The sequence below is a fragment of the Squalius cephalus genome (assembly GCF_949319135.1).
Source record: "Squalius cephalus genome assembly, chromosome: 12".
Lineage (NCBI taxonomy): Eukaryota > Metazoa > Chordata > Actinopteri > Cypriniformes > Leuciscidae > Squalius > Squalius cephalus.
Window position 1 is genome coordinate 26364890 of NC_137133.1, and position 144179 is coordinate 26509068.

Below are 144179 nucleotides of genomic sequence, written 5' to 3' on the forward strand. Positions count from 1 at the left end.
GTGATTTGTTTGAGCAATGGCCTTCTCAATTTTGAAATCATTTTAGTACAGTGTCAGTGCCTGTGCTTTAGTAATTAATTTTAATTCAAGGTAAGTATTGTTTTGTATTTGTAAAAAAAAAATGTAGTAAGGCTGAACATGGAAAAGTGCTGTAATTTATTGCGTTTTATTTTCCTTGGGAAATTTCCGTCTTCCTGTGACATGTTTGGAGTCTGGATTGAACATAATGGTGCTGTATTTGGAAGTTCCTGTAGATGTAATCTTCATCATAGCCTTCTCTTAATAGGTTTTTGTTTCCCTTAGCATGTGGCTGGCGCATGTGTTCGCACTTACCGTCAAGGATGTTAAATGAAAAACTGAAAGTGTCACTTTGAAGTTGAGAGGTGTGGCAAAGTTGAACACAATATTGGCAGCCTACATACATTCTCCAGACAGTAACAGTGTTTTCTGGTAATTTGTAGTCAGCTCACTGTTCCTGCCTTCACTTACAGGAACCACTGGAGAATTTAAATCCATCTGAATGTGTATTGTAGTAAATCAGTCTTAAATCTGTCTTAATTACAAATAATAAAGATATAATTATGAAAAAGTTGAAGATTAACTTGTGGTAGAGATAAGAGCTCAGAAATTAATGGTATAAGAAATATTAATAATATCACCAAAAAAACTCAATAACTTCAAGGTCAAATACTGTAAATTTCAAAATAGTTACAATCAAGAGTGGTTTCTCATTGTTTCTTCTCATTTTATTAAAGACCCCTTGTGGTAAAGTTAGTAATGTCTATTTTATATGCTTTAAGACAAACCATGTGCAAATTCAAAAGTCAACACCATTTGTGTAGTATTTTCTATAAAACCGCAGTGAACCAAAGACAGTCTCAAAAATGAGGTTTGAAATTGCCAGTGTCTCTTACGTCACAAAGTACCTTGTAACCAATCCCATTAACGTGCGTGCGGGCTTTAGCATATTAACTATGCTGCGAAGCAGGGGATTATCAAGAGAAGCCAGGTTATCCCAGTATATTTTTCTGTTGATATGAAAATTCGTGTACATTTAACAATATTGCAGGTGAATTATGTATATATTACGATGTTATGATGAACTATATGCTTTTCTCCACTGACGTTCTAAGTTGTTCAAAGCGTTTGTAAGGATGCTAATTTTTAGAAAGCAGCTGTCTGAGATGGCGAACGGGAACATGATGTTAGCAACACATTATTAGCTGTTTGATAATGTAGTCAAGCAAAATGCTAATCATATTAATTACCGCTATGTGTCTGACGTAAAGAGCGATACCATTGTGCAGCATTTACTACAGTAACTTGAGTAAAGTTGATCGAGTGGATCTCTGAGCTGGTGTGATCGGAGGCCGCGTTAATTTGCATATTCATAGATCACCGTATACAAAATGAAGCAAGGGAGTAGAGTTACATTCAAGATATCTTAAGGCATGAAGAATTTTTTTTTCACAGGAAAAAACATTTAAATATGTAATTTTGGTGATTAAGATAAGTTTAAAGGGATCAAATGATTGACTACAGGGGGACTTTAATTGAGCTTTGCTTGTGTTGTGAGTGTTTGCTTGATGAGTGAACTTTAATGCAAGTGAGACATTGATTCTCTGATTAGGATAGTCCACTGAACAATTAATCTTGTTTGGGGCTGGGAGGGGACAGTATTCATGGCACTATAAACAAGGGCTAAAATGTGCTACTGCAATGTGGCTGTTTGGTGGTTACAATAATGGGACTAAGACAATGTATACTTGGGCTTTTAGTGGTGGTTGCATTTGATCATGTGCACAGTACCAGCCTAAAGGCTAGGGTGCTTTGGCCCCGGGTGCTGATGCAAAAGCCTCAAAAAGATGATTCTCATCTTAGGGAGCAGCGGAAACCAATCCAAGCCCCTTATGGTGTTCAATCTCAGAGACCCCAGCTGGCCCCGCCTAACGCCTTCAAGTATTCAGTCTAAACAAGAGTTGCAGAGCCCAGTCAAGGAGCTGACCTGGAAGTTCCCACTGGCCCCAGAACAGCCAGTACAGACATATTTTAATTTAGAGTTTCAGCAGCCTAAACCTTCTAAGAGCTTAGCAGTCCAGTGTTGGGAAGATGGGGTACACGTGGAAGTGAAGCTGGACTTCTTTGGTACTGGTCAACTCCTTGAGCCCTCTCTTATGTCTCTAGGGGGCTGTGGTGTTGTGGACAGATGCAGCTGCCAGAGTCCTCATCTTTCATTCGGCGCTTCAGGAGTGTGGTGGCGAGATAGTTGTATGTCTAGTGGCTTCTTAACTGAATTGCTTATATGCCTGTGAGGCCAAAGCCCTGCTGTATTTGTCTGATTCTAAACTCCCTTTCACACTCCCAACAGCACTACAGAGCACTCCAATTGTGGTGTTACAATTGGCATTGAATGCTACTACCCCAGGTCAAGTTTTTCTTCTTGCACTACTAATGTCATTTTGCCTTTCAAGTCTTTTGGACATGAATAAATAAGTATTTCACTACAGGAGACAGAATGCGAGCAGTAATGACCTGGAGCCAACGTGGATCCCATTTATATCCACCAAGGTTGCAGAGGACATTCTGGTTTTCTCTCTGAATCTCATGACTGGTTTGCATTGCCTTCCTCTATATTTTCATTATTAGTTTCTTTACAATGATTGTGTCTTTCTTTTAAGATGACTGGATGTTTTTTTTTTTTTTTTTTTTTTAATACTTTATTTTAAAGGATTTTTCAAGTAAAAACACAGAACAAACAACACTGGCTCGGACTACACACACACACACACACACACACACAAAAAAAAAAGGTACATAAAGGTATATTAATAAAGAGCTGCACAGCAGACTAGGTGCCCAGAAGGGATATGCAGCCTAGACCTTAGAGAAGTCTTTGGGGGCCGACTGAGCTGTTAACTTGTCCAAATACCCAAGAAATGGACCCCAAACAGCAGAAGTTTTCAATAGAATCAATCCTCAAAAGTCGAAGTCTTTCCATCTGTATGACAGAGATCATATCCATAATCCACATCTGGAAGGAAGGGGGTGAGGGTGACTTCCAGTTCTTAAGCACAGGTCTCTTAGCCACGACCATACCCAGCATTAAGGACTGTTTCAATGCACCTGAAAGGCAAGAGGTGCGCTGTGAGAGGCCGAAGATGGCAAGTTCAGCATCCGGTGGAAGAGGCTTATTGTGAGCCTTGGAGTACCAGTCAAAAATGCTTGACCAAAATCCAGACAATAAAGGGCAAAACCAAAAAGCATGAGAAGCTGTATCCTCTGCCACCTTACACCTGTCACATATTGGTGAAACGGAGGGGAAAATTTTATGCAATTTAGCTTTGGTGTAATGTAAGCGGTGAATAACTTTGAACTGGATCAGTTGGTGTCTGCTATTGACTGAACAAGCATGTATCGTAGTCAAGCACCTGTCCCACGTATCATCGGAGAGCTCAACTCCTAGATCTTCCTCCCAGGCCTCCTTAAATCTTACAGTAGGGGCTGAGAGACAACTTCCAAATAGAACAAACAAACAAATTTAGAAATAAGACGTACAGAGCCAGGAGGATTGAAAAAAACATCGAAAAAGACATGCTTCTCTGGGAGGAGTTCAAAATTACAAATTTTGGACTTCACGTAATGTCTGATTTGTAAATAATGAAAAAAATGTGCATGAGGCAAATCAAATTTCTCTCTTAACTGATTAAAAAATGCAAACCGTCCCTCAATATAAAGATCTTTAATGGAACCCAAACCTTTTTCCCTCCAGACATGATAAGTTTTATCAGACCATAGGGGTAAAAAGGACTGATTGTAACAAATTGGCGTATGAACAGAGGTCTCCGGCAGGGCCAGAACTTTTCTCACTTGATTTAAAATTTTGACAGAATTTTTCAAAACAAAGCTTAATTTATTCAGCTCTTTGGGCTTATCCAATTTGGAGAACAGCAGTGCCGTTAAGGAGGTGCCAACAGCCAGGTTGGTCTCCATTTGTACCCACAAGGGGGACTCAGGGGTCTGATTACCCGGTACCTCCTTCAGCCAGAACATTAAAGCCCTAATATTGGCAGCCCAATAATAATTTTTAAATACTGGCATACCCAGACCACCCAAAGACTTGGATTTTTGTAGATGACTCTTAGAAATCCGGTGGGTCTTATAATTCCAAAAATAAGACAGGATTATAGAATCCAGTTCCTTAAAGAAAGCAGAGTTAAGAAAAATAGGGAGATTTTGACAGAGATATAGGAATCTAGGAAGAGAAACCATTTTAATTGAATTTATACGGCCAATCATAGACAAAGGTAAAATTTTCCAATTCCCTATGTTACTTTTGAGCTTAGAAAGAAACTCCACAAAATTTAACTTAAATATTAATTTGGGATCTTTGGGGATTGTCAGACCAAGATACGTGAAATGATCCCTAACTATCTTAAATGGCATATTCTCCAAAAAACCAGGGCCCGTATCCCTAAAGAATTTTTGTGCAAAAAGTGGCTCCTAGCGGCCAAATTCTAAGAAAATTCTCAGAGTCATGACGTTTTCTTAGAATTTCCCCTAAAAGTGACACGAAAATCCCAGTTAAAGGTAGGGTAGGTAATCCTGTTCAGAAACATTTTTTTTTATACTGAGTGAAATGGTCCTTCCATTCTGATAGTAGTCAATACATTATGTGTTCAGAAAAAGGAATGGAAAAAATCTGACCTCTGTAGCAGCTGTAGGACAGTAAAAACTCTGACCAATCACTGCCATTCGGTGCGAATGTAAAGAACCAATCAGATGCCTTCATGTCTCGTGCCCGAGCACCACTGCGTGCACAGCCCTGCGTGCACTCATTATCACATGTCACCGTTCCCGGAAATATTCAGCTCACTACACCGAGTAAGCAGGAGTTTGCGGCACAATGGCTGAGAAAATGCAGCAAAAAGTACCAATGCCAGCTTTGCTACTTTGCTAAACTACTTCCTCGGACCCGGCCCGCACTCTTGAACGACCTCCTCTGCTTCGTCCCCGACCCCGGAGTGGACCTGTCCTCGAACCGACGATGCGGTACTTGTCACCGGAGTGTAACGTTAGTCCTCATCAGAGTCAACAATGTTTTCATCATGGAAACTCTTACATGCAAAACACTGTATATGTTATGACTCTTACACGAAATTCACCTTCATCACAGTTTAACTGATGGTAATGGAAAAACGTGTATCAATGCAACCTAGCTTTGCCTTATAAATATAGCTCGTTACCTATAGCCTAAATATAGCTCGTTACCGAATCAAACAAAATATATTTTAAACTTTACCAGTATCGATATGCTAGCTTGATAGTGAGTACTAAAAGCCATCATATTTGTTTATATTCATAGTGATAAAGTTAGGTATTTTATTACATGTGATTCTGAGTCTGACATGATGTCACTGCATGCACTGCGCTCCTTCCTCTCCGCTCATCTCAGGTAAATAATAAATGCGTCTTCAGCTGAGCCTGAGCGTTTGGCGTCAGCGCGTTCATGTGTTTTGGGGGCGTGGCTTTGGAAGGAGCCCAGAAGGGAGGGGGTGGAGTGAATGGAAATAATGACCTGTGTTTACAACAGTCGTGAGAGGTCTACAGACACTCGATTTTTATACTTTCTTTTTCAGAGTACTTACATTTTAATTATGTATTGGTATATAAAGACAGTTTAAACAAATTTGGAATGTTTTTTTTTCTGAACAGGATTACCTACCCTAGCTTTAATATAAAAGCTATTCCTCAAGATTCCTAGCACTTAAAAGGGCTCCTAAGGCGAGATCTGCTAAGAGCAGGGAAGAGGACTTTTAGTGGCTTAGGAGTTCCCCTAAGCAGCTGCACAAAATGGCCAACAGAGGATTTTTCTCCATTTTCTGTGTTTGTAGGATATTTGTTAACAAGCCTTCATAAATAGACCAGCCAGCAATCACAGACATTGATAAAAGCTGAGCCGTGTTACCCTCGTTAAGACCACACTGAGTTGTAACGTTGCAATTTCTACTTCATTAAGGACAGCCCCTTGAGATAGGCCATCTTGTTTTCAATGGGGTCCATATGGGAGTGAAAGTACAAAATATGCCAGCTAGGATATTAATATGAGCAAATAAGACACAAATCATTATTTGAACAGGGTGTAATGAGCTTAAGTTTTCACATATTTTAGATTCTAATGTTAGGCAATAACCCCTACAGCTTACTATTCATTTTCCAGATATTTTCTTGAATGTGAAATATTATTTACAATTACAGTCTGCATAAGATTAGAGTGTATAATTATGTTTATTGATTTGAGGGTACATCCTTTGCTCATTATCACCAAAAGTTAATTTTCATCAAACTTGTAGGATCAACCAATCACGGCTTTTGAAATGATGACTCATACCTAGCAACGGGGTCAACCACACCTCCTCACTAAGATAGGATTTTCCATCCATTCCTTGCTCAGAGTTCACTGAAAATGTTCTGGAATCACTTCTAAGCTAAAACTCCTGGCAAGGAATTTTTAGGTTAAGTTAGGAGCTCTCTGAGAGGATTCTCAGAATCTTTAGGGATACGGGCCCAGGGCTGTAAGTGTCAGAGAGAGGCATAAAGTTACTCTTTGACCAATTAATGGTATATCCCGATAGTCTCCCAAAAGAAGTAATTAAATCTAAGAGAATGGGAACTGATCTCTCAGAGTTCCGCAAATATAATATTATATCGTCAGCATACAGGCTAATAAGAGCTTCCCTGCCCCCCACTTCAAGACCTGTAATATCTGTATGACGCCTTATACTTAGGGCGAGAGGCTCTATCGCAATGGCAAAAAGTGCAGGTGAGAGGGGACAACCCTGTTGCACTGAACGCTGCAAGGGAAATCTAGGCGACCTGTCTGTGTTAGTTAAAACTGAACACATTGGCCTGGCGTATATTAATCTGACCCAAGATATAAATGCCTCGCCAAACCCAAAACGCTGTAATGACGCAAACATATAAGGCCATTCGACCTGATCAAAAGCTTTCTGCGCATCCAAGGACAGGATAGCTGCCCCATTTACTTTTGTATGATTGGCATATATTGTGTTGAGAAGGCGACGTACATTCGAGAAAGAGAATCTGCCAGGGATAAATCCAGTCTGGTCAGGGTGAATGATAGAGGGTAGATGTTTGTTAAGCCGAATAGCTAACGCTTTAGTAATTACTTTTCTATCAAAATTCTGAAGTGCAATTGGCCTATAGCTGGCTGGGTCAGTTTCATCCTTATTTTTCTTTAGAATAAGAGAGATATTGGCTTCGTACAATGAACTAGGCAATTTTTTTTCTTTTTTAGAACAGATTATCATTCTTAGGAGGAGCGGGGCAAGGATATCACAAAATCGTTTTAAAAATTCAGCACAGAATCCATCTGGCCCAGCCGCCTTCCCATTTGGAAATGACTTCACAGCATTGATTATCTCCTCCAAAGTAAAGTCAGAATCCAAGTCGGCCCTAGCATCGTCGTCAAGCTTAGGAATTTCAAGAGAGTCGAAAAAATCCGTTAGATCAGAATTAGTGGCTATATTATCAGAAGTATAAAGTTGATTGTAAAAATCCTTAAAGCGAGCATTAATGTCCTTGGGGTTAGTTAACAGGATTCCCTCTTTAGACTTAGGCTAATGCTATAAATCGACCTGGAAGCCTGAATCCCTTTGAGCTGTCGCGCCAAGAGCCTATCAGGCTTATCCCCTGTTTCAAAGTGTCTCTGCCTCATTTTCAAGAAAAGGTTATTTATTTGACCACCAAGAATGCCGCTGTACTCATACTTAAGCTTCATTATTTTGTTATAATCGTCAGATGATTTTGACTTCTGATATGCCAATTCAAGCATAGGAAGAATAGTTTGTATCTCTAAAAGCCGCCTATCTTTTTCCTTTTTGGAAGCAGATTCATAAGAAATGATATGCCCACGTATAACCACTTTTAAAGTCTCCCAAAGAGTAGAATCTGACACCTCCCCATTATCATTAAACTCTTTAAAATCTTTCAGCTTGACATTAATATATTCTACAAATTTACCATCAGTAAGCAGAGATGGATTAAAACGCCAGGAATAAGACCGCTTAGGAAGAGAGAAGTCAACAGACATGGTCAGGGGACTGTGATCAGATATCAATATACTGTGGTATTTGGTATCAATAACCTGCAAAATTAACTGGGAATCAACCAAAAAATAATCTATTCTACTATATGATTTGTGGACATGAGAGTAGTAAGAATAGTCCCTATCAGCAGGGTGCTGAACTCTCCAAATGTCCACCAAATTCCTGCATTTAAGCAGGTTGTTTAAAACCTGTACGGACGCAATTCCGGGGGGAGGGCGAGTGGATAGTCTATCCAAGTAAGGGTCTAAATAACAATTCAGATCTCCCCCGATTATTATATTGGAATTACTCCCATCAGGGATTAAGTCAAAAACCTTCTTGAAAAAATTAGGGTCGTCAGTGTTTGGACCATAGATGTTTAAAAAAGTCAGCGGGAACGAGTTTATGGTTCCAGATACAATAATATATCTGCCGTAAGGATCAGTGACCATAGAGGAAAGTTTAAATGGAATGCTTTTCCTAAAAAGAATGGCCACCCCACGAGCATGGGAAGTGAACGGTGATTGATAGACCTGTGATATCCAACTGCACCTTAATCTACGCTGCTCTGTCGTTTTAATATGGGTCTCTTGCAGAAAAATCACATCCGCTGATAATGATTTAAGGTGTCTAAATACTTTTTCTCTTTTTATAGTATGTCCAAGCCCCTTAACGTTCCAAGAGACCAATGTCACGTTTTTACCCCCAATAAATGCCTTATCAAAGTGCCTAGGCATACTCAAAGAAAACAAAATTAAATCTTAGAATGGGCATCCACCTTTGAAAACATAACATGACTAGCAGCATCTGAAGAATACATTGTAAAAGACTAACCAAAAATAAACAAGTCCGAGCCAGAAAGAACAACAACCCCCAACTTACCCCACCCGCCTTCGTGTCTACCCGAACCAGACACAAAATTCCCAGTTCCATCCAGAAAGGAGCTGCCGGGCAGTTATCAAAAAACAACACCTCCGGGGAAAAAAGAACACCTCCCCAAGGCCTCAATTATGTGATCACAGACAGAATATTGCCGCAAAAAAAATAAAAAATAATAATAATATATATATATATATATAAAAAAATAATAATAATAATAATTATGAAAAATAAATAAATAAAAAAGAGAAAATTAAAATAAACAAATGGGTAAATATCAATACATAAAATGAATTAATTAAATAAAAAAATAATAATAAAAAATTAGAAAGGAGGTACAGAATTATTTATTTATTTTTCATCTAAAAAAAAAAAAGGGCAGAAAGTAGTACTAAGTTACCCCCAAAACTGAAAACCGATAAGAGAACAAACCATATAACAGATTGGGCACGCAGCACAATCGTAATTGTTTAGTCATGAGTTTAGTGCATTGTGCGCTCACAGCGACTCATCCGCTGTGGGAGCGACTCTACTAACGTTAGCTGTCAGTCACAAGTACGCAACAGCACAAGGAAATTGCAATCGATCATACTCGAGTCTACTCTCCGGAATTCTCACCACATTTTTCCACAAATCGCGCTGCCTTCTCCGGATCATCAAAGACTGTTGGCGGCCTCTCTCCATGCTGGTGAATCTGCAGCCTAGCCGGGTACCGCAATGTAAACGTAATTCCTTTTTTGCGCATTACGTCCCGAAAGGCGTTCCGTTGCGACATCACCTCGGCGGTATAATCGGGAAAGATCAGCACCCTTTTACCCTTGTATTCTAATGGTTGCATTCTCCCGCGACGCAGAATCAGCTCCTTCACTTGGAAATGATGGATGCGCGCCAAGATAGTACGCGGCTTCTCACCAGCTGCAGGCTTAGGCTGGAGAGAACGATGTGCTCGATCCACTTTAACCGGGTGAGGGAAATGCTCTTCCCCGAGCAGTTGAGGAATCAGCCTGGAGACAAATTCGGTGGGTTTACCATCCTCTTCGTCCTCTTGTATCCCCACAATCTTAATGTTGTGCCTTCGAGACCGAGCCTCAAGGTCTAGAACTTTAGCGCGGAGCTGATTGTTTTGCTGAGACAGCTCTGAATAACGTTAGCTGCTACTTGGTTTCCAACACGGTTATTCGCGCCTCAAAGTCAGTAATAGCCAACTCTTGGTTAGCCACCCGGGCCTGCAGCTCAGACTGCGATGTCACAAGTTTCTGAAAATTGAGCTCAAAAGCATCAAAACGGGCGTTTACTCCCCGCAATATGGACTCGGACATCTCTTTGCAGATCTCCTTACACATAGCGTAAGCAGTGTCCGGTAATTTCTCAGCTTTGTCGGGTGAGCTGTTAGCTTTAGCAGTAGCTGCGGTGACTTGTCAGTCATCAGCGTTCTTAACTTTAGAGGTACTCGGCTTCGGCATTATCGAGTCACAACACGAGTTTACTTGAGAGAAATATGTAAACACACTATAATAGCTCAAAACAAAATAAAACACAGCAAAATAATAACTTTATAGAGGCCTCAGAGAGGAGCCCTGAACAAACACGTCTATACCTCAAACATGCCCCCCCAGATGACTGGATGTTTGAAAGGCCTTTGAATGTTTTCTTCCTGGGTGACAACTTGAATATTCAGACATCTGTGAAGCCGTACAACCATGTTCCCCTTCGTATATTTGTGGACAAGTGTGTGGCCACTGCAGGCCCTGATGTGAACTCCGCTCCTACGTATTCTTTTATTGAAAATCATGGGTAAGAAGATATGCTGAACTTTCAAATAAGTGGGAAAATTGATATCCTCATGAAACCTCATGTCTTAGATGGGTCTCTTCTGATGGAAGTGATCGGGTGTGTGGCTGCTGTGGATTGAGGACGGATAGTGTTATCCAAAGTTTTAGGTATATCTTGCATGTGACCTAGCCCAAAAGGACACTGCAGATTTCATATTCTGATTTATGGTGACTGGTTTCCTGTGTTTGTCACTGCAGGTTTCCAGTGGGAGGGAAAAGCCCAAGTTGGTCCCCTTCAAGTCTGGGAGAGCCAAAGTCAAGAAAAAATGTGGTTGAATATTTTTTTTATTTTATTTTTTTAAATATTTAAGTAGGCTACCATTCAGTCTCTTTACTGTTTGGTTCAGAATCCATGGACTCCTTTTTGGGACTTAAGATCTGCGATCTATAAGTAATAACCTTTATTTCATATAGTGCCTCTAAAGCAGCTTCTCAAGGCACTTTACACAATAAAAATACACCGATAGAAATACAAAGCGTACAAAAAAAAACCCACAATGGAATACAAAATAATTAAAACCATCAAGAAAAAGCTAATTTAAATAGGATTTAAAAATGCATAGATTTTGTGCACCTTTAATATGAGAAAAGTGTGTTAGCGTTGCTGGAAGTGGGATCTACTGTGTCGTTAAGTGTGTCCCCAGCTTAATAAAATCCATAGATCTGAACTGACACCTCTAAATGTGAGCTTAACTCATAGACAGTAAAAGGCTTAACTGGAAGCATGCATGGACGATACACTGGGGGGGAAATACCGGTACGTTTGTCTGAGCCACGCAAAATGTTCTTCCAGCAATTTGAGGTAAAGGCACTTTCACGGACAAATCTCCTATAAAATTGTGTATTCACCGTTGTTGCGCTGTGTCACCGCCTCGTACATCGATGAAATAACATTACGTTTGTGATTGGGCCATAAGTGGAGTATACCATATTCTGACCAATCACCGTAGAGTGCGGGGTAAATGAGGTGAATTAAAACCACTTAAAACGGCGCGAAGTTTGGAGCTGTACCATTATCAAGTTTATAGGGGAATTCGTAAGCACCGTACTATTAATAAAGTACATTAGGCAAGGCACCAAACTTAATGGTCCAATTTGATTTGTTTATCGATATATATGGCACACATAGCTTTGAACAGTCTCCAAACAGGTTTCGTTTTGATAAGGAAACCCCATCCAGTGCTGGCAAATGTAATCACCCAGCACTGCGGCAGAAGGAAACGAGGAGAATTCAAAACAGAAGCCCTAAGTAGTATGTGTTCAGGATCTCATCATTGTTCATTATTATCACATGCATTTGTTATTAAGCGCTATTGTATCCATCTGAGTGAGTTGGTAAGTTCTAAGTAGCTATTAGTTTGAAAACGGCGTATGAAGCTCGTTGTAGTTTTTAGTGTAGTAAGTTAGTCTAACCTGCAAATTGAACGAACAAAATAACGGTTACCTTTTACCACCTAATCATGTTTGGCCATCGATACATTTGTTATGTAAATATAAAAAATTCGATTCAAATCGGAACTTTGTTTTCAACACAGGTGTGTTTTGAAAAAAGTTACCACAATGTCTCAAGTGACTCTTTTGGATGAGGTCTCTCAGTGGAACCAGGAGACCTGTCAACAAGAACTCAAAACTGTCCTACCTAAACTAGTTATATCCTTTCCTGAGTACCTCTTCAAATTCATTTCTTGAGTAGTTTAAGGCAATGTATGAACGTAGGCAGGAGTTACAAACATGTATTTGATTGTTTAGGACTGCCTTATTTGTTATTAAAATGATTAAGACTTGGCCTTGACACATGCACGCCATGCATCATGACACTGACAGCTGGGAAGAGCACACAAGTAAGTCTAAACTGTTCAGTATCTCACTTTCTGAACTGGCACATCACAGGTGCCTCCAAACATGCGTTTTATTTTACTTGATATATGTAAACCTTTATTTATGTTAGATTTTGAGATATTTAATTGGCTGATCTTTATCAATTTCTGGTGAATTGTATTCTACTTTGTTTGATTTTTATTTTATTTTTTTCTTCACAGATATTCTGCAAATAATCACAAGCAAGTTCCTCCCTCATCTTTCTTTATCTGAATTAGAGACAGGATGTTTCTCCACTGTCTTACCCAAGGTTTGATCTTTAAATTCCCACAAAATGTCTATAAAAATAAATCCTTTCAAGTATTTGATAGCTCATTAAAAAAAACATTTGAGTACTTGTGGTATCATGGCGATAATGAAACGATTTTAATTAAACCAGACTGTCAATGAAAACAGTACGAGAAAAATAATAGGCCTACTACTAATGGTACTATACGGTTATCCGGAGTGGACCACACGTGACCACACATAAATGTACTATACGGTTAACCTAACCCTAACCCTAACCCTACCCTAATAGGTGTGGTCCGGATTACCGTATAGTTCCCTACTAATTATTATTAATAATTTATCAATGTTTTTTATGCAATGAAATAAATAAGTTTTTTTTATTAAAAACAATCGAAGTCAAAAATGTTGTGACGTCGTTTCAGCTGCTGAAAACACTGGTAAACTGGAGCACTTTGGTAGCAGATGAATGAACTATATGTTTCCAAACTCCAAATGCATCCTATATGAGATTAATCGCAGTGATTCACTGTTCACTTTCCATAGTCATAGTCTCACTTTAGTTATCTGGTATGGATGGCATGCTGTCTTTATGCTAACCTATTAGACCTCAAGGTATTGCCCAAAATGGTGCCAAACCAAAAAAAACAATGTTTTTTTTAATGATCAGTTATCGCTGTCACATTCAATTACTGGAGTACTTGTGCCCATTCCTTTTCTATAGCTTGAAATATTCAACACGAGGCACGTTTTTATAAGTTGTCATGATCAATCCACAGGTGGAAAAAGTGTTTGCAGGTCTTTTGGAAGAAATCAGCAAGCAAATTGGAGGCCTTTCTAGTCAGAACACAGAGCTGCATGTATTTTTGAGAAATATACTGAAGGTTTGAATATGCCTTATTTGATAATATTTCAAGCTTATGTACAGCGGTACAGATTTCTTCATAGAATTTTCTGCTGATGTGTTTTTGGCTAGATGATGGTCCAGACCCTGGAGTCACTCTCTGGCTGTGTGCGTCATGTCAGTTCCTTTGAAGAGTCTGTCTCCTTTGACAACATTCGCTCTCTGCCCTCTTGCATCCTCAGAGTCCTAAAAGACACCTTCCAGCACTGCAAGGTATGTTATTTTTAAATTGTACACTGGACATATTTTGGCACCATCAGGCATGACCTGTAAATTCACCAAACAGGCTGTTGGCATTTTTAGTGTGTTTGTGCTATAGTGGTGTAGTATTCTTACGTTTTGCTATGAACCAGAGACAATGTATTCTATAGCACTTGTTGGTACAGTTTATGCAAATTAGCCCTTGAAGGTTTGGTTGTGTACTTGCTGCTGATGATACATACTCATGTTGCGTATCTTAAAAAGCATTTAATAAATCCTCATGTTATAGTAAACTCTGTGCGCCCAGAGCCTCCTTGTAGACCTCATCATCTTAACGCAAACATAAAAGTGTGGAGAATTGTATTTGCTGTTAATTTCAGTATGATGTTGATGTGTTTATAGGACAGTGAGGTCATGTACAGTGGAAGGCTGTCATTGGTGGGCGATTTACTTCAGGGCCTTTTTAAAGAGGCCTATTCTTTGCAGAAGGGTCTGATGGAACTATTGGACAAAATTAACTTGGAGGACACTGCATCTGAGGAGCTAGTATCGGATATTGTCACAGGTTTGTGTTTTTTCTATGTGAGGGAAAGGTTCAGTTTGTTTCATGCATGTTTCATCTCTAGTGAAGAGATGGATGTGATTTGCAATAGTTATTTAGAATTTTTTGTTTGGCTTGCCTTGCAGTGATTCACAGTCTGCTGGACATATGCTCGATCATATCCAGATTGGACATTGCGCTACATGCCAACACATGGAAATTTATCATTAAGTGAGTATAATGTGCATCATGAATAGAGGTGCACTGGATAGATAGAGGCTTTATTCATTTATTGTCATATACATACAGCGCTTCACAGCTGTTACATAACACATACCCAGCAATTGATTGGTTGTTTATATATATATCAGTAAAACGCTCCCACTCGGATCTGTTTTTCCTTTCATTGCTGCTTAAACAAGTGGACCCCGCAACTGCGTAGTTTAAAGGGACAGTTCACCCAAAAATTCTGTCATCATTTACTCACCCTCAAGTTGTTCCAAACTTGTATGAGCTTCTTTCTTCTCTTGAACTCAAAAGAAGATATTTTGAAGAATGTTTGTAATTAAACATTTGACGGTAGCCACTGACTTCCATAGTAGGAAAAAAATACTATATTATTAAATATAACAACGCTTTATAAATTAAAAATTTGTATGAAGAAATAAATGATACAAATTTTTTATACTAACAGTTTGTATTTGGTTTCAGACAGAGCGTGAAGTACCAGTCTCTTGTAGAAGATCAGCTTCATCACACTGACATAGCCTTCTCATTGTGTGAAGACCTGTGTACGTCTGTCCAGAACTGTTTTGAGCTGGCTCAACAGATCCAACAGGCAGACCTACAGGTGAAGTAGACTCCTCAGTTCAAATACATTTCAAATAACTAAGAACTTTTAATTCTAAAGAATAATTAGATGCTTGAATTGAATGATACAAATAAATAAAACTTGAATAAATTATATAAAAATCTTTGTAAACAGAAGTGCAAAGTAACAAGTAGAAAAAACAAACTAACATGTTTGACATTGTCATTTTTGAGTTTTAAAGTGTCTCATTCAGATGTCCATATGAACATAGTCACAGATGACTCATCAGACCTACTGCAAAATGATTTTTTCTTGAAACGCATTTTAACTTTTAACAGGTTTATAACACCGTGTCATGCTTGAGACGCTGCAAAAGACGCAAGCACAACGGTCAAACACATCTGTCATATCCGTATCCGTTACAGGAAAACAATCAGTGATATGAATGCTATCGGTGAGCGTGCTCCATTTCACGCTGTCACATTTATATTTGCAGCTGAAACGGTAGATTGCGGCTTTAAAACTAAAAGTGTCCATTTGGACTTTCTGTAGTTGTCATGAAAAAACTATAATGCCATGAGTAATGTCTTTTCTTCACCTGTTGGTGTCCGATCTGTGTGTGTGGAGGAGCTGCCTGAGCCCGGCTTTCGCCTCTTACACAAAAAGCAGATGAGATGACAGAAGCCGCGTGATCAGCTAAAATGTTGATGACAATCATTTTATATAAACATAATGGGCAATAAATTGTGTCAGCAAAAATTTTTGAGGTCATGTCCATATATCGTGCAATAAGACGATATAGTAATTATTGCGACAGGCCTAATTCCCAGTGTGCAGACTGCACACAAACTTGCCAGATTACTGTGCCCTGTTCATTAGAGTGTTTACTTATTTTTTTCTATTATTTAATTTAATTTAAATTAGTTTTTTAAACAATTTCTTTATTTGTTGAAAATACTTCAATTTAATTACAAAACCAAGAAGATTCCATCTAAAGTATGAGACGCATACAGATTTATTTTTTTCTAATTTAGTAAATATTAAGTAAAAGAAATAAATTTAGTTTAAGCAATTGTTATGCATGTGTTTTTGCTATTTCTAAATTAGTGAGAGATTATTTACACATTTTTATATACATATATATATACAGTGAGGAAAATAAGTATTTGAACACCCTGCTATTTTGCAAGTTCTCCCACTTAGAAATCATGGAGGGGTCTGAAATTGTCATCGTAGGTGCATGTCCACTGTGAGAGACATAATCTAAAAAAAAAATCCAGAAATCACAATGTATGATTTTTTAACTATTTATTTGTATGATACAGCTGCAAATAAGTATTTGAACACCTGAGAAAATCAATGTTAATATTTGGTACAGTAGCCTTTGTTTGCAATTACAGAGGTCAAACGTTTCCTGTAGTTTTTCACCAGGTTTGCACACACTGCAGGAGGGATTTTGGCCCACTCCTCCACACAGATCTTCTCTAGATCAGTTAGGTTTCTGGGCTGTCGCTGAGAAACACGGAGTTTGAGCTCCCTCCAAAGATTCTCTATTGGGTTTAGGTCTGGAGACTGCTTCTTACAGAGCCACTCCTTGGTTATCCTGGCTGTGTGCTTCGGGTCATTGTCATGTTGGAAGACCCAGCCTCGACTCATCTTCAATGCTCTAACTGAGGGAAGGAGGTTGTTCCCCAAAATCTCGCAATACATGGCCCCCGGTCATCCTCTCCTTAATACAGTGCAGTCGCCCTGTCCCATGTGCAGAAAAACACCCCCAAAGCATGATGCTACCACCCCCATGCTTCACAGTAGGGATGGTGTTCTTGGGATGGTACTCATCATTCTTCTTCCTCCAAACACGTTTAGTGGAATTATGACCAAAAAGTTCTATTTTGGTCTCATCTGACCACATGACTTTCTCCCATGACTCCTCTGGATCATCCAAATGGTCATTGGCAAACTTAAGACGGGCCTTGACATGTGCTGGTTTAAGCAGGGGAACCTTCCGTGCCATGCATGATTTCAAACCATGACGTCTTAGTGTATTACCAACAGTAACCTTGAAAACGGTGGTCCCAGCTCTTTTCAGGTCATTGACCAGCTCCTCCCGTGCAGTTCTGGGCTGATTTCTCACCTTTCTTAGGATCATTGAGACCCCACGAGGTGAGATCTTGCATGGAGCCCCAGTCCGAGGGAGATTGACAGTCATGTTTAGCTTCTTCCATTTTCTAATGATTGCTCCAACAGTGGACCTTTTTTCACCAAGCTGCTTGGCAATTTCCCCGTAGCCCTTTCCAGCCTTGTGGAGGTGTACAATTTTGTCTCTAGTGTCTTTGGACAGCTCTTTGGTCTTGGCCATGTTAGTAGTTGGATTCTTACTGATTGTATGGGGTGAACAGGTGTCTTTATGCAGCTAATGACCTCAAACAGGTGCATCTAATTTAGGATAATAAATGGAGTGGAGGTGGACATTTTAAAGGCAGACTAACAGGTCTTTGAGGGTCAGAATTCTAGCTGATAGACAGGTGTTCAAATACTTATTTGCAGCTGTATCATACAAATAAATAGTTAAAAAATCATATATTGTGATTTCTGGATTTTTTTTTTTAGATTATGTCTCTCACAGTGGACATGCACCTACGATGACAATTTCAGACCCCTCCATGATTTCCAAGTGGGAGAACTTGCAAAATAGCAGGGTGTTCAAATACTTATTTTCCTCACTGTATATATATATATATATATATATATATATATATATATATATATATATATATATAATAAATAAATAAATTTCGGCTTTATATCAGCCATCGACCAGACGACCACCCTGCTCTTAAATATCAATGAAAAAATCGATATTGGTTGACCACTAGTTAAAATTCAACAGAACAGTGTCCATGTCATATATATATATATATATATATATATAATATATATTTATATATTTCTATATTTATTTATATATTTATTTGTATGTTGTATTCGCTATAACAACCGCCTCGCTCTACATTATCCCGCTTATTACATGGCTACCTACCAAATAAATCTAGAATTTGACACAAAATATTGATTTAAAAAGGAGTTTATTGATTTAAAAACGATTGTATTGCTTCCGCTAAAGAAAATAGTCTGTTCCGTCTCTACGGTTAGAATCCTGTGTCCATAGCAACGCTCTGTTTTTCATGGCAACGGTGTGTTATACTTAGCAGCGGTCTGTTATCAAGAAATAACAGACCGCATTCTACATTAGAATTCAACCAAGCCATGTAATAAATGGTTATAATGGTGACCTAGAAATGTGCATCAGGGACTTTTTTGTTGGATAGTAATAATAAGCAAGTGTTTTTATAGAAAATGTCAACTCATATCTGCCTTCCTCCTTTTGTTCCTTATAGGAAGTTGTGCACTGTCCAGAATACAAGCTTTTCCAAAAAGCAACAAAGATGTGTAGGTTTTTTGCCAACACATTAGTCCACTATACAAAGGTAACTAAGGGAAAAACGTACTTGGTTACTTGCGTAACCTCGGTTCCCTTAGAGATAAGGGAACGAGTACTGCGTTGCAAATGCTGTGGGAAAACTCCTTTTCTTGAGAATATTGAAGCCTTTATTTTAAAACGCATTGCAGCTGCACAGCAAGAGCATCATAACCCGCGAAGCGAGGTGATTGGCTGTGCTGCGGCAACTGCACAAACATATGGCGAGTGAGCAGGAGCGCGCGATCCAATAGGAGCGCTTGACGCCCTGCCAGACTCAAGCGCGCCAATTTGGACGCGTCAGGAGAGTATAAATTCAGAGAAAACTCGCCATATGACAGGTCTATATCGACTGAAGCGAAACACCTGAAATGAGCGAAATAGCACGGCAAGGCAACGCAGTACTCGTTCCCTTATCTCTAAGGGAACCGAGGTTACGTAAGTAACCAAGTACGTTCCCTTACGAGAACGTTCTCTCGTACTGCGTTGCAAACACTGTGGGAACCCAATTTAAAACGCCGTGCTATTCGCCTGTGACTACTCTGAGAATCCAGGTAGCCCCGGGACTATGACAGAGTAGTCTGAATATCACAGACCGGAGCGTCGGGTCTAAAATGATATACAAGAATAAAGTGAAGCACAAAGCCACTCAAAAATATGTATAGGACTGTGTCGAAAGAGCCAGGAACCTAGAATATTATTCCCACATGTAAATGAAGTCACAACAGTGTGTCTGAGTTCCACACCGGCCTGGGTCCAAAGAGCCAGGGCCTAGATGGAAAGAACTCGTGCCTGCAGAGCAGGGACCTCTAGGTTATAAAACCTTGCAAATGTGGACGGGGTGGACCAGCCGGCCGCCACACAGATGTCTTCGATAGGGACTCCACTGGACCATGCCCAAGAGGAAGCCATGCCTCTTGTGGAGTGAGCTCTTACACCTAAGGGACACGGAATGCCCAGTGAGGTATATGCCAGAGCAATAGCATCCACTATCCATCTAGATAACGTGAGTTTCGTGACCGGCAGCCCTTTGGTGCGGCCCCCGAAACAGACAAAGAGCTGTTCAGACTGCCTGAAAGAGGCCGAACGCTCCAAATATATTCTCAGAGCTCTGACAGGGCAGAGCGTGTGAGCATCACTGTCTTCTCCCGAAACTGGGAGGGCAGATAGTGAAATAACCTGGGCTCTGAACGGTGTTGAGAGCACCTTTGGCACATATCCGTGTCTTGGTTTAAGGAAGACTTTAGAGTCATTAGGCCCAAACTCAAGACAGGAGGCGCTCCTGGAGAGCGCTTGTAAGTCCCCCACTCTCTTTACTGACGCCAGTGCCAACAGCAGGGCGGTTTTAAGAGAGAGGGGTCTTAGATCAGCCGACTGAAGTGTCTAAAAGGGGGGCCCCTTAAAGCCTGGAACACACCAAGCCGACGCCGACGAACTAGCGCTGATGAAAGCCGACTGTGTTGCCGCCTCGCGTCGGGGTTAAAAGCGGCACCTGAACACACCGAGAGAACTACTGCCGACTGTCAGCTAGAATGCGCGTTCTGCGCCTGCGTGTAAATGAGACAACTGTCTATTTCTGCAGATATATTCGTCTATATTCGTCATTCAAAAAGGGAAACCGACGCTGCCGGCTGCAGATACACACACCGTAAACAAAGCAGTGCGTGCTTACCGTTTTGAATAACAATCCTGCTAAACACTTTCTTTATTCCACTCCTCTCGTGTTAATATTAAAATATGCGCCAAGGTCGCTATTTCCTAAGGAAGAGACTGCCACCAGCACGTGTAAGGCTGCGATAGCCGCCACGTAAATCTTGAGCGTGGAGGGGGAACGTCCCGCGTCCAGTAGCTCTTGAAGAAAGGAAAGTACCATTGGTACTTCGCAAGTATGTGGGTCGAGGTTCCGAGCCAAACACCAGCTGGAGAACGCTGACCATTTCAGGTGGTAGAGGCGCCTAGTAGACGGAGCTCTAGCCTCCATAATGGTATTCAGGACACCTTCTGGGAGGTCCCTGGGTACCCGTTGAGTGGCCATGCATGGAGGGCCCACAAGTCGGGACGGGGGTGCCAGATAGTCCTGTTTGCCTGCGTAAGGAGGTCTTTCCTCAGCGGGATTGGCCACGGAGCTGTCACAGACAGTTGCATTAGCTCTGGGAACCAAATCTGGGTTCGCCAGAGGGGCGCTACAAGTAGGACTGCGCAATTGGTGTTCCTGATCCGTTCGATGACCTGGGGGAGCATCGAGACCGGAGGAAACGCATAAAGGGGGAGGCTAGGCCACTTGTGGGCCACGCGTCCCTGCTCTTTGAGAAAAAGATTGGGCAGTGACAGTTGTCTTCTGAGGCGAAGAGGTCGACCTCTGCCTTCCCGAAGACCTCCCATAACAGGAGAACCGTCTGGGGGTGGAGTGACCATTCTTCCGGGGGAACATTGCCCCGAGACAGCATGTCTGCTCCTGTGTTCATCGTGCCCGGCACGTGAGCAGCCCTGAGTGAGCGCAGGTTGGTTTGAGCCCATAGCAGTAGCTGTGTGGCTATGGCGAACAGGTTGCGGGACCTGAGGCCGCCCTGGCGATTTATGTAGGAGACCACTGCCATGTTGTCTGTGCGGACCAAGACGCGGTGTCCTGCCAGATATGGGAGGAAGGTCTTTAGGGCTAGAAAAGCCGCTCTCATCTCGAGGCAGTTGATGTGTAGGCGTTTCTCCAAACTTGACCAGAGGCCAGAGGCAGGCCTGCCCTCGTACAGGGCTCCCCAACCGAGGTTGGAAGCGTCTGTCGAAATGACCCTCCTCTCTGAGACCAAACCCATGCTCACACCCAGCTGGTACCAGCTGGTGTCTTTCCAGGGGTCCAGAGCTCTGATACAGCACTGGTCTACCCTGATATTCAAGAGGCCCGAGCGCCATGCATGGGGTGATACTTGAGGTGCTAGCCACAGCTGAAGAGGACGCATACGCAGTAGGCCTAGTTGGAGTACTGATGATGCTGAAGCCATAAGGCCCAAAATCCTCTGAAACGTTCGGAGGGGTACATAGGAGCCCTCCTTGAACGACGCGGCGAGCCGCTGAATTGACAGAGCCCGGTCCCTGGTGGGCCATGCTCTCAAAAGTCCGGAGTCAAGGACTGTACCCAGGAACGTGATACGTTGGCTGGGAAACAGTATACTCTTGGAAAAGTTTACCCTGAGCCCGAGACATTCTAGATGGCTGAGGAGCCAGGTTTTGTGAGTATGGGACTGTATGAAGGTCAGTATGAGCCAGTCGTCGAGGTAGTTCAGAATGCGCATTCCCCGCTGTCTCAGGGGGGAGAGAGCTGCATCCATGCACTTCGTGAATGTACGAGGCGCCAGTGCCAGTCCAAATGGTAGGACTGTGTACTGATATGTCTGCCCCTCGAAGGCGAATCTCAAGAATGGCCTGTGGTGGAGGTTCACTTGGATGTGAAAGTAAGCGTCTTTTAGATCCACTGAAAAGAACTAGTCTCCCGGGCGAATCTGCGCTAGGATGTGTCTGGTTGTAAGCATTCTGAACGGCCGTGACATGAGGGCCTTGTTCAGATGTCTGAGATCTAAAATGAGTCTCAGGCCGCCGTCTTTCTTCGGAACGAGAAAATAACAGTAGAGGAAGAGGAGCGCAAATGCACTGAAAAGGGCGCGCGCCAGCTTTTAGTGAGCTCTTCGTGGAGCTCAGGGAGAAACGGTGCTGCACAATGGAGAGGGGCCGATTGGCGCCCTGGCAGGTACCACTCGTCGAGGCGGCTTCTGGCAGGTTCAGCTGGTGAAAGCCAGTCGACAGCGCGAGACATGACACGGAAGAGTTCGGCGTCAATGCTAGCTCTGGTGTCGAGACGATCGCTCTGAGAGGGAGGGGCGGGGTCCGCGGAGCCCGACCAATCCTCACTCTCAGATGCCGCCACTGAAAGTGCGTCATCCAGTTCCTCAGCAGATCCGCCAAAGGAAACGAGTCCCGCCGCTGCAACAGAGGGTCGTTGGTCGCTTCTGACGAACCAAACTGGAGAGGGAGGTGTAGGCAATGCTCGCGGGGAAGGACCCGGCGTGCACGCGCTGAAATCACCGCGTTCAGGGATCCTCTGATCGCGCCGCTTCTTCCTACGGGGCTCGCGGGCCGCCGAAGACGGAAGGTGGGCGGGCTCACTCTCTGAAGTAGCGAGAGCGAGTCTGGATCGGAGGACAGACACAGGCATACTGTCACAGAGATGACAGCCGCCTTTAGTGAGCGCTGCATCGGCGTGCTCAGGGCCGAGACAGTGCACTGGGTGTGTCGGTCTGACACGTGCAGGGGAACCCCACAGGAATCGCAGATGGGAAGCGTCATTTGAAAACAACGCGCTTTGCGCTGTAAAAACAGCGATTTGCTCTTTTAGAAGTTGCTTTGTAAAAAGGATATTCACCGGATGCCACAGGGAAACGCTTGCTGGCGAAGTCTACCGACGGCGCGAAGCTGTTCCGCTGAGAGGCTGTTCTACGGCGAGGCGGCTTCTAATCCGGAGAAATCAGCGAAGAGGTGAGTATCAAAGCTGAAGGAGATAGATCTGTCATATGGCGAGTTTTCTCTGAATTTATACTCTCCTGACGTGTCCAAATTGGCGCACTCGAGTCTGGCAGGGCGCCAAGCGCTCCTATTGGATCGCGTGCTCCTGCTCACTCACCATAGGTTTGTGCAGTTGCCGCAGCACAGCCAATCACCTCGCTTTGCGGGTTATGATGCTCTTGCTGTGCAGCTGCAATGCGTTTTAAAATAAAGGCTTCAATATTCTCGAGAAAAGGAGTTTTCCCACAGCGTTTGCAACGCAGTACGAGAGAACGTTCTCGTAAGGGAACTAAATTTATTCATCATATCCATGATTATTAAGTTATAACGTTTTTTTTTAAACATTTGATAGGAATTTAAAGCATTCCTTGCCAAGTCATGCTGTCGATTTCACCAGTTGTATCTCCAAATCCACAGGTAATCAAATATATATTGCATAAGGTCAACACTCAACATGGGGATTTTCATTTTAATATAACGTCAAAGTTCATATTTTCCCCTTCCTTGTTTTGTCCATTTTGTCTAATTGAACTTGTGGTTTTGCCCTCCTTAGCAAGTTCCCCCCATCTGTATGTGCCCCATCTGTGCCTCCTGCCCTCAGTGAGGAGCTGAGAGTGGCTGTCCTGGTTCCCTTAGATGTCATGCTGACACAGCTGATGTCCTTCCAACCCTTTGCTCAGTCTGTCCTGGACCCAGACCACCGTGAGCTTCTTATTGCAAACTTCCATAACTTCCAGTGTCCCCTTGAACCCTGGAACATTCTTTTAACATTTCCTCCAAAATGTTGTCCAATGCAAGATCATATATCACTCAGCCTGGTCATTAAGGTTGTTGTGCTGTCTAGAGTGATTGGTCACTTTCTGCATAGTCTCTGGAGGGTGAAAAGATTAAGTGATGAATTTATTTCATGTCAAGGACATGGTTATATAAGAAATGCAGAGAGACCGACTGTCCATGACACATTGCTGAGTGTACATCCTGTGCCTTCCAGGTCATTTAAATTGAACAATCGCTTTTGGCCTTTTATTATTATAGGGCAATGCATCCTTCACTGCAACATGTGGAGTTGCACTTTATGTCTGTGATGTTAGTTATTAGGAAAATTCAGTTTATTTGTACAGGCTCATAGGTAAGCGAAAAACATTCCGTACTTCCGAAACTTAATTCATTCCCTTGATTTAGTTCAATCTTGGCCAATATTTAACTATATTACAATGAGGGAACAAATTATTTGCAGGGCTTGATACATAGTACACATTTCCGAATGTTTTCGTAAACATTTAAAAACGTAAAAATTGCGCTAGACCTGTTTTTTGTTGTTTGTGTATTATAGAGAGCAGTACAGAGCTTTGTCTGCCACAGTGTCTGCTACTGGTGAATATACTGGGTAAACTCTCCTCCCAGCCAGAAGAGGCGCTGCGGCTCTGGAGTGATGGCAGCCAATTTTCGGAGGAAACTCCCAGGTACTTTACAATTGTTTAATTTAGCAAGATAAATTTGTCAATTAAACTAGTTAATATTGCTGCAGTTGAGTTTATTGCATTAATAACTGTACAGCCTTTCCAGAATTGGCTTGGCGAACATTTTCAGTTTATTTATTATAATTGAGTATAATTTATTATAAATGTAAAATTTATTGTAATTAAATCATTAGTCTTAAGTTTGAAATGTATAAAATATATATTTGTGTGAGAAATGTGATATGATAATTTGTGACTTTAAATTGTTTAGTAGTGTTCAAGTCTTAAAGGGTTAGTTCACCCAAAAATGAAAATTCTGTCATCAATTAATCACCCTTGTGTTGTTCCAAACCCATAAGACTTTCATTCATCTTCGGAACACAAAGTTCGCGAGTGCTTTGTTTGCGAAAAAATTAAATAAAATAATGTACTACTTATTTACCACTTACTTTTGGGTGAACTAAGTAACAGTCACTTTTCATCATCAATAAAACAAATGCTTGCTGAATAAAAAAAAAAAAATCTTACTGACTCCAAACTTTAAAATGTTAATGTACTTCTATATATATTTGTAGTTTATCCAGGTATTGTAAAAATGGTCCATACTTAATTAACATTTGTTTTCTAGTGTTTTTGGCCAAAGTACATAATACCAGCAAAAACTCTCTCTTTCCTCAGATGGTCTGTGTTTGAGGCCGTGTTGCAGAGTTTCAGACATTGTATGTTGGAGCGTGCAGTTCCAGTTAGGTTACCGGGGGTGATGCTGAGAGGGCAGGCTCAGGGTAGAGTCAGTCTGCACCAGCATGTGTGTGTGCATATGTGTGCTTGTGTGGCTGTGCTGCCCGCGCAACACTTCCCTCCACTGGTCAGTGATCTCTTTTGAACATTTATTGAATTCTGTGTACTAACAAAGCTTGACGTTTCTCTCTGGATGACGTGACATGTATACAATTTGCTTCAGACCTTTTGTCTTGAAAAGACACAGTCGACATAATTATTTTCTCATGCTATTTTTATTATCACTTTATGGTAACACGGTTCTCTCAGAGAAAACAAAGAAAGAAAAGATGACTCATTACTTTTAATATTAGCTTTTAAATTCTCCCATTTATGCCCAAAGTAGTATTAGATTGAATGCTGAAATCGTTTTCTATTGGCCAAGTGACAAATAGCTGGTACTATTAATACATTTCATCAGTAAAAGGAAACATCTCATAATCTTGCAGTCCTCTCTGTTTCCTACTTCAAGGAGCGGTCACTATTAGCTGCCGTATTACAGGCAGACACACAGACGGCTGTCTTGGCCACAGATGTCTGGTGTTTCCTGGCACGGTAAGTACAGATACACACACCCAGGAGCATAGACCATCGGACTTCTATGACTACCACTTTCCAGAGCTGTCACAGTAACGTTGAGCATGAACAATCAGGGGACATTCCTGTGCTTAATATATTAGAAAATTCCAAAGTTTTGTCATTGTGGTTAAGTCATTTAGAACTTTCTATTTACCCCCGCAGTGATATTGATAACCAGGGGTGGACTGGCCATCTGGAGCACCGGGACTTTTCCCGGTGGGCCGCTGGCCAATGTGGGTCGGCCCACCCGGTACACAAATATATATATATATATATATATATATATATATATATATATATATATATATATATATATATATATATATATATATTAGAGGTGGGCATAGATTAATTTTTTTAATCTAGATTAATCTAGATTAATTTTGAAATTAATCTAGATTAAAATGGCTCATTTGAATTCTGCCGAAGGCATTCAGAATATGTGTGCTACCCAAATAATGACTATAAAAGTAAGTCTTTGAGAACGGGTTTCTCAAGCCAGGTGGCGCATTAGACCAGGGGCTCATCTCCTGTTTCCAAAATGCATCACAAACTGCTTGAGAAAGCTGTTCTACTCATAGACTGTAAAAGGTTACTACTGTACTGTTACCGTCCGTAGGCAACATTAGGTAGGCCTATGTTATTATCAACTACTAGCCTATAGGCTATCAATTAGGGATGGGCGATATGGCCTAAAATCCATATTGTGATATACATTGCAGCCTTTTGCGATAATGATATATATTATAATAAAACCATTTCAGAACAGGTTACACAGACCCTGCTAAACAACTGCTAAATGTTTTTTTTTTTTTTAAAGGGTGTATGTAGTTTTGAGAACATATATTGTGCAAAACTGTAAGTATACAACATAATTTTGCAGATAAATAAAATTTAAGTACACTAGCTGCAGAGACTTAAGTAGGTCTAATGTTTATTATGGCTTGGAGCTTATGAAACCCCAAATTTAAAATTAGAATATTGTCTAACTGATGTCTTTTCAGTTAAAAAGAAACACAACAACAATTCTTAAAATCGGGCGCAGACAGAGATTATGTGCTACACCACTAAGATATATTGGGAATAATACGCGCGCGCTGGTATTCAGTGATATCATGTTTCGTTTTGAATTTGAGGTGGTAGAACGGATTAGTCGTGTGTTAACTTACCGAACTGTGACCCCACACACTCTGTTTATATAGTTTGCTGCTGCTCGTCGGACGGCTTAAATCCGAACCAAGTCCAAATAATGGATGTTGCACGGATCTTTTTCACCAGCTTTCACTTTCAGCAGTTCACTTAAGATGACGACGAATATGATGCGTTGCAGCCGGGTGTTCCTCGCGGCCGCGGGTAGATTGCGTCATCATAGCTTGTGTAGTACAGAGCAGCTCCCAACCCAACTTTGAGAATAGATTAACGGCGATATTTTTTTTGTCGCGCGATAAGAGTCTCGCGTTAACGCAGCACGTTAACGCCGATAACGGCCCACCACTAATATATATATATATATATATATATATATATATATATATATATATATATATATAAATGACGGAAATCATTACATTTTTCTACGCAAATGGATGAGTGAGTCGATTGCGCGGGCGCGGCTGACAAGTGTTTTGTGAGTGTATTGCCCTCCCTCCCTGTTAATTAGTTTGGTCTACTACATTGCGTATCTTGAAACACGCCCCCTTTCACGTCTTGTAACACACCAAGCCGACGCCGATGAACTAGCGCTGATGAAAGCCGACTGTGTTGTCTCCTCGCGTCGCCTGTGTCGTGGGAAAAAAGCTATATTCATCTATATTCATGATTCAAAAAGAGAAACCGACTCTGCAGGCTGCAGATACATAAACCATAAACAAAACAGTGCGTGCTTACCGTTTTGAATATCAATCCTGCTAAACACTTTCTTTATTTCACTCCGCTCATGTTAATATTGAAATATTTGCCAAGGAACACTCAGATGACGTGACATTAAGACAGCCTTCTATCTGTGTCGTTTTGACTTCTTTGCTTGCTGTTTTGCTATTATTATCGTGCACTGACTCGTTCACTAAGCTGAACAGCCAATCAGAGTTACCTCTTTCACCGAAGGCGCAACATGTTGAATTGGCCGAAAAAAAGCAGACGAGGACCAATTTCAGCCGACGGTGCGGAACACACTGAGAAAACTTAGTCGGCCGACGCACAAAAACTGCCAGACAGCCGACCGTCGGCTTGGTGTGTTCCAGGCTTAAACTGAGAGAGAGAGTTTGATCCGTTACTTACATCGAATTTCTCTGAGCAGATAATTATTTTTAGAGCTGAAACAACTAATCGATTTAATCGATTAAAATCGATTATTAAAATAGTTGTCAACTAATTTAGTCATCGATTAGTTGCTAAATAACTTTTATTTGCCGTAAGCGGCTCATTTCGTGCATTTTTTAAATCTGCGGTGACCAAAGTGTGGCAGTAATGAGCCACCGGAGGTTTTACTCAGCCAGTACAGCAGGAGAAGTAGCGAATAGCCAATAGCTGGCCTCGTTTTATGTCACGTGCTTCCCGCACAGCGTCTCTGCAGCATTCAGCGAGATGGCGGAGGCAAGCGGCAGTGGAGTAACTGTACGTTCACACCGCCGCCGACTTGAGCTTCCAAAGTTATCGGAAGTCATTCATTTTCAATGGAAGCTGGCTTCTCTCAGAAAAAATAATTAATTGCACAGTCTAACCATCATAGAGTGAAAGTGTATCATTTGCATGTGCTTTTAAGTCCTGTCAGTTTAACAGGGCACGCTTGACAGGGCATATGAACGAGCAGAGAGAGAGAGCCCCGGCCGCGCGCGCGCACTCACCCGAGCGCTGTCTTGCGCTCTCTCTCTCCGTCGCGCATATTAATCAAAATCAATTGATACGCAGATTCTGCAGTACAATGTTGTTTGCAAATGTTTAGTCGTAAAAGCTGATAACATTGCTGTTTAAAGATTTACAAACATGTTCTGTGATCAGTTTGTCGTTTACCAGTTCATAATTCAGTCTTGCAGCCTAATTATGACTGAATGAGAGAGGGTAAATGTATTTGAAATGCACTTTTTTTTTTTTTTAAAGAATACTCAAAAAGTATTCACTGCTCTTTTTCACACAGCAGGTTTTTTGTGTGTGTCCAATTTTTTTTCTGGACAACCTTCTGATGGATTTTACTTTAAATTTTACTTTAAAATGTGAGTTCCATTCAGGTTTCATGCCATTGGCACTTTATTCGAAGGATTGTTTACAATTTCACAGCATAAGCTATAAAGCTGTTTCCCAGGTATAAGCTGTGTGTTTACAGGAAAAAAATTATAAAATGCAATTTATTGCAATTTTATTCTGTTTTATTCTTATTCTTCGTGAAAATATGTTCTGAAAGATTCCTTAATAAGCTTTGTTCGGGATGTTAAACTACTTTAGTAGCCCTAAGGACAGCCATGGTGAAAACATTATTTGAAATCTCCTTGTGAAATTTGCTAGAGTACGTATGGGTCAGTGTTTTGATTGCAGAAGAGTTCGACAAAGGATTACTAACACATAATAAAACACAACTCCAGGTATGTTTTTGATGAGGATATGACAATGCAAAATGGTTCAAATCTCTAAAAAGTCTATGTTGAATGATAAAGACCCTTTGTTAATAATTTACTTGGGGAAAAAATGGGCAAAACTAAAATATAAGTACATAAACCGATTAATCGATTAATCGTAAAACTAATCGACCGATTAATCGATTATCAAAATAATCGTTAGTTGCAGCCCTAATTATTTTATAATAATTTATATAATTATTATAATTGTCCATGGATGAAAAGGGGAAGAAAAGAAAAGGTGGAACTGAAAAGTTACATGTTAAAAAAAGCATTAGAGGTAGATGCTGTGAAATGCTTCATTTAACATATTATATTACATATTTGGCGCGACGAGTAGCAGTTCAGCAGGCTCTGACGGCTCTAGCTCCCCCTGCTAGCTGATATTCTGTCTTGATAGTTTTATATTAATAATGTTGTGTGTCTTAACGTCCTTCTGTTTGTTTCCCTTTGTTTTACAAATATGACCTAATATATGTTGTTACTTAAAATAAATGTTTAAGTAGCATTTATTTTTGTATTGTGTTATATGCTTTAAGTGGTGTTAAAAATTATTCTGCACATTAATGTGCCAATGTGTTATGATGTGGAATGTGGTGGGCTGCTGTGGGCCAGAAAGTCCAGGGCCACTTTTTGGTCCCAGTCCGCCCCTGTTGATAACCATCCTTTTACTAAGACTTGTGTCAATGTTAGGCAAGGAGGAAAGAAAACATCTACTGCACTGCACTAAAGAATACAAGAAGTACACATTTATGTACAATATCAGAGTTGTGTTCTCTCTTTCTCTCTTCAGGTATGGCATGGCCGAGTTGTGTTTTCACCATGTTCTCCTTATTGCTCACCTGGTGAGTGGAGTCTGTTGGGAATGTGACCTTTTCTGTGCTCTTGTGGGTTTCTGGAAACCTGTCTGGGATGAGGGACCACAGGGGACCCTTTTTCTCTCTTACACTCAGACTGAGCTGACAATTAGTGTCAAAAGAACATGGGGAAGAACACACCTGTCCATCACAACACTCTTGTGGCATTTGTCTTGTGTGCTTGGTATTATTGTAAATGTCGTTAATTAAGTGTTGGATGAACAACTTATATTCTATGGTTTACACACACACACACACACACACACACACACACACACACACACACACACACACACACACACTCAAAAGTCTGAGGCCAGTGACATTTTTAAAGTCTCTTATGCTCACCAAGGCAACATTTATTTGATTGCAATAATATTTCACAATATTACTTTATTTTCAATCAAATAGCAGTCTTCTGTTTTAATATATTTAAAAATTGTATTTATTCATTTGGCAAAGCTGAATTTTCAGCCTCGTTTAGTCCAGTCTTCAGGATCACATGGTTCTGCAGAAATCATTTGAAGATGCTAAACCGTGCTCAAGAAACATTTATTATTAATATCAATATTGTAAACAGTTGTGCTACTTAATATTTATGTGGCAACTGATACATTTTTTTCATGATTCTTTGATTAATAGAAAGTTAAAGAACAGCATTTGTTTGAAATGGAAATATTTTGTGTAACATAAATGCCTTTACTGTGTTATTTCAAAACTGTACACTTCTATCTTCCTATCTTCTTCTTAATCCTTGGTATTTTATAATCTGATTCTATTGCATCTTTCTATTTCTAAATCTATTGACATTTTTGAAGGTGACAATACTCTTTGGACCCATTTTTCTTAGAGTTCTTTCAGTTTGAATATTTTTCTGAACATATTTCCATAAAATATAAGGTCTTTAGTAGAGAACTTGCTTCTGTGACCTGTATTGTTGTTGTACTGTCTAGATAAGGTCATGTCCTGGTGAGGGTTATCAGCTGTTTCACTTGGCCCTGCTGCTTAGACGCCTGCTCTTTCTCATGACTCCAAAACACCAGGTTAGTTTCTATTTCTCTTGTCCAGATATGGCATATGAACACGACTCTGCAGAACACTTCCTCAGAACATTGATGAGTTTGTTAGTTTTTTTGGCTTGCTAATATAGTTTATTTATGTTCCCACAGTTCTGTCTTTGTTTTGAAGGTAGCAAAATGGTGCATTTCTAAGTATTATGAAGTGTTTTTGTGACAGGTGGAGTTTGTGGAGCGCTTCCCTCCCTCTCAGGAGGAGAACGTGTGTGTGTGGGGTCACACTCTGCTGAGGTGTCTGTGTGTGGATGCACGCATGCAGGTGGAGGAAGAGGTGCTCGCCAGGGCTTCTGTTGTGCTGCAGGAATGGCAGAATAGTGGCCACAGGCTGGGAGATATACCGAGACTGGTGAGGGAACTGAGGTGACAGTGCTGCCACCAACCACATAAACTTTTAATACTTAACAGGATGTTTGCCATCATTTTGAATCACATAAGGCCTTGATTTTACAACCATCAAAAATGCTGCCATATAAACTCTACCTAACCACTGACAGTTCATTACTCAAGACACCCTAAAAATTGGATGACTCTTAATTTCCTACTTCTAAATTCTGAAAAAACAGAGATTCTAATTATTGGACAAAAAACTTCCTCACGTAATAACCTAGAATACTGTCTAACACTTGATGGCTGCTCTGTTAAGTCTTCGTCGTCGGTTAGGAACCTGGGTGTGCTCTTTGATACCAATCTTTCATTTGAAAGTCACGTGTCTAGTATCTGTAAAACCGCATTTTTCCATCTTAAAAATATATCTAAATTACGTCATATGCTCTCATTGACAAATGCGGAACAATTAGTTCATGCTTTCATGACATCAAGGCTAGATTATTGTAATGCTCTACTGGGTGGTTGCCCTGCACGCTTAATAAACAAACTACAGCTAGTTCAAAACGCAGCAGCTCGAGTTCTTACCAGAACCAGGAAGTATGACCATATTAGCCCAGTTCTGTCAAAACTGCACTGGCTCCCTATTAAACATCGCATCAATTTTAAAATATTGCTGATGACTTACAAAGCACTAAATGGTTTAGCTCCGCAGTACTTGAGCGAGCTCTTAACGCATTATAGTCCTTCACGTCTATTGCGATCTCAAAATTCCGGCCAGTTGATAATACCTAGAATATCAAAATCGACTGCTGGCGGTAGATCCTTTTCCTATTTAGCACCAAAACTTTGGAACAATCTTCCTAACATTGTCCGGGAAGCAGACACACTCTGTCAGTTCAAAGCTAGATTAAAGACACATCTCTTTGACATAGCATTCACATAATACATTATAGACTTCTATAATTCAGTGTTAGGCTGCATAGATTAGGTCAGCTGGAACCGGGAACACTTCCCATAAATCCTGATGTACTTGTTACATCATGAGAAGAATGGCATCTACGGTAATTTTAGTGTCTTTGTTTATCCCGAGGTCTTCCCGCAGCCTGCCGGATCCAGGCCGTATCCAGATCTGACGAAGGCCCTTCGCCTGGACCCGATGACAACGCAGTGCTGAAGTGCCAACTAGTCTCTGCCTATGGAGGATCCCTTTCCCACTCTACAGATAAAGCGTCGTCGGGAAAACTCAATTTGCGTATCTACCCCGAATTGATAAAATAAAATAAAATTCTGAATCAAAACTATAAGGAAACACCAGTAATTTGTTTAGGCTTGGTTTGTAGGGAATAACAAACCTGCACACATATATTCAAACGCACATAACTATAGAACCAATTCATAATGCGCATGTGAACGCCATCAGCGTTTCTCACAGGATCGCGTTTAAAGTTTGTGTAGAGAGAATGGTGTCTTCTTGGCGGCCCCTAATTTAATAACAAATGATCGTTGCGACGGAAGCGAATCAATCAAAACTAACTTTAGCTGTAAAATAACTTTATTAAAGAACCGCTATAAAGCCAAAACATTCTCTGTTACCTTAAATTATACGTTTATCTCTGTAAAACTGCTTTGAAACAATCTACATTGTTAAAAGCGCTATATAAATGAAGATGACTTGACTTGACCCTTATTTATCCATCTGTGCTAATCTGATGGCAGAGGAAGTGGAGAGGCTTGGATCCAGATTTAAGTTCCAAAGCTGTGAATGTGTTTTACCCTGAAAAATTTCTGATAAGGGCTGTTGTAGATTAAAGTTTTGGACACAAAACAAAAGCCTGCACTTATAAACTTTAGCCATGGAAAACTCAGGGACTTTTATTTTTATTTCAATGCTTAAGGTTTTTAATCAGTGCATTTAGCACTGTCGTGTTGTAGATTAACACATCCACAGTGTCTCAATTATATCTCACACCCTGCTCTTAAAAACCACTCGCCTTAGAGATAAATATGCCCTTTACCCACTTTTAACTCTTGTTTCTCTTTGTGATCCAGAACCGAATACTGGGCTGTATGCTGCTGTTGATGGGAGGTAGCAGCCTGCAGGCTGAATGTGTGCTGTCTTCTGTAAAGATCATCTCTCAGCTGTGGAGTCGCATGAGTTGCAACCAGGTGACCAGATTTCATATATACACAACTGTTTAAAAGTTTGGGGTCAGTAAGAGTTTTTTATTCCCCAATAGAAATTTACACTTTTATTCAGCAAGGATGCATTAAATGGATCAAAAGTGACAGTTAAGATTTTTTTTTATTTAAAATGATGTTCTTATTAACTTTCTAGTCATCAAAGTTTCCTGAACAAATGTATCCCAGTTAGGGGTGTGCAGTAGGGCTGTCACTTTTGAGAAAAATCAAATTCGAACGGGTATCAAATATCAAGCAATGTATTAGAATATATTCGAATATCTACAAGCCCCTAAGATTGGATGTCGAGGATGCGTAAGTAAACCGTTTTTATTGTGTGCAAATTCGGCAAACTACCTTATCTTTAACGGTTACCTTATTTTCCGGACTACAAGTCGCTCCGGAGTATAAGTCGCATCAGTCAAAAAATGCATCATGAAGAGGAAAAAAACATATATAAGTCGCACTGGACTATAAGTCGCATTTATTTAGAAATTTATTTCACACACAAAAAAAACAATGTTACAGACGGGACAGTTCTCCGTTACGGATGTGAGCGCTCTGAAAGCGGCACTAAAAGACTGCTTTACAACTTTCACAGAGACCTCAAACAAAAAGCACAAAGCCTGTCTTTAAATTTAATTTAGTTTTGTATTAATTGTATCTTAATTTTAATCAATGTTTCATCAACCAATTGCCTGGATTTAATAAATAAGAAGAATAAATATAGTAGAAAATAGATAATCACGACACGGCGCCGGCGTGTGAACCTTGAGCTCGTCTCATTAATGAACTGAAACTCAGCGTATAAGGTAGCCTACTTGCCTCACAGACCTGAGACATATATAGAAAGCTTGACATGTCTACTTTTAAACAGAACAATTCAAAACGAAAGAAAACAGACTGTTCTCTGCTTATGTAGCCTAATCCGTATGAAATGTGCATTTCTCTCTGGCACGTTCACTACTGCAAAGATCTACCGCGAGTCAGCATCGTCAACTTCATCTCTGCAGCCGACACTGACACAGAAAATACTTGTTTATTAGTAAAAAAATTAAATGTCTCCTTGCTATATTTGACATATTCATAGTCATTACTTTTGCCGGTTCTTTGTGACAGCTTTTAGGTGCTTTATTGGCAGCGCCACCCTCACATGTTAATGAACGCGTCAGCACCGAAAACATGGAGATTTTTTTTTCTTTTTGGGGGCATTTTGTTTGTGTTCATTTGTCTTTAGGTTAATGTTTCAATTAACAGTTTTTCAGTTGTTTTCAGTTAATTTTTTCAGGGGTAGGCTACAGGAGTAGCATGTACTCTCGCAGCTGTATACGGTAATGTTTTCTGTCAGTCAGTATGAATTAATTTTGATATATAATCCGGAAAATACTGTACTTTACCATCTACGGTGTAGAACCCAAAATATTTCCAGACACTACTTTTTAGATGAGTTGGGGTAGAATTGTCCGATCAGGCTGGCCGTTCTGTGCATTATCTTCCGTTTTCAAAACAGGGTGGCTTTTGGCTATTATTCGCTTGATTTGGTCATGGGCCTACTCTACAATACGTTTAGAGCGCCCGCTACTGGATGAGATGGCAAACAATAAAATAAAAAACAAACGTCTAATCATAGACTGTAAAAAATGTGCCACACATGGCACTTTAAAAACTAAATAGTTTATTTATAGTTCGATTACGGATATTTCACGTCATGTTTGAATGCATATTCGAATATCGAATAAAAAGTGACAGCCCTAGTGTGCAGTGGAGCCAATATCTGTATAAATAGACCTATGTGTGTGTGTGTATATATATATATATATATATATATAATATAAATAGACAAATCAGTTGATATCACTCTCGTCATAGCCCTGATTTCTAAGAGACACAGAGAGACTGCAGCTATTTGATTTGCGATCGCACTCTGCTCAATTCATTCATGAAGTTTACACTCATTATAAATTGTTAAAGGAACACTCCACCGTTTTTTTGAAATAGGGCTTATTCACCTTCTTTCCCACATTTAGATAGGTGAGCAAATGCATTTTTGTCTCAGTGCATGCGTTGTTTTAGTTTGACAGGGTCGGCGCTAGCTTAGCTTAGCACAATGAATGGAATCCTTTGTTGCCAGCTAGCATGTCCTGAGTAAAAGTGATCAAAAAAACAAACAAAAAAAACACCTAATTTCTTCTTGTGGCCTGCGTATTCACACAGAGTACAAATAGCGATGCAGATTAACACTAGGCGATTTCCTAGGCAGATATTGACTTGGGACTATATTAGGGGGAAGCTTAGGCAAAGCACTGCTACTTAGGCGAAGCACTGCTACTTGGGCGCAGAGATATCACGCAACACATGAAATCCCACGACTTCCGTCAACATACCGGCGTGAATAGTAGCTGGCTATTTTTCCTACAGTACATGAATGGCAATGAACATGGCTAATTTTGTGAGAGACGAGGAGGGTGACGTCTCAGACAGTCAAGAGCCAAAGCCAGAACCATACCTGAGTTTTCAGAAGATGAGCTGCGTGCTTTGGAAATAGAATGACAGGAGGAGGCGGTTGCGATCGCTCAACAGCCTGAGGACGTGAGGATGAGAGCCAACACGAACTGGTGGTGTGAATGTGGGGGAATATGCCAATCTATCCCGATTGAAATAGTGTCTGTGCTTTGGAGAGTGGGACAAGTTTCTGCCATCGATGACCAGGCTCAGCGCGTCAGATCAAGATGAGCGTGCCCGCAGTTGTGTCACAGCTACCGAGGATTTCACGGCGTTGATCCATCCTGCAGTAACTTTTACTTTTTTTTTTTCCCCGGTTTGATAAAGTGAACTGGAAAAAAAGGCACACGCCGAATGGACCAAATGGACAACTTTCCACAGAGTAAGTGATTATTTTAAACATGACGCATGTATAGATCGACCCACATTATACCTGTATTCACATTCACATATTATACCACATATTCACATTTCATGTGTTGCGTGATATCTCTGCGCCCAAGTAGCAGTGCTTCGCCTAAGCAGCAGTGCTTCGCCTGTGCTTCCCCCTAATATAGTCCCAAGTCAATATCTGCCTAGGAAATCATCTAGTGTTAATCTGCATCGCTATTTGTACTTGTTGTGAATACGCAGGCCACAAGAAGTAATTAGGTGGGTTTTTTTTTTTTTGATCACTTTTACTCAGGCCATGCTAGCTGGCAACAAAGGATTCCATTCATTGTGCTAAGCTAAGCTAGCGCCGACCCTGTCAAACTAAAACAATGCATGCACTGAGACAAAAATGCATTTACCCACCTATCTAAATGTGGGAAAGAAGGTGAATAAGCCCTATTTCAAACAAGTAATAAAAACTCAGTGAGTGTTTTAGCGCAATTTTCTCACGTCATGGGATCACAACACTAAGAGATAGTAAATCTTTTCCTGGATTTTTTTTGTGCGTTCCCGAGATTAGACCTTCCTTAACATAATGCCGAAAACCCGAAGTCTCTAGGTGGTCTGGTTGAGGAGTAGATAGAAGTGCAAGATTGGTGCGCACAGACAGAACAGAAATCATGAGTTAACAATCGCAATTTTGTCCGGTGGAAAATTACGCTAAAAACGGTGGAGTGTTCCTTTAATATATTAATATTGTGCTATGCTGTCTTCAAAATTGCCAATAGTAAGAAATGTTCCTTGAGCTCCAAATCAGCATATTAGAATGATTACTGAAGGATCATGAGACACTGATATGGAAGCTTGTTTCTGTCACTGAATAAAAAATAAAAAAGGTAATTGCGACTTTTTATCTCACAATTCTGACTTTTTTTCCTCAGAATTGCGCGATATAAAGGCTGAATTGCGAGATATAAAGTCGCAGTTGTGGGTTATAAAGTCAGGATTTCGAGATATAACCTTGCAATTCTGAAAAAAGAAGTCCGAATTGACTTTACAATTGCGAGAAATAATGCCAGAATTGAGAGATAAAAATTAGCAATTATCTTTTAAATTGTTTTATTCCAAGTTATGGGTGCTGAAAATTAAACTTTGTAATCACAGGAGTAAATTACATTATAAAATATTTTAAAACATTAAAATAGAAACGTTAATTTAAAATGTAATAATTTTTCACAATATTACGCGCTTCACTACTGCTCACGCGACGCTCCTGCTTGACGCTCGCGCTGCTCCTGCTCGCGGTGTGAATGCACTCATTGATTAACATGCACGCCGGAAAAAAAAAACGCACTGCTCACGCGCCGCTGACATTTGCGGTGTGAAACGGCCGTAATTTACGAGGTTCCTAAATGTGCATTCCGTGTGCACGTGTGATGCTGATGTTGCGCGATGTTAATCATGCGGCGCCCGAGTGCATTTGACCGGCATAAAATCGGCATATGTCAGACTGACCGGCCGGTCGCCGGTCATGGCCGATCACGTGAAAATCGGCCAATTCCGGTCACCAGCCGATCAATCGGTGCATCTCTACCCATAACCCTATTGACCAACCTGGTCTAAAGTCAATGGCGCAATATTTTTTTTGTTATTTAAAGAGCACGTTAGTAAGGTGTGCCTATAGGCGGGTCCACAACGTGCGTACACTCTGCTTATTACACACACAGGGATGCACAGCAGCACACAAACTAGCCAAATATTAAAAATAAAAGGATTACAATGTAAAAGATCAATATTGTGTACATAAAGATATGGTGTAATCCGGCTTGTCCCGTAGATGGTCTGCTCGCGCGCTTTAACCTTGCGCACGAGCATATCCGTTTCCTCTCTAGAGACGCGTTCAGTCTTTCCGCTTGCAAATTCCACCATGTAAATAGCAACCCGCCGCCGTAAAGGGAATGGGAGATGAGACTCTGATTGTTTTTTTGCACATTATGCCCAAAACACACCCATTACTCATTAAGAGAATAGGGACAACCCTTTTAGACCATGCGCCTGCCGCGCTGACCATTTTTCCCGTCGTTAAACTAGCAAAAGTAGATTTGGGCACACCTTAAGTGCACTTGCACCGTGAGCTTTAGACCATGCGCTTAGATCGTTAAAATAGGGCCCTTCATGTTAAAGGAGAACTCCGGTAAATTTTAACATTGAACTCATTTTTTTGTAAATTTGGAGTGCTGTCAGTACAGAGAAAAACGACAAAAATCGGTGTTGCCTACACCGTGTTATCCTCTTTTTAAAATTTGCACCCTGTTGACTTCAATGGGGCAAGTTTTAAACCTGCTTTTAGCCTCTTAACATCCTTGATGTGTCATTACAAGTGCCCAGCAATGTTGAGTTCCTTCAGAGTGAACACGGTGAATCTGACTGCAGTAGATGTGAAAGATATGAATAAAAGTGATGTTAATTCAGCCAGCGCACATACCTGTATTTACATCCTGTTTTCGGTCGAAGTCCACTGTAGTCGATTGTCGAGTTCACGCGCATAGGTTTAGTACCTATGATCACGCGCGTGAACTCGACAATCGACTACTGTAGACTTCGACCGAAAACAGGATGTAAATACAGGTATGTGCGCTGGCTGAATTAACATCACTTTTATTCATATCTTTCACATCTACTGCAGTTAGATTCACCGTGTTCACTCTGAAGGAATCACTCAACATGGCTGGGCACTTGTAATGACACATCAAGGATGTTAGGCTAAAAGCAGGTTTAAAACTTGCCCCATTGAAGTCAACAGGGTGCAAATTTTAATAAGAGGATAACACGGTGTAGGCAACACCGATTTTTGTCGTTGTTCTCTGTACTGACAGCACTCAAAATTTACAAAAAATTGAGCTCAATGTTAAAATTGACCGGAGTTCTCCTTAAAGCAGTTGTACTTACAGGGATGGCATGAGAAAATTAAGAACTGTTCTTATTTAGTTGTTACTGGGTTTATAGTTTTTCTTCACTATTATCAGGTGCAGGTTCATCCTCCTCTCCAGTGCACTGTGAAGCTACTCCTGTCATTATCAGCTGTTCTGATTAAAAGTGTAGAGCCACATGTCATCGTCCAGGTGATCTTTTAACATTACATTCAGTGGGTCATTTTCCACTTCTTTCACCTCAATTTTTACTGTATCTTTAGAACCTTTCTTTTAAAGGTTTATCTATCTTTGTTAATTAGATTTTTTTTATTATTTTTGTACAAGTGTTTTTTTGGGGTGTTTTTTTCAGGCTGTTTCATGTTTGAGTGGTTTGACTATCCAGAAATGCTCTGATGACTTACTTTTAGCTGGTTTGGAGTTCCTTGCTTCCATGGGAAAAGTATTTTTTCCTCCAAATGTTCAGGTATTAGTGGAATATGAGTAAGATGTTTTTAAGATCACAAATGAGTCTCTTTCATTTAGTCATTTCTCTTTGTGTGCATATGAATATGTATGTGTGTGACTGCAGTGCCAAGTTTTGCTCAAAATCAGTGCTCTGTTTAATGGTCTCCTGACTCACCCATCCTGGCTGATACTCCATCATGTCCTGGAGGCCTTTGGCCTCTTTGCAGAGGTCAGAAATTTCCCATTATATAACCATTTTTAACCAAGTAGTTTTTTATTAAACAAGCAATATCCTCAATTGTTAAATTTGTATTTGAGTAAATCAGAAGTGAATGTATAATGATACATTTTTGAAACATGACACAAAAACTCTCTCAACAGTCTCTGAGTCTCTCAAGAACTCTTTTTTTTTATTATTATTAATATTTATTTGTTGAAAAACCTTACATCTCATCCATTTATTTATTTATGTGTATATATATTACTATTAAGATGACTTGTAATCCAGCTCACGTCTCTTTTTCAACTTTTAAGATAACCAACCACGAGGAAGTGATTTCTCAAACACTGACATCAGAGGAGGTCAAAACCAAAGTGTTAAACTTCCTCAGTAAGGTAACAAGTGAGATATGCATAAACTTTAAATGTATAATTTTTTTCTTATTGTTGTGTTCCTTGTATAGATTATTGTATTACTTTCTATAGACCATCTCACTGCAGGAGTCTGAGGAATTGAGACTAGAACGTCTCAAGGAGTGGAGGAGTATAATAGAGAAACACTGTGAGCAAATGGAGCGTGAGAACTGCTCACCTGAACACACACCAATTACTGAGGAGGTGAGTGAGTGAAAGGATGTTTTATTTTTCTGCCTGACATACCGATGGAAAAAAACTTTTACTAATTCTATAATTCTTCTTCTGTGCCAGCCATGTCCGAAAAAGGCAAGACAGGAGACCAACACAGAAGAGGAGTATGAGCGATACCTCCAGACAGCAGAAAGTGCCTTGAAAGCCCTGCAGGCTATAGAGGGGCCTGGCCACAGCCCGTCCCCTCCAGTGTGGGTCAGGGCCAGACTTCAGGTCTTACAGACACTGATAGCTCAAATCAACACCTCTACAGAACAGCAGCCCTGATTCAACCACACCACCACCTCTACCTCTGGCTGCTTTTAACACACTTGCTTGTCTGTTCCATACCACTACATTTGTTGATGTCACCTAAGATATTTGTATAGAAGTTTATATGGAGAAGGGTCACTCCAAAAGACCATTTCATTGTTTATTAAACTTTATTAAAATTGAATGTTTTATAGATTTTATAGCTTCTAGTATTTATTCTTGTGGATATTGACATGCCATCTTTAAGTCTGAAGTGCCCCATTTAATGGTGCATTTCTATCAATTCTGACTCAACAGGACATGAATGTACCATATTAATGCCACCATCCCATTATCCTAATTAAGAAATACTAGTGCTTGCTGTTGTTGTTATGCTCAGCAGCCATTTTTCTTTTGGTTGTGCATGAAAATCAACATACCATTTTAGTGTAAAGGCAGTTACATGGTTACAAGGGTTAGTTACAATGAAACAAGTTGCGTCAGATCTTTTCTTCCATGTTTTAGCGTGCATCAGAGTGTAATGTCGGTTGTTGAGATGTGGCCTCGTTATTTGGGCTCGAATATTAATGCGAGCATGTAGAGGGGTGAGGTTTAAACTAACTAAATGAGTTATGAGTCATAATGAAAAAACATGGATGAATCATTCACAATAAGATCTATGATATGCATTTACAAAATAGATGACTTTAAATAGATATGCAAAATAAATGCAAGAACACTAATTACAATTCAGAATTTAAAAATTACCATGACATTATGGCTGTCAGTTACATTTTTTATTGTAAATCCATCTAAATGCTAGTTCACTTTGCACAGACACCAACAATCACCAGATTAAATCAGTTTGTTGATGCCATAAAAAAATCATACCATACTGCCCAGACATTCCATAACCCGACAAACACAGATTGAACATATTCAGTCACTGAAAACAAATGCCAACCAACGAGCTAACACTCTGATCTGAAATCCAACAAACACGTCTGCTGGCTTTGGTTGGTGTCTGTTGGTGTAGTGTCAACCTTAAGTCTGTGGCAGATTTTTTTATTTCATAGTCAATATAAAACAAATCTGTGAACGAAATGTCGAAAGGAATCAAAGAAGGTCAAATACCATAAAACCATTTTATTTAATCAGCAGCTGATAATACAAATAAATTATGTCAGGCTCTCACCCAAATCTATTGAACAAGTTAGAGTATGTATTTTTTCTCAAGTTGAGGCTGTCTGTCCTCTAAGGCTCATCAAACAAAAAAAAACAAAAAACCTGTATGGCACAAATAAAACCAACATTAGAAGTAGATGTATTTTCAAGTTATGTACCCCTTTTCTGTGCAACATAACTGAAGGATTCCTAATAGAATTTGGCATATTTAGGTCCGTCATGCTATTTTGAAAAAACGAAACTGCACAGAACCTTTTTCAGTAGCCAAACAATTTCTATGGTGACAGTAGAGTGATTATCATATTGGACTGGGTGGGGGAATCTGAAAATACACACTATTCTCTTAAATTATAGTTCTTAATTACTACATTTTTATGTCAAGTTGTGGTCTAGGTTGGTCTTTAGTGATAATGTCATGATGGAATATGTAACTGTTTTTGTATGGGAATCTCTTGTCATATGGCTTTGTGTAAAGGACCAAGCTGATCACCATGCATTCTCATCTTCCCAGTTGAGGTCATCACCCCAACCTTCTGCCTCCGTCTGTCAAAACAAAACAAAAGTTCAGCGAACGCTTCAATGATATTCATCGATATACTGTAGTTATAAAAATGCTGGGTCGCACAGCTGAACTTACTTCAGTTAAGTCAGCTGCAGCAAACTTGGCAGTGAGGCTTAGTCTATCTATCAATGGGTCTGATGTGTGTCCCGTGATGAGTTCACTAGCCGAGCTCTCCACAGGGAGCAGAAATGAGGAAGACAGCTTTATATCTGGGACCATGTCTGCAAAGAAGTCTAGTTCTGGATCTTTCTCTGGCTTTTTCTTCACCGCAATTGTGAACTCCTCCCCAAGACTTCCAGCTTCAGGGCTTTTGATTGTGCTTTTTGGCTTGGTCTCCGATGCCAAGCTTTTGCTGGGTTTGAGGGTGTCAGTTCCCTGGTCCCAGCTGGGGTCCCATGATGAGGTATGGTTATGATCTGGAACACTTTTAACACTAGGGTTCAGTTTGAGTGCTTTTGATTGTTTTGGAGGAGATGACACACTGCTTTTTGTTGATGCCTTTGGTACAAAGACTGGTAAAGCAGTGGAAGGTGATTGTCCTGAAGTCACTTCTGAGTCCTCGAAATCATCCCAGGGTTCCTTGCTCTCATCCTCATTGTCAGCTGGCATAGCAGAGTTGCTCTGATCTGGGATGTCTGCCGACCGAATGCTGATCTGGACTGACTGGCTCTTGTCTTTCTCTGCCTCCTCTGTGTCACTCCAGTTAGGCCAGTCTTCATCGGATCTCACCGCTCCGTTACTTTTCATGCTATCCACAGCCTGTGTGCCAATTTTGTACCCATTCAGAGGGAATGACATCTCGCTGCTCAATGCTGGAGAGACCACTTGTTTTAGAAGGGTTGCACATTCAAACACCAAGTAGGGACAAATACATTTAATTCAAGATAAATTTAGCTTTTCTTTTCAAATGTCCAAATTATTGCTTGAGAATAAGCAGTTCAGAACTAAGTGTCGGTTGTGGCATACCTGCTCTCTCTGCAATGGTGCGCTGGGTAGTGTTTTTTTCAGTTGCTTGGAAGGAGTACATATTTTCTATAACAACCTTTTTGTCCTCTGAGCCCTTAGGGAACACATTCAGAACTTTTGGTGGTTGTGAGATATGGGGATGCAATGGCCCAACAATATGCACAGGCGATGCTGCAGAGGAAAAAGTTAGATGAGAGTATATGTTTTTTTTAGGGCTGTCAAAAGATTAATCGCGATTAATAGCATCCAAAATAAAAGTTTGTGTTTACATAATATATGTGTGTGTACTGTGTATAATTATTTTGTATATATAAATACACACACATGCATGTATATATTTAAGAAATATTTGCATACATATACTGTATATATATTTATATAGTTTATATTATATATAAATATATATTTTTTATATATATAAATAACACATTTTTCTTAAATATATACATGCATGTGTGTGTATTTATATATACAAATTTAATTATACACAGTACACACACATATATTATTAAAAACAAACTTTTGTTTTGGATGCGATTAATCGCGATTAATCTTTTGACAGCCCTAGTTTTTTTGTAACATTAAAAATGTCTTTGTCTGTTTATAATCAATGTGGTTAATCTATTTTTGTTTTGTTTTAAAGTGTGGTGCATTCAGCTCCTCTTATAAGGAAAGAAAAACAGATAATTTTGTAGAAATTGATGCAGCAGCGTCCTCCAGTGGCCTGAAAATAATGTTAGTACCATCAAAAGTGTTTCATACCTTAGTATCTGAATTTAATTTATAAATACATTAGTAATTAAGAAGACTTACTGATAAATGAGAATCCAGCTACAGGATACTTACTCTCAGGGGTGACCTCTGTGGACTTGGGGAAGTTTGGCGTAGTCCGTTTAAAAACTTTTGTCCTCTCCCCACCAACAACAACTTGGGCACCCAGCAATGGGACAAGCACAGCCAAGCTCTGTAGCGTCAGAGCAACGAGTGAGTCATTTGTATCCCTCATTCCCAGCAAAACCTGAATGATAAAGTGTGGGAAATAACTGAAACAATCAAAGTATAAATGTCAACTTAAAAACATTATGAATTTACTAATTTTATATTTCTCTAAACAAGTACACAGTAGTACTAAGCTGTTGATATAAGAACAAACATTCTCAGTACCTGAGGAAGAATCTGTTTTTTGAGTTCTTCATAAGGAAAGAACTCTGCATAGATGTGAATGTGGGAGAGAAGCACAATCCTGACGTGTTCTTCATTCATCCTATAGAGCTTGAGGAGCTGAGGAACCACGTATCTCCGATACAAAGACAAAGACAGAAGACACTCCTCTCCAGCGCTCACACTCGAGTCTACATCAGAAAACAGATCACCACTGAGACTAATGAAGAGTACAAGTAAGCATCACCTAAAAGTTTACTGACTGGTTTTACCTTGCTTAGGCCGTAGGAGGTGAGGAAGAAAGCTTTTCACTGCCATGGGCTCAGCAAACACTAAAGAATTGAGTAGATTAGGAGCCAGACGTGTAGCAATTAACATCTCTGGGAGGTTCTGAACTCGGTCCAAGAGAAACCTGCAGAAACACAAAGTTATTTAAGCGCAACATGTCATCCTTCTAATAAAATCATGTATTTGAGAGGGAAGCTTACTTGAAGAATTCATTCTTCTCCTCCTCATTTTTCAGGGTTAAACTCTTCAGAAAATTCATGATATCTAAGAAGTCATTTCTATAAGAGATAGGTTATGCGTTTAAATAATTTCATCATCTTAATAATCATTATATTTAAATTTAGGGAAATTCACTTTTTATAGGCAAACTAAATTATATTTATCTGATCAAAAATACAGCAAAAACAGTCAAATAGTGAATTATTACTACAATTTAAAGTGTAATTTATTCCTGTTATGGCAAAGCTGAATTTTCAGCTAAAATTAGGTAATTTCAAAAGACACTTTATGTCACGAATAGACAATTTAAATAGAGTAGTTTTCAAAAGCGAACCTGAAGAAAGTGTGAGTCAGCAGCATGCTGAGTGATGGGCGAGACATGGGGTCAGGGGTCAATAGGCTGGCCTGCAGCATGTTCTTTAGACTCTCCAACAAATCATCTGAGACTGAGACAGAAAGTTTGAGTGGAGGACCACATGGAAGTTACAAAAATGGGGAGCAGACATGGAAAAATAAATATAAACACATAAGAAAGAGGGAATGGAAAAACTATTTAGTGGGTGAGACTCACTAAAAAAAAAGGAAAAAAGATAGCACAGACAGCCACGCATATGTTTTCAGTGAGCCTCTGCTCCAAAAATCAGCATAGAAGCCAAAATGTTGCATCACTATTACATTGCTCATGTGGATCATTTTGTTCTTTGAACATGACAACATTATAACCCGCTCTGAATGGAAAACCTGTCTTTAAAGAGCCTCTGACGTGTAAAATCGTTGTGATCGCAGTTGTCAGTCCATTAACAAATATGTCACAATGTCTGAGCAGTAAGGGCTTAGCAACTGCCACAACAGGATTAATCCTAGACACACCGAGCCCGCTTTACATTCGTCTGCTGAATTAAGAGTGTTACTAACCGTGTCCCGTCAGGAGTGGAAGAAAAGCCTCCACCATCACCCCGAATGAAAAAGCGTCTCGGGAGTGGGCATGCTTGTCGGGAAGAATTTTGAATCCTTCAAGCTAAAAAAAACAAAAAACATTATTAAATTACTTAGTCAGAATGATCAGGGCTGTCATCGTCAGCCTGTAATTTATCCCAGGCCTTGTGAATTCCAGCAACAAATATGATTATGATGAAAAATTTGGGGTTGTCTTCTCTGCTTAACAAGGATAGATTTATTTGATTAAAAATACAGTAAAACATTAATATTATGAAATATTATTACAATTTAAAATAACTGTTTTCTATTTTAATATATTTTAAAATGTAAATAATTCCTGTGATGGCAAAGCTAAATCAGCAGTCTTCAGTGTCACATGATCCTTCAGAAATCATTCTAATTTACTGATTTGGATTTTCTTATTATTATCAATGTTGAATACAGTTGTGCTACATTGTATTTGTACTAGTACATTGTTGCAAGTTCAAAAGAACAGTATTTATCTGAAATAGAAATATTTGTTAAAATTACATAACATATTACTGACCCCAAACTTTTGAATGGTGGTATATATGGTACCTACCATTTCCTCAGGAGGAATGGCACCATTTTCCCTTACATTCTGGATACTTCTGAGAAACTGGAGAGGAAGTCACACATACAAAGGGTTAGAGTAATCAACTTTATAATATAATATCTATCATATAAATCTATATGTTATTATAACTTAATATATATATTGGAATTTAAAATATTTAACTATTTTTAACAAAGCCATGACATTAAAAATCTTTTGAAACAAAAGAGACATTGAGACCCAGGGGGTACACTATGTAACAGTTTTGTTTAAAATTAACAACATTTAAGTCAATACACCATGAATCCTTTTTCTAAAACATGTTTTTGTCTTACCCTGATTCACTATGTTGAACCTGCCTTGAACCTGTTATATGGGTTTTTTTTGTTTGTTTGTTTTTTTTATTTCAAAATTGTTACTTGTTGTGTTACTCTCCCAAGTGTAACTCGTCATATCCGTAAATAGAGAAAAGTTGCTCTAGCTACTTTGACCCATGTGGAAGTGGCATAGCTTAGTTGTCACAACGAGCGAGAAAGGATGACATGGAGCACACTAAATCTCGAACCTCAGGAGATTTTTTTTCACGATGTTCAAACAGAGATCACTGACACAACTAAGCAAAATAGCATGTATTTTACTAGAGGTTCTGACAAAATGTTAATTGCAGTCTATTTACAATGTTAAATTGTTAATGAATTATTTTTAAAAAATCAGTTTGAATGAATGATTCAATGACTCGCTCATAAATACTTCACTTGTTTCATTACTGGATTATTATGGTTGTTGTTTTTTACTGCGAGAGGGCCAAAAGTTACATAGTGTACCTTTATAAGGCATAAACTAGTAACAAATGTCACCTCTGGTGTTGCCTCTGAAAACTTGCAGACGGTTTCCATCCCCCCAAGCTTCCAATGGCCATCTTCACTGACAAACACTGAGGATATGCACACATTGTTGTGACTTGATTTGCCCTAAGAGACAAAAAGGAATGATTTAGCTAGAACAATGCGTGTACATGTGACCCTGGACCACAAAACCAGGACAAGTCGCACGGGTATATTTGTGGCAATAGCCAACAACACATTGTATGGGTCAAAATGATCGCTTTTTCATTTATGCCAAAAATCATTAGGATATTAAGTAAAGTAATTGTTCCATGAAGATATTTTGTAACTTTCCTACCGTAAATATTTAAATTTTTTATTTTTGTGAGTGAATGCTGCACAATCACGAACATCAATGGACAACTTTAAAGACGATTTTCTCAATGTTCCGATTTTTTTGCACCCTCAGATTCCAGATTTTCAAATTATTGTATCTCGGCCAAATATTGTCCTATACTAACTAACAAACCATACATCAATGGACAGCTTATTTATTCAGCTTTCATGTGGTGTATAATTCTCAATTTCAAAACATTTACCCATGTGACTGGTTTTGTGGTCCAGGGTCACATATAATGTCATTTTTCAACTAAATGTCTGAATTAAAAAAAAAACACGAATTAAATGTAAATGGACTCTTACCCTGTCATGTAGAAAAACTAGCGCTTGCAGCAGGTCATAGAGGCCTGCGCAGATCTCCTCCGGAGTAAGATTGTCAAGCAGCCGTTTTAATGGTTCAACTGGCTCTGTCACTAAATGTATACCGTGACCCTGCACTGAGCATGACAGGAAGCGAAGAAGACATGGATGCCTTAATGTCTTCAAGTGCTGCAAAGGAAGATGTATTATCTCAGGTTAATTCATTTCAATGTACATGACATGTCCGGAACTGAAACAGCTGAGTGATTTAGAGGTAGGCTTAAAAAAACATACATACATAATATATATATATAGCCTATATAATTGAGTTATTAATCATTTAGAATATACTTATTAACTGTTTATTATTTATATAATAAAATTTGACTACTACATAATAATTCCCATATTTCAATTCAGTTTATATTTCATATAGTTTTGATGACTTCACTATTATTCTACAATGTGGAAAATACTAATAATAAAGTGTTTGTGAGCAGATGTGCCCAAACTTTTGACAGATAATGCAGGTTATTGGTGAGGTCACTTGTTAGCTGTTCACTTATACCTTGGCAGCTTTATTGACTTTATCTTCATTGTCTTGCTTATGCACAAAGACGGAGGCAGGCTTGCCATCCTGGAGGAGGGCGGAGTACATGGTAAGACCAGAGGGCAGCGTCATCAGCGGCTCTTCCAGCACACAGCTTGGCAGGGCACTGCTCTCAGCACCCATCCTTATACTGAGAGGGTCTGTCTATCTCACTGTCAGGGAAAAAACATAATGAATACCTGTACTACAAAAGACAAAATGTCTCCTTCGTATGTATGTCTGATGACAAAATGTATGATGACAATGTCCTAATTGAAACACCACTGAAACAGGCTACAGTAGTGACTGACGTGTAATAAAGTGTATGCAACATGTCAAAAAGTAGCAGAATGTTTGTTACAATCCTTATTCAAAGCTCTTACCTGTCTTTCAAGGACAATCTGGAAATAACATTTAGACAAAGTGATCTCAGTAATGATTGGCATATGGCAAGTTTTACGAACAACATGTCATGTCACGAATTCAATGCAGAGCATTTTTACTGCATCAACACTGACAGAATCACACTGGACAAGCTCTTAACGTCACATATTAGATTCGGTTCGCATTTTAATTGTCACTCGGTATTTAGGAGAAGTGTTTATTTTGTGTAACGATCTATACCCTATACATGACAGCTGTACCGCGAGTAGACTACCTGTATGGCGGTGTCACCTCACAGGAAGCGAATTGCCTAGGAAAACCAGTTTTCCTTTTCAGTATGCACCATTATTGCACAATGTCTCCGCGTTTGCTTTCCATTAACCTCGACCAAGTCTTTGCGCAGCGGACAAACACTTTAAATTCATTTTCTCAGCAACAAATCGTTTGATTTGACAGACTGCAACGATTTTGGCAAGATGCACAACTTCCTGTTCGCAAACGGTAAACACCGGCTCTTCCTGTTATAGATTTGGACGAAACCATCTTGCTGTGCAGGGGTGACTGTCTCTCAGCAACGAAAGGGGAATAAATATTTTTAAGATTGCTTTTTTAGCTCAGCATTTTCGGGAATATGATTAAAATATAATGTTGTTTTTGCTTCACACACTTTCACATGATGGTGTTTTAAAGTGCACTGTATACATTTAGTCGATTCGTATCAACCGAAATATAGTCAATGGTTCACCCGTCGGTGGTGTGAGATAACGCAGGTTGACCAAACTTGATATATTAATTACTTAAAGTCCCCCTGTAGTCCATAATTCTATCCCTTAAAACTCATCTTTGATCACCAAAATGACATATTTAAAAAAAATAAGTAAAAAAAAATTCCTTGGAAAAATAGCCTTAAAATAGCAAGGTAACTAAACTTTTTTTTTTTTTCAATCTTCAATCTTTTTTCAACATTGAATCTAATACTACACATATTTAACTATTCAAAATGTGTATTGTTCAATCTCAGGCAACTTTATTTATTTATTTTTACAAGGTTTCTGCAGAAGATGGATGCATGTTTTCTCAGTCCTATTACCGAAAATCATATGCCATTTAAAAAGCATGTTTAAAAGCATGTCAATTAATTCCTTTGTTTTCCCCACAAGAAAGTGTTTATTTTAAAGCTGTTGGTTATTTGTTGAAATAATTGATATTTGTGTGATATTGTGATATTAAAATACAAATTGCCTTGATATATATATATATATATATATATATATATATATATATATATATATATATCAAGGCAATTTGTATTTTAATAAAAACACAAAGCCATTTTTTCATTTTAAAGAAGACCGAAGCCTCAAATTTATATATTTTTTTATAATTTAATTTATTAAACAATTGTATAAATGATGGACCAAACAAAACTGATAAAAAACAGTGGTTTAACTTTATTTTTTTAGAAAAAGAAAAAGTAACAGGAAAGAACACTTGGTAACAGGAATGAACATTGGGTAATAGGAATGAGTGTCCACGTGTGTGCATAAGATTTCTGTGTTGAAGTGATGTACTATGTGCTAGTAGTACTTCACAGTGAAGGAGGTGGAAAGAGAAAGAAGGAGAGAGATGAGAAAAGAGAGAAAGAGGGAAGTGAAGACAAAAAGGGAGAAAAGAGAGGATTGCGGGTGTGTCTCGCTCCTTCCCTTGCAGAATGCCATGGGTGGGTGTTTCTGGCACCTGCATAGTATGGGTTCTCTGCATCTTCTACAAAATATAAGAAAGACAAAGACAAAACGTTTAAGTCACTTCGTGGTGGACTGGCTCCCAGGAAGCATGACATTCACATCGTAAAACTAATACTAATGTCTACAATTTAAGTAATTGCAACCTTAAAACTCATAATTCAGGTGAATAGTATTATATCAACTAATATTTAAAGGTGAACTAAGTAACCTTTTTACCTTAACTGAACAGCTTCGGAGTCATTGGAATGGTTATATTACTTATTTCGGGTTGAATGGTGGTCGTTTCGCACCCCCCTGGTGCCCGTGAGCGGAAAATACGCACTTGCAACTTTGAGCCGACGGGCCGCCGGCCGCCGCGTCATGGGCCTTTCACACAGGACGCGGTATGCGCGGCGCTTGCCGCTGGGTTCAGCGTTGCCCTTCAGATACAACGCGATTTTATATACTTTCATATCTGAATCAAAACAAGAATCATGAAGTCAGCTCTTTTTTAGAATAAAACATTTATTCAAACATTAAACCTGAAACTAAAAAACAAATTATATATATACACACTACTAGCCGTTCATCCATTTTGATTTCCGTGCTTGTTTGGATCCCCCGATTCTATTGGCCGCGCTGGTAATCGTCACAGAGCGCAGCGGCAAAAGTTGAACTATTTTGAACTTTGACCGCGGCGTGCGCGTGAGCACGCCAATGATGCGCACCGCTGCGCTTGCGCTTTGGTCGACGCAGCAACAAAACGTCCTTGCGCGGCGCAGGCCATTGAAATGAATGGGTTTTATAGCGCAGCGCCGCGCATACCGCGTCCTGTGTGAAAGGCCCATCAGGAAGTCTCGCGTGATATCAGGTCTCGCGATGTAAACAATTGCTTTACGGCTAAAAGAAATCTGCTAAAATGCTGTCATTATTGCGCTCCCTCACGTTGTTTGAACCCGAATGAAGAAGACGTTTTAAAGAATGTCCCATGTGCTTTGATGTCGTTGATCTACTAGCCTCTGGTGTCCGAGAATCGCCTACGAGTTTTTACAACAGTGTTGTCAAATATCTATTCCGAAGCTGTGGGGGGAGCTCTAGAGAGAAACCTGCGAGCAAAAAGCGAGAATACAGCGAAGAAATCCCGAAGTTACTGAGCCCCGTATTAAATCAACAAAACAGAGGACTCTACTCACTCCTGTTATTTTTCATATGACCGAAAGTAACAGCATTGAGTTTTTAAGGAAAAAGTTATCAAATACATGACATATGGCCACATAGCATGCTAATAGCATGAGAAAACTGAGCAAATTCTAGTGACTTACCAAAAGTTAATATTTTTAAAATAAACAAATAACATCTAAGAAATAATTTATGTAAGAGGACAATATGTTGAGATTGACCTTCTCAGTCATATTTACAATTTCATCAAATATACAGAAATTAAAATGAGAGGACTTACTTTTGGCCTTCCTTTTTTTTTTTTTTTTTTTTTTTTTACTTTTGGCCTTCCAATTGCCTTCAGAAGATCCAGATGATGCACTTCCTGTTGAAAATGTGTCTTGTGGAATGTTCTAAGTTTCAGAGGGGGGAATGTGTTAGGGTAACAGGACTGAGTGAAAACCCGGGGACATGACTACATTTTATCTAAAATATTAGATAAAATATTTTTTCTCATGAAAAAAACAAACAAAAAACATTTAAAGCATAGATTGGATATAAGGTCACACAACAATGCAAAAAAAAAAAAAAAAAAAAAAGATTTCTGAAGGATTTTAATCATTATATTTCATGGTAAAGTAGATAGAGAGTGGGGACATGCAACAAATGCTATTTTTTTAGTGTTCTAGTTAGTTTTTATTAATGTTTTTACATTTTAAATTTGCAGGTAGTGCGGGACACTTTGCTTAATAATAAAATGTATTTTAGAATTAATTTTCATACATTTTTATACATATAATGTCCTTGGGACTGAAATGTCACCCATTCGGTGGAATGGCTCACATGGCTCTACATTTAGTATAGAGACAGAGCGCAACGCGTCATAATCTGAAGACCAGATTATACCAGATCTATAAACAGTGATTTAAAGACATTCTGAACTCTATTGGAGTTAGACAACATGTGTCAGGACCAACTCATTGTCGTAATCATACTCTAGATCTAATATTATCACATGGAATCAATGTTGATGCCGTTGAAATTCTGCAGCAGAGCGATGACATCTCAGATCATTATTTAGTCTCGTGTAAATTACATTTAGCCAAGGCTGCAAAGTCGACTCCGTGTTACAAATATGTTAGACCTATCACTTCTGCCACTAAAGATTGCTTTATTAATGATCTTCCTAATCAGTTTCATCATCTTAGCATCCCGGATAGCTTAGAAGAACTAGATACTGCGACAGAAACTATTAACTCTCTCTTTTCCAGCACCTTAGACACAGTTTCTCCGTTGCGCTTAAAGAAGATTAAAGAAAATAGTCCAACGTTGTGGTACAACGAGCACACTCGGGCCCTTAAGAGAGCAGCCAGAAAAATGGAGCGCAACTGGAAGAAAACAAAACTAGAGGTATTTCGCATTTCATGGAAAGAGAGCTCAATTGCATACAGAGAGGCCTTAAAAGCTGCTAGATCTGCTTATTTTTCAAACCTATTAGAAGAAAATAAACAAAACCCTAGGTGTTTATTTGAAATAGTGGCTAAACTAACGAAAAATAACTCTTCAACCCCAGACGTTTCCAAGCAGCACAGCACTAATGACTTCATGAACTTCTTTACTAACAAGATTGATAATATCAGGGAGAAATTTATAACTATGCAATCGTCTACTACAGTATCGCATCAGGCAGTGCATTGTAGTCTCCCTGAAGAAAAATTTGATTCATTCGTTGCTGTAGGAGAGGAAGAATTTACTAAACTCGTTAAATCATCTAAATCGACTACATGTTAGACCCTACATGTTAGACCCTATACCGACTAAGCTACTGAAAGAGTTGCTTCCAGAGGTCATAGATCCTCTTCTTATTATCATTAAATCATCTTTGTCACTAGGATATGTACCGAAAACTTTTAAGCTGGCTATGATTAAACCGCTTGTTAAAAAAACGCAACTTGATCCTACAGAATTAGTCAATTACAGGCCGATCTCGAATCTACCTTTTCTGTCAAAGATACTAGAAAAGGCAGTATCCTCACAACTGTGTTCCTTTTTAGAAAGAAATGATATCTGCAAGGATTTCCAGTCAGGATTTAGACTGTACCATAATACTGAGACTGCTCTCATTAGAGTTACAAATGATGTGCTCTTATCATCCGATCGTGGTTGTATCTCGCTATTAGTGTTACTCGATCTTAGTGCTGCATTTGACACCATTGACCACAACATTCTTTTAAATAGACTCGAAAATTATGTTGGCATTAGTGGAATTGCATTAACATGGTTTAAATCATACTTATCTGACCGTTATCAGTTTGTAGCAGTAAATGAAGAGATGTCTTATCGATCACAAGTTCAGTATGGCGTACCACAAGGCTCAGTACTAGGACCGTTGCTGTTCACTCTGTACATGCTACCCTTAGGAGATATCATTAGGAAGCATGGAATTAGTTTTCACTGTTATGCTGATGATACTCAGCTCTATATTTCTTCACGCCCAGACGAAACTTACCAATTCACAAAATTAACGGAATGCATAGCTGATATAAAATATTGGATGACTAGTAATTTCCTACTACTTAATTCTGAAAAAACAGAGATTCTAATTATTGGACAAAAAACGTCCTCACGTAATAACCTAGAATACTGTCTAACACTTGATGGCTGCTCTGTTAAGCCTTCGTCGTGGGTTAGGAACCTGGGTGTGCTCTTTGATACCAATCTTTCATTTGAAAGTCACGTGTCTAGTATCTGTAAAACCGCATTTTTCCATCTTAATTACGTCATATGCTCTCATTGACAAATGCAGTACAGTTAGTCCATGCGTTCATGACATCAAGGCTAGATTATTGTAATGCTCTACTGGGTGGTTGCCCTGCACGCTTAATAAACAAATTACAGCTGGTTCAAAACGCAGCAGCTCGAGTTCTTACCAGAACCAGGAAGTATGACCATATTAGCCCTGTTCTGTCAACACTGCATTGGCTCCCTATTAAACATCGTATAAATTTTAAAATATTGCTGATTACTTACAAAGCACTAAATGGTTTAGCTCCGCAGTACTTGAGCGAGCTTTTAACGCATTATAGTCCTTCACGTCTTTTGCGATCTCAAAATTCTGGCCAGTTGATAATACCTAGAATATCAAAATCGACTGCTGGCGGTAGATCCTTCTCCTATTTAGCACCAAAACTTTGGAACAGTCTTCCTAACATTGTCCGGGAAGCAGACACACATCTAGACTAAAAACACATCTCTTTGACCTAGCATACACATAACACATTATAGACTTCTATAATACCATATTAGGCTGCATAGATTAGGCCAGCCGGAACCGGGAACACTTCCCATAAATCCTGATGTACTCATTACATCATAAGAAGAATGGCGTCTACGCTAATATTAGTCTCTCTGTTTATACCGAGGTTTACCGCAGTCCGTCGGATCCAGGCCGTATCCAGATCTGATGAAGGACCAGAGCCTGGACGCGACGACAACGCAGTCCTGAAGTGTCAACTAGTCTCTCCTCTTCCGCCGGATCCAGGCCGTATCCAGATCCGATGAAGGACCTGCGCCTGGACACGACGACAACGCAGTACTGAAGTGTCAACCAGTCTCTCCGTTTACTGAAGTGAGGTGGACACCGGCCGTATCCAGATCAGATGTTGGATCTGCACCTGGACGTAACCATGACGCATCCTGAAGTGCCAGCCTCATCAGCCCTGTGAAGGCCTCATTGACACGACCAATCTGACTTCTGACCTGTAACGCTGCCTGGATCATAATCATACACTGTTCGCTCGTTCGCCAGAGGAGAACTGGCCCCCGACTGAGCCTGGGTTCTCCCAAGGTTTTTTTCTCCATTCTGTCATGGAGTTTTGGTTCCTTGCCACTGTTGCCTTGGCTTTTGGCTTGCTTAGTTGGGGACATTTAATATTCAACAATATTATTGATCTGCCTTATTAAGGGTGGACGATGATGCAATTTTCTTCTGGAAACAAACTTTGTTGTATTATTTTCATGTTATCACTGTGAAGCTGCTTTGATACAATCTGTATTGTAAAAAGCGCTATATAAATAAAGGTGACTTGACTTGACTTGACTTGACTTGACCATGCCCATCAAGGGGGAAAAAAATCCAACCGTCTCCATTGACTTTGCATTGCAAGAGGCTGCCTCCTTGTCATTTATGACTTATAACAAAAGACAGAAAAGTGCCTAAAAGCTGCTGTGTGACAAGTTGTACAGCAAACAAGTTAAAAAAACCCAGAAATACGTTTTTATAATCTGTCGACCCCCAAAAAACGAGCGTTTAAGGACACAAAAGTGGGTACAGGCTGGAACGAATGGGTAAATTGGGATCCTGACACTCAGTATGCACTAAAAAATGCAGTAAACATTTTGTCACTGGTAAGAAAAATGCAGTAAACATTTTGTCACTGGTAAGTCAAATATCCAAATGTCAGTTTTATATATTATATTTCTTTAAGCTAAGCTATACTGTTGCCGATTACGTTCCCTGCTCCAGTGGACGTAGTTCTCAGAGTAATATGACACCTTGCGCTCTGTTTCAATTGCCTGTATCCACTTTTGTGTCCTTAAATCAAGGGCGTAGATTTGGTTTGAACATTGGGGGGGTTGAAGTTTGGGTCTGCATATTTTTCATGTGATCATGGTATAAATATTGGGGGGGTTGTAATGCATAGATTTAAATATTAGGGGGGTTATCTCCCCCCCAACCCCCCCACAAACTACGCCCCTGCCTTAAATGCTCGTTTTTTGGGGTCGACAGATTATAAAAACGTATTTCTGGGTTTTTTAGCTTGTTTGCTGTACACCTTGTCACACAGCAGCTTTTCGACATTGTTTCGTTTTTTGTTATAAGTCATAAATGACAAGGAGGCAGCCTCTCGCAATGCAAAGTCAATGGAGACGGTTGGATTGTTCCTCCCCCCCATAGGGGGCCGTCCCGCTTTAGATTCTAGAGAGCATTTGATTGGACAGAAGATGTGATGAAAAGCTGAAGTCCGCAGTGATATCATAAAAATCTGTGATCCATTTTAGCGGAAGTGAGAGACTGTAAAAGTTTTGAATGCTTATATCCCCCTAAATGCGAATTTTGTCATTGTTTTGGAACACACCAGCTTATTCATAACCTTAAGGCTAACATATTCATACTAAAAACTAAAAAACTAATTTTTATTTCAGGGGGCCTTTAAGGAGAAAATACTCAGCAATAGGCTAGTATGAATTGGCACATGGTTTGTAATAAATCATATTAAAAACACCACATAGACATTAAAAACGAACAACATTAAAAGTTTGATTTTCACCACAGGGAGACTTTTATATGTACACTCACCTAAAGGATTATTAGGAACACCTGTTCAATTTCTCATTAATGCAATTATCTAATCAATCAATCACATGGCAGTTGCTTCAATGCATTTAGGGGTGTGGTCCTGGTCAAGACAATCTCCTGAACTCCAAACTGAATGTCAGAATGGGAAAGAAAGGTGATTTAAGCAATTTTGAGCGTGGCATGGTTGTTGGTGCCAGACGGGCCGGTCTGAGTATTTCACAATCTGCTCAGTTACTGGGATTTTCACGCACAACCATTTCTAGGGTTTACAAAGAATGGTGTGAAAAGGGAAAAACATCCAGTATGCTGCAGTCCTGTAGGCGAAAATGCCTTGTTGATGCTAGAGGTCAGAGGAGAATGGGCCGACTGATTCAAGCTGATAGAAGAGCAACTTTGACTGAAATAACCACTCTTTACAACCGAGGTATGCAGCAAAGCATTTGTGAAGCCACAACATGCACAACCTTGAGGCGGATGGGCTACAACAGCAGAAGACCCCACCGGGTACCACTCATCTCCACTACAAATAGGAAAAAGAGGCTACAATTTGCACGAGCTCACCAAAATTGGACAGTTGAAGACTGGAAAAATGTTGCCTGGTCTGATGAGTCTCGATTTCTGTTGAGACATTCAGATGGTAGAGTCAGAATTTGGCGTAAACAGAATGAGAACATGGATCCATCATGCCTTGTTACCACTGTGCAGGCTGGTGGTGGTGGTGTAATGGTGTGGGGGATGTTTTCTTGGCACACTTTAGGCCCCTTAGTGTAAATTGGGCATCGTTTAAATGCCACGGCCTACCTGAGCATTGTTTCTGACCATGTCCATCCCTTTATGACTGTCAGGGACCAAGCAGTTAAGCAAGAGGAGTCACAAGGAAAGTTCAAAAAGTAAGGATTTTAATTTCCCAATGATCATAACAACAAAATAAAGATAAAGTTTTGGGCCAAAAACAAATCAAATAAACAGACAATAACTAGAGCTCTAAACATAAAAGATTCAAAATACAACTGACCTCCTACACAAGAAACAACAGGGACTTATATATTGGCTGATCAGACCAATTTTGACACACAGGGGAAGACTAACAACAACACTACTACATAAACTACAAATAACAGCAAAACCTACCTAAAACTTATTCCAAAAGAAATATACTTTTACTTAACCTTAACTCAACAAAAATACTCAATATAATATAAATCTAAACCCCAACATATCTAAGGAGAGAATGAGCTACACCCCCCCCAGACATAACAAACAATGGTAGTGTCCAATTAGGCCACCTCCCCTATAAAGCTGCTCCTGCTTCAAGCGCCACCCCTTTAAGCCAGCCGACTTCCTGGATCTCTCCCGGGTGTGGAATCCAACACTGGTAAGCTCAGAAACAAATAATTATACAAACAGAATGACAATCCGAAAGTAACTAATGGTGCGCGCTCCCAAAAATATACTTCTGTATGGTCAACTAAATAAAGTATAAAGTATGTGAAATGAACTACGTGTCCTGTGAGTTATTTGTAACTAAATAAATAACAAATGTATAATGTGTATGAAAAAGTATATAAACTAATCCTAAAGAAAAACAGCATAAACTCAGGAAAAATATAAGTGCATGAGGTTACCGCTCTTGAACTGGTTGTGAGGCCATGGCTGTGGCCATCACACATCCCCCCCCCTTCAGAGCTGCTGCTGGGCCAGCGAGAGAGGTAGTCTGCAGTGGTGTTGAACTTGCCAGGGATGTACTGGACTGTAAACCGGAATGGCTGCATGGCCAGATACCACCTGGTAATCCGCCCATTGGTATATTTCATCCTCTCCAGCCACTGCAGTGCCTTGTGGTCAGACTCTAAGATAAACTCTCTGCCCATCAGGTAATACTTGAAAGAGTCAAGGGCCCATTTGACTGCCAAGGCCTCCTTTTCCACTGTTGAATAGCGGACCTCTCTGGGTAGAAGTTTCCGACTGATATATGCCACCGGATGTCGTTCCTCCTTAGGCCCCTGTAGAAGCACCGCCCCCACACCCCTCTCAGAGGCATCAGTCTGTAATATAAACGGTTTCTCAAAATTTGGACTATGTAAAACAGGGCTTTTACTCAGAAAATTTTGAATGTCCTTGAAAGCTGCCACTGCCTCCCCCGTCCACTTGACCTGGTTGGGACATCTTGAGCCCGTCTTATCCGTAAGTAGAGCAGCCCTGTTCGAGAAGTTGGGGATGAACCGATGGTAGAAGCCAGCCATCCCCAGGAAAGATCTTAGCTGCTTCCTGGTCTGTGGGAGAGGACATGACTCAATTGCATGGATTTTTCGAAACTGAGGTTTAATTAACCCACCTCCAATGGTGAAACCCAGGTACTCAGTTTCCTTCTTGGCCAGAACACATTTAGCCGGATTGATTGTCAAGCCGGCAGAACGTAGGCGTTTAAAGACCACTTTGAGATGCTCCACATGTTCCTCCCACGTCGTGCTGTAGATGACAATATCATCAAGGTATGCACAAGAAAACTCAGACAATCCATAGAGAACCTGGTCCATTAATCTTTGAAACACTGCTGGAGCCCCATGCAGCCCAAATGGTAACACCGTAAACTGAAAAAGCCCCCAGGGAGTTCGGAAGGCTGTCAGTTCCTGAGACTGCTGGGTTAGGGGCACTTGCCAGTAATCCTTACAGAGGTCAATGGTGGTTAGATACTTTGCTTTTCCAAGGCGGTCAATAAGATCATCAATTCGTGGGGTGGGGTAAGAGTCAAACTTTGAAATTGAGTTTAGATACCTGAAGTCGATACAAAACCTTATTGTCCCATCCTTCTTCGGAACCAGCACCACGGGATTGCACCACTCACTCTTAGATTGCTGAATTATCCCCAGAGACAGCATGAGGTCAACTTCCTTCCTCAAGTTCCACATAGAGAGATCTGAACCTCTGCCTGTAGGTCTCAGGGTTAATATCATATTTTTTCAGAATTGCTGTTTTTACTTTATCATATTCGTGAGCATCATCTACATCCATATGCACATAGGCTCCTCTGGCCTTACCCGTTAGCAATGGGAGGAGACGAAAAACCCAGTCCACTTTTGGCCACCGACATGCCACTGCAATTCTCTCAAAGGTAATTAAAAAATGTTCAACATCATCATTTTCTGTTAATTTTTCCAGTCTAGGCTCATGAAAAGATCGAGACTGGCCTGCTGAAGACATGGTGGGCTGGATCAACTCCATAGAGGGTGAGGCTTGGGCCTTTAGATGATCCAAATTCAAATCATAGTCCTCAGAAGGATCTGGCACTGTGGAAGCAGGCTCTGGTACTGGAGATGTGCGGACCTCTACCTCCTCCTGCAGAAGGCGAAACTGATGTTGTAGTGCTTTGAACTGGTTCTCCTGGCGGTTAGCTTCCTCTCTCAATTTTGCTTCTCTGGTCTCCTGTTGACCCATAAATGACCGCATGATCCCAGCCAGGTCACTCAGCGTTGGCTCTCTGCCATCTTCATCCTCACCACCTGATGCTCCCTTTAGTGCTTCACCTTCCATTGTGTCCTCACCTTCCACCCGGTGTCCTCTCTCTATATGGGTTGACTCAGTCTTCTTATTCCCTGTCTGGCCTCTTGTCACTCTCCCTCCTCGCATGTTTCACAAAAAAAAAAAAAAAAAAAAAAAAAAACTTGCGCTCCTCAACTGGCTAGTCCCACCGCTGCCACCACATGTCAGGGACCAAGCAGTTAAGCAAGAGGAGTCACAAGGAAAGTTCAAAAAGTAAGGATTTTAATTTCCCAATAATCATAACAACAAAATAAAGATAAAGTTTTGGGCCAAAAACAAATCAAATAAACAGACAATAACTAGAGCTCTAAACATAAAAGATTCAAAATACAACTGACCTCCTACACAAGAAACAACAGGGACTTATATATTGGCTGATCAGACCCATTTTGACACACAGGGGAAGACTAACAACAACACTACTACATAAACTACAAATAACAGCAAAACCTACCTAAAACTTATTCCAAAAGAAATATACTTTTACTTAACCTTAACTCAACAAAAATACTCAATATAATATAAATCTAAACCCCAACATATCTAAGGAGAGAATGAGCTACACCCCCCCCCAGACATAACAAACAATGGTAGTGTCCAATTAGGCCACCTCCCCTATAAAGCTGCTCCTGCTTCAAGCGCCACCCCTTTAAGCCAGCCGACTTCCTGGATCTCTCCCGGGTGTGGAATCCAACACTGGTAAGCTCAGAAACAAATAATTATACAAACAGAATGACAATCCGAAAGTAACTAATGGTGCGCGCTCCCAAAAATATACTTCTGTATGGTCAACTAAATAAAGTATAAAGTATGTGAAATGAACTACGTGTCCTGTGAGTTATTTGTAACTAAATAAATAACAAATGTATAATGTGTATGAAAAAGTATATAAACTAATCCTAAAGAAAAACAGCATAAACTCAGGAAAAATATAAGTGCATGAGGTTACCGCTCTTGAACTGGTTGTGAGGCCATGGCTGTGGCCATCACAATGACCATCATGTACCCATCCTCTGATGGCTACTTCCAGCAGGATAATGCACCATGTCACAAAGCTCGAATCATTTCAAATTGGTTTCTTGAACATGACAATGAGTTCACTGTACTAAAATGGCCCCCACAGTCACCAGATCTCAACCCAATAGAGCATCTTTGGGATGTGGTGGAACGGGAGCTTCGTGCCCTGGATGTGCATCCCACAAATCTCCATCAACTGCAAGATGCTATCCTATCAATATGGGCCAACATTTCTAAAGAATGCTTTCAGCACCTTGTTGAATCAATGCCACGTAGAATTAAGGCAGTTCTGAAGGCGAAAGGGGGTCAAACACAGTATTAGTATGGTGTTCCTAATAATCCTTTAGGTGAGTGTATATTTATATACACAATGTAAACAAACGACCTAACGTTTTTGTTTTGTTTTTATATAAAAGAAAAATATACAAAGGAAACATATAAAAGTAAAGATATTATACGTTTATTAATAACTGAAAAACAATTGGTTCCAAACAGTGTTGGGTGTAGGCCTAATGCATTACTGTACCTTTCCCTTGAAAAAGCTAAGTAATGGATTACTTTTAATTATTGTGTAATTAAATTACATTTACTTCTGATGTAATTGCATTAATTTAACATCAGCCTAAAAAAAGATAAAGATAAAAGATAAAATAAAGATAAAAACTTATTTAAGCATAGTGCGGCCTCTCTTCCATTTTATGTATTAATTTAACATCAAAATCTAATGTTAAATCTAATGTCTATGTATGTTTTTAATGTAACCTTCCCTTTAAATGCATTTGGTCAGTTTAAGAACAATTTATGCAATTCTATATTATTTATTTGAAAGAATTAAAAGAGCAGTTTCATGTTTATCTTTATATTGTTCAACTGGTCGAGGTTGATTTGGGATTTAAAAAGCATTAGTAACAATAATGCAATAGCAGAGAGAGAAATTTACACTGTTGAAGATGTAATTATAGCTATTAATTACTTTTTTATCTTAATCAACACTGGTCCCAAACTAACAAAAATAAAAATGTATTTGATTTTAAAATGTTGTTGTTATTTATTTAATATTATATTATTAGGTACTTGTAGGGGAGCCAAAGAAAAAAATTGTATGCGCGAGACGACGAGATTGAGCCCAGAAAATCATACTGACAGAAATGTCCTTAAAATATTGATAACAAATGTTTTTGCTAAAGTTTTTTCTCATCAACTGGAACGTTTGAAATTTGAATAGCCTGTGATGTCACCCAGGCAGAGAACTTTGTAGCAGCTAAATGTTTTCGGACAGGCTCACACCGTGAGGAGGGGGGATGTTAAAGTCTGTTTGTCTTTGTGAATCACCGCACCCTTGAAAACTAGACGATTACTAATTCAGCACTGACGGTATAATTGGGCAGACAGGGGAACACCAACGCATTCTGCCTCTATATAAAAGTGAAGATCACTGCAGGTGAAAAACAAGTGGGTCTATGACTCCAGCGAACAACTGAGATGGCCACATATCTGTCCTTACTGCTGCTCTTTGCATGTGCCTCCACAAGCTGTTCAGATCCAAGTAAGTCAGCAGAATGATCATCTATCTATCTATCTATCTATCTATTTATCTATCTATCTATCTATCTATCTATCTATCTATCTATCTATCTATCTATCTATCTATCTATCTATCTATCTATCTATCTATCTATCTATCTATCTATCTATCTATCTATCTATCTATCGTAGGCCATATTTTATTCTGTAAATATAACAGTGAGCTGTTTTTCTCTCAGGGTAGTGATGCAGTCATTTCTGTTGACACTGTAAATAATTAACTCATCTCTCGTTGTGTTTGTCTCTGTGTCTAAATGTACATAAATGTTGCTCAACATATTGAGTTCTTAGTCAAAATCTGCATTTTCTTTAAAACAAACTCTGTCCAGATAGCTGTGGGGGTCGTTGTGGAGAAGGGTACTACAGAGGAAGCTTCTGCCAGTGTGACCATGAGTGTCTGGGCCTGAATGAGTGCTGTACAGACTTTCAAAGCTTGTGTACTACAAGTAAGGTTCATATTAACTTCATTAGTTTTGGTGTAGCATTTGGTGTGAATGTCATAAACCAGGGTTCCTCAAACTCGGTCCTGAAGGGCCACTGTCCGGCACAGTTTAACTCCAACCCTGATCAAACACACCTAGCTGTGAGTTTCTTGTGATCCTGAAGACATTGATTAGCTTGCTCAGGTGTGTTTGATCAGTGTTGGAGCTAAACTCTGCAGGACAGCGGCCCTCCAGGACTGAGTCTGAGGAACCCTGTCATAAACACTGTGAGATTGCTTTGCTATTATTTCTGATCACAGAGGACTCATGCAAAGGACGCTGCGGGGAGCCTTTCAATAGAGGCAATCCATGTCACTGTGATATCGACTGTGTCTCATTCAATCAGTGCTGTTCTGATTATGAGAGCATGTGCTTGATGGAAGGTAAAAATTCAACTAAATTAATTAATAATGCTCCCAACATGTAAATACATTTTCAACAATCAATACTAATTATATATTTTTCAATACTAACATGCAGTGATTGCAAAAAATATACCTAATATTACAATAGATTATGGTTGGAAAGTTTTTTTTAAATGTTTTTTTTTTTTTAAAGAAGTCTCTTATGCAAGTCTGCATTTATTTGATCAAAAATACAGTAAAACAGTAAATATTGTGAAATATTATTACAATTTTAATATATGTAATATATAAAATGTAACTTATTATTAATCTATTGACTATTACAAAATTACTCTAAATCATTCTAATATGCTGATTTGGTGCTCAAGAAACATTTCTTCTCATTTTTAATGTTGAAAACAGTTTTGCTTATGATTTTTGTGGAAACTGTGATACATTTTTTTCATGAATAGAAAGTTTCCAAGAACAGCATTTATTTGCAACAGTAATCTTTTGTAACAATGTAAGTCTTTACTGTCACTTTTGATCATTTTAATGCATCCTTTGCAATATCTTTAAAAACATATTAATATACTGACCCCATACTGACCCCAAACAGTATTTATTCATTAAAATAATTAACAACAGAAATTTGGAATTGCAGATGTATCCATCCGTTTGCATGTCTAATTTTGCCCTAATTTTAAGCTTATATCTCTGATTCTCTGTGACTCTCACAGATACTTCCTTAAAATCAAGAAACACTGACACCACAGCTCAAAGGACTGCTAACTTATGTCTAAACATAAAGAATAAAAAATCTACAGGTATAATTACTGTAGCTTTGTCACAAATAAACAAATCAAGTGTACTGATATTTTGCTTCACGTAGCTGTTGATTTTTTGTAGTAACATTTCTCTTAAAGTATAGTTGTGACATCTTTTTTGTTAGAATCCTCCAATGAGGAGATGACCAATGAGGAAGGGATTGGAGGTAAGTTTTTCTCTTTGTCTCGCTTTCTCTCTCTTCTTTTTCCCTGTAGAGCACTTATTGAACTACGTTACTTTGACATTTTTCCAGATGAAAAAAAGATAATGCTTAATATTCAGATTATTTTTCTCCTCTGTGAAGAATTACAAGTCAATTCTCATGAATAATATTAAGTTATAAAAAATATATAACTGCATTATTGGAAGCTTGATCAGTTATGACAATTGAAAAAGCAGATGACTTGATACCTTTTTTATACTTAAGATAATTGCTTGTTTGACAAGAAACCTCAGTTTCAGTTGATATTGTGCTTGCAACCTGAGGCAAAACCATTGTACTTAGATAAAATGACATTGTCGTCTTATGCTGAGGCAGAAGAGTTAATGATTCCTGAGGATGAAAGTGAGTCCACACCTTCTGAGGGCCCTGGTGAGCATTAATAATCTGGCATAAACAAGTTTTATGTCAAATATGCAAGAAACCTTAAACAGCAGCACATGCTGATAAAGATATGTTCATAATTACAAAATGTATTTGTATAAAAAAAAATGTATTTATTATTTTCTCAAACTGATGTCCCAACAGAGAAAATTTCACCTTACGCAGATTCAGATATAGAAGTGAAAGTGGGGGAAAACAGCACTTCCCACTCAGACTATGAGAGGACCACTCCAGAACCAAACGGCAGCACCTTGGCTTCATCCCTCCCCCCATCTCTCACCCCGACAGCAGGTGCTTGCCACATCAGCAAAATCCAAATCCAAATTTTATGTCTTTTGTGGTTGACTATATTACACAGGGTTTGACAAAAAAGCGCTGGTGTTGCAGTTTTCCTGTGCATGCTGAAGACCACAGTAATTTGATTCTACCATAACAGTAATAGTTTTGTCCTCTCCAGATGCAGATGCAGATGCAAGCAGCATACTCCCTGCTGATGAGAACCCTATAGAGTCTACCACTCAACAGCCATCTGAGATGACAATTTCCAGCACACCACAGCCACAAGAGAATGCAAGCACAGCACCAACAGAAGGTCCAACAAGCACAGCACCAACAGAAGGTCCAACAAGCACAGCACCAACAGAAGGTCCTACAAGCATGCCACCAACAGAAGGTCCTACAAGCATGCCACCAACAGAAGGTCCTACAAGCATGCCACCAACAGAAGGTCTAACAAGCACAGCACCAACAGAAGGTCCAACAAGCACAGCACCAACAGAAGGTCCTACAAGCATGCCACCAACAGAAGGTCCTACAAGCATGCCACCAACAGAAGGTCCTACAAGCACAGCACCAACAGAAGGTCCTACAAGCACAGCACCAACAGAAGGTCCTACAAGCATGCCACCAACAGAAGGTCCAACAAGCACAGCACCAACAGAAGGTCCTACAAGCATGCCACCAACAGAAGGTCCTACAAGCATGCCACCAACAGAAGGTCCTACAAGCACAGCACCAACAGAAGGTCCAACAAGCACAGCACCAACAGAAGGTCCAACAGAAGGTCCAACAAGCACAGCACCAACAGAAGGTCCAACAAGCGCGGCACCAACAGAAGGTCCAACAAGCACAGCACCAACAGAAGGTCCAACAAGCACAGCATCAACAGAAGGTCCTACAAGTGCAATACCATCAAATGGTCCAGCAAGCGCAGTACCAAAGGAATATTCTGTCACTGAAATGACTATGATGGCACTGGGTGAAGATCCAAAGGAATTGTCATCTCTTAAGGATTCTAGAGCTACCTCAGTCCCCAAGACGACATCTACTCCTGCTCCAGTGAAACCAACAAAAAAAACCATTCAGCCTAGTAGAGACAAGAATGATAAATCAGATAGTATTAAAGATTATCAAGCTGGTAAGATCTTTCATGCCTCGTATTCATTGTGGCAAATTTTGTTCCCACTAAGAGCCTTCATGGTTTCCATCTGAACACTGCTGAGTGCTGACACTCAGATGCTATCATGAATATTTAAAATTCCAGATATTATCATATCAAATCAAATCAAATCAAAGTTTATTTATAGAGCACCTTTTAAAAACAGCAGGTGTTCACCAAGGTGCTGTACATACAATATAAAATAAACAGTAAAACTAAAAAGAATAAAATAAAATAAATAAAAACACAATAAAAAAGCAATAAATACAATAATGGATTATAACACACACTTAAAAAGAACTCCTAACAGGTAACTCTCATACTGTGTTATATGCAGTACTATACAAATATGTTTTTAAATGTAATTTAAAAACAGCAAGTGAAGGTGCCTGCCTAATGTACAAAGGTAAATTATTCCAGAGTTTCGGTGCAGCCACTGCAAAGGCACGATCACCTCTGCTCTTTAATCTTGCATTGGGGGAGACTAAAAGCTATGGAAGCCCGTTTCCGCCACATTGAGTAAAAAAATAAAGATTCTTTAAGTCATAATAATGAGAAACTTTCTCATAATTATGACTTAACATCTCGTAATAATGAGAAACTTTCTAGTAATAATGAGAAACTTTCTCGTAATAATGACTTAACATCTCGTAATAATGAGAAACTTTCTCATAATAATGAGAAACTTTCTCGTAATAATGACTTAACATCTCGTAATAATGAGAAACTTTCTCGTAATAATGAGAAACTTTCTCGTAATAATGACTTAACATCTCGTAATAATGAGAAACTTTCTCATAATTATGACTTAACATCTCGTAATAATGAGAAACTTTCTCGTAATAATGACTTAACATCTCGTAATAATGAGAAACTTTCTCATAATAATGACTTAACATCTCGTAATAATGAGAAACTTTCTCGTAATAATGACTTAACATCTCGTAATAATGAGAAACTTTCTCATAATAATGACTTAACATCTCGTAATAATGAGAAACTTTCTCGTAATAATGAGAAACTTTCTCATAATAATGACTTATTTTCTCGCACTTCTACGCATGCGCAAAGCAGCGGAGCAGAAGGGCGTGCCACACTAGCGACATCCGCTGGTCAAAGCCGTGTAAATGCATCACAGCAAACTTGGCACGCTCTGCAGTGAATAACATTAAAGATAAATGATCAGTATATGAGACAGGCTTCCATACTAGATAGTCTTTTATTCATTTGTAATATTCATTTGTATTTTTGTGTATGAACAAGCAGCAATACAAGGGTGATCCATGGATTTCAAATAGACGGAGGGATGACAGCACGCCTTTCCAAATCTGTTTAAGAACACTTCATCTGGAAATCTGTGTAAGGGTCCGTTCATACAGAACGCGCTTTTTCATTGCTTTTCTAGGCAAACGCGCACTAGACGGACGTTGCGCTCGCTCTTCTGCAGCAATCTTGCGCATGACACGGCGTTCTAAATTGAAAAGAAGTTCAGCTTTTAAAAACACGTCTCGACCTTGCGTTTTCCCCCATTCCACTGCCCACTTATGTTTAAATGTCCCCAAAGTCATAAACATCTTAAAGGTGATTTCTGTATTGATATCTTCCAGATGAACCTGCACATCAAATATCCTAGAAGCATCTGCAAAATACGTGTTATATTAACACACATATGTGTTACACTTAAACTTGACGAATAAATGTAATATTCCAACTTTAATCTGATAGTTTTGTAAATTCATGTTTACAATTTCCATCGGTGTGCACAAGCAGGCGTCCTTCGTTACCATGGTAACCGTCCTGCTTCTGCATTCCACTTTTACACCTTATCGTGCGCATGGAAAAGTATGGAAGATAGGCCTACTGATGATGTTATTTAATGATACTACAGATTGCACTTAGTAGATCAAACTGACTTTAATGAAAACAACTGTTTTGCAGAGCGTGCCAAGTTTGCTGTGATGCATTTACACGGCTTTGACCAGCGGATGTCGCTAGTGTGGCACGCCCTTCTGCTCCGCTGCTTTGCGCATGCGTAGAAGTGCGAGAAAATAAGTCATTATTACGAGAAAGTTTCTCATTATTATGAGATGTTAAGTCATTATTACGAGAAAGTTTCTCATTATTACGAGATGTTAAGTCATTATTACGAGAAAGTTTCTCATTATTACGAGATGTTAAGTCATTATTTCGAGAAAGTTTCTCATTATTACGAGATGTTAAGTCATTATTACGAGAAAGTTTCTCATTATTACGAGAAAGTTTCTCATTATTACGAGATGTTAAGTCATTATTACGAGAAAGTTTCTCATTATTATGAGAAAGTTTCTCATTATTACGAGATGTTAAGTCATTATTATGAGAAAGTTTCTCATTATTACGAGATGTTTAAGTCATAATTACGAGAAAGTTTCTCATTATTATGAGATGTTAAGTCATTATTACGAGAAAGTTTCTCATTATTATGAGAAAGTTTCTCATTATTATGAGATGTTAAGTCATTATTATGAGAAAGTTTCTCATTATTATGACTTAAAGAATCTTTTTTTTTTACTCAACGTGGCGGAAACGGGCTTCCATAAAAAGCAGTTGCTCAGCAGACCTAAGTGCTCTGGATGGAACATATGGCTGTAATAGATCTGAGAGGTATTTAGGAGCAGTGTTATTTAATGATTTAAAAACCAAAAGTAAAATCTTAAAATCAATTCTAAAACGAACTGGCAACCAGTGAAGGGAAGCTAATATAGGTGTAATGTGGTCGTGTTTGCGTGTCCTTGTTAATAGACGTGCAGCCGCATTTTGTACCCTCTGCAAACGTGTTAGAGATGCCTCACCAATGCCTACATAGAGACTATTACAATAGTCCAGGCGGGATGATATAAAAGCGTGGATGACCTTCTCAAAATCAGTAAAAGATACAAATGACTTGACTTTAGATAATTGCCTTAACTGATAAAAACACGATTTAACTACCAAATTAATCTGTTTATCTAGTTTAAAGTCACCGTCCATTAAAACACCTAGGTTTTTTACAACGGGCTTCACATATGACTTTAAGTCGCCAAGATCTACATCAGGGGTATTGATGGTACCACCAGGTCGGAACAAAATGATTTCAGTTTTATCTTCATTGAACTTTAAGAAATTGGAGGCCATCCAGGCTTTAATATCCTCAAGACATCTCAACAAAGGTGCTATAGAGTTTGCATTGTTTCGTTTCAAAGGCAGATAGAGTTGCGAGTCATCTGCATAACAGTGAAACGAGATGCCATGTTTCCTAAATATGGACCCTAAAGGTAATATATATAAAGAAAAGAAAATCGGTCCAAGAATGGAACCCTGAGGGACTCCACATACAAGAGATGCAGTAGAAGACACAAATTCCCCAAGACGTACCGAGAAAGTTCTTTCACCCAGATAAGATCTAAACCATTGTAATGCGGCACCCTTTACACCAACACAATGCTCAAGACGAGAGATCAGTATATTGTGATCTAAGGTGTCAAAAGCGGCAGTAAGATCTAACAGCATAAGAACAGCATAGTTACCTGTGTCAGTGGCCAATAATAAATCATTATAAACTTTTAACAGGGCCGTTTCTGTGCTGTGAAGTGATTTAAAACCAGATTGATACATTTCTTGCAAACCATGCAAGTCTAGAAAGGACAGTAATTGTTTAAAAACAACTTTTTCCAATATTTTAGAAAGAAACGGGAGTTTCGAAATGGGCCTAAAATTAGCAAGAACCGATGAATCCAGGTTTGGTTTTTTCATCAGTGGTTCCACTATTGCGTGTTTAAAATGTAGGGGTACAACTCCATGAATGAGACTACTATTTACAATCAATAATATTGTAGGGCCAAGGGTTTCAAAAACCTTTTTTTAGGAAATCTGGGGAAATAATGTCTGTGGGACAAACAGATGGATTCATTTTGTCAATGATGTCTTTCAAACAAGCAAGAGACACTGGTTCAAACTGATTAAAAACAAAGGAACATACAGAGAAAGAAGACATATCAACAGAAGGGTGAACAATATTAGCTCTAACAGTCACAATCTTGTCATTAAAAAACTGCAAAAAGTTTTCACATGTTTCTTTGGAAAATTCCAAAGTCATTTGTTGAGATGTATTTAAAACAGAATTTATAGTGTTGAACAGAACACGAGGTTTGTGAGAATTATTTGCGATGATATTTGAGAAATACCTTGACTTTTCCGTTTTTACAGCTTTTTGATATTTAAACAAGCTGTCTTTCAAGATCTCAGACGAAACCCGTAGCCTATCTTTTTTCGATTGGCGTTCCGCTCTCCTGCACTCGTGCCTAGCAGCACGGGTAATGTCATTTAGCCACGGTTCAGATTTTGGCTTAGCACGAATATTATGAATTATGAAGTTTTTAAAAAATAATGTTTTGCATCATTTTGATTATTAATTTGTTCTGTTTCTTAAATAATTTTATTTTTCCCCCCAGATGATTATGACACTAACCTCTGCAGTGGGCGTCCAGTCAGTGGTCTGACTACACTGAGAAATGGTACCATTGTGGTGTTCAGAGGTCAGTACCACAGTACAGCGCATTTGCTTTATAACAGCACTTATTTAGGTTCAAAGCATTTAACTTTTCCAGTTTTTTTTTTTTTTTTGGGGGGGGGGGGGGGGGGGGATTAATTCCTTTATAATTATATGGAAAGTTCCAGAGTGTAGAGAACAGTGAACCAAATGTTCATGAACATCAATGTGTCGCTTTCTTCTCTATAGGACATTATTTTTGGACACTGGACAAATACAGAAATCCTGATCCTCCTCAGTTAATTACAAGGGTGTGGGGAATCCCGTCTCCCATCGACACCGTTTACACCCGCTGCAACTGCCTGGGCAAAACCTACTTCTTCAAGGTTCATACACAGACTTTAGGACAAAACACTTCATTTCTCCACAGATTTAAAATCACAGACAATTATGACAGAATTGGTGTCAAATGAAATGCTGGATGACAACAACTGTTTGCACATATTTCACAGGGAAAGGACTACTGGAGGTTTGACAATGGTGTGATGGATCATGGCTTTCCCAAACCTGTCAGCCAGGGCTTCGGACAGATTGGTCATATCACAGCTGCTTTATCTATACCTGAGTACAGAAGCAGAAAAGAGTCTGTAATCTTCTTCAAAAGAGGTAAGAATTAGAAGAAAATATTTACATGGACATGCTGTAAGCACACTATGGCTGCTTGTTTTTATTAGGCGCGGGTGTCGTTGTTGATTTTCAAATCGATTTCTGCAGGTGGAATGGCTCAAAAGTACACATACCAGGTTACTCCAAATTGTGGGAAAAGAATTCCTGCGTACCCAGCGAGGACGAGAGCCAGACGACAAGCCGGTAAAGAATCACAAGTTTGTTTACAAAATACCATTTTAGTCCATACAGCATTACAACAACATTTAAAAGATTAATCACATTTAGATGACATAATAATAATAAATTAGACATAAAGGGAGAGGGAAGGTTTATGTGTATAAATATTTGTGCCGTAAATGAAAAGTGAAAATACCATGTATGCTACTTCTGGCAACAGAAGTTTCCCCAATAAAGCCTCAAAAAGGACATTTTGTTCCAAGTGAGGCCTAACGGACCAAATAAGTAACCTTAACATTTTTAAGTGAAACAGACCTTTGAGCGTTTTAATTAATTTTAGGAGTTTTTTCCCCAGCTGCAGCTCTGGGGCAAATGATCTATATCTCAAAGAACTGGAGAGGATTCCCAACCATGGTGACCTCAGCTGTGTCCGTACCCTCTAGGGTGAAAGAGGGGTACAAGTATTACGTGTTCTCTCAAAGTGAGTTTTACAACATTCATTAAAACTAATGAAAAGCTGTTACTGGACTATGTCCCAGCACTGTTTCCAGTCACATCTAATGAGCTCCTCAACCAGGGTGGAGTTTTGTGTATGTTTAGAATTGATCGTATTTGGCAAGCAATACAACTGCAAGACTCACTAGAAAAGTTGCTTGTCTAACTAAATTTTTCAATGAAAGCCAGGCTAATGTAGCTCTTAACCAGTGTTATTTTAGTATTTATATGCTATTGTGGTATTTTGTTATATTTTGAATTTTAAATTGTACGTTTTTTTTTTTTTTGTTACAAAATATTTCTATATTGCTTTAATTTGTTTTTATTATATTTTCTATTAATTTTAATTAATTGGCATGGAATTTTTTTTATTATAAGTTTTACATATTTTAGCTTCATTTCAATTACCAAAAATGAGTTTTAATAGTTTTAACAAAAACACTGCATTTATTACATATTTGTGTTCTTGTCTTTCACAGGAAAGTATTACAGCATAAAAATGGAAAGAGAAAAACCAGTGATCTTAAAACCTGCTACAGGTCCAAAGGAAAACTCAGCAAGCAACTTCTTCAAATGCCAAGAAACTCAGAAAAAATGAGTCATTCATATCTTTAACTCATACCATATACAGTGATTTTAGAATTCTAGTGATGCCCTTGTCTTATGTGCAGTGGAAAAACAGCCTAAGAATTTCCTTCAAAACAATTTTATTGTACGGATGTAAAATCATTCAAATAACAAATGATGGATTGCCCAAAGCATTAAACTAACAAACAACAATTATAATACTTTGACTGAATCCTTGAAGTGGAACAAATGCAAGGCTGTGTTCTTTTGGAACTATTAGTTCAGAATGTGTCACTCCACAACTAGAACGACGACTTTTGGGAGTTTGCTTCACCTGGCAAAACGGCCCCGCACTCCCATGACGCCTTGTCCACCTACAGCAAGAAAGATGTCAATTACACATGATCATGTTAAATCTTACTGTGTTAATACATCTGGGTTAAAATGAGAAGAAATAAAAATATAATTTGCCACAGTTGGAGAAACTAAAAATGGTACATATTCTTACCCCTCTTTACAAAGCTCCTAGAACCACGACCACTAGTCCATTGTCTGCTAGACCCTGTTCTGGCTTTAGGAGGCTGAGAGCGGCTTGTGTCTGAAAGAGAAAAAAAGACAGTTTGTAAATCCGCAATGAGATATTTGAGGCGGTCTGCATAAATTTAAGTGTGCTTGTGTGTACCTGCAGAACTAGATGAAGGTTCCTGGCTTGTGGAAGGCAGACTAGACTCATCTGATGTCTGGGCTGGTTCCTCTGCCTCAGTCTGTGACACAGCCTCAAGTGAAGCTTCAGTACTGTACAAACATTATTCAGACAATTATGGAGTCCATGATCTCTCAAACTCTTTATGGCGCAAGAATGAAAGGAAGTGGTCAATGTGTTTGCACGGGTAGATTTAAGGGCTCACACTCACCTGTCTCCTGCGTCCATGAACATGTCGTCTCTCTCCTCCATCCCACTAGTGCCTGCAGGAGCGCTGAGGCCTGGTGTGGAGGTGCTCACCGTGGGCACAGACTGAGAAGCAAGCTCATTTGCTTCAGATGGCACAGTCTCTGATAAAATTGTCACTGAATATATATATATAAAAAAAGCTGATTTAACTGATTATAAAGTGGTACAGCAATGAGAATTAGGTATAAAAAGATGAAGAATATTGAAATTATCAATAATTTTGACTTGTGTCATCAATTTTGGAAAGTGCAGCAACAGTGGCCATTGCATAATCCTGCACTTTTCCAGATTTTTTTCAAATAGGAAATTTCCAATTTGTATGTGTATATATTCAAATGTTTATATACACGTTTCTGAAAAAAGTCTCTTATGCTTACCACGGTTGCATTATTTGATCCAAAAAATACAGTAAAAATGTAATATAACATAATATTGTGAAATATTACAATGTAAAATAACATTTTGCTTGTGATGGCAAAGCTGAATTTTCAGCATCATTACTCCAGTCCTCAGTGTCACATGATCCTTCAGAATTGCTGATTTGGTGCTCTTGCTGTGAAAACTCTGATACTTTCAAGATTCTTTGATAAATGGAAAGTTCAACAAAAAAGCATTTATTTATAAGAATAACATTTTCTGTAACATTATAAATGTCTTTACTGTCACATTTGATCTATTTAATTCATCCTTGCTAAATAAAAGTATCAATCTCTTAATAAAAAAAAAACATCAGTTCGAAAAACCCATACCAGTCAACCCCTATTTTGAACATTAATTTCAATTAAAGAGGAGTTGTCAATGAAACAGTATGACAGAGTCACAATGCTGAAGATATCATAAGAACCCAAAAAAGGATGCGTGATTTTGTACATACCAGGAGCAGCGATCTGTAGAGGGGTTGTGGGCACACTGCGGCCCCCTGACTCCTCCTCATGAGCTCCAAGGAAAACCGAACTATCATACATGCCTAAACCTGCAAAACACAGAAGACACCATAAAAAACGAACCAATATTTGACAGTAAAAGCAGTTAATGAATAGTTCTTTCAGATTCAACAACATAAGGGTAATGCATGCCACCTTGTGAGGGCAGCTGGACAAGGTCTGAGTGAGAGGAGCTGGTCTGTGGGAGGTCATCTGAAGGACCGAATCGGAATCGTGGTACGCCTGCGACCTGTGGAGAACTTTGTACAACAACAGAAAAGAAATCAAGTCATGTTGCAAGAAACAAACGAGCATAGCAAAGTGTAAAAACAAGGAAACGCACTGGATTGCTTCAGCAAATCCATCCGAACGAGGAGGAATGAGTGTAGGGGTACTGGGAACCATCCTGTCGTCGTCCTCAAAGAAATGCTGCTGATGTGAAACAGAGGAAAACGATGACACTGGGATTTAACGGCAAGCATTCAAGCTCAGGTGCAAACCACACAATCAAACCAAGTCCTAAAAGGCGACTCACTGCACTACTGGCCATTCCAGAGGTCAGCTGAAGGCCTCGTCCCACTGACTGCCGACGAACTGGGAGACGCTGCAGACACATGCAAGTTATTCTTTTTTTCAACGCACACTCCAGGCAAAGCCTAACAACAGCAAACCATGAAAAAAAAGTTCCTCAGGCTATGCCATGCAGTACACACTTTTACACACACCTGGACTTGAGCAGGAGGTCCCAACTCCTGAGCAGGCTGGGCCAAGATGTTAAGTCGAGGTGGCAGAGGATGTTGCGGTCTCCTGGGTGATTGTGGAAGTCGAGGGGCAGAGCTGGTGACAGGTGCATCAAACACATCCAATGTGCTCGTTTCAACTGAGACGTCACATGTAGATGAATGGAAAAGAGAAGGCGCTTTTAAAACACCAACAACTGACTTTCTGAAGCTTGAAAGCCTCAATCCCATTCAATGTAATTGCATGGAAAAGATCCTTTCAGACAGATGGTTAGGTCACAGTCACGCTGACTTACAGGTCTGAGAATCTGCCATGCGTTGGGTGGAGTCTGTCGCTCCAAGACTTTCCTCTGTCTCAGTGCCTGGATCTGTGGCATCAGGGCCCTTGGAAAGGATCATGTGGAAGGTAGAGGGGGAGGAAGAAAAAGCAGGAAGAACATTTCTAGTTAATTTCCTGAGCATTACATTTTGATTCAACATACACACAAAGAACACTATATTTAGCAGAATGGGTTTAAACATTTTTATTAGCATTAAAGTGTGCACAGTCAAACTGAGCCTGATGTGCCAGCTACAAACACATACATTGCATAATGACAAGTTACGGCTGGATCATTAAAATGGCATGAGCTAGCTTATACAGACCTCTCTGATGTTAAGTCCAAATGTAGGTGTTTATGCTGCACAAAAAACAATTGTGTGTACTAGGGTTGGGTAATGGGAAGAGGAATTTACTGAACATCAATTCATAGAAATCCATTGACATGAAGAAATTGAATTAGTCTAAAGTTTTGCCACAAAAAAACAAAACATGAAAGATAATTTTAGACTAATTATTCTCATTTTCCAACTGATAAGTAGATTTTTTTTTTTCCTTAACTAATTCATTTAGAGATATACACTACCATTAAAAAGTTTGGGGCGAGTGACTTGTTTTTTTGGAAAGAAATTAGCAGTTTTATTCAGCAAGGATGTATTCAATTGATCAAAAGTGACAGTAAATACATTTATAATGCAACAAACGATTTCCATTTCAAATAAATGCCGTTTTCATATAAATTAAGCAGCGAATGAAAACAAGAAATGTTTCTTGAACATAAAATCAGTATATTAGAATGATTTCTGAAGGATCATCCGAGACTGGAGAAATGATGAAATTTCAGCTTTGCATTACATGAGTAAGCTACATTTTAAAATATATTAAACAAAATGTTTTCTTCAAATTGTCATTTCACAATACTGACAATTTTGCTGTATTTTTGATCAAAAAAACAAAACATAAGTTGCATGTAAATCGCATTTTGTTATTACATTCAGAAATAATGTATAGGGAGGGGCCTACCGGTAAAGCTAACAGGATTCCTACACATTTTCCATTTCAAAACTCCATACTTTTCCAAACCTATCTGTATATTTTTTGAGACCACAATTAACAAATGTTTTATACAGCATTGTTTTCAGCATTATGTTTGGTATATAGTAGTCACATGTAAATATTTTGATTCTCTTTTTTTTTTCTCATTGGTTTTCTCAAAGTGAGAACATTAGTGAAATTTTATATCCTGCATATTCATATCTGACACACATTAGTGTGATATTGATCACCAAACAGCAAAGTATAGTCTGATTTAGATGATCCTTTGCTGGTTTGAGTGCCACACACATTCGTTTAGTGACGTTCAAAACAGACTTGCTTGAGACAATGTCTCAATGAAAACATATGCCTTAAATTAATTTTGTTGTTCGACAATTACAAAACGATCACTCAACTTTTGCCATGACTCTGCTTGCATAATACATTTATTTTTCAGAAATACTTAATTTTATATTTTAGAAAACTGAATAGAGGCAATAGTCTTGCAATTTTTCCATACTTATCCAGACCTGGAAATATAGCTATAGGCTATTTTAGTTCCCCTTACTCCACAACAAATCTTTTAAAACAGAACAAGAATGAAAAATAAAAGTATCTATATAAACGTTGAGCCAAAACAAATTAGTTGAAGTGAAACTGAAAACCGTCCTACCTCTCTCATTCGCAATGTATTTGGATGCTAAACTAGTATTTATACTGGCTTTGTACCTCCAATATCCAATATTAACGTAAAATATTATCCTACACATGCGCAAAAAAGTGTTTGGCTTAACACCACAGTGGGGCGGTGTTCACGCTGAACGCCACAGATTCTACTACAGACTACTTAAATTGAGCAGTGCAACTTATTTTATTTTGATAATGAACAGGCTGTGATGTCAAGTTAACAATGCTAGAACTGCTATGTGGTGTGTGTGAACGAGTCGTCTGCGTGATCTCTTGAAATGTTTCCTTATAACAGCGGAATCATTATGGTCATACAGATAAGAGTAAGACAAACTGTAAAGAGTCTACTTTTATTTGTGTACACTCACAATATAAACAAAACATTGTGCTTTTTTAAAATAAAGAAAACAAACAGGATGCTGCTTTCTGCCATCTCGGTTTCCTTTCCGTGAACTTGTTTTTGGAGTGAGTCACAAAAATCAGCAGAAACTTGGCATATACTACTTGTCGCACAGTTTTTTCTTTTGTTCTGTTAATCTGTAAAATTTTTAAGTGACATTTGTTGCGCATTTACTCATTTTATATATATAATTTTATTCTGTTTTTCTCCGTTCACAGAAGCGCTGCAGGTGCGTGATGTGATGATGAATCCTCATGTTCTGTTGTTTATGCTGCTATTTGTGCATGTAAAACTAAACCCCTGGAAAACAAATTTTTATATTTTTAATGGGTCAGACACTTATCCATTCTGAATTTATTTAATTCTAATTTAACAATCTTGTCAGTTAACAAGCTTCGGTTGTCGGTTTCTATGCATGATACATTCAACATATGCTATATAGGTAATTCAGACTGAAAAATACAATGTATTAATAAAACTACACTTAAAGATGTTTCTTTGAATTTCTTTTGATTTTAATTCTACTTTTTAAAATTTAAATTACAATTCTGCATAATGTTTGCTACCTCAAGTTAAATTCAGGAATTGATATTCTCAACTGAATTCTGATTGGTGCACATCTCTGCTTTGTACCTCTGTGTCGTCTCCCTCGTAGACCTCATTGCCATCTCTGCTGCCCTCTTCGTTGCTCTCTTCTCCCTCTTCCCCAATCCCTCCATCCTCCTCATCATCATCCTCTTCCTCCTCCTCTTCCTCCTCCTCCTCCTCCTCATAATCCTAAAGTGGGTAAAAACAGTTCATATAACAGAATCAAACATCACTTCATTTCAGCAGCGGTGCAACTACAAACCTGCTCTTCTTCCTCTTCCTCTTCCTCCTCCTCCTCCTCCGATTCATCTTCGTGGTCTCCCTCACTATCTGTGTCACTAACAATGACTATGACGTGGTGATCGGGCTCGTCCGGGCTTCGATGGGTGTCAGAGGAATGAGGCAGAAGTCGATCTCCAGGCACAGACTGAGATGGTCCTGGTTCCTCATCCATCTCCTCCAAAGTCAAAGTAGAGTAGTTCTCCAACTCCTTCAAACAGACATGCATTTGAAACACCAATTTCTATTGGTTTCACACTTCTACTCTGTCTGAATAAAAACAGGAAGTTCTACACACATCCTTCTGTTATTACCTGTCCAGCGTCAGGAGCCTCCTGGTTGTCACCTGGTACAACACTTTCAGCCTCAGTGCTGTCCTCAGCCAACATCTCTTCCTGCAGTGCATATTTTATGTTATTCTATGTTGTTTTATGTTGCACACAGTCTTGACTTTAAAGCAAAAAAAAAAAAATGATGGCAGCAGGTTGGTATAATATAATAAACTTAGTTATAAACCTCACCTCCACCCTATGAATGCGGACCCTCTTGCAAATGGGAGAGTCACTGGGCTCATCCTGGGACTGTGTGTCAGCAGACATGCCCTCTTGTTCCTCTTCACGGGCACGTTTGCTCAAGGCATTACTAGGAGACGCGGTCACTACAGCAGGAGGACAAAGAGCTCATCTGTAGAGTGAAGTTCCATGACAAAAGAGTTCAGCTAATCTGGTTGAATTTATAATTGACATTACCTGCACTGGCACTGCTTGTGCTAGCGGTGGCACTCCACAGCCCAGAGGATGTAGAAAGAGGCCTGTCTAACTGTGAGGTTGGGAGCATTACAGCAGTTGGAGGTTCCTGATTGGATGGTTCAGCAGGGGGTTGGGTTTGTTGTTGAGTGGGCTGAATGAACGCAGTGGCTTGGCTCTGCTGTTGGACATTCAGCAGAGGTTGAGCCAGGTTGGTCTGAACATTAGGGCTGGTGGACCGCACTGAACCGCTGGCACTGCCATAGACAGTCATATGCTCTAGCGGGCTCTCAGATGACTGCATGGCTGCAGGGTCAAGGACAAAAATTCATTTGTACAGTGTTGTTAACTAAAACTATTAAAAATATTTTTTCTTAATGTAAATAAAGCAGAAATAAAATATAAATATTAAATTAAAAACTTAAAACTAATATTACTAAAACTAAAATAAAAATAATAGCACAAAAATAAAAGCACAAAATGACAAATTGAAAACATTTTTTAATTTAACATCAATAAACACTATAATTAGTATTTAAAGTGTCAGTATTTAAACAAATCAGTGTTATTTTAGGTGTCATTGACATACTATTATAATTTTTAGTTAAGCTTAAAATAAAAAAATCTGAAATATTAAGTTAAAGTTTAATAATTTGTGCATTCGCAAATTTTTTTTAATGTCTACATAGTTTTAATTTAGTTTGAGTTAATCGGAAATGTTGCCTTGGCAACTAGCAGAAATAAAAAGTTTTTTATAGATTTATTTCAATTTGTGTTTAACTTCGTAAAATTTCATAAATGATAACAACCCTAGTCCAAAACAACCTAACACTTACGCTCTTGGCTCTCCACCTGCGTGGTGGGCATGACTGTGGCAGTGGGTGTAGGAGTGGGCACTGGGGCAGGAGTGATCATAGGTTTGATGCTGGCCCTTGGGGTGGATTTGTTTCCTGGGACGGCTGGAGGCTTGCTGGGGGTTGCCGCCAGTGGTGTGGGCTTTATGTTAGCAGTTGGAGGCTCTGAAGTGCTTGCACTATCAAAGGGACATAAAGAAGATGTAGAGTGGCTTGGCTGGAGCCATTTTTGAAAATATGACAGCGACTATGAATAAAATGTGCAGGTTAATGTATAGTGCCCCCTAAAAATACTGTACCTTCCTCTATCTGCCACTGGTGTGGACTTGAGAGAGATCTGTCGCTGTTCTGTTGTCCTTTGAGGTTCCTGGGTCTGCAGACAGAAGAAAAACTAGATGAACACTAACACGTAAACTTCAGCTATTGGTTTGCAATTGCACAAACGTGTGGTATTACCTTGCTGGAGCCCTGTTCTGGTTGTTCGTCTCTCTGTTCTCCATGTCTCTCTTGCTGCTCACGGAGGTCTCGCAGCTCCCTTTCCTGTCTGTTCAGACGCCCCTCGTACTGAGACTTAAGTGCACTCACTCGTACTTCCAATTCCTCTTTTTGTTGCTTCAGCTCCTCATTTTCTTTCTGAAGCTGACCCTTTACACCTGGAATTAGAGGACAAAAAAATTAATTAATTTAAATTCAGTGTCAAACTACCTGGAACAATTTAAAACAGAAAAATCACTCTTTTAAAACAAGGTCAATTCTTACCACTAAGCTGGCTGATCTTCTGCTTGGCCATTACTATGGCCTTCTTGGTCCTCTCCTCCTTGTCAGTCAGCTGCTGTTTGAGTCGCTCCTCCTGAGAAGATTTCTCTTGAAGCTCCTGTCTAAGACGAGAGGCCTGTTCCTGTGCACTGCGTGCCTCTGCTTCCCGCTCACCTACAGTCTGCAAAGGGCAACAGAAATCTCACACTATGAGCATCACATTTTAAAAAAGTTACCTAATCATTTCAGTCTGATCTTAAAAGGTTGTGCAGTACGTTTCATTGCAGATTTTTTTGAGATCCAATCACAATGTAATGCAGGTTTTTCAAAGAGACCGATGATGGATATAGGAGCCACACTATATTTCACATGAGAGATAAACTACAAAACAGAGAGGGGTTCAGAGAAAGGGTGGAAAATGGTAATAAATATGAATCACTAAAATATATATATATATATATTTTTAAAATATTTAAATAAATAATATAAAACCAGTGTAAACAAAGAGGGGGTCAGAGAAAGGGTGGGAAATGGTAATAAATATGAATCACTAAAAAAATTAATTAGTTTAGTTTATAAAATTTAGTTTTATATAATTTTATATTAAACATATTTAAAGGGGCGGGGTAAAGTAATACTTACTCTATTGAGATTCTCCAGATGGCCCTCCAGTTCTCTTGTCCTGTTCTCTGATTGGTTGAGGGACTCTTTGAGGCCCTGAAGTTCTTGAGCTGATGCCTGTTGTGCCTCCTGATCCTGGGCTGGTGCAGATGCAGCAGCGGCTACCAGCTGCAAAAAAACTATTTAATCATATCTCTACTCCAAACACATATTTTCACTTTCTTGAGTCATAAACCCTGTCTCACCTTGTCATATTCAACTTTGAGCTCCTCATACTGGGTTTTATACCGTCGACCAATCTTTTTAACTTGTGTGATGGTTTTTAGTTTCTCCTGGATGTCCAAATTTTTGGCCTCCTGGTCTTTCTTCAGGTTGTCCCTCTCCACCATCACCTTCCCCAGGTTTTCCCTTAGGTTCTGAACCTGAGATTGCAGCATAGTCACAGAGCTACCACTCCTGCAAAGAGCAAGAAAATGTGACATGCATAAAATACAGCAAGACAAGAATAAAAAGTCATTTTTTAAACCTGTGAAATTTTGCTCTAACCTGGCAGCCTCAGATTTGAACCGGCTAGTCTCCTCAACAAGTTGCTGGATGCGTTTGAGATGTGTTTCCCTCTCAGAGTGCATGCGCTTGTACTCCTCTGGGTCAGTGTCTTTCTGCTGGCTTACCAGGTGCTAAACACCACAAGAAAGTATAATCAGGACCCAATCATTTTCAATGACAAATGCATAGTTTTTAATACATAGAAATACTTGTACCTGAGTGCGAGCTTTCCAGCGTTTGATGTCTTCTTCCAGAAGCTTCTTCTCTGCCTGTAGCATACCACTCTTCTCACTGAGCTCTGCATTGGACTCCTGCATAGGCAAGATGTCCGACTCCAGTTTACACACCTGTAAACCATTATGAAATCAACATAATTTATATCAATTGCATTGTTACATTTACATATATAATTGTTGGTTATGCGTTTTAATAAGGGTGCCTTGCCTTGGCTTGAGTATCCTGCAGCTCCTGCTCCAGTTTCTCTTTCTCCTCCCTCAGCATCTTATTAGTCTCCATTAGCACATTCATGGTCTCTGTCTTCTTCATCAGCTCATCATGCTGGGACAAAGTCTTTGCAGTCACCTTTAGACAAATTAACACAGGCTGAGTAACAGGCACAGGCAAAAGGAAAAAATGGGATCTGGTAACCAAGGCAGTTAACTAGTATAATTGATCAGGAATAAAATAGAATGCATCTTGGTTCTCCAAGCCAACCTGCATCCTCTCTCTCTCTGCACTTAGACTCTCCTGAACATCCTTCAGCTCTCTCTCCAGATGCTCCACTCTCAAACGGTGCCTCAGACTCTCCCCCTGGACCACCTCAAACCGAGACTCTGCGATCTCCTTCTCCCGTCGCACAAACCTGCAAACCAATGGAGAAAGAGACTGCCATGAATGAGAAAGCAAGAGAAATAATAATCATATTTTCTTCTCATTTCTACTTTACTCCATCTAATCTATTTTTAACATTTTCTCTGCACAATCAACATTCTAAGTACACACTGGCAAAATGTCATTGGCTAGTAATTTTTGTTTATTCGCTAGACTTTTGTAATAGATATTTCTCATTTTAAACACAGTAAAAGTGTATCTTTTCAAAACTTATACTTAGCCTTAATCACTGGTCAGTAAAATGTAAATTTACTAGTCAATGACTAACAACAGACATTTAGCCAACTGGGGCAAAATTTGGTCACATATGTGAGCGATTTACTTGCATTGAAGAGGGTTGACAAAATTACTGAAATTCCTTGGATAGGTCAAAAGACAGACATTCACCTGAGTATTTCCAGGAGCTGATCCTGAGACTTCCCCTCCTCAGTCAGAGAGACATTCAGCGGACTCTCATTGGCGGCTCGCTGCAGCTGACTGGCCATCTGTCCACTCAGAGTCTGTATCTGCTCATGGAGGAGTGTGTTCTGCCTCTGCAGATCTTCACAGCGAGACTCTAACTTACACTGCTCCTCCTGATGTGGAGAGAAAATAAAATGAGTAAATGCTATTAATACTTCTATGACAGGCTTTTTTGCCATTCCTTTACCTTGAGAATCTTTTCTTGCTCTTCCCAGGAGACACGAGCCTCCAGCAGCTGTGCGCTGGTGCTCTGAACTTTCTCCTCCAGCTGCTGTCTGACAAGAGTCACCTGCAGAGCCTGAGCTTTGGCAGCCTGCAGTGCTTCCACGTCGGCCGCATGCAACAACATCTCCCTCTCATATTTATCCTGTGCCTCAGCTGCCATCTTAGCCTGCTGCTGACTGTCCAGGATAGCCTGCTGCTCCTGTGCAGCAGCAACAGAAGCTCTCTCCAGGACACTCTTGTGTTCTGCCTGCAGGCTGCTCAGAGACTTCCTCAGCTCGCTCAGCTGGGATAAAGGATTAAGAAAAATCAAATTCAGCCTCTAAACACACAATATCATTCACTTAGAACATTGAAGATGAACACAGAATGCAAAACAAACACCCATTCATAAACTTGGCACACCAGGAAAATGACACTGAACTACAATAGTCAACATTTGAAGTGGATCAAAACCTTTCCAAAACCTTTTGATCCACTTCAAATGTTGACTACTGTACATCAGGGGATTTTAATCTTTTGGATGCCACAAAAATCCAACTATGATCATCCTCATGTGAGGGACTGCCATCCTAAAATTTAAAAGGCAGCTATATGTATTTTTTTACATTTTCCTACTCACTATAGTACTGTTAGATGTATTATGCTAATTTTTGTATCATTTAAATCAAATATGTATTTATTTTAGAGGTGGGCATAGATTAATTTTTTTAATCTAGATTAATCTAGATTAATTTTGAAATTAATCTAGATTAATCTAGATTAAAATGGCTCATTTGAATTCTGCCGAAGGCATTCAGAATACGTGTGCTACCCAAATAATGACTATAAAAGTAAGTCTTTGTGAACGGGTTTCTCAAGCCAGGTGGCGCATTAGACCAGGGGCTCATCTCCTGTTTCCAAAATGCATCACAAACTGCTTGAGAAAGCTGTTCTACTCATAGACTGTAAAAGGTTACTACTGTACTGTTACCGTCCATAGGCAACATTAGGTAGGCCTATGTTATTATCAACTACTATCAATTAGGGATGGGCGATAGGCCTATGGCCTAAAATCTATATTGTGATATACATTGCAGCCTCTTGCGATAACGATATACAGTATATTATAATAAAACCATTTCAGAACAGGTTACACAGACCCTGCTAAACAACTGCTAAATGTATTTTTTTTAAAGGGTAGGCCTATATGTAGTTTTGAGAACATATATTGTGCAAAACTGTAAGTATACAACATAATTTTGCAGATAAATAAAATTTAAGTACACTATAGCTGCAGAGACTTAAGTAGGTCTAATGTTTATTATAGCTTTGAGCTTATGAAACCCCAAATTTAAAGTGATAATATTGTCTAACTGATGTATTTTCAGTTAAAAAGAAACACACCAACGATTCTTAAAATCGGGCATAGACAGAGATTATGTGTTAACGTTACACCACTAAGATATATTGGAATGAGAATAATACGCGCGCGCTGGTATTCAGTGATATCATGTTTCGTTTTGAATTTGAGGTGATAGAACGGATTAGTCGTGTGTTAACTTACCGAACCGTTACCCCACACACTCTGTCTATAGTTTGCTGCTGTTTGTCGGACGGCTTAAATCCGAACCAAGTCCAAATAATGGATGTTGCAGCTTTCACTTTCAGCCGTGTTTACTTAAGATGACGACGAATATGCGTTGCAGCCGGGTTTACCTCGCGGCCGCGGGTAGATTGCGTCATCATCTCCCAACCCAACTTGGGGAATAGATTAACGGCGATATTTTTTTTATCGCGCGATAAGAGTCTCGCGTTAACGCAGCGCGTTAACGCCGATAACGGCCCACCACTAATTTATTTATACACTTTTTTTACTAAACTTTTCTATGGACCCCCTAGCACTTCCTTGCAGGCCCCCAGACCGCAGTTTGAAAACACCTGAACTGCATCATAATTAAATAAATCATAACCGATTTGGTGCAAGATCCCTTGAATAACATACTGTAAGTGGACTGGGTTAGAAAAAAAAAAGTAGCTTAAGGCTTTTTAAATCAGAAAGTTTAAGGACCTAGTGAGCAGATAGTAGTAGAGGTGGAAATTCATTACCTCTTGTTCCACAGCAACAACAGCTTTGCTTTTCTCTTCCTGCAAGCTCTGTTTCACCTTGTCCATTTCCAGAAGTTTCTGCTCCAGCTGTTTATACTGCTCCTGAGCTGCCTCCATCTGGGTTTCCACAGATGAACGCACCTGCTCGGTTACCTAAAAGAGGAAAGACAAAGAGGACAAATTTACAAAATAATTTAAAAAAAAATCTAAAAAATAATCAAAGTTAACCCCAATCATTTCTTAAAATGTCCCATGGCCAGTTTCTTGTTGACTTTATTTTTATGGGAGGTAAAGTGTGTTACAGTAGACTGTAGAGCATAGTGATTTTTATAATTTCACACCCACCTGTTTCTCTTTATCCAGGGACTCCTCCAGGCTAAGGCTAATGGCTTTGTACTGATCCATACTGGCAGTAGTGTTCTTCAGTTGCTCTGCAAGCTCTTCTACCTTGTTCTCAGCCTGCTTCAGCTGGGCACGCAGAGCCTCCATGTCCCCCTCACTGCCCTGCAGGCCTGGAGAGGGGAGGGGTACTTTAGAAGGTGTCTTTTTTTCCAACAACACTGCTCTGTTTTTCATAGCCTAATGGAATGTTAGGTAAACTAAGCAAAAATAAAACGTAAGAAGTGCTCTGATACCATGTTAATCATGAGCACAGTCTCTCACCTGTATGTACTGTAGGGGAAACCAGCCGGGTCTCCCCACTACTGATCTGAAGCCTCAGGTTGTTAAGCTCAAGTTGGGCAGAACTAAACTGTTCTCTCGTCCTGTGGTGCTGGGCTGTTTGTGTTTCCAGCTTCTTCTTAGCATCCATCAGCTGCATCTGTAATGCAGAAGAATGTCAAAGACAAGCAAATGAGCCAAGATATCAATCATGAGGAAATAAGAGGGAAGAGAGAGTGAAAGAGAGGTTTCCCTCACGTCTTGATTGCGTGCCAGCAGGTGCTTCTGTTCCACCTCATTCTCGAGTCTTTTCTGGAGCTGAGCAATCTCTCGCTCCTGCTTCTCAATCTGAGCAGTCAGCCGCTGTCTGGTCTCAGTCTCAGAGCGCTCTAGAGTTGCCTGCAAAAATAATTCATAGATGCAACAAGTTCTCAAAACATTAGGGGTGTAACGATTCATCAACTACATCGATGTATCGATTTATATTCTTAATGATCCAACTACATTGATCTGTGCTCGGCAAGTTATATCGATCTAGACATATATCGATCTAACATCGTTTTAAAAGGTAATGAATCGATTGTATCGATACTATGAAATAACGCATTGGATTTAATCACGTCAGACTTTATAAGGATGTTTTTTTCTTAGCACTTTTAATGATAAAGGCGTTAAACGTTACTCGATTCAGTCTGCCTATCTGTGACGTGATCGCCATGCGTGACACGCCAGCAGCAGCAAAAGACAACAAGCAGCGCAAAGTCACTCACCTCAGAAAAACGGACTTTCCTCAGCCGCTATACTGCAGTAGCGCGCACTCTGCAATTGCACGCGCAAATGCGACGGCACGCGCTGCAGGCTTTTATCGTTTCACTAGCCTATATATAAAGCACAAAATAAACTACAAGCATGCAACGTCGTTACGTTTTAAATTAGAAAAAACGTGTTGTCCAGATTCAGTATCTGCGGTCAGATGATGTTGTCAGGCTATATGTCCGTGTCATTATTCTATCATTATTTTCATAACTTGTCACGAAATAGTCTCTCACCTCAGAAAAACGAAATCTCATGTCCTGTCATCTTTATACTGTGCTCGTAGCGTGCACTCTTTAATTGCATGCGCATAATTAATTGATACCTGATTCCCTTTCAAGAATTTTTGGCTAAAAAGTCACTGAATCGATTTCAAGTCACTGAATCGTTTCGGATCGTATCGTTCTAAATGAACCAATATCGTCCTTGAATCGTATCGACAACCACGAATCGCGATATGAATCGAATCGTTGTTAAAACGAATCGTTACACCCCTACAAAACATCCTTTGTAAGACCCAAATGGTCTATACCACAGAGTTTGAGATGATTCATAAAAGCACTTGTCACCTGTATTGATTTGAGGTTGGTCAGCAGCATGTTCTGACCGAGCTGTTGGGCCTGGAAGATCTCTTTCTCCTGAGTCAGTCTGATCTCCACCATCTTCAGCATGTCTCTCTCTTTACGCAGGTTCGCTGCTTCCGACTGAAACAGAGACACAGACGATTGATTCACTTTAGACTGAACTAACAGTCGTCAGAGCAACCTGCGACTAAGTGTGCAACAACATACCTCAGCAATGGTGAGTTTCTCAGTTGCTGCTCGCCGGTCCTGGGTGAGGGTGTGTATGGTCTGTTCGCTCAGCTGAATTGCTGCAGCCTGTTTCTGAGTCTTCTCATTCAGAGAGGCAATCTCCTTACGGTATCCCTCCACATTATCCTGGAGCATCTCATACCTGACACACACACACCACAAAGACAAATCAAGGATTCTACATTTTTGTGTGTGGGGTGGGTGAGGGGACATGAGGACCAAAGAACTGTATGACTTGATACCGTTTGGAGGTGAACTCCAGCTGTGTGGAAATCTTGGTGTTTTCAGAGCGAAGTTCAGTTACTTGATCCTGCAGTTTCTCACTTTGCTCAATCAGAGCCTTTTCAGAATCAATTTTTTCCTTCTTATAGGCCACAAAGATTTCCTGAAGCTGATCAAACACACAAAACATATGATTAAACTATTTTTGTCAAAATGAAAAATTTAAATTAAAGAAAGACTAAATGTAAAAACAATACAGATAATAAATTAACACTTTTTTTTCAGCAAGATGCAATAAATAAAAAAAGTGACATTAAAGACATCTATAATGTTTCAAAAATATTTTGAAATAAATGCCATTCTTTTTTACTTTATACTCAAATAACCTACCTGCTTCAGTGCAGCCTTGGCCTCTACTGACTCAGTGGATTCTATCACCGTGGCAACCAGTCCTGTAGGGGTGCCTGCAGTAGGTGTGACGGCTGGAGAACGGCGGGGAGTGGAGGTTAGAATAAGCTCCTCAGCAACAGCACCTGTCACAGTAAAAGTATATTTAATCATTGTGAAACTTTCACATTAAGGCATCTTGCACTCTCTCAAATATTCACAAAAAAATGTAATGATTACGCTGGCGATATATGCAACATTGTGTTGCTTTTCATTTGCCCATATCAATAAACTAAAAAAAGTTACCCTGTGGAAAGGTGACTCCAGTGGCCTGGGTCAGAAGCATGCGGAACATGTCCCTCTGTCGTGCGACAGCATCAACCTTCTGCAGGTCCCGAGCTCTCTTTTCCTTCAGCTGCTCCAATTCACGTTGAAGATCCTCGAGATATTTCTCCACCTCACTGCGTCTGAACACACACTCAGCATTATGCTTTCTCCATTGATATTTAATCAGATTTTTCGGTTGACAGATTCACTTCCATCACACAAACTTACTTCATGGTGTCTACCTCCAACTCATCCTTCTCTTTTGCCTCACTGAGGTCTCTGAGTGCCACTAGGAGTCGCTGGTTCTGCTGTTGTAGCTCTTCAATGCCACGGAAGGTGACCAGGTGCTGAGAAATCACCTCCGAAGTGCTGCTTACATCCGCTGAACACATCTCATCTTCCTCACGCATCACATGGTTACCACGTGCTTCCTCCAGCTCAATGAGGAGGACCCGCACCTGAGATAGTGATGTGAAAACAACAGGATTTTAGATTATTTGGTAACACTTTACAATATTGTCTCATTTATTAATATTAGTTAATGCATTTACTAACACTAACAAAAGTTAATCATTTCTGTAAGAATATATTGTTCATTTTTAATGTTAGTTAATAAAAAATGTAATATTCATGTTAGTTCACGGTGCATTAACTAATGTTAACACAACTTAACAGATAAAAGTTTTTATCTTAATGTATTAGTAAATGTTGAAATTATCATTAGAGGGATAGTTCACACAAAAATGAAAAATCTGTCATTATTTACTCACCCTTATGTCGTTCCAAACCGGCGAAGTCTTTTGTTCATCTTCGGAACACAAATTAAGATTTTTTGATGAACGAAGATGAACGAAAGTCTCACAGGTTTGGAACGACATGAGTAGTGAACTAACCTTAATAAATGCTGTAGAAGTATTGTTCATTGTTAGTTCACGTTAAATAATGTAGTTAACAAATGTTAAAATATGAAACCTTGTGTTATCATTTCTCTCGCATAAGGTATTGACGTCTGAGCTGTGCCATTAGACTTTACCTGTTGAGCCATGTCAGCCAGCTGCACCTCAAACCTCTGGTTATCTCTCTCCAACACAGATGCACGTTTGTTGCCTTCATCTGCTTCTTTCTGCAGGCGGTGGACCTCCTGAAACATTCAAGAATAGTCATAGATTTGGTTTCGTAAGTGCAAAGGAATCATTATGCAGCATGTATTCGCAGTGTGACATGCAGTAACTGACTCCGTTCTCACCGTGACAGCTTGCTCTAGTTTAGAAGAGAGACTGGAAACAGACTTTTGCATGCGCTCGTACTCCTCTCTCTGTCTTTTCAAGATGGGTGCCTTTGCTTCCATCTCCTGCACAATATCATCCAGGTACTTGTGCAGTCGTTTGTTCTCTAGTTTCTCCCGTTGTAATTGTTCTTGAGTCTCTACATATGCTGTATATATCTACATAAAAATAGGAGAATGTATATTAACATTTAGAAAGGCTAATAACTTCTGAAAATGAACTTTGCTTTGGCATCACAAAAATCAGAATGTAGGTCAGCACCTCTGTGAGTTTCATGCCTGGTTTGATTTTAGCAACTGCAGCTGCAGTGGGGGACATCGTTGTCACATGCTCCTCTGAAAGAATTGAAGCAGTTCCTGGAATGGCAAAAAAAAGAAGAAAAAAAAAAGTAAATGTTAGAGAAGCAGGAATGATATTAGCTAAAGACAAAAATGAAGGAAAACCTAATTTCTGAAAACTTAATTTCCTTGCTTTCAAACATTTAACCATTGAGCTTTTATGGAGACCTTAATGGTTCACTTTGTTGACAACAGATTTATAAACGATTCTCATTACGAATTTGCAAAGATGGTTGGTACATGTTGTGTTCCCAAATGCACATTATTAGCGACTCAAACACACACAGCACTTGCAGAGTACCATTTACTGTGGATCGAAACAACAAAAAAAATGAACAGTGCTGAAAATGAACAGAAATATACAGAGTGTCAGACTATACATTTATAAAATTACATAACAGTTGCGATTTGATGATCCATTGAACCAAACCATATGACATTCTCGAACCATGCATTGTCAATTTATAAAGTTACTAGCAACTGGCAAGTAACACTGTTTCAACAGCAATTTTTACTCGCATTTGGGGCTTTGAAACCTGGCTATGCTAAGGGTGTCCCGCAGATTGCACCACAAATTCGTGCAGCTCTTTCAGAAGCAATCCGTGCATGAAATTTATTAGAAATTGTAACATTCTGCAGTTTATTAAGTATGCAAGTTTTCAATCATCATACAGTAACCAGCCTACTCTCCCACCCAAACCATTTTTTCTCAGATGTATGCAATTCACGTAGTTCATTCCTTTCTGGTTGAAAACATGAAAATCCTTATGAATATGAAAAAATAAAATCCCTGTAGAAGGTAAGGAAATACAGTGGTGATGCAAACCTCTGTGTTTGGTGTCTGACAGCAGCTCATTTGCATTTTCCAACTCTTTCTCCTGGCTGCTTATTTTCTCTTTCAGTTCAGCGATTTCCTTATCCTTACGACCCTCCAGCTCTGCCATCTTTACTTCCAGAGCTTTGTGCGCTATTCAGAGTAGACAGGACATTATAATGGGCATTTGAAGACACAAAAGAATAAAGAATAACATTTGCCATAAAAAAGATGACTTCCATTCAAAAGTTTGGGGTCAATAGGATTTTTGAAAGAAATAGGATGTTTTTGAAAGAAATCTCTTATGCTGCTCACCAAGGCTGCGTTTTTTTGGTCAAAATGCAATAAAAACAGTAATATTGTGAAATATTATTGCAATATAAAATAACTTTTCTGTTTATATATAATTTATTCCTGAAACAGCTGAATTTTCAGCAGCCATTATTCAGTCTTTATTGTCACATGATCCTTCAGAAAACATTAGAATTGTTTGCTCTGATTTGGTGCGCAAGAAACATTTCTTACTATTATCCATGTTGAAAACAGTTGTGCTGCTTAATATTTTTGTGGAAACAGTGATGCATTTTTTTTAAGGATGTTTGATAAATAAATTAAAAAAGTATAGCATTTATTTGAAACAGAAATCAATTTAATGCATCCTTGGTGAATAGAAGTGCTAATTTCTTTCAAAAACAAAAAAATTCGTAGACTCCAAACAGCACGGTATTTCACAATTCCAGGATCTACAAAAAAAAGACAGGTGTGTAGGCCTGTTGATTATGAGTTTACTGGTCAGAAAGCTGAAAATGTCACATGCATGTTGACAACCATTAGGACCATTAAATTCGCTTACCCTCTCCGGCCTCTTTAAGCAGCTTGTGAAGTTCCTCAACAGCTCTGCTGAGCTCCTCACCCTTGGCCTCGGCATCAGATGCAGCTCCCTGTGAATCATCAACAGAACTCCAACAGTAATTCTTAGCAATATCATCAAGAATTATATTTGATTTTAAAATAATAAAACATGCTATTCAGATTCAGGCATTATTTTTATCATACACTTTAATTCTTCAAGCAATTAAAACTTACCTTATACAAATTTGAGAGCTTGATATTGGCATTGAGTTCATTACTGAACTTCTCCTCCAAACTGGCTTGCTGTTCTTTTGCCTAAAGGTACAACATGCCCAATTGATTATGAAGAACTCTAAAACCCCATTCAGCTGATAACTACAGCGATGGATAACATTGTCTAACCTCTCTCATCTTGGTGATCATCTCCTCTGCTTGCCTCTGAAGGTTCTCGTTGGATGCCTTCAGACTGGTCACCTGATCTTTTAGGTGGGTGATCTACACAGGCATGCAGAGATTAGCACACAGACTAAAAACTTTAAAATATTTCAAAGCACATTCGACAAGATAACTTAAAATACATAAAAACAATATATAAAAGGGCTTATACAGTACCTCATCCTCCTTGTTATTAAGGTTGCATTGGAGCTCCAGTATCTCATTGCCTCTCTGCCGGGAAAGAGACAGCAGCTCTTCACTTTTAGCCTTAAGCTCGGTGTTCAGCCAGGTTACTTGGCCCTGGAGTAGATCTTTCTCCTGCTCCATTCGCTTCTCTTTATACTGGAAGACAAACAGCATATCAAAAATCAAGGTATAAAAATATAAGCTTGTTCTAAAGAAGACAACACTGTTTGAATTCAGACAAATATAGTTGTAAAAACATTGAATTACAAATGCACTAGCTAGTGTGATAAATCTTCAAAATGTTCAATATTTTGAAACTGATCCAGGTATTAGATCAATGCATTCCTATAAAAACAGTTAGATTTTTTTCAATCTTACCTTGATTGAGACCTCAGAGGCTTCGGACCCATCTAGTTTTAGTTGAAGCTGCATCCTCTCTGCATTGACTTCCACCAATCTATCATTAAGACGTTTCAGGTCCTCTAAAAAAAAAAGAAAAAAAGAAAAAGAAGAAAATTAGTCTATTAAACAATACTGTTCAGAACGGACACATTCATTTGTTCAAAAGTGACCATACAGAATTTTTCATACATACATTTCTGTTTCAAATAAATGCAGGTCTTCTGAACTTCTATTCAAAGAATTCTGAAAACATGTATTCCATGAAAACACAACTGTTTTCAACACTGATAAAAATAAGATTTTTTTCTTGCGCTCCAAATCAGCATATTAGAATTTCTGAAGGATCATGTGACATTAAAGATGGGATTAATGACTGATGAAAACTAATAAATACTTAAATTATTGTAATAATATTTCACAAATAATGTTGTTTTACTGTATTCTTTCTTCAAATAAATACAGCCATAAGATACTTATTTCAAAAAACATTTTTAAAAAATCTGACCACAACATTTTGGTATGTAAACAAGCTGTCAAGCCCAAACATGAACCTTCTGCTTAACCTGTGAAATTTATTTTTGAAATGTACATTAAAGAATGCTTATTAAATACCGCTTTGTTGCTCCATCTCCTGGGATCTTCTCTCCAATGTCCGCACAAGCTCTCGTTTTTCCGCCTCAAGCTCATTTTTGGCTTTAGAAAGTTCATTCTGCCCAAAGAAAGCACAATTTCATTATTCTTCAACATCCCAAAATGCAAGAATAGACAGACTTCTCTCTGTTACACAATATTTCGTTACCTGTTGTGATTCTAGTTTCGTGTAGGAAGAAGCTTGCTCCTTATTATTCTCTCGTAAGGACTTCAGCTCTTCTTCTGTAAAAGACGTGTACAAATACAAAATTAAGTCTGGTATTAATTACCAAAGAAGAGGCATTTGATTACCACATGCTTACCAAGTTTGCAATAGTCTTGTTGCAGTATCTGATGCTCTTGGGTCTGGGACACAAACTGAGACTGACTCTCAGCGAACTTCTTCTCGATGTCAAAATATTGTTGTTCTAACGTTATATGAAACAATAACACAACAGAAGGAATCAACACCCATACAAACATACCGTCGCCGATAATAAATGTAGACAGAAGACATTTCCTGAAAGACTAACATTTATTTAACAAGTTTAACATATGTTCACAACATAAAGTTTGCAGAACAATATGTCCAAGTGGGAAAAACAAAGTTTAAATAAAGATTATAAGACCCAGGCCTCGTTCGTGGCTATGAACTGTTTTCACATCTATTAAAACACCATAGCCTTACCACTATCGACACGATATTGCTCCTGTTGTGCCTTCAGACAATCAACTTCACCTTGCTGGTCAGAAATGTACTTCTCTAATTTAGTCAATACAGTTTTTTGGAGTTTCGATATCTCCGACCGCTCCAATATTTGCTGCAACACAGCCGCCATTTTTCGTTCCAATGACTCCTCCTCCTCCGCGTCACACGTAAACGTGCTTATTACTATAGACCCTTTGCAAACACGTGACCACGACCACGTGACGACGCCATGCTGGACTATTTCCAGAGCCCGTCTACGGAGAGCCTGCCCACTCCCTAATTTTGGTTGTAGTACCACCAGAGCTCCACTGAGTGCAAAATGAATGGGAGTCAATGGGGCTAGACGGCTAAATTTGTCTCTTTCACCCGATTGCCGTTGAGAAATCTCAGATCTGATTTTAGATTTTGCAAGTTCATGGGTTTTAGGTCGAAAGTTGAATGAACGAGTACTTATGTCGTTTTGATTTCTTACAGGTTGAGTTGTTGTTGCCCATAACACGCTAGCATTCTGCTAATGACGTCAGCATTCTGACGTCATTGACATTTTGAAAGACTTTTTAAAGCAAATAAGTGACTCTAAAAAATCTAACACCCAGCAATGTGTAATTTCTTTGCATCTCCTTTCGAATACAACATTCAAATTACTAGACAAAAAATTATATCCTGAGAAAAGTGGATTTTGAGGGGTATACCGCCATTGACCTCCATTCATTCTGCACTCGTCCTGTGAGCGCCCTCATATGGAATCAGAGTGGAACTGCAACCAGTTCAGAAGCCGGAAGTGTAGTGAGAGTGAAACTTCTCGCCATATTAGACATTCTCTGCTATTTCCTACTAGGAAAAAATGTCCGCCATCAGGCCAGAGCCCGTCTACGGAGAGCCTTGGCACTTCCTATTAGCCCCATTGTATCTTTCTTGGTTGCAGTTCCATTAGAATTCCACTGGAGGTGATCGCGGGCGAGTGCAGACTGAATGGGAGTCAATGGGGCTAGACGGCTAAATGTGTCTCTTTCACCCGATTGCCGTTGAGAAATCTCAGATTTTATTGTAGGTTTTGCAAGTTCAACATAGGTTATAGGTCGAAAGTTGAATGAACGAGTACTTATTTCTTTTCGATTTCTTACAGGTTGAGTTTTTGTTGCCCATAACACGCTAGCATTCTGCTAATGACGTCAGCATTCTGACGTCATTGACATTTTAAAAGACTTTTTAAACCAAATAAGTGACTCTAAAAAATCTAACACCCAGCAATGTGTAATTTCTTTGCATCTCCTTTCGAATACAACGTTCAAATTACTAGACAAAAAATTATATCCTGAGAAAAGTGGATTTTGAGGGTTTTTCGCCATAGACCTCCATTCATTCTGCACTCCGCCTGCGAGCGCCCCCGCATGGACAGAGACGTGTTACTGCAGCCAGTCCAGAAACCGGAAGTAAGCAGAGAGTGCCTATCAAGCGTGCCGCACAAGCCCTGAAAAGTGAAGCCAAAACGTCTCGATCGCCCCCTGGTGACTGGTCCTAGTATAGGTCATAAGCCCCGCCTCCCCGTGTTATTCAACGGGACGCGAGACCAACTAAACAATTAAATTACACTTCAAATATATTTTTTACAAAGGTGGTTTCTTTAATTTGCTGTCGTTTTTATCACGCTGATGTAAGTTCAAGTGTCTGTTTCAAAAATAAGTTGGTTTTTAGTTAGTTACGTGATGCGGTGGTGTAACGTCATGATGGACAGCTGTGATTGACAGGTTCTCTGAGCGAAGTAGTCACCGAAGCACCAACGGACATTTTTTTCGGGATCTTCGGAGGACTGAGGAGATTGTATTTACTTTATTTTAACAAGCCTCTTGTCGTACTGCAATCAATTTTTAAAAAAGTGTGCAGAATCCACTCTCCTTGAGTGCATTCTGCGAGAGTGAGGGCGGAGCGCTGATTTCGCGGCTTTACTTCCTGCTCACTACTGCGCAGGTCTGGTCCCGAGATCGCTACTGCGCAGACTCAAGTTCCAAAATGTCAGCGCCATATCGGGACACTGGCGGCTTCAGTTCTCATCAATGGAAGAGAGCGAAGGGGCGTCGTCCATCTTTTTTTACAGTCTATGGTGCCTATACGCTGATTTCACGCAGCCGCCATTTTGAAATCGAAAGTGAGGCTCCGGTGGGAAAAACCCCGGAAGTAAAGATAAACAACAATGCCTTTGGACTACCAACCTGAAGTTGCTGCCGCGATTTACACTATTGGATGTTAATATCCAATATAGGATATGTATATAGTTCATTCCTGCTTATTTTTTTACTTTCTGAATTATATAAAAAAAATATTTTATTTATAAATGAATTTCACTGTATATAGTCTAAAGTATAAAAGAAATGTATGTATGTACAGTTTTAGAATTGACACAACATCATTAAACACAACAATACGCCATCGCATTCACGACTCTCCTGTGATTAAAGGCGACACTTCCGGTTTTCTTCCCACCGGAGCCTCGCTTTCGATTTCAAAATAACGGCTGCGTGAAATCAGCGTATTCTCTTCCTATTAGACATTCTCTGATCAGGCCCATTCTAGTCATATTCTAGTCAACACAAACGACTGTGATTGGTCCAGCCTGACTAGGTAAGAGAAAAGTAACTTAGGTCTGTCTGGTACAAAATGTATTTTATATGGCTATGTCTGGAAGCAAGCAAAATCGTCTCGAAAATTATCTGAAATAACTTTGGTAAGTTACAATAAAGCCAGGCGCGTCGTTAGACATGGGCATCCGGGGCTTCTTTTTTATAGCCCCGGATCTCAAAAAAATTAATTTATTGATAATTATTATTATTTTTTAATAATTTAAAATTTAACGATTAAAATGTGTTCAAGCAGATCAAAGTTACTATGGTTACTCTCACACAGAGACGCACCACGTGAGCGATTTAGCTATCCAAGTTCATCTCCAGGATTTGCGCGCAACAGCAAACAATCTCACAGCAATTAAAAAAAATTAAAAATAACGCAGTCAGCACCGCCGCACAGTCTTCTGTCAGACCAGATGTTGTCAGGCTATATGTCAGTAAAACTCAGAAAAACGAACCTACTGTCGTGTCAGCCGTTTGCTCGCGGCGCGCACTCTTCAATCACGCGCAAATGCGGCGCGCCCTGTATCACGCAAAATAAACTACTAGCATGTAACGTCGTGTTCTGTCGTCAATTAAGTAGGCTATTGAAATAACCAAAAGGGAGATTAAAGCTGCGTCAAAACTCTATGTCGGGGCTTTTGTATTCCTTTGTAGGCTACATAAGTTACACATTTTGGCGTAGCCCTACTCATTTTTCATTATTAATATTCTAATATTTTATCAATATTGCAAAGTCATCAAAACTGACTAAATATTTTGTGACCAAAAATGTGATAAATAGGCCTACATCTAGCCTAAATGATCGTTCATGACATTCTTGCATGACACACAAGCAACCCAATTTGTCTAGATCTGTATTATTTCATTTGTATAATGAGCTTAAATATTGCTGCGCAGTCGTGTGATTTAGGCTGCTTGATTAACATTATTACAATGTATTCCTATTTAACTCTGATATGTAGCCTATATAAGGTCCTCGAATGTGTTCGAATATTTCACCAGCATCAGCCTTTTCACAGTTTGTATCACTCCGCTTGTGTTTGCGCAACTTGCATCATTAAGCCAGTAGGTGGTGACAAGTGACTGTCTTTATGAGTGAACAATTTAAATTTAATTTAACTGATTTAATAGTGCCAAAAACATTGATTAACTCAAGAAAGAAACAAGTTGCTGAAACCAAACTTTAATGCTAAAAAGTTTACATCTATGCAAAATAATCCTTGAAAGATTTCTCATTTAAGGCCATTCCTGTTTGGAATATGTGATTGTGTATTGTCAACTATAAGCAGAAACATTTTGCATTTCCATTTTCTAGTGTGGATCATTAATTTCAACATTTATCCTCATTCTCATGTTTAAGAATCTGTTATCTGCTTGACAAATTATTTATGTATACTGCCCACTGACATGCTTTTAATGCTATTGTTATCAAAAAATGTTGGCCTTCAAACACCTTAAAATGCACATATGTAGGTCCGAGAAATCCAAATTTTCTCGGGGGAGCATGCCCCCGAACCCCCCTAACTACCTCACATTTTAATGTGTGTGTCTTTGTGGTAATATGGGCTGGTGTGGCAACAGTGCCAGGACTGAATTTTTTAACCAGTCTGCCCCCTTCATATAAGCCTAAAATATACATTATTCTCTGTATCGAATCATGTTATCTTATTACCCACCCCAGCCCCTGATGTTTCAGGCTCAGCCCCTGATGTTTTTAAAACCTAGAAACGCCCCTGAATAAAGCAATAAAGTTTGATGATGTTCATTCATCATTGCAGCTGGGGTCCTACAAAGATGTGAACACTAGAGGGAGATGTAGGCTAGTGTCAAACATGCACTGACGTTCAAGGTCAATAACAAAAACAATAGAACATAAGGTTTTAGCCAACCTTGATAATTGGATAACACGTGGACAACCTTTGCCTTAGTTTCTTTGTTTAAATATTTGTAGACTAATGCGGTTAAATCTGAATAAACGTGGTTGTCACTTCTCTCTCTGTTTTAATTCCATTTTTGTTCCCTTTTTGTCTCCCTATACTCTACTTACTGCCCATAAGTTTTGATGATTAATATCTAATATCACTACAATGAAATGCACAAAAATATTAAAACATTATAAAAAGTCAAATGTCTTTATTGTTGATTCATGGATTGATTTAAAACAATAAGAATAAAGTGTACAGAGGCCTGTTTCAGTATGTTAACCCTAAAATGAGGGAAACTCTGGGTTTTCCATTTCAGAATGGGAGGTAGGCCTATGCCAAACCCAAGAAAGCGGGTATAGCATAAGTGATCATTTACCATGGTAACTTACTCTGTGAACTTAACCTGGTCAGGAGCAAGTTTCCTTCGGTAAACCCACAGTCTTCTCCCTCTTTTTAAAGCATAAGTGGTGTTTAAATAGCCTACTTTATTCATTCATTCATCCATCCATTCATTGCACACATTTGTCACACAGAGACTGTCTAAAATGGCATGTCGTTTTTTAAAATAAGATGAAGTTTATATAACTCCTTAACTGGTAAGTGAAAATAAACTAGATTGAGGTTACATCATGAAGTTTTTTGTATTAAACTCTAATATTTACTGAACATCACTGAACTGTGTTCATCTGTGCTGCAGAATCTAATGGACTCTCCTCCATGCTGTTCTGTCACACTCTGTAAAAAAAAAAAAAAAGATATGAATGTCTGTTTATACTAAGATATAAACTGACACTATAGGCTACTCTGCACAAAAATGTGAAGAAATGTGAATGTGTAGATTGTGTGATGTGTAGACACATAGTAATAACATTACCTCTGTAGGCCTCTCTGTGGTAGCAAACACTGTTTCATCATCCCCACACTCTAGAAAATGCTGGGTTGTTTTAACCCAAATTTATGGACAAACACAACTGTTGGGTTAAAGGTGCATCATCCTGTGAAGATGAGTATTTGGTTTAGTACACCTTATAACCTTATACTACTTGTTATAATTTCTTGTGTATTGAGAATGTTCTACTGGTAAAACGTATGGGGACCTCTTTTTTTGGGTGCTGTTGCCATGGTGATTCATAATATCAGAGCTCCATTGATCACGGCTTTTTATAGTCATGCTGCAGACGTTTAAGCGTGATTTGAGACAATTCAGAGTTGATTGAACTAACTCAAATCGGCTGTTCTTATACCGAAAACTCAGTTTCCCATCTCAGGATAAATCAACTCAAGAGTTCAGTTGGTTGAACCTCCTTATTGAAACAGGACCCAAGTATAAGTACTCCCTGTTTTGTTCAGTTTGTTGTCCTGTCTCGTCAGTGTTAGAGTGTTGCTATTCTGTTTCCCCGAATGTTCCTGTTATGCTTTTTGGATTAAAGACTTTTGGTATGGAATTCTCCTTCGTCTAGCGCTTCCTGTTAGCAGCCAACCGTGACAGTTACAAATCCTGTCTAAAAAATTTAGTTGATAAAAGATAACTACAACATAGATGTGTTTGTTCACCTCTGTCTCATTTCTACTTGGATGCTATTACTCCATTCATCTCTACACTATAGGCTTCCTTCTCTCTTTCATGCTTTTCTCTTTCAATTCCTTTCAGTTTTCCATTCCTTAGACCAGTCATAACACATCAATGTGACCACAGATTAATCAATATGGAATTTTCAAATGGAAGTAAAAAAAAAACATAGAATCGTTGTTAATGCTCTTAGTGCCCCTCAAGCACTGGATATTATTTACAGTAAGACTGTTTGAAGAGATAGTGTAACCTCGCCTCTCTTTGCTATGCAGCCTTAACCTTGAGTCAGCCAAGCAACACTCTCTCTCTCACCTCTTTCAAATGGCAACACACTCTAGAAAACAAAAACCTTACACCCATTTCATGTTTTTTTTTGTTGTTGTTATTGCTGGCTTTGCCTATTGGGCCAATGCATTAAAAATCACTGCACCAAAAAAGAAATAATGTAAAATCTTGTCTGCTTATGATTCAAATAATTTTTGGTTACACACAGCCTATAGCTGCCTGTTTTCAATATCCAAAAAAGGCAATCATGCTGTTGTGCGCTTCCTTTACTAATGGAAATGTTCTGTGTTTAGAATTTTTGTTCAGTGATTTGTTGCATTTTTTTTAAGCCCAAATCCTGGTTTCCATAGCGACATATGGGGAAAATAAACTACTACTTCACCTTTGCGTGACAAAGCTATAAGATGTTGAGTAAGAAGAGGGTAGGAAGTTTTCAAGTATGTGTTTGTATGTGTGGGTGGTGAATGCTTCTGTAATTTTCACACAAAGCAGAGGTAAAAAGCTTTGTGACCTCATATCCCCCCGACTCCACCTCCATCCACCCCTTCACCTATGGCACCATTCACATCTGTCATTAATATCCATCATATCTGTCCACCCACTACCCCTCTTTTTGTCCAATGTCACTCCCAAAAGGCATTATATTCAGAGCTCATAAAAACCCTTCAATAGTCGAAATAAATTCTTTCTTTTTTTAATGAGTTGCCTTCTTTAGGAAAATATTCTAATTTCTGCTATTATTCATGACTCATTTTCTTTGTGGCCTAGTTCTAGAATGTTTTATACCGTGTCATTTTTGTTTCATTCTAGTGTCTAGCATGATTCATTCTGTCATAATTATTTTCAGAATTCCTGTGGATTTATCTGGGTTAAATGATTGCTTACCTCACAGGCTTACACAAAGCTTTAGGTTTTCAGTTGCACCACAATGAATACTGCTCTGTCATATGGTATCATGAGGACTGATTATAGCTTATAAATAACCACAGATCTTCTGCATTAAAGGAGTAACATGTTTTGAAATAATCATTAATTTATATAAATGCTAGTATAGCCTAGTGTGCATTAAAGTGATATTAATTAAATGTTTGTGGAGGGAATGTCAATACCTAAACTGGTCCTTTAAAAATTAATGCCATGAAAAATAATTCTGGATCAGATGAAAAACAACAAATGCCAAATATTTGAGTCTGTAGTCAATATTTCTGTCACGGTGTGGAACAGGCAGAAGAAGATGAGGGAGAATCAAATGTTCCAAAGGAAACTTTTACAAACAATATGACTCAAACAGGTACAGACAGGCAGAAGGTATTCGGACATCGGAGATCGGACAAAGACTGACTGAACAGAATGGAACTAAATACAAACACTGATGAACACTGTGATTAACAGAACACAGGTGACATAGATGATGATTATGATGATGATGATGATAATGATTAACTGAACACAGGTGATACAGATGGACTAAATGACAGTAACCATGGATACGAAGGAGTGGCGGGAAAAGAACAAAGGAAGACATGTGACTACTGAAAACTGGGGCACGTTCAAGTTCAAAACGGTGCGCAACGTTTTGCTACGGTTTCCGGGTTGAACGTCATGTTTCCTGGAAACGGCGTGCACCGCTGTGCAACGGGGTTTGAGATACGTTTTCTCTTGTTTGGTGGGTGTGTCAGAACTGCAGTCCAATCAGCAGCAACATGTATATAAAGCACGCGGTATTAAAGTGAACTCGCACAATGGGTTCAATGAAAGTAATTTACAAATGTGGTCGATGCAACAACTGAGGATATTAGAAGACATGTTTGTCGTAAGTTTTATTGTAAAAATATAGGATATCAACATAATGATGTAGTTGTTTATATTTTTAGCTTCATTGCAAGTGTATGACATTTGGTATAGAAATAAACAATGGTAATTAAGTGCTTTTTCTAAAAATGAGAAAGAAAATACAGGGTATTAAAACAGTAGCCTATGAACTACAAATAAAGTCAGTATGTGAGGCTAAATAGATGTGTTTTAGTCTGAATAAGGTCAGATGTGTGCTTCCATTTCAGTTTCAGCAATCCCTTCACGAATTTAGGAGCAACTCCTAAAAATAATGGGCGTGTCACTCCTAACTTTAGGACTCCTAATTTTTTTGACTAAGAGTAATTCACGAAGCATTTTAGCCCTAAAAGTAGCACCTAAGCCTGGGACAGCTTAAAAGAAGTCGAGAGGACTCCTAACTCACTAAGACCTATTCACAAACCGCTTTTTGTGGCATTTCACGTTGCGATGTTTTGAAATGCGTATGCGGCGGCTACAGGAGCTTCCAATCGCGAGGGAACAATTTTGCATTGTAGGCATAATAGGGATGCAATAACGCCACCAACAACAACCAAAACTAGGCTACTCATTGCATGTAAACTAATTGTAACGTATCATTGTGAATCAAATTAAAATATTCTTCTCTTTGCAAACGTAGGCAGAGGCATATAGTGACAGATTAATTCAATAATGTTGCAAAGATATTGCATCAATCCATATGTTTCATTCATAGACTGTAAAAAAAGATGGACGACGCCCCTTCACTCTCTTCCATTGATCAGAACTGAAGCCGCCAGAGTCCCGATATGGCGCTGACATATTGGAACTTGAGTCTGCGCAGTAGCGATTTCGGGACCAGACCTGCGCAGTAGTGAGCAGGAAGTAAAGCCGCGAGATCAACGCTCCGCCCTCACTCTCGCAGAACGCACTCAGGGAGAGCGGATTCTGCTCACTTTTTTAAAAATTGATTGCAGTACGACAAGAGGCTTATTAAAATAAAGTAAATACAATCTCCTCAGTCCTCCGAAGATCCCGAAAAAAATGTCCGTTGGTGCTTCAGTGACTACTTCATTCGAGAACCTGTCAATCACAGCTGTCAATCATCACGTTACACCACCGCATCACGTAACTAACTAAAAAACAACTTATTTTTGAAACAGACACTTGAACTTACATCAGCGTGATAAAAACGACAGCAAATGAAAGAAATGCACCTTTGGAAAAAGATATTTGAAGTGTAATTTAATTGTTTAGTTGGTCTCGCGTCCCGTTGAATAACACGGGGAGGCGGGGCTTATTACCTATACTAGGACCAGCCACCGGGGGGCGATCGAGATGTTTTGGCTTCACTTTTCAGGGCTTGTGCGGCACGCTTGGTTTCATTAGGCTACTAGGCTATTTGTTTTGCCTTACTCTTTATTCATTTAGGCTATTTATTCAGTTATTCATCATCTTCCGTCCTTCGCACTACTTGTGTAGCGCGAGCGCACGCATTCTCAGACCTGTCACCTGTCACTCATCATCGTAGGGGAGGTGTTTGGAATCATTCCCGCGTTACAATCATCAGCCAATCAAGGTGGTCACTTCAGTCAAGCTCGTGCATGAGTAATAACGTCATCCATAGCAACGAAGACGAAGACTCACTCTTAGTTTAGGAGTTGTCATTTTTCTACCGTAGGAAAGGCGTTGTGAATAACGTTTAAGAGAAAACTCCTAGCTAAAATCTTTTAGTGCGGTTTAGGAGTACTCCTAGTGGTAAGATAAAATGCTTTGTGAATACGGCCCCAGAACAGTGTGTTCAACGCATCACCGTTTCTGTTTAAAAAACCTTGTGCAACGTTTTGTCGGGGCTGAACGCAGCCCTGGAATCTGACAATGAGAGACTCAAGAAGAAGTGACAACATGCAGAATGTAACAGGATGTTTCTGAATGGTTAGTTGATAAATGTATCTGATGTGGAGTTAACTATCTTCTAGTCGTTGATTAGCATATTTTATAAATTGCTTGCTCTTCTCATAGGCTTTGTAGCTTGTTCCCGGGGGCGTGGTTTAAGTAAATTTGAGGGATAGTGATATCACTAACCCGGGAGGAGAAGCTTGTGTAGTCCCTATCAGTCAGTTGTTGTAGTCCTTAAAAAGCAGATGTCTCAAACAGCAACAAATAACTAAAGTTAGAAAAGTGAAATCATAATCAACCACGAACCACCCCTTTATAGGCTATTCAAAACCCATGAAAAGCATATAACATAGGCCTATTAGGCATGCATTTTGTGATCATGCGTTTATTTTGAAATGGTACAAAACACAATAAACCTTAATATTACAATAAAACATGACTAAAATCTTTTCAGAGTTCCAGGCCTAAAAAATTTATCTGCAAGCTTTATGATCGGGCTGTTACATAGCCTACATCAGGGGTGTCAAACTCAGTTCCTGGAGGGCCACAGCCCTGCAGAGTTTAGCTTCAACCCTAATTAAACACACCTGATCAGCTAATCAAGTCCTTCAGGCTTATTTGAAAACTGCAGGTGTGTGTGTGTTGAAGCAGGGTTGGAACAAAACTGTGTAGGGCTGTGGCCCTCCAGGAACTGAGTTTGACACCTGTGGCCTACATGAAGAAGATCTTTGTGAAATTATGAAAACCAAAAAAAAAAAAAAAACAGCACAGCAATGTGAACTTGTCTAACTGCTTAATCACTGTTATGGCAGTGACATATGTAAATAGCCTATTTGTTTCAGAACACTTAAGTGAAAGTGGATTATATTAATACAAATTATACAAACTTGGCTATATTAGATGTTCCGTTTCCATAAAGATCTGTTATATATATATATATATATATATATATATATACTAGTGGTGGGCCGTTATCGGCGTTAACGCGCTGCGTTAACGCGAGACTCTTATCGCGCGATAAAAAAAATATCGCCGTTAATCTATTCTCCAAGTTGGGTTGGGAGCGTTGGGAGCTGGCTCAAGCTATGATGACGCAATCTACCCGCGGCCGCGAGGAACACGCGGCTGCAACGCATCATATTCGTCGTCATCTTAAGTAAACACGGCTGAAAGTGAAAGCTGGTGTAAAAGATCCGTGCAACATCCATTATTTGGACTTGGTTTGTATTTAAGCCGTCCGACGTAGACTGTGTGGTGTAACAGTTAGGTAAGTTAACACACGACTAATCCGTTCTACCACCTCAAATTCAAAACGAAACATATCACTGAATACCAGCGCGCGCGTATTATTCCCAATATATCTTATAGCACATAATCTCTTTTTATTAAAAGCGCCCGATTTTAAGAATCGTTGTTGTGTTTCTTTTTAACTGAAAAGACATCAGTTAGACAATATTCTAATTTTAAATTTGGGGTTTCATAAGCTCCAAGCCATAATAAACATTAGACCTACTTAAGTCTCTGCAGCTAGTGTACTTAAATTTTATTTCTCTGCAAAATTATGTTGTATACTTACAGTTTTGCACAATATATGTTCTCAAAACTACATACACCCTTTAAAAAAAAAAATACATTTAGCAGTTGTTTAGCAGGGTCTGTGTAACCTGTTCTGAAATGGTTTTATTATAATATCGTTATCGCAAGAGGCTGCAATGTATATCACAATATGGATTTTAGGCCATATCGCCCATCCCTAATTGATAGCCTATAGTAGTTGATAATAACATAGGCCTACCTAATGTGGCCTACGGACGGTAACAGTACAGTAGTAACCTTTTACAGTCTATGAGTAGAACAGCTTTCTCAAGCAGTTTGTGATGCATTTTGGAAACAGGAGATGAGCACCTGGTCTAATGCGCCACCTGGCTTGAGAAACCCGTTCTCAAAGACTTACTTTTATAGTCATTATTTGGGTAGCACACATACTCTGAATGCCTTCGGCAGAATTCAAATGAGCCATTTTAATCTAGATTAATCTAGATTAATTTCAAAATTAATCTAGATTAATCTAGATTAAAAAAATTAATCTATGCCCACCTCTAATATATACACACATACACACTCACACACATGTATATTGTTTCTATATGCAAGCTACTTTACTTAGCCTATAAAGTATCCATAGAGTTTTTAATCTTTAAGTGTCTGAGCCATGAACCCGTAACAACATGTCTTAGGAATTAAGTCCAGACGAGGACTTGGATGTTTGGGCTACTCCTTCACGCATGCAGAGAGGATGGAAGCAAATATGGTGTCAGGTGCAGATGTTGTCAGAACATGTTCTCGTGAAGCGCAGACGACCTCGTCGCACGATATAGCAAGAGCTCGGCGCGAGACACACAATACGTTACCACAAAATCACCAAACCCTGCAGGCCCTCTGTGGGTGTGTCTGCATGGCTTGGCCCTCAAGAGAAAATATGTTAGTCTCAAATTGTTTTGCATGTCTTTTTCAAATATGGAACAGACAGAAAAATAAATTGCTCAGCGACCCCACAAGCTGATGCAATTTTGTTGCAAATGCTGTTGAATTTGTTCTGAACTATGGTGAAATTAAAAACTCAGCCCGTATTTTGACACTGATTAAAATTAGTTCTTTAAATCCACTAATAAGATTACTTGACTAAGCTTATCAAAAAAGATCACTACTGCACACTAGGGGTTGAACGACTTGAGATGTTTTTTTCAAGTCGACATTTGTGTGATAAAAGCATAGGATGAAAATCGATTCGACTAGTCGCTGATGACGTCATTAATGAACAAATAAGCCTGAATCTCGAGCGAGACTCAAATGTGCAGAGCTATATTGACACAGCGCTACACACATATACATAACTGCTTACTTTTATCCGTTATTTTGTCTTTGGGTCGTTATAGTTCTCACAGATTTCTGCTCGTTCTAAATCAGATAGGCTACAAATAAAGTAGCACAGTAAACATTTATGGGCAATTCCACGCAAAAATGTCACATCCATAACGCCAACTAAATACCATTGCATTGTGTTGGTGTTATGGATGTGACAGTTTTGCGCGGAATTGCTCTTATATGAATGCATTAGTATTGCGTGTGAATTCATTCTACCTGACAGCCTCTCTCTAATAGTTGTGGGTTTTAGTTACTAATAAATATACGCTTGAACTTTTCAGTTTTTAAGCTATTTTATTGATAAATCACAGATCAGTGTGGACAACTTTTCTGCACTACTGAATGATTCTCCGTGCGCGCGATCTGTGAGCGATACGAGCTTCTTTATGTGTGTGCATTACAATACTGAACAACAATTAATTTATGTGTAGAATAAGCTGTTTAAAACGTGCATTCTCCCGATCAATTTTGAGCATATAGATAGAAGCCTATAATCAAACATCTTATGGAGCACTCTCATTTGTCATTTTAATTGTTTGGACACAGAGCTTTAAAGTGGACTTCCAAGATTTCTTATCCTGTTGCGCCCTCTATAGGCCATGACCAGCGATTAGTCGACGTCAAGCTTAAAGCGTCATGGCAGAGCATTAAAGTCTACTAGTCAGTGCAACCCCTAAACTGCACACACCAGTCATAAAAGCTTGACAATATGGTAGTCATATATTGATTGTTGTTAACTCTACAGACCCACAACGGCCTAATTTTATTCACTCCGAAAAGCCCTGGCTTCTTTAGTATACAAACTTTTAAAACAGTAGCACACATGTCTTTTGCTGGCTCACTTCTCCATAACCCATGGTTCATCTGGAGTTCAACTAAATCCTGATCATTTCCCATTACAGTGCAACTCAACTCAATGGAAGATTCCCATAAATACATAATTAGAACATGTCAAATAATGAGACAATTATTGGAAAATGTGCAAATGTGCATTATGGATTTATTATTTTAATATATAGTGGAACGTTTGAATCTGCAGGTCAGAGTAAAGTCAGTTCCAGTGATTGTGTTTCAGCAAGTGCAGTCTCGCTTCTCAAACCACATTAAAGGAAGGTGCAAATTCTCTGGAATTTTGCTTTATTGCTTTCTTGATTGATTGATTTTTTTTTGGAGTGACATGTAATTTGTCTGTAAGTGGAGCATGTGTTTAGGTAATCAAATCTATTTGAGGTCTACATCTAAATCTATAATACAGGCTATAGAATATAGGCTATAGAATGCTGAACGTTTCCATTTGAATTTATTTAGGTATGCCTAAAAAAATACAATTTACATCAAAACCTCCTGGTTTATGCAAAATTTCAGCCAAACCAGTTTACAGGAAGACAGCTTGTGCATGCAAACCAAAAGTAAAACAATCACATTTTACTCAGGATACTGCATAAACCTCATGAAATTTCTGTACACAGAAAACCAAAAAGATGGGCAAGCATATTAGTTTAAGAAGCAATTCACAGTTTGGAAGCCATTTGAAAATATAATGTTTTGCTGCTTCTATAAAGAAAGAGCTCTAAAAACGATCCTGGGCTATTCTATTTGCATAATCTTTTGCTACATGCAATCACATGTACAATATGTAGACACTAATTCATTCTTATCTATTTCTCAGTCATGCAGTTATAAGGGGAAACATGTCATTATCTTTCTTGACTTAATTCCATTCATGTTGCTTTTAAAACTGTACAAAACATTTATAGTTTTCTCTACCGTGTGCTCAAAGAGATCTTTACGTTGAGCTGTGTGTGCAAACGGATGCATCTCATCATGTTAACTGAAGAATAATGAAACTTATTCTTGTCAGATTCCTCCCATTCTTTTCATCCATTCTTACTTTCTGCCGTCTTTCATCACTCCACATCTGCTTCCTCCTCCTCAGCTCCAGCGCCACACTCCTTCACTGGCAGCAGTCCATATTCATTGAGGAAGGCCTCTACATCAGTAGCAAAGAACTCCTCATTGAAATGCTGCGTAACAGCCAGGAAGTTCCCCAACAGCTCTCCAGCCTTGTACACTAACAAGGTAGGCAGAACGTCATCTGAGAAACGCTCGCCAGCTCCGGTGGCGGCTGCTCGAATGCGGCAGAATTTAACCGTGGTATATTCAGAGGCCAAGCAATCCATGCAGCTGTTAAGCGCATCGCACCCTTTCACTCCATCTTTGTAGATGTGCACCACCACCACTGTGAGCCGGTGCTCCTTCTCAATGACCTCTAGAAAGGCCTCGCCACTGTCAAGGTCATACACAGTCTCGAATTTGGGCCCGAAGCTCAGGTGCTCGTGCATCTCCTGCATGCATTGCTTGCGGTACTTACGCAGGCTTTTTTCATCATCTTCCTTTATTAACTCATACTCCTGTGCGCTCATCTGGGAAGGGAAAGAAAAGGAGGGAAATTCAAAGCTTGCAGAGTTTTGGGAGTAACTGCATTTATATTTGGGAGCAAATCCATTAAATCAGGGGTTTTCAGTTTTTGATGCCAAAGACCTTGTGAGGAATTATTGTTTTCATGTAAAGAAACTTTGACCTCACTTTTTACAACCTCATTCATAAATGCATAGTTTTTCTCCAAAGTGCTAATTTCTTATTTTGAAATCATAGTCAAAAGGGGAAACCTTGCGATTGAATCCACCCACACAAGCGTCTTTGGGTTTCTGAGGGGACGACATCTGTCTTAGCAGCTCTCTCTTGCTGGGAGGCAGAACCTCCTGGTCCATGCTCTCCAATTTAAATTTACGCCAGTCATTGATGACACCCTTTGGGCCTAGAGATGGTTGGAGAAGAAAATGATTACATCAATACGTAGACAGCCAACCATAAAGACAAGCTATATAGCCTATATTGTCAGTTCAGTTTCAATGGTGGATGATATCAGTTCAGGTCAGGTCAGACATACAGTATTTTATAGAAATAAATTTAGTCTCTATGGTTAAGATGGGGGGTGGGGGAATGAGTAAATGTCCACACACTGATGTAATTTCAATAATTCAATAATTTCAATAATAGTTTCCTGCTCCTAACACAGGGTTATCATGTGTGTACTAATTTTTGATTTATACACAAGAATACCATGCTGTTCAGGAAGCTGGCAACCGATGCAGGGATTCCCAAACTTTTTTGTCAGGTAAACCTCTTTAATCTTAAATATTTTCTGATATTTTAAGTTAACATTTAAAATTATTTAACATCACATTTGTATGTTCATGTACATGGCTCTCTGATGTCGGTAAATGGTCACATGAAGAGCAGGTAAACAAATCTTTTTTTTTTAAAATGTAAGCGTTTTATTTTGATTGGGTCTATTTTTAAATGATTTATTTTATTTGATATTTTTATGATTTAATTAATTATTAGCTTTTCATCAACTCACAAACTCCCTGCAGTTCTCTCACAAACTTGACTTTGGGAAACCCTGGTGCAAAATATATATATATATATATATATATATATATATATATATATATATATGTCTTTTTTTCTGTTCCCATTCTGCATGCTTTTGATTCATTAGATCAGTTCCCTTACCCTATGATTCGTTAACTTCACAGTCTCACAAACAATAAGAGCCATACTGACCTGTGTGAGTTACCATCACTGGTTCCTCGTCCACCATTCTGTCAGACATTTTTATCTGTTGATTATCTGTGGGAAAAGATCAAATCTTTATCACATCTATATTTATCACATCTATACAAAATAAATCAAATTCTCAGAATTTTTTCAACAATAGTAACAAAAGTTATATGTCTCTGAACTACTATCTAGTTCCTAACAAACAAAACAACAGACATATTAACAGTAATTTTCAGGCTTTTAAGGCACTCCAGATACTTTTAATAAATGTTTTAAATTCGAACAAAGTATAGCATCAAAACTATAGCATCAAATCTCCTTAAGTTGGCATGTGGACAGTGTCTCTGTGTCGCCGAACCTGATCACTCTTTCTTAGAAGAAATAGGTTTATCAGGAGTAAGAAGATTAGATTATCCCATGATCCAATTTGTTTGCACGAGCGGACGTCGGCGATATGATGTCATGGAATGACAAATTAACTGTCCTTGATTAATTCAGGACATGCATCAACTCCCATTTCAACCCTGACACTTTAAATTGGACTTAGTCAGTTACTTTTTAGTCTTTTTAATGCACCTTACTATTTGATTCTACAAGCAATACCAATAATTTCATTACATAAAACTCTTACATACCACCTTAATGCCAATATTAAAATTACCAATGTAGAAAATTGTTTGTGTTCAGATCAGACATATAAAAAGGGATTTTTTTCCCCAACTTAAAATGCATGGATGTCACCGCAGCAGATTAGCAGCTTAATATAGAGCTTAGAGTCTTCATTTTGCCCCGCTAGCCTCTGACCTCATGCCCCCGCAGCACCAGTACCTTTCACTACTCTCAGTAAATCACAATCGCTAATTGAGATTACAGCTATGATGCAATTCCTTGGCTCAGGTGGCAACAGTTAGAATCCTGTCAAGTTGCTTTGGAGGTTGCTTCAGTTTTCTTTGTTATCTTTTTAAAACTTTGACAGTTGTTTTGAGCACACAGATTACTCTTTATGGGTTAAAATACTCATGAAACGTTAAAAAGCATGATATTATCACAGTCTTCCATTTCAGTTTGTGTCTTGGAAAATGGTGTCTTAAGATTCTTATCTTTTCTAAAAAAAAAGAACTAAATATATATATATATATATATATAGGGGTTTCAGGATAGGACACTTTTGCCCTGTCATCTCAATTGCAAAAAGTGTCCCAATAATCCATATTTTCATGTTTAAACATTTATGATTATCGAACATTAAATTTGTGTTTCTCAAAAACTGTTCAAATTTGATGATGGAAATAAGGCCACATTGATTCTTTATTACTTTATCAAAGTCTTTCTGAATGTTTTTCTTTCAGACTGATCTGAATCTTTAAGTCTTGTTGAATCATGCAGAATAATACATGGCATGACAGTTTGCATACTTTTCTAAGATAAATACACCGTAGACAACACTACTGCTATCTACAGTACATCAAAGCATCTGAGCCAACCGCTTAAAAAGCCTGCTCCAAGGCTTGCTTTAGATTCAAAAACAGGAATTCTGCTGTACCTTTTAATGTGTAAATTAAATGAATAAGTGTTTTTTTTTTAAGTTTCATGCAATCTATATATAGATGTTAACTTATAGCTCATCAAAAATATGTTCAGGCCTATGATTACATCGATTTTTGTTAAATAACACTGTGACTGACTAAAAACTGTAAAAGAAAACAAACAGGAAATTAAGAAGATGCACATAAGCATGAAACTGAATAGTCTTCAGTTATAACCTGCAAAATCAAAAAGTTTGCCTGCTCACCTTTTTTGTACCGTCCGAGTACGTCCCTTCAGTGAGCCGTGAGCTGTTATGTGGTCACTATCACCGTTGGCTTGTCCTTCATGCTTTTTTTAATATGCATGGGGAGGGCACAAAGAAGCTTTCTTAAGTCAAGATACTTTGGACAACTCTGTGCTGCAGAAATAGCACAGGGAACTTAAGAGGATTTAAGTGCAGTAATTAGACACTGTTTAGAACACAACCAATGATAAAGGTACCATCTGAGAGAGGAGAGAGGTAAGAGGACAAGAGGATAAGGACGATATTGAGAATAATGTGGGGAAGAATGAGGGAAAATGTGAAAAAATGATGCTGAAATGTAAGAAAAAGGTTTTGGTTTCTGACACTACATCAGATCTGCTTGCATCTAATCTTAAAACTAATCTTAACTTATATAGAGGGATAGCATATATATTAAGTGTTTTGGACACTGTAATATTTTAATAGTTCTAATGCTGAAGACCGTGAGCCAGAATGTAACTTAAAGTTGGTAAAAAAGATAACACTGGCATCTGATGTAGTGATTGAAAGGGTTAATTTAGCCCACTCTCTCTCTCTTTCTATCTCTCTCTCTCCTATAATAAAAAAAATGCACACTACCGTTCAAAAGTTTAGGGTCAGTACGATTTTAAAAAAAAGAAATTGATGCTTTCATTCAGAAAGGACACATTAAATTGATCTAAAGTGACAGTAAAGACTTTTACCTTGTTACAAAAGATTTCTATTTCAAATAAATGCTGTTTTTTTAACATTCTATTAATAATAAAAAAAATGGTTTCCACAATGTTTTAATAAGAAATGTTTCTTAAGCACTAAAGCAGCATATTAGAATTCTTTCTGAAGGATCATGTGACACATGCAATATGCATTAAATATGCATTGTAGTTACTAAATATTACTATGGATAGATAAATGAAGAGAATCTGGGTAAATGAAAGAGAGACAGAGAGAGAGAGGAATATGGAGATGAGATAAAGCAGCACTGACCGTTCTGGCTCACTGAATGTAAATGCACAGATGGTACATAAATAGGATTGGCCTCATTAGTGCAAAAAAAAAAAAAAAAAAAAAAAAAACCTTTTTTTTCAGCCTAACTATTAGCTGTATAAAGGCCTTCCTACTGACATCACAAACACTAGCAAAAATGATTTAAATTAACTCATCTGAGAATTAATTTTATTACTTGAACACAAAAAGCCATTCTTTTATCATAAATACAGATTTTGACTATTAACTAAATTATGTATTATTATTTAAATTTGGTTCTTTTTTCAGGAATTTCAAGTAAAATGTAGAAAAGCATGTTGTGCTCATTGAATGATGACACAATGAACAAAGTAACAAAATACACAATTTCGACTGAATTAAAAGAAAAGGATACATTGACATGACCTAATTGGGGTCTTTTTTCATTTAAACCATATGGTTTATGAAGACATGTACCATTATTTCTTTTATTTTCCTTTCCTTTTCTTATTAATGTAATTGAGAATGTAATATGTTCCATGGAGGTATACGACAACAGTCAACAGAGCAATGATTCTGTTTTAATCACACTTTCTGTATTTGTCTCCTGTCAATGTCTCAGGGAATTTCTCCATGTTTTCTGCTGATCAAAGAGTGGTTAGACAAACCTGAAGTGTGGGAGGTGAACTGTAAGTTATTATTCATTTGAGGTAAAAGTGGCTCCGTTTTCTGTTCATGAAGAGACACACCCATATCGGGATCACCAGCAGGTGAGAATGCACACCGCCACCCCCTTCAGTAGTTCAAATGGTTTGTCATTGTAACTGGGTGTGGTGTAAATGTAGGTAAACCCCATTAGGATACCTATCAGGGCTTGCCATGGCACCATCATAACAACAGGGAGTTGTGATCGCACGGTTTAGGTGATACCTGTTATGGGTGGGCTGCTTCTTTCCTAGCATTTGTCCCGCATTGGCCCTGCAGGGTCTGCTTACCTGCTAGGAATGGGCAATATGACCCAAAATTCTTCTTTCACGATATGAAAACTTTTATTTCACAACAACAATATATATCATGATAAAGTTATTTTGTGTTGTTTTTATCTCATTTCTCTTAATAAAAATAAGAAAAAAGAAGCAAATTACAAACAACAGGACAAATACAATATAACAAAAATATTAATTTCAGGTACAATAGGATAATTTAACATGCAGTTAGAATTAGTGCAGAAATTTAATAACCAAATGTAAAAAATTAAATATTGCATAGTCTTCAGGTCCGTGTTCATTCGTTTTTTTATTTATTTAAAGGTCCCGTATTATGCCCCTTTTCACAAGATGTAAAATAAGTCTCTGATGTCTCCAGAGTGTGTATGTGAAGTTTCAGCTCAAAATACCCAACAGATCATTTTTTACAGCATGTTTAAATTGTCATTTTTTGGGTCACAGAAAAACGCGCTGTTTTAGTGTGTGCCCTTTAAATGCAAATAAGCTGCTGCTGGACGACCCAGGGGGCGGAGCTTCATGAGCTCACGCTCAGTCTGTCAGGACAATTTCATCTCACGGAAGGATGATAATATCAGAAACTCTCAGTAACGGTGTTCATTTCGAGTCGGACAATAATGCCTACAGAGTTAGAGTGCTGTATAGAGATGGAACAGGTATAGTTTAGTAGTTTAATTACGGTTATTATAACGTATTTGTCATCTGCTTGTATGTATCCATTATTTATTAATAGCCTACAAGTCTGCTGTCTGAATGATGATCAAACATATACTGATGAGTTTAATAAAGTTTATTGTAGGCTACATCACACAAAAGATGAAGCGTCAGTTTTACTTCAGAAAATCACCTAAGAGCTGAGTAAACACAGTAAGTTATAAGAAGTGCGCAAGTACATAAACGAATTTCGGTAGAGTTGAGGGAGCATTCCTGTGGGCGGAGGTGAGTCAAAAAACGGTTCTAGTGACGTCATTAAAGAAGGAAGTAGAGGGATGTAGTCCAAACGAGACGTTCACTGTAGGCGACTTCTGTTAAATAAAATATCTCGCTTGGCATTGAACTTTGAGCTTTATAATTTTACAGATATTATTTATGCTCTAACAGCAACATTACACACTAACTAAAGTTTGAAACATGGGATCACGAAGAACGGGACCTTTAATATTGAAAGTAGAAAAACGAGAAAACAGTTCCCTTTTTGTTTTTTAATTAAAATTTTAATTAAAATTTTTTAAAAAATTACATTTATAAACAGCTTGAATATTCGATTTCTACAGGTGGGCGGGAATGAAACGCCCCTTTCCTCTGATTTGTCAGCCGAAGATCAAACTATTCCTTTATCAGTTCTTCCTCAGTTCCGCACAGCAGAATAAAAGTCTTCCGCTGCTGCAGTTGTACGGATTCTTAATGCGTTTATTGCAACTACTATATTTCATATTTTTCTCTTTAAACAACCAGACTAATGGCTCGACAAAACCCATAGGCTACTTAACTTCCGTTCCTTAAAAAAAAAAAAAAATCAAACCGTTTCTCATTTCTCTTTAAGTAGAAATTCAAATGACCAGAAGGTACACGGACCAAGAGCAGTGAGTTATTTTCTCTTTTGTTTGATTCACATTAATGACACAGAGCAGCAGGTAGGTATATTAAGCTGCTGTCACTTTAATTAAGACCAAAACCACAGATCCATTATACTGATACACATCTGGTTTACACCCAACTGTTTACTTTCCCTTGAGAAATAACTGGTTGTGTTTACATGAATACTCCACACGATGGGCATTTTGACTTAATTGTATGAGTATTCGACCATTCAAGCGCAATAAGACATGAAAGAGAACTGAATTTGCGATCGCATGCTGAGAGGTGAGGCTTTCTGTGCACGCGAGTACGCAGTGTGTCAGTTAGTGTGTGCACCACATTGACTTCTTTTCCACTGCTTATTGTGCATATTGCTTATTGTGCTTTTTAACATCGAGCGCGTCTCAAATTCGCGATCGCTTCTGAGAGAGGCAGGTTTCTGTCAGAGCATTTTAGCAGTGAGCCAGTCAGCACGAGCACCGTACCGAGTTCCGTTTCAGGATAAATTGTGCTTATAACTCTTTTTAACTTCAAGCACCACTCTTTTTAACTTCAAGCATCACTCTTTAAAGGGATACTCCACTTTAAAATGAAAATTCTGTCATCATATACTCACCCTCATGTTGTTTCAAACCTGTATGAATTTCTTTCTTCTGCTGAACAGAAAGGAAGATATTTCGAAGAATGTCAGTAACCAGACAGTTTCTGGTCTCATTGACTCCCATAGTATATATTTTTCCTACTATGGAAGTCAATGAGACCAGAAACTGTCTGGTTACTGACATTCTTCGAAATATCTTCCTTTCTGTTCAGCAGAAGAAAGAAATTCATACAGGTTTGAAACAACATGAGGGTGAGTATATGATGACAGAATTTTCATTTTAAAGTGGAGTATCCCTTTAAATTCTCATCCATGCATTTCACCACTCTGAAGTGTCAATAGTGGTATATATTTATCTCAAACAATATATACCGTGGATAAATATCGTCATACTCTAATACCTGCAATTTTTTTTGCAAAGCTATTCTAGACTTCTGTTTTTAAATTGCTTTTAGTTTTGTACAGTCTTTTCTACACAGCTTACTAGACATTGCATGTGTGTTTGTGGACTAGGTAACATTCCCATTTTCAGTCACTTTCATAGTTATAGTTGTCGCTATTTCTGGCCATTTATTGGTTTAACAGATTAAAGGAATATTCCAGGTTAAGGAATATATGTGACCCTGGATCACAAAACCAGTCACAAGTTGGACGGGTATATTTGTGGCAATAGCCAACAATACATTGTATAGGTCAAAAATATCGTTATTTCTTTTATGCCAAAATCATTAGGATATTAAGTAATGTTAAGTAATGTTCCATGAAGATATTTTGTAAATTTCCAACCGTAATTATATAAAACATTTATTTTTTCTGAGTGGATGCAGCAAAAGCGTGAGCATAAAAGGACAACTTTAAAGGCAATTTTCTCAATGTTTCGGTTTTTTTTTGCACCCTCAGATTCCAGATTTTCAAATAGTTGTATCTCGGCCAAATGTTGTCCTATCCTAACAAATTACATAAAAAACCCATAGATAAATGTAAAGCTTATTTATTCAGCTTTCAGATGATGTATACATCTCAATTTAAAGAAATTTACCCATGTGACTGGTTTTGTAGTCCAGGGTCACATAATCGACAGCATGTTGACCACTATATATACAGTGGTGGTCAAAATTGATGGCACCCCTGATAAATATGATAAAAAATGGCTGTAAAAAATAAATCTGCATTGTTTATCCTTTTGATCTTTCATTAAAAAAATTCACAAAAATCTAACCTTTCATTGAAGTAAAAGAACTGAAAGTGGGGGGTAAATCACATTATGAAATAAAATGTTTTTCTCCAAAACACGCTGGCCATAATTGTTGGCACCCTGTTATTAAATACTTTCTGCAACCTCCTTTTGCCAAGATAACAGATCTGAGTTTTCTTCTATAATGCCTGATGAGTTTGGAGAACACCTGACAAGAGATCAGAGACCATTCCTCCATACAGAATCTCTCCAGATCCTTCAGATTCACAAGTTCATGTTGGTGCTTCTTCTCTTCAGTTCACTCCACTCATCAGGTCAGGGAACTGGTACGGTCATGGCAGAAGCTTCATTTTGTGCTCAGTTACCCATTTTTGTGTTGATTTTGATGTTTGTTTTGGATCGTTGTCCTGATGAAAGATCCAACCACGGCCCATTATAAGATTTCTAGCATAGGCCGTCAGGTTTTGATTTTTTATCTGTTTGTATTTGCTAGAATCCATAATACCATGTATCTGAACAAGATGTCCAGGACCTCCAGCAAATAAATAGGCCCACAACATATAAGATCTAGCAGTATATTTAACCGTATGGGGTACTCTTCATCCCTGTTTGCACCAAACACATCAGCTGGGTTTGCTGCCAAAAAGCCCCTTTTTTTTTTTATCTGACCACAGAATCCGGTCCCTTTTGAAGATCCAGTCGTGTCTAACTGAATATGCTGGAGTTTATTTTTGGAGGAGCGAGGAGGATTTTTCTTGAAACCCTCCCAAACAACATGTGGGGATGTAGGGGTTGTTTGATATTTTTTTTTAAGGCTTTCTGACCCCCAAGACTCAACTAATCTCTGCAATTCTCCATCTGTGATCCTTGAAGAGTCTTTGGCCACTCAAACTTTCCTCCTCACCGTCCATTAAGACAATATAGACACACGTCCTTATCCTGGCAGATTCGTAACATCTTTAGTTGATTATAACTTCTTAATTATTGCCCTGATGGTCAAAATGGGGATTTTCAATTCTTTAGATATTTTGGTAACACTTTAGAATACTGTATCTTACTTACTGCATAACTTATAAGGAATTATTGAAGTACTAATAGGTAATTCTTCATTAACTACTTCTTCACTATTGTTAACTACTAAGGAAGTTGTGTTAACTAATCAGTATGTAATATAATTTTATTGTTGTGTTAAGTAACAGTTAGTTAATCAATAACTAATGAATTCTGTCATACCTCCCTATGAGCTATTATTAATTATCCACTAATTAAGGTTCAAGAAAAATAACTAAGAAGTAACTAACATACAATGCCGATATGGTGCATTTCTTCAGCGAAATACAGGTTTGTGTACGTTTTATTGAATCTATAAAATCATTACTGTGCTGTAAATCATGTTATTTTATGCAAGGCAACATACAAGGACACAATGTCAGTTAGCTAGCTTACGAGTCTGTCTTTTTTGCGTGATGGAAACACCTGATTCCTTGCATAAAACAAATGTTTTTATTTCTAAAGATCCTAAAACATCAGATGTTAAAATATGTTCTTAGAGCTGTGCACTGTTTGTTTATGGGCAGGTTATGGAGTCAGTAACAGCATATTTTGGCTATGAGTGAAACGCAGGGCGGCGGTCTGGTAATTCTTTATTAATTACTAATGAGTTCCCTATATTTTCACTTTAGAATACTGTATCAGGTTCTAAGTAATTCCTGAAGAATGATCTAATAATTCTTTATTAATTACTAATGAGTTCCCTATATTTTCACTTTAGAATACGGCTTCAGGGTAAAAGTAGCCTAATTCCTGGATAATTATTTGATAGTTCTTTATTAATTACTAATGGGTTCCCTATATTTTCACTTTAGAATACTGTATCAGGTTCTAAGTAATTCCTGAAGAATTATCTAATAATTCTTTATTAATTACTAATAAGTTCCCTATATTTTCACTTTAGAATACTGTTTCAGGTTAAAAGTAGCCTAATTCCTGGATAATTATTTGATAGTTCTTTATTAATTACTAATCAGGTTATAAGTAATTCCTGCAGAATTATTTGACAATTATTTATGAATTACTAATAAGCTCCCTTTCAGTTTCCCTCAGTCGTTGCCTCAAATACATGAATTTACTCAATGGCATATGCTGAGGAAAACAGACACACACAGTACTTTACAGGTATATAAAATATAAAAAAACTAAACTGAGATAAGTTGAGTGGGGTTCCTTTCTGAAATTGATTTCTTACAGAACACACTCAAAAAACCACACAGGTAAAAACCTCTTTAACATTGTATGCATTTGTTAAAATTTTATTTTCATAATACTACTTATATTAATAACATTAGTAAATAAGGAAGGTCACAACTCAATGTAGTTTGTATGACTGTTCATTCTTAATTATTCTTCTTGAACCTTAATTAGTAGATAATTAATAGTAGTTCTTCAGGCGGTATGACAGAGTTAATTAGTTATTGATTAACTAACTGTTACTTAACACAATCATAAAATTATTTTACATACTGATTAGTTAACACATCTTCCTTAGTAGTTAACAGTAGTGAATAACTAGTTAATGAAGAATTACCTATTAGTTCTTCAATAATTCCTTATAAGTTATGCAGTAAGTAAGATACAGTATTCTAAAGTGTTACCGATATTTTCTTACAGCCACTTTCTATTTTGTGATGCTCAACAATCTTTTGCTGCACATCAGAACTATATTCTTTGGTTTTACTCATTGTGATGGATGAGCAAGGGAATTTGGCCTTTGTGTTTCCTCATATTTAAACTCCTGTGAAACAAGAAGTCATAGCTGGACAATTTCATGTTCCTAGTCACCCTGGTGTGCTAAAAAAGGTAAATATTAATATATAAATAGATATAGATATAATAGATATTTTTCTCATAACATTTTTTAGGGGTGCCAACAATTATGGCCAGCGTGTTTTGGAGAAAAACATTTATTTCATAATGTGATTTACCCCCCAATTTCAATTCTTTTACTTCAATGAAAGGTTAGATTTTTGCGAATTTTTTGAAGGAAAGATCAAAAGGATAAACAATGGAGATTTATTTTTTACAGCCATTTTTTATCATATTTATCAGGGGTGCCATCAATTTTGACCACCACTGTATATATATATATATATATATATATATATATATAGACTCCTCTCTTGTTAACTTTTTCAACTATCCCTTTAAAATTGGTGTGCCCTCTTTTGAAACAATACAGGAAACACTCCCATTTCCTTTTTACAAGCATCTACATGCAAACAAAAGCCAGTATGCACTTCAAAACATAGTCTTAGTGTTTCCCAACCTGTCTGATCAACTTTATGAAAACCACTGACTCAGACTACAGTGGAGTTTCTATTATCTACCTTTTCAAATGAATGAGTATGCATCACAATGACCCACAAAGGAATTGGTTACACCTCTCATCCTATCATACGCCCACGTTTCCATTTACAGTGAATAAAGCAATCTCTGGTTTTCAGATCATTCCTTGAGTAAGTGGTCAGCATTCCTCAAGGGCTCCTCATTTGAGAAAACACTCATTTATGCACGCTATGCGTCGGACAATATGTGTCTATAGGAGACCCATGCTGGCTGAAATCTTTACCTGGAAATTATGAGTACTTACTCACTGTCTCTATAGCTTTCCAATGCTCATGGTAAGCAGATAAAACAAGACAACCCAGACAGGGTCAAAAGTGTAAATGGGACTTTGTAGAGTACAGTATGGGGTGCACAAAGTGCTTATTGAGATTTAGAACTATTACTTAGAGGACTTTGTTGTGTTGTATGCTGGATAGGGTAGGACTAAATCAGGCATTCCTGCATTACTTTGGTTACAACAAGGGGCAAAGTAGCAGAACACCTCTCAACTTTTGATGTCATGGTCTGAAAGGCAATGATGCTCCAATTGGAGAGAATGGACCACATCATTAGGCTTTGCTGAATACCTTATGGTATTCACATACACACTCAAAACAGCGTCATGACAATGACATCTTTCATCTGTCACATCAAAACTTGCCTATTCATTGTGAAATCCAGTGGCTCTGCTCACTTTCCCACTGCTTACGCAAGGGAAACGCGATGGTTCACTTCCCTGTTCTTACACACCGATCTTAGTCATTTACTTTCTAAACTTACTCATGCTCGTTCATAGGCTTTTTGTTATTCTCTCCCACTGCGAGAAAAAGAAAAAATGACTCATGTAGGGTCTCTTTACCGCCACCAGGTGACAGTACACGCACAGCAACCACTTCCTGTTTGATCTTAAACTGAAGAACACACTGTAAGTTGTCATTTATCAGATGTTTGTACCCAGAGTAACGAAAAGTGCACTTATTAGGGCTGTTGGGGTTAAAGAGATTTTTCTCTCAAAAAGAAAAATAGGCTAGTCATTATTTACTCACCCTCGTGCTTTTCAAACTGTTCGCAAACACACAAAATTGTATTTAAAATAATTTTTATAGAATTTCCAAGGCTACTTTTGTGAGGAAAACTAAATTTAAGTCGTTATTCATCGTAAAACTTGACATCAGCTGTAATGTTAGCTCTCCATGGCGAGTTTGTGAGAGAAGTCTGATCTGGGCCCGTATTTATCAAGTTTCTCAAAGTGCCAAGTCTTAAATGCTGAAATGTACTCCTACTTTCAAACTTAAGAATAAAAGCAATTTATCAAATTTCTCAAAGCTAAGAATCACTCTTACTTTCCCAGTTATTTAAGACAGCTCGAGAAGTCTCTTAAAGGAGACATATCATGCTTTTAAATCGTTCCTTTTTACATATAAATCATACATTTGTAGTCTATATAAAGCGGAACTGCAATGCTTGGGTCTGAATTCCTCATTATTATAGCTCCACAGGCCCCTTTTCTACCCCTTTTCTGATGTGCGTCTGAGAGCAACTCGTTTTGGTGCGGTCTCTTTAAATACAATTGAGACACTTCATACCCCGCCCCCTCTCCAGGTGACACTCGGTTCAACTCCACCCCGTTCGGCCATTTTTGTAGTTTGATAGCAGAGATACGATTATGTAGCGGCACAGAAACTTTTTATTCACACGTTATTAACAAAATGTCAACAACGGAAGACTTGTCCAGCCAGCCTTACATGTTCGAGCCAGAGTCGGGGCCGGAGCGAGATGAAAATGAAGACGACGAACCTGCAGAACAACGTCTTCATATGGATGTATCGCAATGGTGTGTTACTGTACTTACACATGAAACTTTGGTCTTCCGACCTTTTACCGCCGTGTCGATTTATTTTGATTAATATGTGCGAGGGAGAGAGAGCAAGACAGCGTCTAGTTTGGAGACGGTGAAGTCTTGTTTACACTTTCGCCTGGCTCCGAAGAGAGAGAGAGTGCGTGCGCGCGACCGGGTCTCTCTCTCCGCTCGTTCTTTCAGTTAAACATGCCTGTCACAAGCGCGGCAGTTCATCTACATTAGACGGTGTAATGAAGCGTGTGGGTTACTACATCCAACAACCGAACATTTTAACTTACCCTCTCGTAACTACTGCATCTTTTAGCTTGGACTACAAAATTGCAGCGAGAAATAAAAATGGCGGATTGGTCGAAGTGTTGGGCCGGAAGTCAATGTCCTTATTTGGCAGTTCCGCTGCAAATACTGTGACGTAATAGTTCACAAAACGTCATAGATAACAGAAAAATCTGAACAGGTTGAAAAATAAGGCCAAAACAGAAATATAAAGATATCAACGAAGCACCTGAAGAGAATAATTTCAACTTTTCTGTACTTCTAAACACTCCAAATATACAACAAAATGCATTTAAGGGCTAAAAAAGCTGATTTAGCATGATATGTCCCCTTTAAAGGAGACATATCATGCTTTTAAATTGTTCCTTTTTACATATAAATCATACATTTGTGGTCTATATAAAGCGGAACTGCAATGCTTGGGTCTGAATTCCTCATTATTATAGCTCCACGGGCCCCTTTTTTACCCCTTTTCTGAGGTGCTTCTGAGATCAACTCTTTGGTGCGGTCTCTTTAAATCATAGCTTTAAATACAATTGAGACACTTCATACCCCGCCCCCTCTCCAGGTTGCAGAGGTTCAACTCCACCCCGTTCGGCCATTTTTGTAGTCTGATAGCAGAGATAGGATTATCTAGCGGCACAGAAACTTTTTATTCACACGTTATTAACAAAATGTCAACAACGGAAGACTTGTCCAGCCAGCCTTAGATGTTCGAGCCAGAGTTGGAGCCGGAGCGAGATGAAAATGAAGACGACGAACCTGCAGAACAACGTCTTCATATGGATGTATCGCAATGGTGTGTGTTACTGTATTTACACATGAAACTTTGGTCTTCCGACCTTTTACCACCGTGTCGATTTATTTTGATTAATATGTGCGAGGGAGAGAGAGCAAGACAGCGTCTAGTTTGGAGACGGTGATGTCTTGTTTACACTTTCGCCGGGCTCCGAGAGAGAGTGCGAGCGCGCGCGAGACCGGGTCTCTCTCTCTCTGCTCGTTCTTTCAGTTAAACATGCGCCACAAGCGCGGCAGTTCATCTACATTAGACGGTGTAATGAAGCGTGTGGGTTACTACATCCAACAACCGATCATTTTAACTTACCCTCTCGTAACTTCTGCATCCTTTAGCTTGGACTACAAAATTGCAGCGAGAAATAATAATGGCGGATCGCTCGAAGTGTTGGGCCGGAAGTCAATGTCCTTATTTGGCAGTTCCGCTGCAAATACTGTGACGTGTAGTTCACAAAACGTCATAGATAACAGAAAAATCGGAACAGGTTGAAAAATAAGGCCAAAACAGAATATAAAGATATCAACGAAGCACCTGAAGAGAATAATTTCATCTTTTCTGTACTTCTAAACACTCCAAATATACAACAAAATGCATTTAAGGGCTAAAAAAGTGCATTTAGCATGATATGTCCCCTTTAAGTGGTTAGGAGTTGCCAGTAGGGGTTTGTGATGGCACTGAGACAGAGAGACGTGCGCGAATCTTTCAGAAGGCGAAGAATGTTTTTGACGACGAGCAGTTAATCAAACGGTAACGTTAACTTATCATTTGGACAGAGCAGGCATCATCTTTGTCAGCGCTGCTTAACGTTGGGGTGAACTTGCCTTTTATAACATGTTTCCGCTGTTCGACTAATCCAGCAAGCAGTACTGCTAGCGCTTCTTCCTCCCACCAGTTCGGTTTTCTTTTGGAATCCATGGTGGCTGATTATATCATATTATTACATGGCTTGGTTGAATTCCAATGTAGAATGCGGTCTGTTATGTATAGCCTCGCTATATTATCCCGCTTATTACATGGCTACCTACAAAATAAATAAATAATTTGACACAAAATATTGATTTAAAAAGGAGTTTAATATTGATTTAAAAACGATTGTATCGCTTCCGCTAAAGAAAATAGTCCGTTCCGCGTCCATAGCAACGCTCTGTTTTTCATGGCAACGGTGTGTTATACTTCGCAGCGTCTGTTATCAAGAAATAACTTCCTATGAGGAACAAAAGGAGGAAGGCAGATGAGTTGACATTTTCTATAAAGACACTTGCTTATTATTACTATCCAACAAAAAAGTCCCTGATGCACATTTCTAGGTCACCATTATAACCATTTATTACATGGCTTGGCTGAATTCCAATGTAGAATGCGGTCTGTTATTTCTTGATAACAGACCGCAGCGAAGTATAACAGACCGTTGCCATGAAAAACAGAGCGTTGCTATGGACGCGGAACGCGGACTATTTTCTTTAGCGGAAGCAATACAATCGTTTTTAAATCAATAAACTCCTTTTTAAATCAATAATTCGTGTCAATTTATTTATTTATTTTGTAGGTAGCAGCTAGCCATGTAATAAGCGGGATAATGTATAGAGAGGCGGTCGTTATAGCGAATAACAACCCCTTCAGTCTGATTCAAGACCCCTCCGCTTCGCGTCGGGGTCCTGTTCAGCCTGTCGGGGTTGTTATTCGCTATAACGACCGCCTCTCTATACATTATCCCTTACTTATTACATGGCTTGGTTGAATTCTAATGTAGAATGCGGTCTGTTATTTCTTGATAACAGACCGCTGCGAAGTATAACACACCGTTGATATGAAAAACAGAGCGTTGCTATGGACGCAGGATTCTAACCGTAGAGATGGAACGGACTATTTTCTTTAGCGGAAGCAATACAAGCGTTTTTAAATCAATATTTTGTGTCAAATTATTGATTTATTTGGTGGATAGCCATGTAATAAGCGGGATAATGTAGAGCGAGGCGGTTGTTATAGCGAATACAACCCCTTCAGGCTGATTCAAGACCCAATCAGCCTATCGGGGTGCTATATGGTCAGTTAACAGCAGCACACCGGTTTAAATTTGTAGCTAATTTAAGTTATGGCGGAAAACGTGTTTATCTTTCATTTCCAATGTGTTTATCAAAATCTATTTTCTTGAAATTTATTTATTGTCAAATGTGTATTGAATGTAAACTAACTCCTCTTAGGAATTTTACCATTCATGTAAATTTATCTGAGAATATTCTTAAATAAGGAAATCTATTCAGTGATTGGTCCATGCCTATGTCGTCATCCAAAATCCCGTTTGTGGCACAGCAAAGTGTTGTGAATCTGACACTAAGACTGACACTTTAGATTTAGTCCTACACTTCACGTAAATTACGACTGAGATGCTTGATAACTAACTTTTAAGTGCAGCTTTGAGCCAAGCACTTTTTTTACTCTTAAGTCAATTCTTAGCAGTGTTCTTGTGAATAATTCTCAGAGGCTTGATAAATACGGGCCCTGGCAGGTTCGTGAAGTCGTTTCTTTATAATGAATGAATCGTTTGATCCAGTTCATAAAACTACAGTGGCCCAGTAGTGCACAACACAACGAAATTTTTAAATCATTAATGAATCAATCAAGACTACAATAGGCAAGCAGGTTTTTCACTAGTCTTCTCTAATGCAGCTCAACCAGGCCTCGTCCCCTTTTTTGTGTACTCTGTGGGCGGGGATTATTTAAATGAGTAACATTGTGTCTTCACAAAGCCTGGAAAAACGTGCTGTAGTCCAAACGAGTCGTTGTTGTAGTTCTTGGGAAGTGAATTCTGTATAAGAAAATATCTTCCTTGAAATATCTTTGAGCTTTGTAGCCTTGCAGATCTTTTTTTATGCTCAAAAGTTGAAAAAGCATAATAGGATCCCTTTAAGACAGATTATTGCTTTAGCCATTTAAAGTAGGCTACATACATTATTATAGTGATAGGAGAAACTAAGCCTTTTAAAACTCTGAAACAATTAATTGCTTCGCAATGAAGCTGATTCGAACCACAAAACTCTCAACACCTGCTGGTCAAAGCCAGTAAATGCAATGTGAACACTGCCCACTCATACAGACACCTTTACAAAGCAAACCAATTACAAATCTGTTTTTTATGAAAGTGGACACTACTAAATGTAATCTAAACACCCTGATGAAGGCTCATTAGTCGCAATGTGTCGGTGTGCGGCTATCTGTAAACTGATTTTTAATTGCCTAAACCATGACTAAATAAAGGCTTTTTATATTTACTTAAATTGACTGCCTTGGCATGATACGGATTTTACACCCCGTGCAGCGCTTTTTTGCACTCCTTGTTTTATATAATCTAGAAATCCTTAAATAAAATTTGTATATAAAGTGTCTGTTTAATTTGTGTTATTTTATTAATTTAATTCATTTCTGCTTGTTTTGTGTTTTAGGCAAGACTTTATCAATTAAATTAGCTTAACAAATGACAATTAACTATCACGCATAATTATTTAAATTCATTAAAACTGAACCTACATTACAAAAAACTGACCCGAGATCTGTTAAAACCACATATTCGACACTGGTTCATGTGTTCACCAGATCAACACCCTCTAGCTATGAACCATCAGAATTCAAAAAGTATGAGGTAATGAAGCCGCTTTTGCTGAAATCACATGACTTGGCCAGTTTGATAGGTGCTCCGAGCTACTGTGGTTAGAAAAGAAAGTTTTCAAATCTTCATGATTCATGAGCGAATAATACATTTTAGTCTGTTCATCACACAATGATATTATATGGCTTCAGAAGACGTGGACTATAGCTCACAAGTCGTATGGACCACTTTTATAGTGCTTTTGTGTTTTAAACAAACTTGAAAGCTTTTGTCTGCTTTCACTGAATAGAAAAATAGAATAATCTCAGACAGGTTTAGGAAAACATGAGGATGAGAAAATTATTAATGTCAGAATTTTTAATTTTGGGTGAACTATTCATGAACATTGTGCATGAACTATGATGATCATTAACCAATACCACACATTAGCCCCAGCATCACTGTCATGAAAGTATGACAACAGTTCCAGAATGATGCATTTCAAAAACATGTTTTTCCACAGGTGTTTTATGACTGATTTACCTGTTTCGCCTAAGCCTGAGGGGAGACGTGAGAAAATCTAGCAATTAGACAGCTGTAACCTACATATTTAGATCTGTTTAACCTCTGCAAAAGAACATCCCTGTCATTCCCAGGGGTAGTTCACCCAAAAATTTAAATTCTGTCATTAATTACTCACCCTCATGTAACCGTAAGACTTCCATTCATCTTCGGAACTCAAATGAAGATAATTGTAATAAAATCTGTCCCTCCATAGACAGCTACGCAACTACCACTTTGATGCTTCAAAAAGTTCATAAAGTAAAAAGATCGTAAAACTAATCCATATGAGCGGTTTAGTCCAAATTTTCTGAAGAGACTCGATCGCTTTATACGTTGAACAGATTTAATTTAGGCTTTTATTCACATATAGACATTCAGCAACCTACCAGTTATGATAAACAGAAGCTCAAGCTTCCTCGTTTGATGTGTGAGAACCAATGAGGTTCAAGTCAAGTCAAGTCAAGTCATCTTCATTTATATAGCGCTTTTAACAATGTAGATTGCTTCAAAGCAGCTTTACAGAGATAAGCGTATAATTTAAGGTAACAGAGATTGTTTTGGCTTTATAGCAGAGTTAAGTTATTTCCATCTAAAGTTAGTTTTGATTGATTTGCTTCCGTCGCAACGATCATTTGTTATTAAATTAGGGGCCGCTAAGACGACACCATTCCCTCTACACAGACTTTAAACGCGAACCTGTGAGAAACGCTGATGGCGTTCACATGCGCATTTAGAATGGGTTCTATAGTTATGTGCGTTTGAATATACGCAGGTTTGGAATTCCCTACAAGCCAAGCCTAAACAAAGTACTTGTCTTTCCTTATAAATTTTGATAAAGAAGTTTATTTTATTTTGTTGCTTTGGGGTAGGAACGCGAAACGAATTTTCCCGACAACGCCTTATCTGTATAGTGGTAGTGGGATCCTCCATAGGGAGAGACTAGTTGGCACTTCAGCACTGCGTTGTCATCGGTCCAGGCGAAGGTCCTTCGTCAGATCTGGATACGGCCTGGATCCGGCAGGCTGCAGGAAAACCTCGGGATAAACACAGACACTAAAATTAGCGTAGATGCCATTCTTCTCATGATGTAACGAGTACATCAGGATTTTTGGGAAGTGTTCCCGGTTCCGGCTGACCTAATATATGCAGCCTAACATTAAATTATAGAAGTCTATAATGTATTATGTGAAAGCTAGGTCAAAGAGATGTGTCTTTAATCTAGCTTTGAACTGACAGAGTGTGTCTGCTTCCCGGACAATGGTAGGAAGACTGTTCCAGAGTTTTGGTGCTAAATAGGAAAAGGATCTACCGCCAGCAGTCGATTTTGATATTCTAGGTATTAGTAACTGGCCGGAATTTTGAGATCGTAATAGACGTGACGGACTATAATGCGTTAAGAGCTCGCTCAAGTACTGCGGAGCTAAACCATTTAGTGCTTTGTAAGTGATCAGCAATATTTTAAAATTTATGCGATGTTTATTCTCGTGTTACGCAGCACAATTGAGCTTCCTCAAGAACCAATGAGGTTTGTTCTCGCGCGTCAAGCAGGTTCGGTTGAGCTTCTGTTTTCGCTGATCAATGTTTATATTTGAATAAAAGCCTAAATTCAATCTGTTCATCATATAAAGTGATCGAGACTCTTCAGAAAAATTTGACTAAACTACACAATTCACTTGAATTAGTTTTACGATCTCTTTATGAACCTTTTGAAGCGTTAAAGTGGTAGTTGCGTAGCTGTCAATGGAGAGTACAAAACTGGCTCAGAAATATCTTCATTTGTGTTCCAAAGATGAATGAAAGTCTTACGGGTTTGGAATGACATGAGGGTGATTAATTAATGACAGGAATTTCATTTTGGGGTGAAATATCTCTTTAATATAATGGAAAGGTTTTGTCTTATTTTTAAAACTGACTAAATAATATGAATAGCTGTATGTGAAGAAGACTAAGAAATATTGATCTGGTATTTTATAGAAGATTGATCTTGAGCCGCACCCAACTACTTAGTTACATTAGTCTCTGATGATCTTAACATGATAAGAATACACCCATGAACTGACTTTACAAAAGCTTATTACCAAATACAGTTTGTCATGCCTGGATGTGAGTTGTATGACGTAGATTCCTGTTTATGTGCACTTGTGTTTACATGAGCACATATGTGTGTGTGTGTGTGTGTGTGTGTGTGTGTGTGTGTGTTGACCTTTAAGAAGCCTTCATGATTCGTCAAGCTTGTTTTAGTGTTTTGTGCATACCTTTGGTTGTGTTTGCGATGATCAATAAACAAAATAAATCAAATGCAGTCTTGCCAGCAGCAGCCACCCATTTGCTTCAACTAAAAATGTTGTCTTCATGCCACCTGCTAAACATACTTCTTTCTCTTCTCAGAGCCTCCTCAAAATGTTTATATAGTCTAAATCAGTTTAGTCACCCTGTTTACATGCTGTAAACAAGTGAACAAGTTAGTGTAAGTTACTCATCTGATAGTTCAGTTTTACAGCCATACCAAACCAAAAATTACCAACATTTTCAATTTTATACTGTCTCTGAGACATATTGCAGATGAGCAAACACAAAAAATACATCTTCCAGATGTAAATACAGACTCTCTTTGATGTACGTCGTGTCTTAAAGTCCTTTGTCTTAAAATACATGAGCTATAGAGTGCTAAAATGTAAAAAAAAAAGTTAAACTAATTTGGTTCTGATACCCTCAGATTGTTGTCATTTTCCTACAAAAATGGGTATTTTTTGCACTTAAGCACTTGATATTTAGAGTATGTGTCCGTTATTGACATCCATTTTATGTGGCAGCTTAAGCTATGACTATGTAAGGATGCTATGCTGACCTGTGTATCAGTGTTATGGAAACATTCCCCAACATACAAACAGAGTGAGGAAGTATCAAGGAAGCAGGTGCTGTCCCGGGTCTCAAACAAAACCTCTCTGTTTCAGGGTTTCCTTCTATAACCAAGATATCAGTTGTATCAGAGATGTAGTCTGTGGGAAATTCCCCCAAATTACTTGATTAAGGTATTGGTGGCACTTTCCCTGAGATTTTCACTTTCCTCTCTCTCTCTCTCTCTCTCTCTCTCTCTCTCTCTCTCCCCCTCCCTCCCTCCCTCCCTCCAAAAATGTTCACTATTTGTTAGGGCAAAGGTAGAGTGGGGGACTTTCTGATAATTTGTCATTGCTGTTGTTTTTAAAATATGATCCAAAAGGCTGCATCAATGCCATTCCATATTGGTTTAGGGTGAACGTAATGATAATTTTTCATCATGGAAGAATACACACATAATAGATGATTAGAATCCAATTTAGAATGCCATTTTTATAGCTCTATCAATGTTTGGGACATGTCTAAATGGAGTTTAATATCGCGATGTAACAGAAGTAGTGACAGATCTTTGGATTGTGACTTACATTCAAGTGAAACTAATATCGAAAAAGAAAAAAAGTAGGGCGGGACATGGTTCTATCCATAAGTTGTTGATTAAATGGAGCTAGATCTAAATGAAACCTTGCAGACTAAATGATTGGACCAGCATCCTAGATTAAAAATGTATTCATTTAATTTCATGCTGAATTTAAAAACCTGATTTGTGAAATTGTGCTTATGTAATTTAATTTTCTATAGGAATACACAACCTTTTTTTCATATAAAGATAAATAGACTGCAAATAATGGTTGAAAATGTAACCTGAAGCTGTCCCTCAGTAGGGGCTAGCTAGGTTGAGACCACTTGATGGCTTGTAGTTACTGATAAATTTATATTCCTCATAAATAATAATAAAACATCTTTGTTTGATCTGTAGTTTTGCAATAACGTTGTGCTTGACAAATGCACTCAACATAACAAGTGTATGTGTTGACCTAAAATGAATGTGACATTGTTGTTCTCCCAGTGACTTATTTACCAAATTGATGTATGAATGGGGATTTCCTTCTCTTTGTTTTAGTTTAGAGATCAAAATTTCCAGTTTCAGGTGACTGATCACAAAATTGGAGATGCAAGCCAAATATTAGCAATTAAACAGTCACAATCAGATCTGAGTATGTGTGCGTGTCAGGGTGTGTGTGCATGTATAATTATTTGGACGAAAAACCCAGTAGCTACGTGAACATTTTAATTTTTAATTAACAGTGATTTTCTGTACAGTCATCTAAGGTTCTGACCTGATCTGCCAGAACTGTTCAGTCATTCCATGAGAACAGACTGCTAATTTACTGCTATATGGGTTTAATAAGTCATTTGATATAATTCAAGTAAAAAGGTTCAAAATTGAACTGTTTGTTAAATTAATTGCACTCATTTGAAGATGTTTTTTTGAAGACAGAAGGCTTTTTAAACGATAGATTATTTATAGATTTAGAAAAAAAATGCCCCTGTAACAGGATTTTTAAAAATGATAGAATAACAAAAAAAGAAGAAATTGTAATGCTGTACAGTGAGAGATCTGCATAAAGAAGGTTACAAAAGCACACAACAATCTCCTTTTATGATTCATACTTTTTATCTTATTAATTATGTATGGCCCGTTTTTTAGTGTAAATTCATTGCAATTTTTTATCACCTGAATTTGATAACTGTATGTCTGATCACTAAGCACTTCTCAAAAAAACGCACTAATCATGTTAAATTAAAGGATATTCAAATATGTCAAATTATTTTTATAATGGAGCTATAGAGATGACTAAGTAACTAGAGGAAATAAATAAATTTTCCCAAGAAAGAGTATGAGGAAAAGGTGTGCCATTGTTAATCTTATCACTAACTGCACAAGAAGCTAGTCAGAAACTATCAAGTCAAGCCTTATGTCTTTGTTGCAATGCCTCATTCTTGCCTATATACACTAAAACCTATACAAACTCACTGACGCATATTATACTGCATACTTAGAGGTATTTTAGGTAGTGTTTCATGTTTCATAGGACAAGTGGCCAATTGGCAATTTAAAAATTATTCTTGGGAATCAGATACATATATATAAACATACCGTTTAAGAATTTAATTAAAATTTTGAATGCATTCTTTTGAAAATGGTCCATAGCAGTGGTGAGAGGTATTTGTGACTAATCAATCACTTATTCGGTTACTGCTGCTCAAAGACTTGTGTGTTACTAAAACTTGTGTGTTAATACTAGTAAACTTCAAATGATATCATTTCCTTTCACACCTTGAATTAAATGCCGTTTTTCTGGATGCCATGAGGCAGAAGAATAAGAGCAATTCTACACATAAATACCTTTTTGTAGCAAAGCCATTTTGACATTTTAGTGTTATACTTTTCATTGATTTCCAGTACACCTACCAGAGAAGCATTACATTAACAATATCAGTAGAGTAATTGTCACAGGTGGCTCCAGTGAAGTTTACGACGAAGGAGATTAATAACAAAACAGTCTTTATTTAAATCTACATGGAATACTCAGGAGATCACATGAGATCACACAAACACAACCACGTTAATATAAGACGAAAACGAAAATACATAGGGAACGTAATCAAGGAGAACAGAAACAGGTGTGTGGAAACGAATTAACAACCAGGGAAACTAACTAGGAACTCAGACAAACAGAATGAAAACCCAAACCGCCCCTTACTAATATGATTGGCATGTAGTCTGATGTAGGCTATAGGCAAGAACAGTTGCAAAGTGTGTGATGTGGCAGTGATGTGGCAGTGTTGTGACGTAAAGTGGATATTGAGACATGCTGGTTTCTCTGCAGATGTTGTGCAAAGACTGTCTGGTCTAGACACTGACCAGTTGATATAGCTGGAAATTTTGAATGGAGAGGTCAATTAGTAGTAGGGTAATGATGCTGATGCATGTGGATGTCATAGGTTTTATGACCAGTATTCCTCTACATGATAGGGCCCCTGAGATCACAACATGCATGGAAAAAAATAGTTTATTTAATAATTAAGGAAGACATCTTACCAAAGAACCCTGAACTCATTCATGTTTTTGGTTGGGTTTTCCCTTTCTGACTATGATATCCTCATTCCTGTAGTATCTGACTCTGAACATCAATCTGAAACATGCTTAAAATAGCACTGACTGTAATTATAAACTCTGATTTACTGTGCCAGGTCTTCTATTTAAAGTCATACATTATAGGCTAGCTTTGAATGAGGAACGGACTGACTTTTAATACATTATTCACTGATGATTTTGCATTCAAACTTGCCACTTCATGTTAAGTTATGAGACTTGAGAGAATCAATGTTGTTTTACAACAATGATCTCAAACGGCTTCTTCGTGTGGCAGTTTATGTATACACATATGCAAGGCCAAGATTTTCAGATTCACAGAGATAATTGAATTTTTTGATGAAAAACAGAGGAAAGCATCAGGAAAAATGGCATAAATGTAGTTAAAATGCATAAGAATGTGGCTATGCGTTATGCCACTGCATGGTTTAATGTGTTTTATTTATTTATTTATTTATTGTTTAGTATGTGTTTGTAGAACATGCCACTGTACACTTGTATGGCTGAAATGTCAGTAAAGCTAAGTAAACGAAACTTTTTATTATTAGGTCAAGTGCATTTTTGGCAAAGTCCCTGGTTTAATCTTTTTTTATGTTTATTATCTTCCGTTAAGGAGACCACACAGAGAATGAAGTCTGGAATTTTGTTGAGATATAATAAATTCTGAGGCAGTTCAGGGCAGGCTGAAACTTTTATATCATTTTAAACAAGGTTGTATTTTTTTGTAATTTCAAAGGGGAAAGTATAGAATTACATGTCTGTATGTTTCTAAGATTGATGAAGAGATGTCTGTTACTTATGAATGCCAACTTCCTCTTGTGCTTAACTCTCATTTCTTTTTAAATTCTTTTTTTAGTTGTGCTAGGAAGTTTAAAGGAAACATGCGACATGCGGGGTGAAGTGTGAGCAGCATTTACAAGTTTAAAGATGGCTCTCGCTCAAAATAAACATACAGTAATTTTATAATGACTGTATTATTCATCTTTCAAGATAAATGGGATTCATCTGTAAGGCGCAGATGTGTTGTTCAGATTGCCTAAACTGAGAATTTTTGCTTCTCCCTTCCAGGAAAGTGAAATAATTTCAGACACAAGCACACTCTCCTATAAACACAGGCATACAGGAAGGTTCCTACCCTGGGTTCTTTTTCACTGTCCTCTTCATTTTTAAAGAAAGATATTACAAATTCAAAACAACCAAAGACACGCAATGTCATCTGACCCAATGAATGAGGCGGGTGGCACATACTGAAGATGTTATATATTTGTCTCTCCTTTTATGGTCTGAGAATGTTTACAGCATTAAATGCAGGGCCACAGACAGTGTGGCACACTGTATCGATGAGTTAACACTCTGTCATCTTGCTCCAGGACCCAACTAAAAGCATTCTTATAAGCATTACCTCATTTGTGTCAGATGCATGCCAAGTGTTGACAGGTTTATAGTTTTCTCCAAACATGTTAATCTGTATTCAAATTCCTTTACAGTGTTGAGATTTTAATATTAGAGTGTAGTTCACCCAAAAATGAAATTTCTGTCATTATATATTCACTCTCATGTCGTCTGGTTTCGTTCGTTCGTTTTTTTTAAAAAAATTATTTTGGTCCATGCAATAAATGTGTGTTATTTTTGACCCCACTGACTTTCAGTGTAGGCTACAGACAACAAAAAAAATCTAAATACCTTTGTTTGTCTTCTACAAAAAGATGTAAAGTTAAAGTAAATGAAGACACAATTTACATTTTTTGGTGAACTATTCCTTTAACATGTAATGTGGCTTGTGGCAGTTGTCGATAGTTTTTTACCCTGAGAGCTCATACACTGTAAAAATGATAAAACAAAGATCACTGGAGTATGTTAAAACAGATGCTTGTAGCATGGTATACAAGAAAATACTATTTCAGCTTACTGTTACATTTACTAGCAATTTCTGAGTGAAAATTATTTCTACACCAATTTTTTTTCAGTTAAAAAAGATCATTGTATTTCTTGTTAAAATGAATGTTGAAAAGTGCTTCTTCCTCTGATTCTATTTCTCTCTGCCAAGTTCTCACAATGGGAAGTGACCATGCAGGGACCGGATCCAACTGCCCCTTATTTTCATCACTTGTCAAATGGCACGTATCTCCTCTCGAGCCTCACAGCCACACAGGCTTTTCTCGGTGGCAGTGAAAAAAACCTCTGCGTACACTATCAATCGCTGAGGAGACAGTCTGTGATGAGGCAATGGAAACATGCGCTCCACAGTCTTCCCTTCTGGCCCGCGGTGCCAATTTTATGCCAATTTATCACAGAGAATGGGAGATTGTCCTTTAGTTTGCCCACAGAAGTAAGCTAGATGGAGCTCATACAGGAAAGCTTTGGAAAATCAGAGATGACCAGAAGCACAAAGGCAAAGTCCTAATCACTTGCACAATTATGGGGCCTAATCGGACGCTTCTTGTCAAAAGCTTTACTCCTTGCGATGCTTCTCTTCACTTTGATGTGGTCAGTGGTTCAGTTTTATGAGAACTGACATATTTGAAGAGAGCTGAAGGGGTGCACACTGCATACTAAAGCTTGGGACTTTGTAAAGTAAAGATTATCTCTGTCATGATTCTGCCTTCTAGTCTTTGATTTTCCCTGGTCTTGAGGCAGGATCATGACAGACCCATGTTTTATGTTCACACACATGGCCTTTTGCTGGGCCATGTGCTTGTGTTGTCTTGTTCCTCGCCCCGCCCCCTTGTTATCCTCGTTTAGTCATCATTGCTTTACCCTTGTCACCTGTTTCCCTCATTAGTTTCTCCCTATTTAATCCCCTTGTGTTTGCTGTCCTGTGCCGGTTCATTGTCATTCATTGTGTGAAACAATCTGTGAGTAACCTGTTGAAAGTCTTGTCTAGAAAGAAGAGTTTGATCCTGTCTTAGCTGTTAGTTTATTGTCTAGTTTTTCGTCTGAGTCTTAGTCTAGTTTTGTCAGTCCAAAATAGTCTATCCGGTCTTGTTTTGCCCCCTCGTGGGTTTTGTTTTCTGTTTTTGTCATTAATAAACCTTGTGTGAAGTATTTACTGTCTGCCATTGGGTTCATCTCCGCATCACCATAACAATCTCCTAAAATAATCCTCTGTTTATGTCCATCATAAAAAAGACCATAAATTAAGCTAGCGCATAGCGCTGAAACCCTATTGTAATTGTTCAAATTTCCATAGATCAGCATTCTCCCATAAAAGTGATAGGGCAGACCAAACTGTAAGTCATAGAGACTTGAAACTTTGAGGGCTGGTAGTACTCAGTCAGACCGTCTACTACAGGGTTCCTCAAACTCGGTCCTGGAGGGCCACTGTCCTGCACAGTTTAGCTCCAACCCTGATCAAACACACCTAGCTGTGAGTTTCTAGTGATCCTGAAGACATTGATTAGCTTGATCAGGTGTGTTTGATCAGTGTTGGAGCTAAACTCTGCAGGACAGCGGCCCTCCAGGACCGAGTTTGAGGAACCCTGGTCTACAATGTCACCAAGGCTCGCTCCGATCGGCCTGACGGGGTCGCTACAGCGGTGAAAAGAATGAAAGTCATAACTCCTAAACCGTTAGGCTCAAGTGTCTTATATCTTTGGAATCCTTGGCTCAAGACGAACAAAATGCATGCCTCGGATCTGATCGAAATTTTTTACAAATTTAGAACTTTTGCGAACTAGTCCTAGGTTTTTGGCCCGATTGGAACCCAACCAGTGCAGCAAGATTCTCTGGAGTCTGATTGTCAATAATTATCAAAAAAAGTAGAAATTTCTTTCATATCTGTCATGGCGCTGCTCTGAAAAAGGTCTATGCTAATAGAGTCCGTCAGCAGTCGTGACATCACATTGCTAGAATCTACAAACGGCTTGTTCTGAGACACTGCTTATGATTTCTGGGGATTAAAAAAGAGGACTGGGTGGATTTCTACCATTATAGGGTGGTTGTGTACACACAGTGCCAAAACATTTATGTTTGAACACCATGTAAAAGTACATTTTGAAAAATTGGTCCCCTTTAAATAAGAAAAACGAACCACAATTAGTGGTGAAATAAGGGAGCCTCAAACCCTTATCGTTGTTCACTATACAATTTAGTATGTTGATTATGTATTGATAAATATGTTTTACATGTTAAAAAATAGGTATTCTGAGAAAAAGAATACCACCTCCAGTTCATAGTGATGTCAGAGCTCCTCAACTTCCCAGCCAGAGGTGCGTTTTCCAAAAGTTCAGTTGAATTGTGTTGGTAATGACAGAACTTGCGAACATAGTCGGCTTCGGAAAATGGACCCCAGCTCAGCAATTTATGACTACATCTCCCTCAACGAGGCTCATCACCAATAATACAATCAATGTTTTTTGAACGAAATTTTTATTGACCACATTACACAGAACGTTCATGCAGATTTGTGTTCTACCATCGTGAAAGTCAGACTCTTCCTATCTGAGCATGCTGAACAACTCTTGGACTTACTACTGTGATGTATTTAAACCAGCCTTCCTCCATTCATTCCCAAACAACTGCAAATTATCCAGAATGCAGTGGTGCTTTGCAATTCTGTTCATCCCTGACAATGTCATAGATGTTCTTTCTCAAAGTTCTGAATTGCTCTGCCTGAGTGAGATGCAATTTATGATACTGACCTGCAAATCATTTTAAATCACTTTGAATTTGAACTATGGTGTAATCCACTCAAGATATTTGCATTTTTCAATATTGGTTCAGACAAATTTGTGTGTGCAAGTCATAAAGCATTTTCTGTAGACTAACAATAATAACACCTGTCATCATAAAGACTAAATTTATTACCTTGGAATTTGCTGTGTGCATATTTTTGTTTTATATATTTTCACACTACCACTCAGGGTTGTTGGAATTGCAAGTTATGTCTATTTTAGAATTGCTCAGATCGCTAATAAACCTTGGTCTAATAATTTATACTAAATAAAATGTATTATCTTGTTGCAAAACGCTAATACAAATCTTTTGAAAGAAATTCATTTTTAAGAATTCACAGAACACAAGGTAAAAATATTAATTTATTGTGATTTATTAATTCATAGTCAAATTTCAAGTATAAAACAAGAAAATATCAATACTTTTTTAGATTAAACAAGTGTTTAAAAAGTAAAAAAAAAAACAAACAGTGTGAGACATTTTGTTAGAAAGAAAGTTTTTTTGTTTAGTTAGTATTCTAAGATCTTGAGATGAAACAAAGGAAGAAAAAGGGCAGACAGTAAACAAACAACACAAGTTAAACCATTTAAACATTGTAAACAACTAGAAATGGGATTCAAGTAAAATCAAGACACAATATGACAGAATAAGCTGATCAGCATTATAGTGGTGCTGAAATCCGAGGTCTAATGTAAACATTTTTTATAATACATAAAATGTACATAATATTTAATAAATAGATAAAAATATAACATCAGATTTGTACAAAACTATTCATCAAAAATACAAAAAATAGGAATTAAAAGATATTGTTCTCAGTACAATAAATACAATAAATATCCTATAAATAAATAAATAAATAATCAATTTTCTTACAGAATACATCTATCAGAGCTCAGACGTCCGTTCTTTTAGTAAAACTGTTGGGTTGACGTTTTGATCTGAGTGGGAAGTACTTGCATTAATAGTGGTTGGTACCGAATCTTTTACATTAGGCACATAGAAGGACGCCATAGGGCAGGGCCCTTTGACATTATTGCAAACCAAATTCTGCAGAGAGGCAGTGTTGATAATCTCAAAGCCCACTTTGCCACCAAATGTGCTTGGTTTCCAGTACTCAGGGGAACAAATGGGATTTCCCATAAGTCCTTTGAGGGAGTAGGGGGCACCCATCTCCACCATGGTCTCCCCAAAAATGGCATTGAGCCTGGGTTTCTCAACCAGCAGACCAGTATAAAGCTCCACAGCGTCTACGTCTCCGTACATCTCTTCAAGTTCAGCAGCCATTTCCTTTTCTCCTAAAACATAAAACAAGTTCAGTCAACTCAAATTGTCGACTGAAATACCACTGATTTTACAATATCTGCAGGGTATGCTTATAAAATGCAGCTGGGCTTAGGCAAGTTAATATGAAAATGTGTGTGTGTGTGCGCACTAAATACTGTAATAAATATTGTATTTATATTTATCATTATGCTGTAAAGACATAAAACAGCTGCCTATGCTGAAGGCAAAATAGCTGCATTAGAAAACATCTATTTTCAGACCTGATCAATATAAATATATTAACTCTCACCTGTCATTTCTTCAAAGGATTTGAATGGCTTCATGTTGAAACGTTTCCTGTAGGCGTTGATGGATTGGTAGCGCATTTGCCTGCTGTCTTCAATTGACTTCATGGCCACCTTTAATACAGCCGGTGGAACATTACGCCCTCCAGCCACCTGGAGTAACAGAGAAGATTTAAGATTCACCAAATCCTCACCACCAGCGGTAGACTACTCCAAAATATGGTAAACTAAACGTATTTTTCTTGTCTTACCCTTCCAGCTATCTGATTGGTGAAGGACTCAACCAAGCTGTTGACGCCATGGTCTGTCAGTATAGATGTGTTAAAGAGAAACTGCTTGTAATTGTAGACTTCGTCCTGGATGTGAAATTCATCAGGCATAAGGGGGTGCCAGTGGTAAAGGGTGTTGAACTCAGAGGAGATCCTGTTCTGGTACTGGAAACGGTCGTTGAAGAGAAGTTCAGGGTCAAACTTGAGCTTAAAATTGTATCCACTAAGGTGCTGGACATAATCTTCAATCACAATTTTGATCGTCTCACCTGTAAAGTCAGAATACAGAACAAACGTTAAACCATCTTGTAAATGTATTTTGAGGTACATCCATTAACACATCCTGCAAAATTGTCCACATTAAATATTGACCTGAATCTAAATGTCCTTCTCTACAGGACACTTACCAATAAGGATGAGCCGTGCGGTCTGAAACAGCCTCTCGTCATCCCAGTCAGGATGCTCCTGCTTTAATATATCACACACTCGGTTGTGTTCACGCAGCCAGATGGTGGCATACATCATGAGTCCAGGAACCAGTCCAAAGGCCTCGTGACCCACGGCAAAACGTCGGGACTCAGGTATATGAGGAGGGTAGTGCATGTCTACTTGAACCTCACTGACTGTCGGAGGATAAACCTCACCGTCCAGAATCTGGTTAAAGCAATGAACACGAATATAGTCAAATTTTCAGACGACCAGGCTTGCGATATGAAAGAGGTCAAATTGTTCAGTGTTCAGAGTTCAGTGAACTGGAGGAGGTTATTTTAGTTAATTCTAGGGTGGAAACATTCCTTACCTTATATCTCAGTTTTCCGTCCTTGAAAAGTCTCAGCTTGTGTTGGCGTTCAAGCTCCTGTCCATATATGTGACCCAAGTCAACCTAAAGACACCAAGCAAAGTCAGT

The 144179-nt window shown here is 38.6% G+C and overlaps 7 protein-coding genes and 1 pseudogene across 40 annotated transcripts in view; 4 read left to right on the top strand and 4 right to left on the bottom strand.

The window, feature by feature from the left end:
• Window positions 1–1865: 1865 nt before the first annotated feature.
• On the top strand, window positions 1866–10782 carry LOC307168915 (zona pellucida sperm-binding protein 3-like; annotated as a pseudogene). The gene is made up of 3 exons: window positions 1866–2257; window positions 2495–2611; window positions 10601–10782. The product of its transcript is annotated as a zona pellucida sperm-binding protein 3-like (transcript).
• Window positions 10783–11158: 376 nt separating this feature from the next.
• firrm (fignl1 interacting regulator of recombination and mitosis) lies at window positions 11159–41835 on the top strand. Of its 5 annotated transcripts, none has more exons than XM_079888156.1 (25): window positions 11159–11207; window positions 12352–12466; window positions 12618–12657; window positions 12856–12944; window positions 13702–13806; window positions 13899–14039; window positions 14430–14592; window positions 14715–14799; window positions 15280–15418; window positions 18778–18867; window positions 23761–23825; window positions 23962–24110; window positions 24742–24871; window positions 25547–25733; window positions 26118–26200; window positions 30626–30677; window positions 31643–31732; window positions 31926–32111; window positions 34142–34258; window positions 40171–40266; window positions 40427–40540; window positions 40646–40750; window positions 41056–41136; window positions 41227–41358; window positions 41449–41835. In XM_079888156.1, exons 2-25 carry the CDS (start codon window positions 12377–12379, stop codon window positions 41653–41655), a joined length of 2736 nt encoding a protein of 911 aa, XP_079744282.1. In that variant the 5' UTR covers window positions 11159–11207; window positions 12352–12376; the 3' UTR covers window positions 41656–41835. The 5 variants fall into 5 exon arrangements, with proteins under 5 accessions (XP_079744282.1, XP_079744283.1, XP_079744281.1 ...); XM_079888157.1 differs by lacking the exon at window positions 11159–11207 and adding an exon at window positions 11549–11618; XM_079888155.1 differs by lacking the exon at window positions 11159–11207 and adding an exon at window positions 11841–12068.
• Window positions 41836–42745: 910 nt separating this feature from the next.
• scyl3 (SCY1-like, kinase-like 3) lies at window positions 42746–50508 on the bottom strand. Of its 5 annotated transcripts, none has more exons than XM_079888162.1 (14): window positions 50287–50508; window positions 49608–49801; window positions 49043–49228; window positions 48374–48487; window positions 47523–47579; window positions 46916–47018; window positions 46335–46446; window positions 45982–46059; window positions 45766–45905; window positions 45497–45684; window positions 45179–45350; window positions 44333–44503; window positions 43442–44178; window positions 42746–43347 (listed from the first exon to the last, which is right to left on the bottom strand). In XM_079888162.1, the coding sequence occupies exons 2-14, from the start codon at window positions 49770–49772 to the stop codon at window positions 43291–43293; spliced, it is 2280 nt and encodes a 759-aa protein (XP_079744288.1). In that variant the 5' UTR covers window positions 49773–49801; window positions 50287–50508; the 3' UTR covers window positions 42746–43290. The 5 variants fall into 5 exon arrangements, with proteins under 5 accessions (XP_079744288.1, XP_079744285.1, XP_079744289.1 ...); XM_079888159.1 differs by having other exon boundaries at window positions 43442–44190; XM_079888163.1 differs by having other exon boundaries at window positions 50012–50508.
• A 13532-nt stretch (window positions 50509–64040) lies between these two features.
• Window positions 64041–74722, top strand: prg4b (proteoglycan 4b; the record flags this gene model as incomplete). Of its 18 annotated transcripts, none has more annotated exons than XM_079889335.1 (14): window positions 64094–64356; window positions 64724–64840; window positions 65137–65259; window positions 66173–66214; window positions 66587–66640; window positions 66797–66943; window positions 67110–67622; window positions 67677–68069; window positions 72560–72643; window positions 72847–72983; window positions 73110–73263; window positions 73372–73467; window positions 73799–73924; window positions 74418–74536. In XM_079889335.1, exons 1-14 carry the CDS (start codon window positions 64293–64295, stop codon window positions 74534–74536), a joined length of 2169 nt encoding a protein of 722 aa, XP_079745461.1. In that variant the 5' UTR covers window positions 64094–64292. The 18 variants fall into 18 exon arrangements, with proteins under 18 accessions (XP_079745456.1, XP_079745458.1, XP_079745445.1 ...); XM_079889323.1 differs by having other exon boundaries at window positions 67716–68069; XM_079889334.1 differs by having other exon boundaries at window positions 67110–67595; window positions 67650–68069.
• A 34-nt stretch (window positions 74723–74756) lies between these two features.
• Window positions 74757–96644, bottom strand: tprb (translocated promoter region b, nuclear basket protein). Of its 5 annotated transcripts, none has more exons than XM_079889316.1 (50): window positions 96467–96644; window positions 96102–96206; window positions 95948–96021; window positions 95761–95857; window positions 95125–95228; window positions 94738–94902; window positions 94528–94620; window positions 94360–94440; window positions 94127–94214; window positions 93286–93426; window positions 92383–92477; window positions 92082–92279; window positions 91869–91976; window positions 91064–91293; window positions 90815–90975; window positions 90512–90654; window positions 90142–90290; window positions 89879–90041; window positions 89657–89791; window positions 88533–88673; window positions 88278–88434; window positions 87960–88126; window positions 87615–87767; window positions 85492–85812; window positions 85230–85417; window positions 84666–84813; window positions 84396–84533; window positions 84167–84298; window positions 83952–84082; window positions 83651–83861; window positions 83427–83573; window positions 82788–82965; window positions 82485–82681; window positions 82328–82401; window positions 82011–82207; window positions 81178–81480; window positions 80950–81086; window positions 80743–80823; window positions 80412–80639; window positions 80195–80329; window positions 77417–77504; window positions 77106–77260; window positions 76916–76984; window positions 76724–76812; window positions 76537–76640; window positions 76332–76430; window positions 75420–75573; window positions 75188–75300; window positions 75014–75103; window positions 74757–74879 (listed from the first exon to the last, which is right to left on the bottom strand). In XM_079889316.1, the coding sequence occupies exons 1-50, from the start codon at window positions 96615–96617 to the stop codon at window positions 74836–74838; spliced, it is 7050 nt and encodes a 2349-aa protein (XP_079745442.1). In that variant the 5' UTR covers window positions 96618–96644; the 3' UTR covers window positions 74757–74835. The 5 variants fall into 5 exon arrangements, with proteins under 5 accessions (XP_079745442.1, XP_079745441.1, XP_079745440.1 ...); XM_079889315.1 differs by having other exon boundaries at window positions 76724–76809; window positions 80195–80338; XM_079889314.1 differs by having other exon boundaries at window positions 80195–80338.
• Window positions 96645–110259: 13615 nt separating this feature from the next.
• Window positions 110260–127002, bottom strand: pdcb (phosducin b). 3 transcript variants are annotated; one of them, XM_079888792.1, is made up of 5 exons: window positions 126926–127002; window positions 114944–115026; window positions 113155–113220; window positions 112194–112342; window positions 110260–111947 (listed from the first exon to the last, which is right to left on the bottom strand). In XM_079888792.1, the coding sequence occupies exons 3-5, from the start codon at window positions 113201–113203 to the stop codon at window positions 111432–111434; spliced, it is 714 nt and encodes a 237-aa protein (XP_079744918.1). In that variant the 5' UTR covers window positions 113204–113220; window positions 114944–115026; window positions 126926–127002; the 3' UTR covers window positions 110260–111431. The 3 variants fall into 3 exon arrangements, with proteins under 3 accessions (XP_079744918.1, XP_079744917.1, XP_079744919.1); XM_079888793.1 differs by having other exon boundaries at window positions 110503–111947; window positions 112215–112342; XM_079888791.1 differs by lacking the exon at window positions 126926–127002 and having other exon boundaries at window positions 110497–111947; window positions 114944–115164.
• A 262-nt stretch (window positions 127003–127264) lies between these two features.
• Window positions 127265–144179, top strand: part of pla2g4ab (phospholipase A2, group IVAb (cytosolic, calcium-dependent)) — a 33443-nt gene continuing 16528 nt past the window's right edge. The window contains exons 1-4 of one of the 2 annotated variants that reach the window (XM_079888786.1): window positions 127295–127363; window positions 143026–143225; window positions 143352–143500; window positions 143671–143853. The gene's annotated coding sequence lies outside the window, so the exon portion shown is untranslated. Of the gene's footprint in view, window positions 127364–143025; window positions 143226–143351; window positions 143501–143670; window positions 143854–144179 lie in introns of both variants that reach the window. The other variant, XM_079888787.1, reaches the window with a different exon arrangement.
• ptgs2b (prostaglandin-endoperoxide synthase 2b) overlaps window positions 141783–144179 on the bottom strand; it is a 3829-nt gene continuing 1432 nt past the window's right edge. Inside the window, exons 6-10 of the mRNA XM_079888790.1 lie at window positions 144072–144155; window positions 143680–143926; window positions 143255–143541; window positions 143009–143156; window positions 141783–142730 (exon numbers count right to left, since the gene is read on the bottom strand). Of these exons, the coding sequence (XP_079744916.1) occupies window positions 142321–142730; window positions 143009–143156; window positions 143255–143541; window positions 143680–143926; window positions 144072–144155 (1176 nt within the window). The 3' untranslated portion in view covers window positions 141783–142320. The remainder of the gene's footprint in view (window positions 142731–143008; window positions 143157–143254; window positions 143542–143679; window positions 143927–144071; window positions 144156–144179) is intronic.

What these genes read in the sequence shown, in the direction of transcription:
- tprb (XM_079889314.1), bottom strand. Translation starts at nt 96,617, where the DNA reads ATGGCGGCTGTGTTGCAGCAAATATTGGAGCGGTCGGAGATATCGAAA. An exon ending in TTAATAACAAGGAGGATGAG is followed by an intron (nt 94,621 to 94,737) that starts GTACTGTATAAG and finishes ATGCCTGTGTAG; the next exon opens with ATCACCCACCTAAAAGATCA. An exon ending in AGCAAGAAAAGATTCTCAAG is followed by an intron (nt 85,418 to 85,491) that starts GTAAAGGAATGG and finishes TCTCCACATCAG; the next exon opens with GAGGAGCAGTGTAAGTTAGA.
- firrm (XM_079888156.1), top strand. Translation starts at nt 12,377, where the DNA reads ATGTCTCAAGTGACTCTTTTGGATGAGGTCTCTCAGTGGAACCAGGAG. An exon ending in CCTTTGGCCTCTTTGCAGAG is followed by an intron (nt 40,751 to 41,055) that starts GTCAGAAATTTC and finishes TCAACTTTTAAG; the next exon opens with ATAACCAACCACGAGGAAGT. An exon ending in TGTTAAACTTCCTCAGTAAG is followed by an intron (nt 41,137 to 41,226) that starts GTAACAAGTGAG and finishes TACTTTCTATAG; the next exon opens with ACCATCTCACTGCAGGAGTC.
- scyl3 (XM_079888159.1), bottom strand. Translation starts at nt 49,772, where the DNA reads ATGGGTGCTGAGAGCAGTGCCCTGCCAAGCTGTGTGCTGGAAGAGCCG. An exon ending in TTTCAGAGGCAACACCAGAG is followed by an intron (nt 47,580 to 48,373) that starts GTGACATTTGTT and finishes CTTCCTCTCCAG; the next exon opens with TTTCTCAGAAGTATCCAGAA. An exon ending in TCCACTCCTGACGGGACACG is followed by an intron (nt 46,447 to 46,915) that starts GTTAGTAACACT and finishes TTTCTGTCTCAG; the next exon opens with TCTCAGATGATTTGTTGGAG.
- pdcb (XM_079888792.1), bottom strand. Translation starts at nt 113,203, where the DNA reads ATGTCTGACAGAATGGTGGACGAGGAACCAGTGATGGTAACTCACACA. An exon ending in AGTGATGGTAACTCACACAG is followed by an intron (nt 112,343 to 113,154) that starts GTCAGTATGGCT and finishes AACCATCTCTAG; the next exon opens with GCCCAAAGGGTGTCATCAAT. An exon ending in TGGGTGGATTCAATCGCAAG is followed by an intron (nt 111,948 to 112,193) that starts GTTTCCCCTTTT and finishes TTCCCTTCCCAG; the next exon opens with ATGAGCGCACAGGAGTATGA.